General features: G+C 52.1%; 1 protein-coding gene across 1 annotated transcript; it reads right to left on the bottom strand.

Annotated features, from left to right (window-relative positions):
- Nucleotides 1-29,223: 29,223 nt before the first annotated feature.
- HS3ST4 (heparan sulfate-glucosamine 3-sulfotransferase 4) lies at nt 29,224-94,761 on the bottom strand. The gene is made up of 2 exons (XM_040575041.1): nt 94,163-94,761; nt 29,224-33,491 (listed from the first exon to the last, which is right to left on the bottom strand). Exons 1-2 carry the CDS (start codon nt 94,759-94,761, stop codon nt 32,855-32,857), a joined length of 1,236 nt encoding a protein of 411 aa, XP_040430975.1. The 3' UTR covers nt 29,224-32,854.
- Nucleotides 94,762-142,317: the final 47,556 nt, after the last annotated feature.

The following is a 142,317-nucleotide window of genomic DNA, read 5'->3' as shown; positions in this document are numbered from 1 at the left end:
CATAGTAGTGGGGGTCCAGCTGGCAAACCTCACTCCATGTGCCTGCTGCTTCCCTGTCCTTGTGCTGCTTTTTCTGCAGAGCATCACAGCCCTTTTGCAACCTCACATGTCTGTATTTCCGTATCTAACTTCAGCAGACAACTGCACCATGTTGCTCAGTGGTTGGTGATCTTCCTGCACACTGAACGTCAGCTCAGACCTGGGGAAGCACTGCTGGCCCCTTCCCCTGTCTGCCCTTCTCAAGGGACACATCCCAGTGCATTGCAGCACCCTGACCTGGGCCCGGTGTCAGGGCTTCTGCAGAACCATGGCTGTGGAGGGGACAAGGGCTCGTGCTGCTGCAGGCTTCGATGGGGAAGCTGGAAGTACCACCCGCCCTTGGAAAAATGTGAAAAACTCTGCTGCAACCATGGGACACTGTGGGGACACCCCCCCTCGGAGCCAGTGGAGGGATGTCCGCTGGGAACACAAGCTGCTGGTGGTCGGTGGGAACTGGCCCAGCGCCACAGGCACGGGGTGTTCTGCAGACCTGTGGCCAAAAGGAGAGCAGTGAGAAGCATTCTGGAGCACCCAGCCCTGACCGAGTTTGGGGAGTGTGGGGAGGGCTGTGGTGGGTTTGTGCCTCTCTGGCAGAGGTTGCAGCTGCAGCGCAGCACCAGCACCCATTGGTGTTTGGATAACCACCTGCCTTCGTCTGGCTGCTTCTACAAAGCAGCAGGTCGGGGTCAAACAGCTCTAGCCCGGCTCAATTAAACTGTTTCTTTTCCCACACAATCAGATGATGCCTTCTTTAATATCATCTGAAAGTCTGTCAAACTGTGTGTTTTCTTGTGAAACCTCTCTACAGAAAAAGACAAAAGGAATAAGGGATGCTGTTAAAATGAAAGCCCTGCTTTACATTTCAAATACTTTAAAAGATTTTTCTCTTTTTTTTTTTTTTTTTCTTAGATCTTTAATAAAAGCTTTTAAAAGAACTTTATTATTATTTTTTTTTCATGGTGATTGCTTGCCAAGGAATGAGTCTATGAGGACATGGGGAAGACATTGCAGTCAGAGGTCGCACAAGTCACTGCCCCAAACTGCTCAACTTTCTGGGCTGGTGCTTGCCTGTTCCAGCCCAGCAGCTGCACGCATGCCTGTGGGGGAGGCCAGAGGAATTGTCTGGAGAACCGAGGCACTGCGGCTGCAAACATTTGCCTAATAGGTACCTCTGGAATGCATCCTGGGAGCTGTGCCTCTTTCCTGAGCAGCAGCTGTTTCTCTCCAGTAACTATGTAAATCCCAGCACATTCCCAAGTTCCCAAGGTTTCTTTCAGGCTCTAGAGGCTGCACACTGCATGGAGGCTGGGAGACCCCAGAGTTAAGTGGTGCACCACGGTATGAGCAGCATTGGGTGAAATAACTGTTCTTGGCATTAACCCCTATTTTAAACAAACTGTGCCATGCTATGAATATTATTAAAAATGTTCTACCGATCAGTAAAATCACAGCTTACTTTGAACAGTATACAGAAGTTTAAGAGCCAGCAATACATTTAATGTTATTGTGGACCATGCTGGGGAGAGTGGGTGTTCACCGGATGGAGAGAGAGACTCCTGCACAGATCTGCTCCAGCCCGTGCTCTCTGCCATGGTGCTGGGGACACAAGCGGCTGCTAGGGCCAGAAAGATGCTGTGTGGAGGTGCTGGCGCACACCCTGCTGCATTTGATCAATTCCTGATGTGGTGCGAAGAGACCTGTGTGGAGGCGGGTGCCAGCCGTGCACGTGGTGCCGCGGCTGTGGCTGGAGGCCTGGCGCTGGCAGGAGCGGCGTGGCGGCTGCGTGCTGCTGCCGGGCGCTGCTGCCCAGCTTGCGGCAGGGAGGAGGGCGGCACGGCAGCTCTGCAGCACCCGTAACCCCTGCGGCTCCAGAGCCTGGTAGCTGCAGCCCAGCAGGTGGCTGTGGCTCTGGGGCTGTGGCTGTTGGTGGCTCCACGGATGGGTTGCGGAGGTTGCGCTGTCAGCAAGGGGACTGAGAAGCAGCCCATGTGTGCTGCAAGGCGGCTTAGGTAGACCACTCTCCCAGAGGGTCTCCAGCTCCACACAAACATTTATGAGACCACGTGCAGGAGAGAAGCTGTAGTCCGAGCAGGTGCTGTGGCTCTGGGGCACAGCCCGAGCCTGCGAGCTTGGCTGGGAGGGGATTGTTCAGCTCAGCTGGACAAAGCCTGGGTGTGCTGCACAGCTGCCCCTTGTGCGCTGCCTGCTGGAAACCACTCCTGCTCCACAGGGATGCTCCCAGCCCTCTGCCATGCCCCTGCGTGGAGACTGGGGAGGGGGTACCTGCTGTGAGGGGATGGAGAGGTGCAGGGGGAAATGTCATTCCTGACCAAATGAGGGCTGAAGGCCGGTCTGTGTGCTGTTCCTCAGCTCAGCCACAGCCAGGCAGGACAGGCAAGCTGCTCTCTGGCTGCCACCTAGGCCAGTCCGATCCATATTTCAGCATTTGGGAGGGCAGGTTATTTCCTGGCTGCTTGACATGGCTGCAAAATTTACTGGAAAAGCTAAAACAAACAGACTGTAGAGTGTCACATTCTGTTAGTGCTGCATGGAGAAGGGTTGTCAAACCAGCAAACAAGACATGGGAGAAGCCTGAAATCAACACAAACACCAATGTCTATCTCCACTGAAATTGTTCTGCAGTGAGCGGGAGTCAAAGCAGGCACTGGAACACCTTTGCTTGCTGCCAAACATAGCGCTAAAGTCTGGAGCACTAACCAAAGCTGATGGAAGTGTATTTATTTAAATTGTCAAGATAAATTAACTTTTAAAGCCACAATGAAAAAGTCTTAAAACTCTGTACTGCAAATCAGGGGCATGAATATTCAGGCACATGCACTGATTGAATTAGTTTGTTGCAAACATATTTGGAGGCAGCTGTTCATTTAATAATCAGGGATAATCACAGAAATAGACGACCAGTTACTCCATCTAAATTGCATGGTTAAAATTATAATTTTATAACTATATCTCAGCAATTAGATTTAATAGCCATGAAAATCCTGCAAAACCCAGTTAAGGGCAAGCTGTTATTCCTTTAATGCAGAAAAGCCAAGGTCAGATTTGGGCTGCTGCTACATGTAACCAGCAGCAGACTCCCCAATGTCTCCTCTGTTTCCTACACAGCTCTGAAGTTCTGGACCAAACAGCCTAATGCTAAAACTGGTCCAGGCAAGGGTTACTTTTTTGTTTGGCACTTCCTGTCTTCATTACAATATTTGTCCCAAGAACAGATTAATTCCTCTCATTCTTCCTGTCTTTCCAGCCTTTTGTCACGGGAATGCATTTCACAGGACTGTAATGTTTGATACTTGCTCTGAGTTATAGCTGTGCCGTATGCTGTAAAAATTTGACTCTCTCAGTATTGTACATTTTGATTCTACCCCTGCAGGCTATAAACAATCCAAATTACCTCTTTCTTTAGCTTCCAAGAGGACTAATCCTCTGTCTAGTGCTTTATCAGTCAGTTGAGAAAGAGTGAGACCAACCTGCCAATCCAAACAGAATATATTGAAAAAATCATATTACCACAATGCAGAACCTTGCTGTAATTCACCTAACAGCTCAGCTGGTGAAAGCCTAACACTGTGTCCACCTCTTTTACTGTAATGAGATGAGCAACAGATGCAACATCCATCCATCCATCCATCCATCCATCCATCCATCCATCCATCCATCCATCCATCCACCCTTTATGCACTGTTAACCTCTCCTAAAACACTGCACTGAGCAGGGAGGGTCTGCGGATGGCACGAGCGGCTGCAGACTGCCACCCAGGACCACTTTTAGCATGGCAAACCCTGTTCTGATGATGGACGCTGTGCTGCTGGTGACTCTTGCAGTCCAGCCTGCCCACATCTTGCAGCCACTGCATGCCGCAGGAGCGTGGGCTGGTGCAGACGACGGGGCTGCACCGGGATGTGCCAGGGGAAACATGCAACTCTCTGAGCTGCTTCACACCCTCTGGTTTACTCGGCTTGCTTTTGGTTCCCCTGCTCTGGTGAGCTGGGCAAAGCGAGCCCCTCCCTGAGCAGGAATGCCTCAGCACTCGGCCTGGTTTTCTCTGCCTTGCCAGCCTGAGCCTCCCCAGCAGCCCAACCTGGGGATAGGGATGGGGGCAGCTGCTGCCTGGGTATGGGGCTCTCCTTGGAAAGGGAATTAGAACTAATCATTGCTGTGCTGGGAGGGCGGTGCTGGCCCAGAAAGGTGTGCTACAGCCAGCGGCAAGTGGCTCATCAGCTCGGATGAAACTCAAGCACCACAGCCAGTGTGGCTTGCTTCAAGGTTTAACGCTTTATTAGAAAATGAGAGGTTAGTGCATGTTCCAGAGGAGAAGGAAATTTATTGTTGCCCTGGCCCTGCAGCAAAGCAGAACTCAAATAACCCAGGCACGGGAAGGACTATAAATCCCCCAATGGCAATCATGCTGTGAAAAGGACGGTGACAGCAACAGCAAAGTTTGGCCAGTTAATATTTCTCTCATCTGAGTGAGAAAATAGCAACATTTAAAATGAAATCTCTGCTGAATTATGCAAGGAGAGGAAAAGTGAAAGCTGTGAGTCCTTTGCAGACTCCTCACTTGACACAGTGCAGCAGGAGGTGCAGGTCTGCAGAGGTGCTCCCCAGGAGCAGCTGGGGCTCTCCTGGGCTTCCTACACATCACACTCTCTTGCAGGACGCCTCAGGTGCCTCCAAGCAGTTCTGGGCAGGTAGAGGCTTTCTGTCCAGCCTGCCCTCACGAGATTTCCTGCCTTGCATGGGGTGAAGCAACTCACCCTAGTCTGCATGCTTTGTGAATGTGAAAAACAAGGGGAGAGCGGGATTAGGAGGGAGGAACAGAGGAAGAGGGAGCTCTCTGACAAACCCCAGGCAGGTGGTTAAAGCTCTCGAAGGGTGTGAGAAGATGCCAGCACCCTGGTGTGAGCGAGGCAGCTGAGCTCTCAGAGCAGTAAGAGCTGGAGCCTTCCTCACCACCCAGGTCTGTCCTGGCAAGTGCACTCGTGCTGCCATGGGAGCTGCCTGCAGGCGCCTTTCTTTCCAGCGCTGCCGCTACCTCTGCAGCAGGATGGAGAGGTTCGCTCTCACACTGAGAGCTCTGCCTAACTCTTTTTCCATTTAAAGGCCAATTAATTGTGAAAAGCTTTTGTTAATTTTAATTTTTGGTGGTAGTAGTAGTTTTGAATTCATACTTGCCCTCACATTAAAATTAAAGGTTCTTGTTTGATAGTCCTGGGAACTGTAGGGAACACGTAGCACAAGGAAACATTTCAGCTCAACGGACCCTGTAAATTTCCAGAATATATTTTTGTTTTAAGCTTCAGGTGAAGGGAGCAGGAGTAATCAATTCTCTCTCCTGGCTGGCCCTGAACTGCTGATGCTGTGGGTAGACTAGGCAGCATCTACTTATGACACTGCTGATGGTACTGGAGGTCAGTTAGACATCCTGGGCCATTTTGGTCTGACAGGTTTGCCCTTAAAAACTGATTTTCCATGGGCAGAAAATACAAACCAGTGGGGGCATGCCAAGGGGAGAAATCTGGATCGTTCTGGTCTGACATCTGAAATAACTAGCTGTTAACCTTTGAAATGTGGCCAGTGCTGGGGATGGGGATGGTTCACACGGCCCTGCTCCTCCCTGTGCCTGCCTACTCCATGCAGCAGCAGCACAATTTAAAACCCTTCACATCTGTGTCATTAGCCCGTTAATCCAACACCTTCCTCCAGCCTGGTACCACAGTGAGGATTTATGGTTCTTACAGACCAATTTTGCTATCCCAGGGGGAAAATCAGCATCTTGTTATGGATAAAATGACAATAAATGAAACGGCCATTAATTTACGATCTTGCCACACAGTGGCACTCAAACAGATTCCTATTAATGGTTTGTTATTACCACCATCCCATACAGGGCTAATAGCAGCTCATGGGAAAAACTGTCTGAGTCCAGAGACAGCGCTGGCAGCTGGGGCTGTGCAGGGCACAGCCACGTCCCCTGGGATGGCCCCAGCAGGAGCTGGGAAGGGGCTGGGTGTCCAAGGGCAGACTGGAGTTGGCCCCTGTGCTACAGGCCCAGGGGCTCCCCTAACCTCTCCCGACACCTCCTGGGGGGTGACCAGGGGCTGGCGGGGCCCCAGGGCTGCCCGGGCTCTGCCCCATTTCCCAGTGCCCAGGGCCTGGCCCTGGCAAGGACCCCTTTGCTTTCTCAGGGAAGAAACATTTCAGCACAGCTCATGAAGCTGTCCTTCCCTACACAATTTGTAATTCAGAACCTTCCTTTTGCAAAGGCAAAGCAAAAAGAGAAGCTGAGCCAGCTGCATCCTCCCCAGGGCCAAATGGAGCCAGAAATGCACTTGTAAAGATGCATGTTGGACTGGCAGGGAAACCTCGTACCTCTCTCCTCTGCTTCCCTTCACACCGTAGACAATCCCAGGGGATTATTGCCTGCTAACAAGTAGCTCTGTTGGGCAGCAGCTTGATTTCTGATGCATTTTAATCCCACTCATGGTAAAGGAATTTGTGGAATATTGCAGACGGACAGGAGTGATTCCTGCCCAGTGGAAAGACAAGGCATGGGGCTCCTCCTGCTAGCCCTGTTGTTGCGAGCCTGGCCTCCTGCATATTCAGTGATGGTGCTGTTAGCATTGGGGCAGCCTAAGTGGAGCTGGAAGCCACACTTCAGTGGATGCAGAGCTGAGGAACTGCTCTAACGAAGATCAATAGGCCGAGGATGGAGGCTGCCATATAGAAAGGAGAGGAAAAGAGGGCTGGCTGCTGGCTGGGAGTGTTCCTGGGGAGCAGCGCAAGCAGCTGATTTTTCTGTTTGCTTGAAGCTCAAAAAGCCCAGGAACATTGGCTTGGCATTAAAGAACTGCTCAAAAACTTCAGCAAAGCAAAAAGCGCTGTAAAAACCTCAAACAAAGGCTAACCTTTCTATGTGGTCAAAGTGCTTAATTTGGTCCAGAATAAAGAACAAAGTTTCCTCACTGAATGTACTTTTTAAGAATATTAAGTTGCTTCAGATGGACACCCCCTCAAAACTTCTGCTTAGAATACTGTCCTTTTTAAAGGCAAATCAGGCAAATTCATTGGCAAAATCAGACTCAATCTGTGAGAAGTTTCACTTTATCTCTTTGCCACAAAATACTTCATTAGAAGAACATCTTCTGGCTATTTTCTCGTGACTGCATGGCTCCCCGTAATAAGAGCTTGCCAGGACAGCGAGGTGCCAGCTGGACTCGGAGCTGCAGAGCTGCCCCTTGCTTCCCACAGGGCCCCGAAGGCAACGGGGAGGGGCCTGGTGCTGTGCTGGGCTGAGGTCCCCGACTCAGGACCCCTGCACCATGGCAGGGCTCGGCGTGTGCCCCTGGGGCCGAGGCAGAGCTGTGCTCTGCTGGCGGCAGTGGGTTTGCACCCCTAGCCCAAATCCAGCGCTTCTGCTCCTGCTGCGTTATGTTTAATGCTCAGTTTGCCAAACAGCTTTCTTCATGACAAGGAAACATGCTAGGAACTGGTCTTCATAAACACACTTTTACAGTAATAGAATGGAATAAATAAATGCTCCACTATATCTCCCACCGCCACCTTTATTTACATTTTAAGTGACCTGTTATTACTGACCCCTCTGCCATAAATGCCTAATTGAGAGGAGGCCACTGAGCAAGCAGGGACGATGTGAAAGTGCATTATGTTAAATAATTCATAACGAGCCCTGTGGTTGTTTCAGTGATATATGTAAATAGGGGAACCTTATTTTTTAACTTACTGTCTATGTTGGTTTATGAATTTTAAAAGGAGAAAATATTCATTCTGTAGTTCAGTACTGAAGGGTTTCTTTCTCCCTGAAGTTGCGTCCCCAGTAGCCAGCTCCCAGCTGTGAGACAGGAAAAATGTGCTCACAGACCTCTTTCTGCTTTAGCACATTTTAAATCTATTTATCCCTGTGTTTTATCTGTGACTCAGTGACAGTCCCTGCGGGTGCCACCAGCAGGTCCAGAGGACAGAAACTGGCACCTGAGGCAGGAACACAACATCTGCATGCTGGGGCACCAGCAGAACACCCTTCCCTAGCTTCTGGCTGCAGAGACCCTAAAATCCGGAGTCCAGGTTTCTCGCTGGTTCAGGATGGATGTCTTTCCTGCAGAAAGGGAGCCATAAGTGAGCTCAACATGAAAGAAAGATAAAGAAAAGCCAGCCACTCCAGAAGCAGACAAGGTTAAGCACCTCTCTGCCATGATGGAGGACCTGAGTCAGGTCCCCAGACACCCTTCACTATATCCTGGGCCTGCAGACCAGGTGGGAGCACCTGCTGCACGGTCAAAGGATATGCAGAATACTGCTGGAATTAATTTTGTCTCCTGACATCCATCAATGCCTGTGTTGGACAGGCCTGAACATGTGCAAGTGGAAGGACCCCCACAAATATACCAGCCTCAGTTGTTGCAGTTCCCTTCTCCACATAGGAAGGTTTCTTTCCTTCTACAGGTCACTGCCCTGGTGTCCCCAAGCTTGGAGCTCTCTGGCTGCACAGTGCAGCTTGTGTAGATGCCTCTAGAGGATTGTGCAGGTGATCAGGGCAGAGATGCAACACTAACACACTGCTTTTGGATAAGCAGCCCAAAAAGAGGCGATTGCTGATGTGCCAGAGTCTGATGAGCCTTGCTTCGCCGCCCTGCTCCACTCCCTGCTGTGTCTAACAGGGAAACTACAGCGCAAGGGAGGGTGCGTGCCACGGTGCTTTACAGGCAAGTAATCCCACCTGCCGAGGCAGCCAGCAGTGAATTGCCTACACAAGGTGAAAGTCAAACCAGTTTGGAGGCAGGACAAAAGCCACATGAGGTTCCCTTGTTCTCCCCAAACAGCCCCCACATGGGGAAGCACTCTGCACATTTCGGGCAACGCAGAGCAACCCCATGGAGCACACCTGGGCTTTGTGCTGGGACCTTGTGCAGTGCTGAGACCTACCCACTTGTTACAGCTCACATAAGAAAAGTAATTCCCTTTTATCACCCTTTTATTCCACCTTTTAATTCAACATCATGTTTCCTCTTCGCTATGAGAATGGGATAAGAGGAGCTCCCAGACTGTCTTTTCAAGACCATTCATTATTTATTCATTCTTTTTACCTTGTTTTTCTGTCTGTCCTTATTTGAAATTTTTTTTAGCCCTTGGTATTATTGTTGTCCCTCTCTAGTTGTCATCTATTCCTACAATACCCTCTAGAGACAGGGTAATCACTCCAAGAAAATTGACTTACATTCAATGGCAAAAAGCTTCATTAAAACCCAGTTAAGGTTCCCAAAGGTACCTTCCATTCCTCAAAAATATTCAGCAAACCTGGTACTTTCCACAACATGAACTGAGGAGTTATGGTGCCACCCATGCAGGGCTGCAATAGCCCTGTGCAAGTGGACACAGTCTCTGAACCCGACCACTCTCCAAAACACGTGGCTGGTAACTTTATTTTACCAGCGTAGGGTGCTGTGCACAAGCCCGGCAGCTTCCTGCTGCAGCACCCTCAGGGCTGTCCATCCAGCCAGCTGCAGGGAGAAGCGCTGCCTCCTGGCCAGGGCTGAAGGGTGCTGTCCCCGAGAGGGCATGCTCACCCCTGTGGGGCTGCTCTGCTACTGCCAGCCTCAACTGGTGTCTGCACATTTTGTACATGCTGCTTGCCCTCCCTGCCCTTTACAGCTCATTAACACGTTTGTTAACAAACAGGACCAACTGCAGAGCTGACACCACAGCTGCTAACACGCAGCGAGGTGCGGACGGTTGCTGCCTCCTGCCGCAGCTGCTCCATGGCCAGCCAGGGCTGCTGGTGGGAAGCCTTGCGCCTGCCTGTGCAGAGCAGGGCAGGAGGGCTGGGCCGGGGCTGCTGGTCCCCAGCACCGCTCAGCCTTCGGGGGTGAGCAGCACCTGTGTTTGGCACAGGGAAGCAGCGGTGCAGAACCACTTGTCCGCAGCCTTGAAAGAGGCTGCAGGCACAGCGAGCGTGGTTCTGGTGCCTGGCCTTGTGCTGCAACCCCTTGGGCTGGCCTCGTTTTCAGCAAAAACCCTCTGGGCTGGCAGGCAGCTGCCTGTGGTGCAGAGGATGGGAGCCACATCTGGCTGGGACCCCGGGGCAGCATGAAGCTACTGCACAGGAGACAGAGAGGGGCAACTGGGAAGGGAACTACCCCCCTGCATCAGCTGTCCATAATGCCACCTGGAAGTTTTTCTGGGGTTAAAGTAACACCAGACCATGGCTCTGTGCAGTGCTCCCCTCCCTGCAAGCATGGCAAAAAAAAAAAAAAAAAAAAAAGTTATGATGATCAGGCTGTGCGTCATTTAGATACAACAAATGCTTTTAAAAATGTCAATAACAGGGTAATCGAAGTGTCCAGCCTGGCCTTGCCACTTCTGCTTGCCTTATTGAAGGCAGAGGCCACTTGTCCGGCAGGGGAGCAGCTCCAGAGGGGCCGCAGCTGCTGCCTGTCAGGGCTCAGGGGCTGCAGCTGCTGGGCAGTTTACAAAGGGAAGGGGGCCAGGGCCTGGTGCTGCTGAGGGTTGTGCCCTGCCTGTTCTGGAGGCTAACGGTGCTGGGGCTTGTTCTCCAGGTGGGTGCTGGGGGTGTGCTGCTGTGGGCCCTCCCTGGCATGGGGGGGGTCCTGCTTGTGGTACGTGCTGAGAGTGGTGCTACCAGCTACCTCTGGTTGCTCCTGGTGTCACAGGGCTGTGCAGCTTGCTTGCCTTGCTCCAAAACACAGCAAAAACTGATATCACATTAAATGGTGTGGACTCTGCAATTGATGCTTTGCACGCTCTGAAATGAGGATGCACTGGGAAGAAAAGAGTGTCTGTGTGTAGTGTGTCCCAAGAAGGGTGAGGCAGGAAAACTTAGCTTAAAATAACTTAGAAAGTCAGTCTCTTTCCTCCTACGGCAGAGGAATAATTACTAGTTTGTAAAGCTTTTAATTTTTTTTAACACTGCATATAAATATTGCTGCTCAAGAGTTCAGAGGCAGGGACTTTAAATCTAATCCACATTTAACAAGGCTATTAAAGAAAATGTTTAAGCTGCCAGAATTTAACTGATTACAATATTTAATAAATCTTACAAAAAAAAAAGTCTTTAAAAAAAAAGGCAGCAAGGAGCCAAGATCACATGGCTCTTATATATGCACTACTGAGAATGCTTTAATGGGAAATGGAAACCCAGAAGATGCAATAATCCTGCCAAAAAGGCTCACAAATGTATTATAAAAATGTTTAAAGCTCCATTTAAGTTTTTCTAATTAACTTGATAATGACACCAGCATCCCCTCTCTATCAGTCTCCTGGCAGATCAGATGCATCCTGATTGTTAGAGCAATCTTAAGAGTGTGAGGAAAGCGAGATTTTTTCCCCTTTCCTCCAGGGGCCTAGGGCAATGCTTTCAGCCATCCTGTGGCACTTGGGTTATGTTGGCTGCAGTTGCTTGGCTCAGGGTGGGAAGGTTTGCTCTGGGGAGCAGCTGGTGCCCTGGGCAGGGGGTGCCCTGCTTGCTCCGTGCCTCCAGCAGCCGGGGTCTTTCTGCTGGCAGTCAGCAAAAGGCAATGGCCAGAAGCTGCTGCTGTTGGGTGCTCCGGGCAGGGGCTGCAGAGCTCCGAACAGTTCTGGTTTCCAGAGGGGCTGCAGGGCACTGCTTCCTGGGGATCTCAAACGGAGCAGGACTCTACCAGGTAGCCACCCCTCAGCTGGAGTTCTTGGCCCACTTCTGTAGGCCATGCCCCATTCTCATGGACAGCAGGGGCCCTGTGGGGTTACTGCCACTGTCCTCAGAGCATCAGGCGTAGGCTTTAACAGCATCTGTGCCTGGTTGGGCTGTTGGAGTCAACCCAGCAGGTGGATGGGGGACAAGGAATCAGGTCTCTGCCAGGAGGCGTCAGCCCCAGGGGAGCTTTGCTGCTGCCCTTGCCAGAGCAAGCCAGCTTCTGGTCTTGGTGCTGAGAAAGGGGAAAAGTATTGGGGAAAGATATCCCAGTGAATTAGTGGAGGCATGTTTTGAGACTGCATTTCTTGTTGGCTGAGTCAGAGAAATGGCCCTGAGCTGCAGTATATATTCTGCAGGAGATATTAACTGTAGAAAATCAGAGGTCAAGGCAGAGTCATATAATTTCATGGTTGAAGACTCGTCTGTAGCAGAAACCTTGCTGATCAGGTGTTCAGTATTGTAGGGGGAGTGCCACTGAAGGAGTGCTGATGGCATTTGGGGCTGAGGTGCGGTACCAAACACCCAGCGTACCCTGGCAGGAGCTGAGGGCGAGGGGCATACCTGCTGCCCTGAAAATCCCATTTCAGAAGTGCTCAGGCCTCCCAGATCCTCGCATCTGGGCATAGATGTGCACTGCTGCTGCTGCTCCTGATGCCTGTGTCAGGGGAGGTTTGCTCTTGCTCTCAGCCCAGGCAGAAAAAGAGGGTACCGAAGCAGTGCTGAATCTCTTCACATGTCCCCCCCCAAACGGACCTGAGGTCACTAGCTGACTTCCAGGGCTACTGCTGCCATTTGTTGCCTGGGACCAGTCTGATCTAGGGTTTTCAATAGCAGGTGTTCTCCTGAGCTTTTCATCTGTGTTCTTTGTCTCTTGTTCCCTCCCTGCAGCTTGCACGCCTCACAGCAGCGCAGGAGGATAACAGCTGTGATACCCTGCGGAGTCCCCCCAGAGCTGCACGGGGAGATTCTCCTCTGCTCGTGACGGTGCCTCTGTTTACACACCAGCCTGCTTGGCCCCCACCTCATGCTGGGACCTGCTGTCATGCTGCTTGTCACCGTGTCCCAGGTGCTTTGCCAGGATGCTGACCGGCAGGGTGCAGCTTCTGGAGGAGCTGTCTGTGTGCCCAGGCCCCGCTGCCTCCTGCCCTGCACCTGCCGCAGCTGCCGGCCCCAGCAGCGCCCTGCCCTCCCTTGTCCCAGGGAGCAGCACGCTGGTGGGGATTCCTCACTGACAGGAGATTCGGCTGCCGCTGAATCTGTGCGGGCTCTTGTAGAGCACAGTATTTTGATTGGAATGGCATGTGATATGGAGCCAAACAACTCACGGAAGTCTGTTACATCAACATAATTGCCTTAATCAGCCAAACTTGTAATCTCTGTGCAGCAGGAGGTGTAGGAATTGTTTGACAAGGCCTGTTTTCTATTGCTCCATGTGAACTGGACTTATCTCCACCTGTTAAATCTTTATGGGTCCCCCCTGGATTTTCCTATTATTTTTCCTTTGAGACTGTGGTTACTCCCCAGTAGTTTATAAAATGTCTCTAACTCCCCTAAAAGCAGATCTTCTGTTCATCCTTTCTAAATATCAAGGTCCTTGTTAGTCTCCTTATTTTCCAGAACACTAATTTATTTCCCCTTGACTCCAAACCTGAATAGAAACAAGCAATGGGGCTAGGCGCTTTGCTTCTACCTCTTCCAAGGTTTCATGGAAGTGAATTTTTCAGGCATGGGATATTGTAATAATTATCACTAGTTCTGTGACAGCCTCAGCTAGTAACTGATTGCAAGCACTTATCTGTGTGTGATAAATGAGCATAATGGTTCTGAGTACTGAACAAAAGTAACTGCTGAATGTGTGGAGAAGGTGCATACAAATCATGTGTGTACATTTGCTGTGCCACTGGAAATAAGACCTGCCATCGTTGGAGTTCTTGTCACTAAAAGTCTGTAATCTCATTTTCTTGAGCCGTGTGAAGGTATGTTCTGCTGTCCCACAGCCTTTGTCTGCTTCCTAGATCTCCTGTCTTTGCTTGCATAGATGGTGATTTCCTTCCCTCCCATCTGTGTGTACACCTCTATACCCAGTTGCGCTCTCTGCATCCCAGCAAAACCTTTCAACCAATGTTATTCTGCCTCTCCAGCCACCTGCTAGCCAGCCCAAGCACAACTAGACCAGGGCTGTGTGGGGGAGGGAATATGTATGGGACGTTGGGACTGCATGTCCTTACTGCATGCTCTGTGGTGACAGCAGCACGTTGCTTGTGTGCTTCAGCTATTTACATAGCTTGTCTGCAGAAAGTGATGGATGTGCTTGTAATAGATGTGGGGCATGCCAGATGCATGGTCACAGCACTTCTTTATGCCTTTAGAGTGACAAGTGCTCAGATGCATTCTCATACTGTACAAATTGTCTAACACTTAGATCTGTCAGACACAAATTCATTAGCCAGGTATATTCTGAAGATACGATCTCCAGGGCTGACCCATCCTGTCTGTAGACTCTCAGGCAGTGATGATGCTGGCCTGTGGGATTCTGCTGCTCTCATGTGCTGCTGCTGAGCATGGGTTCACCCAGCCTGCGTGTGCCTGCTGCTGTTGCCTCCTGATGGGGTTTTATTTCTTCTTTCTCCTCCAGCTCAGCACAATTTGATTTGCTCTGCCACATCTCACAGCAATGTTAATCTGCATTATTTAAACTGAGATTTACTACTACTTAAAGTTTTAATTTGGAAACTTTCTAGGACTATAGATCTATTTTCTTGTTATTTTTCAACACTTCATTCCAGCAGCAATATCCTACAGTGCCGTGTGCTCATCTTAGGCTTCATGCAACAGCTCTTTGCAGTGTGGTGTGCCTGTGCCCTGGGCTTGGCTGCATGAGCTTGGAGAACAGGGGTGGATTTGGTCCTAATCAGTCTCATTGCTCAGCATTCTCTTCTTCAAACAACAACTTTGTGTGTGATGAGCAGGATGGCTTGGTTCTGTGTTGTGAAGGGTCTGCTGACTCCACAGCCACTCAGACTCTGGGTATTTCTAAGGTGGCTCTGGAGACACCTTTGCAACATCTCTGCAGCCACTTGACATGTACCTTCAAAAAGAGCCCAGAACAATGAGTGTGGGTCTGCAGCATGTGTTGCTGTAGGCTTTGGATGAGATGCAGTCAGTGCAGGATTAGTGCTGAAAAGAGTGGAGAAAATGACTGCTATTTATGAGTACCTGCTGTCCCTGGTCTGGGCAATGTAAAGCGGCTCTGACAGCACGTGGCTGACTTGACAACCATTGAGGTATTCACCTAATGCAGCAATTCCACAACTTCAGTGGAATTCATAAAATGTGCCTCGACAGATTCCCTGAATCATCGCAGCAGGATGCCTAACCCCCATGGAGAGCGGGAGCGCAGGCATTCCTGTTACAATAATAATTGTATTTCTGAAGCATGTCTCTCCTGCCAAGGGCCTAGCAGAGACGGTTTTGGAAGGAGGACCTAAGGAGGAGATGCTGCAGCCAGACCAGGTGGTGTGGGGCAATGCTCTGCTGCAGCATCTGCACCCCTGGTGCTTCTGGAGTGAGGCTGCTGGGTTGAGGTGCTGAGGGGAGCACGGTTCTGGTGTATGGGGACCTGGGGGCATCCTGCTCGACAGCCCTGCCCCAAATGCCTGCTGGGGCTGCAGCTGGGAACGAGTCAGTGCCCCACAGAGCCTGGGGAGCACCAGGGCTGTGGTGGCGTGGGCTGGTCTGATGTCTCTGCGTGTTCTTGGGCACTGGCCTCACATGGAGGAAAGCCCTGTTAGCCACTTCTCCGGGAGGAGAAATAAGCCTTCTTAGAGATCTACAAAATGCTGTCAGTTTATAAAGAGTGGATGGTGATGTGGCTGTGCACTGTCTCTCCCCATGCTGATAATGATGCCCTGGAAGTGGCAGCTCATGACACAAGGGTTTTTCCTGCTGGGATCAACCCACAAGCTGGGGAATGAGTACGTTTATTTCATAGTCATCCATGAGATCCAGTGCAGCTTATTTTCCTGTTACTGCTACAGGTTAATCATTTTGCAGAAGCACCTTGCTGCTCTGAGACAAAGATTTTTTGCTGAAAATCAATAGAAGACAAAAAGAGGAAAGCATCTTTGAAAACAGTAGCCAAAGAAAAATGCTAGCTTTTTTTTTTTTTTTAGGGGAAAAATCTTTTAACTAAGTTCTGATGCCAGGCTGCACTTGCTTGGTGACCAGCATCTCCGTGGGGCTGGCTCCTCTGGGTGAGCCCTGTGGCGCTGGGGTCTGGGTACCCCCAGGGCTTCCCACTGCTCCCTGTGCTGCTGTGCAGTCTACACCACCCAGGCCTCCTGCACCTGCAGGGGCACTTTTGCTGCTCAGGCTTTGTTAGTGGCACTTCTTTCCTCCGTGTGACCTGGGCGGGGGGGGGGGTTTCAAACCATGCTTACGTTTGTTAAAGAGGCTTCATGTATCATATGGTGTAGATACTTTGAAAAACAAGAGATCGATGTGAGTGTTGAGCTACTTTATTGGCTGGTTCACTTATTAGTGAATGTGGCTCCCTCCTTGCTGTTTGTGCTCAGAATGGATTTTTATTGCTTAATTCTCTGTAAGTGAAGTGCTAGCAAATTGTAAAATCCTATTGCTTAACATGTAGCATTAAGTATTGAACTAGCAAAAGAATCAATTACAGGTTCGGTCACTGATTAGCTTGACTTTTTATGGAATTTAACGTCAAGTCTCATTATAATTCTGCTCTTTAATTCAGAAAATACAGCACGTGTGGGAGGGATAATGGCTCAGAGTAGCTCTGCTCCAGCTCTCCTGCTGCAGTGTGCCAGCGAGATGCTCAGCACCCAGCTTCCGAGCAGCCCTGTGAAGCCCTGGGTGGGGAGACAACAGCTGAGCCGTGCTGCTCAGCCGCCTGCTCTGGACTCTCTGTTCTGTAAGGACAGGGCTGACCCTGAGCCAGAAGCTGCTCCCTGCCCCTGGGGACTTCTGGGTTCCCCAGCCCTGCAGGGGACACGTCCCAGCCTGAGTCTTGTTTTCCATTTCTCTGCCATCATTTTCTTGTCTGTGGAGGAACCAGGGTCTGTCTGCAAGGTTCAGGCTGCTTGCACCATGGGCCCTCCTGCACGCTTTTCCTGCTCACTTGACTCATGGTTCCCTGCAAGCTGGTGAGAGGGGGAGCTGCTGAGTGAGCAGCTTCTTCGCTGAGAGGCTTTGTAGTGTGCTCTGCAGGCATGGACCAGCACCCTGCTACGCGCACCGGAGAAGAGCCCACATGGTGTGCTCTGCTGCAATCTGACTTGTGGTTATTCCATTACAGTCAAAGGCTGGATGCAAAGTAGTGTACATTTGGAATCCAAAATACCGATGAGCACCCTGAGCCTCTTGTCCTTGGGGAAACGTGCAAGGAACGGCTGTGAGTAGTTTGCAGGAACCTTTCAATGAGGGGCAAGGCTGGTGCCATGTGGCAGGAGACACAGGCACATCTGCAGAGTCAATCAAGGACCTTAAATCTGTGTGGCTGCTGGTAAAATATCAGCGTAACGACTCAGGGCAAGTGAGGTATGAGGAGGTATCTGAGTCCAAATTAAAAATCCTAGCAGAAACATTTGAATCAATTGTAGTCGGAGTTTGGTCTCTGCTGGAAAATCTCCAAGGAGGGAGCTGCAGGAATGCTGTGGTTCGCTCTGGCGCAGGGGGCTCGTTGCAGCTGCCCAGCAGAGGGCTGAGCTGTGCGGGGGGACAGCCAGCCTCGTCCCTCTGCAGCCCTCAAGCTGCAGGTGGAGGTGATGGAGAGCTGCTCTGCCCTGCGCACCACTTGTCCTGTGTGTAGCTCCTGCCCTGCTGCCAGTCTGGGGAACGTGTCTGTGTCCTAGGGCTCCTCCTGGCCCTGCAGGCTGGGGCCCCCTGGGGCCAAGACACCCCTCCCCCTGTGCTGCCTTTGCTGACAGACAAGTGCAATTGGATTTCCAAATTACACCAGCTCTGATTAGATTCAATATCCCTTTTCTCTAGCCAGACAGCCCTTAAATTCCTTTTCTTTCGATTGTGCAGGGACCCTTCCACACACCGCAGACCCTTCGGCAGGAAATCTTTGCTGTGCAGAGGCTGCTGCGTGCTGCTGCTGCAATAAACGGGAGACACGGCTCCAGCACAAGCAGCAGAACAGAAGCAGGTTTTCCCTTACAGCACTGAGATTTTTGGAGGCTCCTTCTTGTCTGGCTGAGCTTATCCCCCTTCCAGGAGAAGCTCCTCTAGCATACTAATTTATATCATACTCATGCAATCCCCTTGCATCCTGAATGAGGATGGTTTGGGAAATTAAATTTTGTATGAAATGCATCAAAAATCCGATGTCCTCAAGCAAGACATCTGTTTTTCCATCCACCAAAAGGGAAGGCATAAGCAGCTGCAGCAGCTCTGGGGTCAGCAGAGGGAGAAGGAAGGACCCTTTGCTGCAGGTGCAGGGGCCATGGTGCTCGCGTCCCAGCGAGGACAAGGTTTGGTCAGTGTCCAGCACCATCGCAGCACGGCGCCTGCCTGGGAGTGGTGGTGGCCTGTGGCCATGTTGCACAGTGCCTGCGTGGTGCTTGGCACATTCTTGGTTCTCGGCAAGTAATAAATAACAATAATGATTATGAAAGCATTGTGCATGTGCCCCTAGGGTTCTGCAAAAAAAAACCTTTTACATTGAAAGCCAACTGTAACGTTTTCCCCCTTGTCTAATTCACAAAATATGCCCATAAAAACAATAATTTATCTGTACAAGGGCAATTCCCTAGGTATTAAACCAAAGATTGATAGCTCTTGACTACCCTGTACTAGTAGAGAGTGAGACCCAGTGGAATTCCCTGGAACTCTGCATGAGTGCAGAAGCTTTTGGCGTTTGCATATACGAAAATCATTAAATGCAATGATATTTGCTGCCTGGGATTAAATTCTGGGATAGGTCTGGTGCCACACCCAGCTGTGTTCTCCTAGTGTGTTCATGTCTTCCCCAGGCTCAAGGACTGGCTTACCCCCAGATTTTCAGGAATGAGCTGAGAGCAAGTGCTTCTTCCTTTCTTCAGGCTTGACTTTCACATCATAGCTTTTCAACGTACTTAAATCTGTGTGGTGTTTAAAATTCAGCTATGTTTGTCGGAATTCAATTACCCCTGAAGATTACACACAGATTATCAAAGTTGTAAACAGCAGAATATGCTCAGAGATCAATGAAGCGCAACAAAGACCATATTTAACAGGAGAAATAAAAGTAAGGGCATGCTGGCAAACTCTGACAGTGGAGTGTAATGTCGCATCATCACACTGAAGGTTGGAAAGTAATTGAAATCTATGTTATAGCACAATATATCCGTGCACAGATTTGCAGTCATGGAGCACAGTTTCAGCTCTAATATTCAAGCAATTCATTTGGTTTAAGCAGACACAGGGTCTGAGTTGTTCTTGTTAAGTGTCGGCGTGGAACATCCACGCAGGTTGCTCGGCGGCAGCAGTGCTGTTGCCCACACACAACCCAAATTTCCCCTAGGCCTGGCAGCCTCCCCAGGGCACAGCGGGTGCCTCTCATCCCATGTGGGCAGCTCCCCTGCGCTGGGCGCTGCCCTGGGGCACGGCACCGTCCTGGGGCACTGCCCTGCTGCTGGCAGAGGAGCTGCTGCAAGAGGAGCCTGCCGTGGCTGTGAAGCAGCAGGTGGATGTGATGCAGGAGCCTGGCTGCCAGCCCCTCTTCCCAGAAATGCCGTGCTCTCGTAAGAGGGATTTGTTTGCTCCGGGGGCTGTGGCTCTGCTCCATGGGGACTCCTTCCTTGTCAGCACCCTTCCTGGTCGTGCCAGCTGCCTCGGAGTCCCCCGCAGAGATCTCCTCCAGCCAGCCGCACCTCCTTTGTGTTCTGTGGCTTTCCATTGTCATTCTGGATGCAATATGACCAGCTGATTTTTCTTCGCTTTAATATATTGCCACTATAATACCAAGTCTAGCAGAACAATGAACTCTAGAGGATGGAAATACCTTCCTCCTGTTTTGCAAACTAAACATAATTTTTATTTCTGCTCAGATTTGTGGCTCCTGCAGGCGGGAGCGCGTGGGGCAGGAGGAGGGACCCACAGGGCAGGGAGCTGGGACCGAACCACTGCTGCTGCCGCCTGTCCCTGTGGTCCTCAGCAGCATTGACATTCAGAGGAGGATGCATCCTTTTGTCAAACACTACGGGGGTTTCAGAAGAAACCCTTCAACCCAGATTAATTACTGTTATCTGTACCCGCTGGGGCCCGGTCCACCTGCCTGCCTCTCGTCTGCTGCAGCCAGAACATACCGAAATACTCATTCCCTCTCTGCTTTTCTTTCTTTCCTTCTCTTTCTCTCTCTCTCTTTTTTTTTTTTTTCCTATTTACTTCTGCTTTAATCTGCATATTATCATCAGTGCAAAGACCTCTGAAATAACATCTGACAAATGATGCCTATTAAAAAAACCTCTGCACTGTCCTCTTTCACCGCCTTCCAATTTGGACTAGCACTATAACTATGCATCAATAGACAAGCAATATTATGTTAAGAACATGATAAAATACCAGCAGCTTCATAATGGCAGCAGCCAAATGGTAATTTCTGCTTCAGAAATTGGTCATTTATTTTGCTGGTCTGTTCTTACGTTCAAATTAGATGAAGTTTAATATACTGTAAAATTGAATGTATTCTATCCTTTTCAACAAATATGACATGTATGAAATGATTTATGGGTCTTACAAACCTTAAAATGTTAAATAATCTCCTTTTTCCTGTGCCTTAAGTCAGTGATGCCAAATACTTTAAGTACAGAGAAGCAAAACTTTATTAGCTCCCATCCTGATCATCACTTTATTTTGCTGCATTTACAGAGGCAGGAACAGTATTTAACATATTAGACTGAGTTTAGAAGCAGCCATATTAATTGGTACATTAATTTTACCCCATTAACTGTAATTGGTAGGAAAGCGATTCTTCCTCGGTGAATGTTGTAATTTTTGTTCTAAATTTTTAATAAAGTCACGATGGCTCTGCAGATGCCTAAGTGAGGCTGCTCCACGGACCCAACCCTTGTGCACCACCGGCCTCTCCCCAGGAGGCACAGGGCTGCCCCCATGGTGCTGGCATCTCCCCAAGGTGGGAAGTTGGTCCTAGTCTGAGCTGAATTTAATCTCTGAGCTGCTTGCAGCACAGACAGGAGTAGGGGCTCCTTAACAGCATGAAGGAGAAGGGAGACAAACTCACCCTGGCCAGCAACACCCTCCACAGGTCCGTCCGGTGCCCCTGGCGCCATGCGGGAGCCTGCAACGAGGTCCCTCCGGCACTGCAGGGTCTGAACAAGCAGGGCTCTGCCCCCCTGGCCCACCAGTGAGCTGCTCTCCTGGCAGGTGTGAAGCTAGGGTTAACTTTCTGGATGGCTTCCCTAGAAAATTACTGACAATATGCAAATCCCACCTTGATTTGAAAATAGGCATTTATACCTGTTAAATCTGGTGTGTTCAAATGTCTCGTGGTGTCCAAGGCCTGTGGCATTCAGCTTCAGACAAGGCTGGTGACAGCAGCTCCTCCATAGCAATGGGGAGGCTGGTTAAATGGAGGCGGCCCTCCCCTGCAGGGTGTCTTAGCTACAGGTCAGGGAACAATTCACCCTCCGCAGCCCGGCAGCACATTAAACCTTCTCCTAAGGTCTGGCCCCAGATCCCAGGGAAATTGCTGGGGTGGCTGCCCTGGCTGTGGGGTGGGGTGACGGATGATGTAGGAGCAGCTGAGGGGCAGGATGAGGGCGACATCCTCCTGGCTTACAGAAATTTAAAAGCAACTTTTCTCCTTGCCCTTAGCTCCTTCTTTTTTTCCTGATCAGCAGTTTGCCCCTGAGTGTAAGCCCAGAGCAATGCAGGCTCCTGCAGTCTGTTGGAGCTGCAGCCCTGTGCACCAGGAAAATAGAGAAGCCTTTTATTCTGTTTATTTGCTCTATATAATTTTTCCTGCTCTTGCTGACCCTTCTGGGAAGTGTTCCACCCTTCAGTCTCTCTGCTGGGTGCCAGAATTGTTCAGCTTAGGCTATATTTGCATTTCATATCCTATTTAAACCAACATCATCAAGGTCAGAGCATACTGTTGAATTGGAATAGGCTAGAAGACAGCAATACCTCTTCATGGCACTCGCAGGTTTCCAGGAGCAGTACAGAAACCAGACCACTGCCTGGAGAGTGCTGTGCCTCTGCCACAGCTGCTGTCTGCAAAGAAGACTGTGAGCTGAGCACCACACACACCCCCACAACCACACACACACACCCCAGACGCGTGTCCTGGGGCTAGAGAATGCAAAACAGGCTCTCCTTTGCTTTACATCCCCTTATGCTATCACAAGGCCCACTCCCAGCCAGACCCTTGACAGCGACACCGGCCCAGCCCTGGGAGCTTGCTGTTTGGCTCCTAGGTCCAAGAGCAGGGCCCTTCAGTCAGCCACACGCTTCCTGGACGAGGTGCGGGGATTTGAAGGCAGCGACAGGGACAGACTGCCTGGCGCTCTCCCTGGAAAGGCTGGCAGCTCTGGGAGCAGCTGCTCTCTGCAGGACACCGGGTGGCCCAGTCGGATGGCCTCTCGGGACAGCAGGCCAGGGGGGCACATGGCACGGCCGGTGCTGGCAGCCAGCCGAGCCTGGGAGGCTTCTCCGCTTGGGCCACCCATGCTGTGACCAACCCGTCCCACACAGTGCCAGCGCTGCCGAACAGGTGCTGTGCATCGTGCCTGGCCCTGCCCATGGGGGTTTGTGCCCGCAGAGAAGGCACAGAGCTCACGTTTGACTCTTCTATTAAAGTGTCAGGGGAAATTGAATGACAGAGAAAATTCCAAAAAACGGAGTAACCCACCTGCCCCCCAGAAGACAGCTGCATTTATGCCCCATCTCAGAGCATAACCTCAGTGCAGAGCCTAATGTGCATCTCCATGTGTGCATGTGTGTTTGTACAAGCATAGAGCAGTATGCTGTATAGAGAGCTAAAATATAATGATTTTTGCATCCACGCACAAGCAGACTGCTTTTCCTTTCATTAAGGAACATTTCAGATGGAAAAGTAGCTGGATTTCTGATGTGAAAAAACAATTCTGCTGAAGACTGAGAGCTGTTTAGAATAAACGCCAGACACTGTGTGATGGAGACATTGCATGGAGACTTAATGCTGGTCACATCTCTCTTCTCTGCCAGTAAGTCAAGGATGTGTCTTTGCTATTGTATTTGGTGACTCATCTTTCAAATAATCATCTCTGGGAGAATTTTGTGCCAAGATGAAAAAATGCCAGGATCCCAGAAGCGTATGTGTGTGTGTGTGTTTTCTTCTGAGCACACCCTAGGAGGGAGCTATGGGGCAGCTCTGCTCTTTCTTCCCCATGGCAGGCAGGGTGGAGGGGGGATGAGGGCTGGCATTGTCCAGTTGCTGGGCAGCCCCTGGTTTGGGCACAGGATGGGGAGCAAACAAACACAAATTCTGGCAGAATGCATTGCTGCTTCTCAGTGGTCCCACTTACCATGGTTTGAATCAAGAAGGGGGGTCAGGCAGCTCAGGGCACCTGCAAAACCCGTGGGCATGGGGCAGCTGGTGACACACCTGCCATGTGTGTGCATGCCCACCTGCCTCAGGGCTGGAGCTGTGACTGCAGCGAGCATCCAGCAGCACCTGGAGGCTTCCCTCAGCCGAGGAGCAAAATATGCAGATTAGCTGAGTAAGTGAAGTGCAGTATGCTAATTAATTCAACAGACTCACTGTTCCATAACATCAAACCTACACAAAGAGGATGTGCTTGAATTAGCTTCCCCTGGAAAACATTTGCTTGCTGCTTAACAAAAAGTTACACAAACTTATTAAACACTTAACAAAAATGCGAATATGAAAGAAACTGTAGGTGCTGTGTGGGCTAAATCCAAGCAGCTGTCCCCAGAGACAGAGCAGGATTCCTCAGTGGCACCGGGAAGGCTTCAGCAGCAGAGATGTGCCTGGTGATCCTGAAATGTGACAATAGCATTTTTTTTTTTTTTTGTGACCTGGAAGAAACCCATAGTGTAAATGGCCAGGAAAACAGAAGCCAGGCACCATGGGCTGCGAGCATCACCTCTGTCCTCTCCCTGTCTCACCAGAGTGGTAGCCACATGCAAAAGGTCACAGGGGTGACAGACGTGTCCCTCTCCAGGAAGCTTTAAAAGCTAGTGCACAATCTGCTTCTCCTAAAGTACATGTGTAAAGTGCACTCACATCTAAAATGAAAACCAGCCCCGAATCTTGCCTGCTTGGTCTGCTCTGTGATTTATCAGGGATAAAGCAGCCCTTAATGTGAGAGGAGATAACGGTGTGTGTCAATGGTGGCAGTGCACTCAAACACAGCAGTGTGTGAGCACCACCCTGGGGCACTGCTCTCTGCTGCCTTCCAGCCATGCAGCCTCTTCCTCCTGCTCCATCTCTGCTGGGCTACAAGCCGACACTTCCATTGCACACAGGTCTATCTGGACCCAGACTGTTCGATGCTTGCCAAGAGAATCCAAAGAGAACTGCAGATATCACCTGAGAGCACTACCAAAATGACTGATGGGGCTTTCCAGAGCACAAAGCAGCAAAGCCCCGCAGCAGGAGCATTTGCTATCACTGGGTACAGCTGAGAAGAGTGGATGGAAGAGACTGCTTCAAAAACAGGAAGAAAAAAGCTTTAGCAGAAAGGATTTGACAGCTGCAATCAGACCAGGAACTTAAGGAGCTGAGGAAAGAAAGGTGCAGTTGGGCAGAGGAGGAAGGGGAGAAAGCAGTACACTACATCCGAAGACATCCTCTGCACAAGCACATAAATCTAAAGCTCCAGAAGACCTGTGCTCCTAAAGCGATCACGAGCACCATGAGCATGGAGCTGTGAGTCCATTATTTGGTATGACTCTTGGTATTTCTCAGAGGGACTGGCATCAAAGGAATTGTCATGTGAACCTGGTAAGGCCAGGTTGGATGGGGCTTTGAGCAACCTGGTCTAGTGGAAGGTGACCCCCTCATAGCAGTGGGGGTGGAATTAGATGATCTTTAAAGTTCCTTCCAACCCAAACTATTCTATGGTTATATGATTCTGTGATTCTATGATTCTGTGATTCTATGGTTCTATAATTCTATGATTCTATGAATGGAAAGATTCCCCCCCAAAAAATGAATTTCTCAGAGGACTTGCTCTTAGCTGCTTATTCTGCTCAGACGAAATCCTTCAAGAGGGGAGCATGGTCACCCTCAGTGCCCTGCATATTCCTTGCTCCTTTCATTAGCTGCAACTTACTTATTCTGAGGATAGATTTCTGAGATAAAAGTGAAAATCACCCATTAGCGTTTCCTCATTAAACCAGAGTCAAGCCCCTGCTGCCTGGACCGTGCAAGGTCCTGGAGGTGCAGCGAGGCTGGGGGCTGAGCACAGTCCTCAGGGAGGGACCAGCCCGGCTGGGGATGGTGGAGGACATGGGCAGGGACGGTCACAGCCAGCACCGTCCCCTGCCGGGGCTGGGCCGGCAGCTTCTGCGGGCAGCGGGGGCGCAGAGCTGAGCTGAGGCCCTCGCAGGGGCCATGGGAACCACCCTGGAGGTGCAGCCCCGTGCATGTACGGCTTTGCAGCACCTTGTATGCTCTGGGAAATGACTCCTGCTGCCACTGCCATGCTTGGCTTTGCCTCTGTCGGTGCTGGGAGGCAGGCCTGACCGCTCTGTGGTACCTGCTGCTGGGGCTCCCAGCCAGAGCCCCTGCGTGCTCGCTGCGCGGCTGGCCCCACGAGCCCTGCTTTGAAGGCTTTGAAGGATGCTTACCTTATTAATGGGGGTATATTTATAACTGTTTATCTCTGTCCATTGGGTGGAAAATTGCCAGATGTGTTGCTTGCCTTCATTACACAGACATCTCTCTTGTTATCTGGATCAGTGCTTTTGAGCAGTGTTACCATCACAGAAAAGCTCATTTCTTCTGTACAACGTTGATATTTGTAGGATCTGCCTTACAGCAGTATGGAAAGCAACACCCATGGAGACAAGTCCCTGTAAAGTACAAATCTCTGTCCCCTGCTACTCTGGATATTAATATTGTGGGAGGAAAAGTGAGTAGTAGAGCTGAGAGATTCCTAATTGGGGGTGCAGCAGGGTTGTCGGCACGGTCTGTAGTGCTGCCAGCCTCGTGCAGGGCCCCAGGGGGCTGGAGTCGAGGAGCCCCCAGGACCCAAGATGCACTGACCCAAGGGAGCGTCTGCGGCTGCCTCGGCCCAGGGCCCAGGAGCACTCCATCACCGCCTTGGGGTCTCTCACACAGCTTGTAATGCCTGTTGTGGCTTAGTGTTATAGGATTCATTATGCTCCGTGACAGCGGTAAATCTGAAATGGATGCAACTGCATATAGCAGCTATATGACAGCTCCTGTAATTGTTTCCTGGAAGCTAATACCACATGCCTACTTTGAAAGTGTCTGGAAAACCCATCGTCAGGAAAACCCACTGTCAGGAAAACCCTCCGTCAGGAAAACCCTTCATCAGGAAAACCCACCATGCTGGCAGAGCACGGCTCACTGGCTGGGCTCAGGATTGGGTTGGGACCTCTAGGCCGACTGCAATGTCCTGGGAAGCACAGAAACCCCACATGCAGAAGAGGCTAGAGAGTTCCGCAGACGTCCCTTCTCATGCAGAACCAAGAAGAATGGCAAAGAATGGATTTAATAGAAAAAAAGTCTCTAAGTAAAATGTTTTTCCTTGTTTCCCATGAAGCAGTGAAATTTTTTTACGGACAAATAGTCAGAGTGGAGTCCATTACACTCCATGCTTTTTGCCTTGAAACATAAATAGCTGCATATCATATAAGTGTTTGTTATGAGGAAATGTGTATGCTAGAAAAAGTTGGACATTAAACCATTATCTCATGCAGAAAGCTATTGCTAAAGGGAGAGGATTACTTACTATATTAATTCTGTCCTTCACAGTCCCATATATCTCTCTGCACGTAATAACTTCAGTCACAAAGCGTTGTGTTGAAGGATCTGTGTTCTGTTCAGTTCCTGGTCCTTGGGGGTGGCGCATGGCACCCCCTCCAGCCCTGCTGCCAGGCCCAGCACAGGGGTAGTGGCTGTCGGGGGATTCTTTGTGCAAAGGCTGCCTGTTCCCTCAGAGGTCTTAACTGCATCCATGCTTGCAACTGCTGCTCTTTGAGTTCAGTTTGCTTGGTGACCAAACGTTCACAGCAAAGTTTTGCTGGTGCCAGAAGCCCATCTGCAAAGTCTTCATCGCTGATGGAAACCTTGTCCCAGGGTGGGCCTGCAGTCACATTTGCATTTTGCTCTAGCTGTGTTATGCTACAATGCCCCAGTATCTTTCTCCTCCACCATCCTAGTGCATCACCAGGTTACAGCAGAAATTTCTGTTAATTTGTAGGTAAACCTTTATGTGGAGAAGCCTTCTGATCTGGCAGCCTCTATCTCTGTACAAGGTGCCTATGGGGAATGCTCAGATCTATTTGGCTATTAGACTTTGTGTTGCACCTAAAACTACACAAATATTCCTGTTAGTGTTTTAAAGCAACAGTGAAATGATCCTCAGGTTACCTGAAGTTGGAAGAGCTTCTTAAAAGACAGCAAGAATTTTCTAATCAGATTTTTTTTTTTTTCAGTGAGTGTCTCATAGGGGGATAGTTTCTGAGGTCAGCAAAAAGGGGAAAAAAGACAAGCAGAAAGCACTGTGAAAGCTGGGGAAATGAGAGCATCAGTTTACTTTGATGTGTCTGCCTGGAAGAACTGGGGAGTGACCCCCTGTTGGCAGAGGGTGCCGGGATGCCTTCGTGCCAGACCTGCTGTGCTGCACAGGTGCAGAGGTTACAGGCACCTGGCAGCCGTGCCAAGCAGGCAGCGGCACAGGGCAGGGGGCTGGAAAAAGCAGTTTATTCATGCCGGCAAAGTTATAACGGGTCATTTCTGGCTTGCAACCGGGCCATCAAAATAGCCCTTGCATTGCTCTCTTCCCAGGCTCGGTTATTAGAGAAAAGCTCTGTTCCAGTACGTGAAAGCTAAAGGGTGGAGTGCTTGCCTGATGCTCTGATTTTGTCTGGTTGCTGATGTAAGTGCAGAAACCTCAGTGCTACACACAGGATAGAGTCAAGCAGTAAGCAACAGGGTCTTATATCATCATCTTGTATGTTATCCTTATTCAAAGGGCTCTGTTTGAAACCTGGCACCGACATATACAGAACATGTTGCATCTTTGCTGGTACCTCTTCAATCTGGTTTGCAAGACATCCTGGAGGATGTGACCTTGGAAGGCAGGCAGAATATCGAACCTGCATAATAAGAGCATCTCTGCATCAGTGGCAGCCTGTTGGGTACAGGGCAGTTAATAAATAATGAGGATGTCAAAGATAACAGCAGGGAAGTGGGATCAGGTAGCAGCTTTGCAGCCAGCTTTCTGACAGCCTCCTGGCAACGTCCAATTAAGAGGCACGCCTGCACTCAGCCCAGTGCAGAGCTCGTCCGGTGCGGGCTTTGGGGCGCTGGGATGCCAGCATGCAGGGCACCCTGCAGCAGGCTGTTTTGTAGCACGTGCTCAAGGAGGGTGGCGGGAAGCATCCAAACACTTTGCAGAGCTATGTAGGTCTCCCAGGAGCCTCTCCCTCGGGGAAGTGTAGGACTGGACTCACTTTCTCAGGGCTTGTGGAGAGGAGCAGTGGGTGGCTCCTGGGCCCGTGCCGAGGCGTGGAGCCGCCTGCTTGGGATTGCCGCCCGCGGGCAAGCAGGTGTTTGTTTTGAGGGTCGGGTTTTATGGACCCACAGTTCAGATATTAGGAATCTGGCTATACTTGAGGTGTAATTGATCTACTGATGACTTTTTAGACATCTGGTAAGATGGGACTGCCTTCCAAACATCAAAATCTGCACCAAAATGATCTCGATTTGAATAATAAGTATTCCATCGTTGTTTGGTAAATATACCCAGTGTTAATGGTGCTTAATGGTGCCTGTAATTGGTGTCTAAAGTTATTTAAAAGTAAATTTACTAGAAAATAATTAGCAATTTTATAGTTCACTACTTCCTAATTTTGTTGATAAAAGTTTTTCAGTGCTTTTATCAGATGACACAATAAGACCATGCTGTCAAATAGCTTTTTGCAAGCTAACAGGAAATTGTGCACACAAAATAAGATAAAAAAATTTTCCTCCTAATTTATTTGCCTGGCAGCCAGCCCTCTCTCTGACTTTATTATAAACTGATTTATCCTTAAGCAGTGGTGAGCAGAACTTTCCAGGCACTGCTGGGGCATCTGTTCCTTGTGACCTTGGCAATGACCCCCGAGCTGCGAGGCCAGCGAGTAGGGCTGCCCCCCCACCCCCACCCCCCGGGACACATCCTGCTGTCCCTAGCTGAGGCAGCGCACTTTGGGGCCATCTCCCCTCCCAGCTGTCCCATACAGCAGTGAGAGAGCAGTGGCTGGCACCGTGCCTGGCCTGACCCTGGCACTCCATGGTGCCTTTCCCATGGCCCATTTGGCATCAGGGATCCACATCCCTGGGGGTGGGGGTCATGGCTGGCATCCCCCTGGGCTCTGCCACCTGCACTGGGCTTGTGCTGCTGCGGGGCCAAGGAGGGACGGAGCAGAGAAATGCAGCTGCTACAACGTTTTATTGTTTAGAGTTGTGGGTTCAAGTGTGTGGTTCAAGATGTTCATATTGTTCAGGTACAGAATGACACAGACAGACAGAGACGTATTTGGGAGGAGGCGACAGCACAGCAGTGGGGTTTCAGAAAAGACTAACTCTCCGTTTTCAGTCTCTGAACCATAAAGTACCAGCTTTTCCAGAACAATGAATCACCCAGTCTGTGTATAAAATTAAATATAATTTATGCTTTGCTAATTGAAATCAAATACAAAATTCAATTTCCTGCGTATTGTAATGCTGACATTTGAATAGTTGAAAAAAAAAAAAAAAAGTATTATTAACCTGACTCTCTCTTTTGGCAGGCCACTCTCTGGCCAGATAGAAAATAATTCCTCTGTCAAAGTGCTGCATTAGCAATGCAGACACAGCCCCTCACGTGGCAGACAAGGGCCACAGGTGGGGTTATGTCTCAGAAAACAGAACAAAACCCCACACCCCAAGGAGCCCTCCCTGTGCCACTTGTAATTCCAGCTGCTCACATGCAGGGAGCGGGGCTGCCCCTGGCTGCTTAGCATCTCTGCCCAAGCTTGAGATTGCAGCGATATAAAAAATAAACCTCTGCATATATGGCAAAAAGAATGAGGATCCAGAACAGGGGCAGGATGGTGGGGCATGGTTCATTGCAGCGCCACCCGCTCCCTGCCCCACTTCCCTTGGTGAGCCCTCGCTGCGTCAGGGAAAGGATGCAGAGCTCAGCTGTGCCCTGTGCTGGGGCTTCTCGCAGCTCTGGAAAACTCACCAAGTTATGGGGGTGATTGTCCTTCATCCGAGTGCAAAATGGAAGCTCCTCGCTGGCCCAGCCACAAGCCGGCTGAGTTCCCTAACTGGGTGCTTCATTGGGTTGTAATTCTCAGGCAAACACACATTTTCGGATCTCCTTTCCCTCCAGCAACAGGCATGATAAGTGTGATGGCGGCTTGGTGGCAATCAGGGGCCAGAAGCCTGTTCCTGGAAGAAGCCAGTCTGAGCTGCCCTGGAGCCACGGGGCCACGGCACAATGCCTAGAGCAGAGCAAGGGCCGGGATGTGCAGGAAACCTGGTGGGTTGGGTTCAGTGTTCCCAGGGGCTCGCACAAACTCAAAAAGACCTTACTCAGAGACCTTGCTCCAGATGATGCTGCGGATGGGGCTGAAGAGAGTCCAAGCTTTGGCCACGGGGGAGATGCGCGGTGCCGTGCCATTAGCCACTAGCAGCCGCGGTTATGAACAGCCACCAACCTGTACAGCCGATGCCGTGAGCGGGACCACGGTCCACGGCAGCCTCCAGCAGCAGCAAGGACCACCAGCCCAGCTGGGCCCTGGGCCACCAGAGCTGCTGAAAGACTCCGCTCACGCCATCAGCCTGAACCCGCCCTGGCTTCAGGGCTGCAGCGCAGCAGGAAGAGAGGAAATCTCTGGCTGCTGGGCCTCAAAATGAAGCCCTAGTCCTCCTGCTGAATTCACCGGTCAGCTTGCAGCAAATTGTATTACAGCAGCTTTCGCTTAGGAGATTATATGGTATCTTAATATCATGTGAAATACCATAAAGTTATTCCTATTACATACTTCCAATTTTCATGTAACAATCTGGGAATTTGAGGATCTGTAAAAAAAAAAGTTATGTCAGGAGCTGTTTTAAAATTTAATCGGGGTGATAGGAACTGATATCAATTTAGCAGGGAGTTTTGTGATGCCCCTCCAGAACAGGCCACAGTGTAAATTTTCAAATTCAATTCAACTCTTTCTTCACCCAGTCCAAGGCACCAGCACCACTTTATAGTGTAATGAACCACGTGACAGAGCGTGAAACCCAAAGCAGGTTCAGCTCGTTACCTAATGTAACAATAATTTCATTTGGTTAGTTGGATCAATAGGGTTTTCTTCCCACCTTAATCAAAATTGAGTCTTGGTCCTCCTAAAGCAACCTCATACTGCATCTCTGCTGCTGTCGAACAGCCAGGGACCCAGCATCTGTGAGGCAGTGGGAGACGCACAACAGCCACGCTTGTCCTACGGCCACTTGTTAAAAGAGAGTAGCCAGCAATATTTGAGTGGCCTTAGTAATCGCCCGTGCAAAGGGAACATTTCCACAATGGTAGCTCTACAGTTTTTCTTTTGTTCCCTCTCTGTTTTTTTTTTTTTTTTTCTCAATAATGGACATGGAAAACAGTGGCTGCTTCGAAGTGCTGTTGTCTTGCTCTCCACTGTTCCCGGCATGCAGCTTGCATCACGTTGCCGGAGGATTCAATTGTGATACGGGTTTATTTTATGGTTTCTACCAGGACTTGCAAATTTGGTTGAGCATATGACTCGGTCATTTCCATTAGAAAACACACATATGTTGTGCAGAGCAGTGCTCACCCTGGGAATTAATTGCTTTTTTGTAACAGATTCTGAAGTAGAGATGAAGGCTGCTTCAGGATTATGCAAATCCCATTGTCAGCAGCAAGCAGCAGGGATCTGATGTGCAAGGTGCAAAAGTACCGCAGTCCCTGGGCCCTGATGGCCAGACCTCTGCTGTGATGACAAAGCCGTCCCCAACACCTGTGGCCTGCAGTGACAGCCTGGGATCCCATTGGGAGCACCAAACCACTGGCCGGGACACCGCACGGTGCCCACAGCCTGGCCAGCAGGCGCTCTGTGAATGGCCTCAGGATGTGGTTTGGCAGAGAAGGACAGGGGCTGGGAGAAGGCCCTGATTCTGATCTTACTGAGCATCCCCATAAATCAGAACAATTCTCTTCTGTCAGTGGAGTTACAGCCTTCAGTGAGAGGAGAATCGGGCCCAAGATTTTGTGGCACTTGGTAAATACTAGTTTTAGTGCAACAAGTAATTGGAACATCTGGTGCAAATGAAGTTTCTGTACATAGTTCCTTTGCAGCATAACTGGCTTTATTCCTTCCCCACACAAATACCAGCGTGCATGTGAATGCACATCCTGAATTTACCAGATCTCATGCTGCTGCTTGACCAAAACTTTAAGCCAGGGCAGGAGAAATTGAATCTATTGGTTTGTCTTGTTGCTGCTGGATTTTGTACGCCACCTTCACGCTCAGCAAGTGGCAGCAGGACGTGCTGGTCCCGCCTGCCTGGCTGCGAGGAACACGCCAGCAGCAGAACGTGGACACGAAGCATCCCATCACCTCAAGGAGCTTTGCTCCCTCCACCTTCTCCTCCTCCCACCCACTCCCTGATCCCTCAGGAGGGGAGAGCCCAGGCCTAAATGCAACCTGGAGGTGATGTGTCACTAACGTTTCAGAACTGGAAATGCTGTTCACCTCTGGCTGCAACCTTAACCACGCAAGACTCTTGCGCTTACGAGACTGAGCCTTTAGCCCTGTGTGAGTTTTGGGTCTCTAATGATGATTCACATCTCAAAACAGAAGAGCTTTTTTCCTGATTTCTTGGTTCTACTTATCACTTTCTTCCTGCTCCCAGTTGAAATCTTGGCCTGTCATTTGGTAAAACATGACATTGAATGGTTTGTAAAACTTCCGCAGTCTGTGGATGACGTCAGGGTCTATTTTGGGGTGAGTTCGACCCTTGGACTTGCCCAAGCACCGGGGAGCACTACTGTCCTCGGGCTTCTTTAGACAGGGAAACCCCTTGGTTTTATTAAAATAAAAGTGTTTCTCTGTCACAATCCTCTTGAGGCCTAAAAAATCCTGGACCTTGGCCATCTCCCCAGCTGGGTCAGTGATGAGCCTCTCGCCACTGACAAAAAGGATCTGGGACAGAGGAAAGTACTGGAGCCAGTTCTCCAGGTGCAGTGCGTAGATGCCAATGCGGATGGCACTCCAGGAGGCATCGATCAGCCCCAGGGTCCGGTTCTTGAAGGCCAGCACCTCAAAGGTGGGGATCTCTGGCTTTTTGGAGAGTGTCTGCGTGTAGTCCGAGATGGCGCGGGTGACCGGGTTCCTCACTACCACGATCAGCTTCGTGTCCTTGGCCATGGAGTGAATGCGCCTGGGGGCCTCGTTGGTCACAAAATAGCTGGGGGTCTTCTCCATGGTGATCTGCCCATCCAGGGTCTTGGGCATCACGTTCCTGCACAGAAGCAGAGGGAGAAGTGGTTAAGCAGCAGCCGGGCACAGGCAGACACCTGGGGTCCCCTGCTGCCCCGTGCAGGTATCGGCAGGACATTCAGGAGGAGGGACGCTGCAGGCCCCAGGGACCAAAGCACTTGTGGTTTTGTTTCTCCTCAGCCCCCGGACATGGTGGGCACCTGAAGTATTAAATTAGCCTTGGTAACACATTATATACTCAATTCGCCATAGGCAAATGTAGACAAAAGTTAATTGACAATAAACCTGTACAATACCTGTCTGTTCAGCAAGCCATCTGCTTCCATTTGCTCAATTAAGTCTATTCACTTCAGAGCCTTGTACCGGAGTGGTGCAGTTAGGATTACACAAGACCTTTTTGTTATGATGACATGCTTTTAAATGTCTCAGCTAATAAAACTTAATACAGAATAAGATCCCCTGCTTCTAGTACAATAATTAAATTTATTTACTATCTTGTGTGTGAGAAAGAATGACTTTTCTTTTATCTCTAATTCACATGCTCTGTCAATAATTAATTGCTGCTGGGTTTTGAGCTTCCTGTGCAAGCACTTTTATTAGCCAAAAGGAATTTGCCTACTGGATAAATTAGCATGTAGCAAGACTTTCCTGGATAGCATATTACCATATTGTAAAATGAAAATCCAGCAAGATAGCATTTATATCTAAGAAAATGAAGAGGTAAATGCTTGTCCCAGCTGCCCCCAGTTGAAGATTATCATAGCAAGCTGGAAGGTATTAAAAGATGTCCCCTCCAAGTGCACTATAGCCTCTTTCGAGCCTCATGAGCTGCCGGGTGCCAATGAGGCTGGTGGGCAGAGCAGCAGTAAGGCCGGCCCACGGCATGTGCTGCAGCAGCGAGCAGCGAGGGCTCCCGGTGGCCAAGCCCCATCCCACATGGCAGCCTGGCACAGCACCCCGCAGATCGCGGCACGGCTGCCCTCTGCACCAAGCGCATGGGGCTTGGGTAAAGCGCCAGGCTATGGGGCGGCAGCCGCAGCACCCGCACGTACACCCATGTCTGGGAGCGCTTGCTGTGCTGTGCAAGTGTTCGATACCGCAGTGTGTGTGTTTAAAGGCTTTACAGGCACAGTATTGACTGCTTTTTAAGTGCGTTCTAACAATATTTTTATCTAAAGCTTTTCAAATACTTGTGCATATGCACTCCCACACAAAGTATAGTTTGTTTAACCTGTTGTTTGCTAATTTGTCCTGCATGCCCGGTTCCTTGTGGGGCTGCTGGGCCAGAGATGCAGCAGGATGGGGGGATGCTGCCTGCTCCTGCCGTGGGCTGCGCGACCCTGCAGCGCCTGCGGCATTCAGCGGGGTCTGCGGCAGCGGAACGGAGGGAGGTGCTCCGGGTCTTGCAGGATTATCCCTTCGCATTCTCACTATTTTTAGTTCAAACATATGCTGAGGAAACAAAGTGAATGGCTGGAAATGGTTCTGTGAGAGCATCTTGGGCACCAGCGACCACAGCAATGCTGACGTCAAACAGCAGAGCACTCGGAAGCAGTCATTTCATGGAATTACACAGCTGAAGTCTGCAAGCAAAAGTGCCTGTCAGACAAGGCCCAGCTAGATTTGCCTGTCACTGTGCCTTGTATTTGTGACTGCTAAATGCTACTGGTTGCTTCAAACCTCTCCATTATTTGTGTATTTACTGCCAGTGTAATCCATCCAACTGGGCTTGTTTTGTGAGGCGCTGCAGGAGGCAGTGGGAGTCTCCGGACAGGACAGGAGGAGGAGGTTCCGGGGCTGCCAGCAGCTCGTCCCCTCTGCCGCTGTGCCCGGCGCATAGCTGCCTGTGTCTGCAGTCCTGACTGCTGCCAGCCTGCCCAGAGGGGTTCTGTGCTTCGCCCCTGCCTTGCCTGAGGAGCAGCGGTTTGCTAGGAGCAGGGATTAGCCAAGAACAATGCATCTTGAGGTATTTTTCCTTTAAGAAAAGCCTGAACAGATTAAGAGGGAAGCAAGCGGTAGGGGACTGTAGATGCTGCAGAATTACAGAGTGGCTTTCCTGTGGGGGATCCAGCACCCAGATTTAACAGCCCTGTAGGAAGGGAGCACCTTTTACAGCTGTGCGCATCACACCAAGGCCCACACCATGGTCAGGGGCTGACTGCTGCACAAACAGGGTGCCCGCCTGCAGAGCTGAAGCCACGGGCAGCACTGCTCCATGCGGCCGCTCTCACTGGGCCCAGCTGCGGAGGCAGCGATCCGCCTCCTGCGAGGACGAAGGCCGTGCTCATGGGGCGCCCATGCTCAGCAGTGTCACTGCGCACGCCAGTGGGGCCCGAGCCCGAGCCTGAACCAGCAGCTGACACAGCAAGCTGGGCCATCTTAAAACCTACTCAAGGAAACAGCACTGAAGAGCAGGCCAGCAAGCACTTGTGAGCAATGGCTCCATTTCCCTATTACCAGAGTTGCCCTGCAGGTCAGGACTTTCCCCCAAAGGCACTCAGCTCCAGGGACCTCGTTTCTTTCTGTCATTACCACCCTCTGCTGCACTGCTCTGCTGCCAGCGAGCGATGCCCGGCGAGACACCAGCTGACGCAGCGTGGCGAGCGGCAGTGGCCACGGTGCTCCTGCCCATGTCTGACCCAGCCCCGCTCTTACAGGGGTGGCTGAGGAGCTGCTCTGTGCTCTCTAATCCGAGGGTGCTGCTGGAGGCCCCACGGTGCCCAAGGAATGCAGGCTGCTTCTGTCTAATGGGGGGAGTTGGGCGAGCAGTGCTGAGCTAACAGAGCTGCTCGATGCCTGTTGTGCGCAGATCCTGCAGCAAGGTTGTTCACTTTGATGTCTGAAGTGCCTGCACTTTACCATGGCCTCACGTCAAGTTTTGCACCAGTCCTGATCCTCAGAGAAGAGGAAATGCTCATGCAGGTGTGAAACTGCCGGTTGCACTGGTAATGCCATAGATATTTCATTTTTATCCTTCCGTGTAGTTTTCTTGGATTGTAAGATAAGGCAAATGTTTGCTTTGGCTACTTAAATATTTCTTATCTATTGCTGAAAATTGAAGCACTGGTAATTCAGTAATTGAACTGATGAAGGCAACAAGAAGTTCTGGATACCACCACAGTCAATAGGCTAGACCAAATAAGAAAGATTTCCAAACACTCATCTTTACCCCTTGTTCCTGAAGCAGTGACCTGTGCCTGTCGGTCCGCGCGCTGCTGCTGCCAGACAGGGCCAAAGGCAGGGCACGTGCTGGGCCTGCTCGAGGTCTCTGGCACCAGCAGCACTGGTGTCAGGAGAAGAGGTGAATGTGGTCATTTTCTCTGGCACTGCACAGCACAGCTTCATGTCACTACAGTGCTGAGGGCAGTCCCTGTTGGCCCTTGGGCTACTGAGGCAAATGGAGGAACCCCTTAGGCAGTTCTCCTCTTGGTAACACAGCGTGGGCTAACTGGCCTGCAAGGAGTCTGCAAGGAGCTGTGGCAGCCAAACCATGCAGGACTGGGTGGCTGTGGCTGTGCCAGGAGCCGTGAGCAGCCTCGGCAAACAGGGCAGAGGAGTGAGAAACTGGAACCAGGGAATAAAGGCTCTTCCAACCCTGTGACTTTGCCCAGGGCGTTCCCAGAACAGATTTCTATTGAACCATTAATTACCAAAATCAATATGTTACTCTTCTGTTCCTTGCTCTACAAAATAGTTATTTTATCATCATTTATAGCTAGCAATCTCTATACAATTCCTTTTTAACTGATGCGATGACAATTTAACTACAGCCCACTTTTCACCCTGCTGCTTGCTGGCCTGTGCTACACACAGAGCACCTCAGGTGATCGGGGGGCAGCTGAACTGTCAGCCCCTGGGGACAGCAGCACCGCAACCTGGGTGGTGGCTGGGAGGTTTCCTGCTAGGTCCCCCGGCTTTGACACCAGTCAGTAATCAGAGAAGTAGCAGTGTGCAAAAGTCCTCTTACCTGGCAAATGGTGATAGACTGCCAGGCAAGCAGAAAACACCATTACCCTATGGTATTCAATTACCTTGACACCCGCGCAGCAGCACTGCACACTTGTTTATGCTTTCTCGGACAGGATAAGCTGTTTTCCTATGCAATTGTCTGAGCATAAGGAGGGACCAGCCCAGGCAAAATTGGCTGGTGTATGCTCCTCTGAGTCAGACACCCTGGCAGCAAGCAGCAGGCTGTCAAATGTCAAAATGTGGCGATTATGAGATGCTAAAAGCTCCATTGGACTATAGGCAATAGGGCTCCAGGGGACCCTTGCCATTGTCTGGTCTGACCCTCTGCATGGCATGGGCAGAGACCTGCCTTGCACACCCCGGTGGTGGGCACAGCACCAGCACATCTGCTCTGTAGCATGGGGCTACACAGCCCCTGGGGGGGCTCCCGGGGCTGGTTCACATCGCTCACAACTACTTGGCACCTCCGTTGCAGCGTGAATTGGTCTGGCCACAGCCACTAGACTGTTGTTTTACAGTAATACATCTTTGTATCTCGTCTCCTATCTGACAAGATGCTGTTCTGCAAATGCCTGTGAATGCTGAAACGGAAAGCTCAGAGAAATGAGGGCTGCCTGGGCCCCTGCACCTTGTGTCGATGCTCTGGCTGTACCATCAGGCTGCAGGGGGCTGCTGACAGCAGCTGCACTGCATTTGCTCCAACACCATGAGCATTTGCAGCCCCTGGGACATTTAGCCTTGAGCAAGGCATCTAGGCTATGGGGTAAGGCATTAGGGACTTAGTCCCTGCACAAGCTTTTGATTGCTTTGTATTATGGATTGTGACTGTGATTTGTGGGTTCTTAGATGACATCGCTTTAAAAGAGATGAAAATTAATCTGAATTCAGAGGAAGTACTGCTGCCGTCATTCCCCACGCTCACTCCTGTGCATCCCGACGGCTGGCAGGGCTGGGAGTCAGCCAGGAGTGGAGTTTCCCTCTCCTTCCAGGCACTGAGGTGCAGTGGCAATAGCCCCTTCATAGGCAGTTCTGTAAACAAGGATTTTGCTCCCCTCTGTTCCGGGGTCAAGGGGGAGACTTTAATATTATACTTACTTAGCTTTTGTTTCAAATTATGGTTTCAATAAGCTGTTGCAACACGCACACACACCAAAAAAAAAAAAAGCCTCTAAGCTTTTTCTTTGCAGTGGGGATGTTTCAGACAATATACTGGAAGCAAGTTATAGTGGCTGATGTTCAAGTATAAAACCAACACACCAGGGGGTTCTGAAAGAACCACATACAAACTATTAATTACAACAGCCCCTTCAGATGATGTTATCACAATAAACAGCAGCCAAGAAATTGCAGAGCTAATAATCTGAAAGTGTTGTCGCATTTAAGGTCTGTGTTTAATTCTGTGCACAATAAAGACAAATGGGTAGATAGGTTGGTACTAAGGAGAGACGGCAGGGTAGTAGCGATCAAGGAAAAGAGGAAGAAAAGCAGATTCAGCTTTCGCCATACAGTTTCAAGGATAACATAGGAAACTGCAGTGTGCAGTGAGAAGCATCCTTCCCTGAGACTCCTGGCCCTGTAGAGCACCAGAACTACTGCAGCTTTGGGACTCACACACAGAAATGCTTTTTCCTGACCTCTGCCCCCTTTCAGAGTTATTTCCTAGGTGCTGCCTTTCCTGGGCAGGCATACTAGCTGCCTCGCTGGGCACCCCACAGCGCAAATGCAGCTGTGAAGGAGCTGGAGCATGTCAGCCCGAGGAGCCAACGCATCCCACACACATCCTGCTGCATGTGAGAGCTGCTGGCAGGGGTGCAGCAGAGAACATGGCATGGCACCGTCTGGCAGGCATTAGTGAAAATAACAGGGCTGTTGAATGTCGAGCCGCTGAGCCCCTGGCACCGCAGCGGGTCCTCAGAGCAGATAACCTTCACGGAGCTGCTGCCACGAGCTCTGCCCTAACTGTGCACACGAACAGAATGGCGACCAACCACTCGCTTGGGCAGCACGCGGCGCCCTGGATTGCTCTCCTTGGCTGCTGCTGCAGAGCTCTTTGCAATGCTTTGCTCCTGGAAAGGACTGTACAGCCTCTTGAGTGGTCTTTGGCTCTTCTTACGCTGTTTCTTTTACTTGCAATGCCGGGCCAGTTAATGAAGATGCAGCTGCTGACCACACCCAGCACACCGAGGCAGAGCAGCCTAAGGGACACGGCACTGCGAGGGGATGCGTCTGCTCTCAGCTCTGCCACTGGTCTCTGCTCACCGCCCTGGCTCTTTTCCACCTCCACCGTTACCTGCCTGAAGAAGCTGGGCAATGACAACGAGCCACTTCCCTCCGGAAGGTGCTCTACCGCCATCCAGCAGCAATGAAGCCTTCACTCAGGTACGGGGGGGGAGCATCCATCCCTTCCTCATGCCTGTAGGTAGCAGCATCTCGGTGATGCGCAATGTCAAGATGAAACTTTTATTACCATTCCTGGGCTTGGATCCAGGAATTACCTGGTCCTCCTGGTAGATGATCAAATATGTATTATTGGGTGCTTGCTTGGGCTTTTGATATTTCTCTCCTCTCACATTCATTCCACAGTGCTGTGGCCAGGATACTAAGGGAGGGCAAGGCTGCTCTGTGTCCCCACCACCACCCCGAACGCTCCTGCAGCTCTGCAGTCAGGAAGGGGACTCTGCCATCACCTCTGCCAGTTGTTTGCGCTGTGCATAAAAATGCCCTTCAACTGCTGTGCAGTGATGGGCAGTAAGAACCCTTGCTTCCCTCTCCCCTCTGGTTGGTGGCAAAGGCCAGCTCTCAGCCCTCATTGGAAAAACGTGCTGTAGTAATTGTTCTTAACTGCTGGCTTCAGACAAGCTCTTTATTTTCAAAGGATACATTTTATAAATTTGTGAATTTGCATGTTGCCAAAATCCCCTTGTGGTTTATTTAAATCCAGATTATCTTGTTTATTCCTTCAGTCACAGCTGTCATTTATCTCTGTGTAGGCAGCTTGTTCACGATGTTGCAGGTTTCCTGCAATCCCACTCAAAAGGAGTCTTTGTTAACTGTATTTTCACGTTTCCAACAAGAGAAAAAAAGTTCACAGCAACTCCCAGGGCTCAGAGGACCACTGAGAAGGACATTGATCTGCACAATTGCTATCTGAATGAGGCAATGGCCATGGGCTGCAACAGTGACACCTGCACATGGAGCTCGTCTCTCTGCAGCTCCTCAGTGTGGAGCAAACATCTGCTTTTGTCTTCAGAAAAGACAAACATGAAGTCATTTTCCATTTTATTATTAACACATTCTGGTATAATTGGTTGAGCTGTCAACTGTGACCTGCCAGTAATTCAGCAGGCGAGGGACTTTCAAGGGGAGAACAGCATTGCAACCGAAGGGTGCTATACGCATTAAAAGCAGAACCTATTTGCTGTAAGCCCCCAAGTCAAATCTCGTGTTGAATTTGTTCAAACATAAATTTACAGCTGAATTTACATAGGTTTAATGTTTTATAATCTTTTTGGTCTGTGAATCTATATTCAAGACTGAGTGCATTAGCTTAGAAATACTGTGCTTAACACCGAAAATAATTTTAATCTCTCCAAAGTCCAATCCTTTGCACATCACTAAACCTCAGAATCCAATCCCTTCTAATAAGAGACACAAAACTTGCATCTGTCGCTGCCTAATAGATTCATACTGCTCTAATTCAGATGGGTTGCACATGTGTTTTAATAAAAAAAACATTAAACAAATTGCAAGGCACTTTCAGAAAAGCGTGTGCCAGTTCAGACTGGAGCTAAAGGGAAACAAAATGCCCCCGGGAGACTCACTGGAGCAGCTTCACAGCTTGGAAGCTGGTGTGACCCTGCCTGGCTGTGGCTGGAGGGAGAGAATCCCCTGTCCCCGTGGCTGGCTGCTCTGCTCTCTTGCAGGATTTAATGCCCATAAATTAAGGGATGCCTGGGACTGTTTTTTTCCCTTTCCAAGACAAGAAGATTTTGTTTGTCTCAAAGTTTGTCAAGCCATTTGGTGCCTGTGCGAAATGTTCTCAGGAGTGGCAGTCTGAGAGCACACAAGCAGACTTCCTTGCACTTCCAAGTGCAAGGACACTTGCTCCATGCCAGCCACCTTCCCCGCCAAGCTTCTCCCCAACATCTCCTGGGCCCTTCAGAAGCCCAGGGCGTGCAGCGGAGTGGTGGCACCTCTGGCTTCAGCCGTGGCCAGGCAAGTGAGCAGCCCTGGGGCCGGGAGCGCCCGCTCCCTGTCCGTCCGGCCGCGCTCTGCTCCCTCGGGTGCCAGCAGAGCGATGCAGAGCGGGCTCGTGTTGCCATAACGACGGAGGTGCTAGCACCGTGTTGACTAACTGCAAGCTGATCTGATCAGAGAATGGAAGTATCGAGTTGCTACGGTAACTGAAATGCCAAATCTGAAATTGTGTCAATAGCGAAGTTATCAAAAAGGAAGCAAACACAAACAGCGGGATACAGGGGCCTGAGCCTGGCCCGAGATCGCTGCTTGGCCCCAGCAGGGCACCGCAGCTCCTGCCTCCCGGCCGGGGAGCAGCCCCCAAGTGCCAGGCACAGCACCCCCTGTCCCCCCAGCAGGGGCCATGCCTCAGCACAACCAACTGCCCTCAAAGGACGGGGCGCGTAGGGCAGGCGCCTGGAGGAAGGGTGCTGCCAGCATCATCCCAGCCACACTCCCAGAAGCGGGGAAGATGCCTTGGAAGCACAGTCTGTTTCTAATGCGATTGTTCACCATCTAGCCCAGTTAGAGTCCAACAATTGCAAAGAAACAGATTCTGTGTCTCCACAAAATGCAAAATCTTTAACAGCTCATTGGCATGTGCTTGAGTTGGCCTGGATAAGAAGTTACTCCTGAGAGTCCACTATTGATTCTGTCAGGGATTCAGAGGTTTTATAGGCATGTTCAGGATCTCTTTAGTACTTTTACCTTCTTAATGGCTCTCATCACTGATAGAACTGAAGATATCCCTGTGCACACTGGGAAGTGGCTGAATCCATGCCAGGAGACAGCATTTTGCTTCTGTCGCAGAGAGCGTGGCTGCCCTCCAGGCGGGCAGGCAATCCTTCCAGGCAGCCCTGGGAAAGAAGGCTCTCATGTTTCCTCTGATACGCTTCAGGAAGCAGAGGGAGACATCACAGCTATGGGAAGAGGTGTGTGAACTTCACCCAGGAAGGCTCCTCTCCTCCTACCACTATGCAACAATATCAGTGGGCAGCTGGCTGAGTAGCAGACAAAAATATAAATATACTCTGATTTCACTGGGACCATCTGGCTCATGCATGATAGGCGGGTAAGAACGCTATAATCACGGAGCAGAGAACTAAGCTGATCCATTAAAGTCTTTTAGCAGAAGCAACCATGGAACCCATATTAATCCAGCAATGCTTTGTGAACAGACATCACAAGGTTAGATCTATTCAGTTGCAATTAAAAATAACCCTCATTGTTCAGGCTGGCTTGGATAGCTATTACTGCCTTGTGTTCCCCAAAGGCTCTCATGTATATAGATTGTTGATGTGAGCACAATGTAATCTGAAATTATGATCTTAATGCTAAATCTTGCTTTCCTCAAGTGGGTCTCCTTGGGAATATGTCTGTTGCCTTGTGCTGAAATCCCTTGCCCATCTGACAGCACAGCTCACACAGAAATTAGAAAGTTTCAGATAGTGTCGCCATGATTTCATTGCCTTCCTAATGGAGAGTGCCCTTAGCTACTGACCTCCTTGCCAGCAGCCATGGCAAAAGGCTAGGGGACTGCTAACTCCAGGAGCCGCCTGGCCTGGACCAGCAGCTCACCTGTGACAAGTCACTGAAACCCTGTAAACTCCTGGCAGGTGACTCGCAGAACCACAGCCCTCAGCATCACCCAGCTTTGACTCTGCAAAGCAACCTCAGTTCTGTGGATGAAGATGCATGTTCAGCATGACATTGTTTTACCAAGGATGAATTTGGCCTGATCTCTCCAGTTTTAATGTATGACTTACTCTTGGTCATCACTCAGGCATGAAACAGGTAGTGAAAAAGCCCTGAAACACGTATTTTGAACTCCACTGCAGTCAAAATTGTTTTGACTTAATTTCACTACTGTTCTCTACAGATGTGCTGTAATGCTATTTGCTGGGAATATCCCAGTGTTGTCTAACAGATTTAATCACTGTATACATCACAGCCATAGCAAAAAAGCACCAGTCTGAATGCCTTCTCTAGCACATGTGCTATGAACATGGACTCACGGACAGGAGTGACGAGTGCTGCAACTCTTGACTGCGGAATTTCAAGTCAAGACAGTCTGCTGTTCTGAGTCTGGCTTGGTGCTTTCTCTGTCAGATCCAGGTTTCCCTCCAGTGCACGGATACAAGTCCCTTACATGCTACCTCATCCATTGTCACGTGAAGAAGGGAAAGGCCTGGATGTCCATGACTTGATGTAAACCCTATAGCTGGGAAGGAAAGCAGCCAAACAGGGAAGAAAGCATGCCTGCCCTGAGGACTCTGTGCAGCAATGTCAACAGAGGCATCTGCGTGATGAAGTTTCACACTTCGAGAAGAGTTTCAGATGCTTTGTGCAGAGTACAGTTCCTGAAAAAGCCTTTTTGATATGGTTAAAAAATAAATAAAAAGAAAATCACACGGCTGAGGAAGTGAGCTACAGGCACAGTCCAAGCCACTCTGAATATTGATGCAACTCAACTGAGTAATTTAGACCGTTCCTGTTTCCCTGAGATGGGCCTTTCCTGAGAAGAAAGATCATGGAAGTAGAACATTAAGATGTAGCAAATATGAATTTACACACTATGAGGAGTCCTGTTTCATCTTCCAGAAAATTTACTCCTAACAGGAAAAAAAATCCTGAAAATAATGGCTGCCTAAGTGCAAGCACTGCTGCTATATCATGCTAAAAGCTTTTCAGGAAAAAGAAAAAAAAAGCAGTAAATAAATTCCACTCTTCAGATGTATCTGGATGTTATCCTAACACGGTGCCAGAGTAATAGGAGAGTCATCAACAACTAAAAGGATGGGAATTGTTATGTAAGGACAACATAGGAGCGATATCTGCAGAAGAGGTTGAATAACAAAAGTAATTGTATACATCCTGCTTCTGAGCTCTTGCATTGCTGATGAGACACTTGGTAACAAGGACTCCCACTCCACTGATACAGAAAGGTTTTGACACAAAAAAGCTGGTAAACGCTGTCATAGGAGCATCTGGCTGTTCAAAGGCAGGCAGGCAGAAGCATCTAAGTCCGTGCAATTACTTGTTTTATTTCTAGTTTTAGACAAGACCGGTCAGTGCAGATCTACTGGTGCTGAACGCACTGGTTGGTTTGAGAGGACGATGGGCTCTTGCAGTGGGGCGACCCAGGTGACAGCAGACAATGGAAGAAACAGAGCCAGTCCCAGACCCTTCCACTTCAACACTGAGTGGCCAGACCTTCCCTTTGACATTAACCTCTTCCCTCCTCCAAAACAAACGCGACGTTCCACTCGTTAATCTGCACAGCTCTGCAATGCAAGCACTCACCACATCCAGAGCCCTGCCACCCCCACCCCGACCGCACTGTGCAGCGAGGAGCACCAGTGCCCCATCCCTCTGGGCACCAGATGCTGCGCATCCCCCTGGGGCAGCAAGGGGAGAGCCCGTGGGGACTGAGCCTTCCTCAGAAGGGCTGCCAAAGACCGCACAGACCTGGGACTTCTCTGTTCCCATCCAGGAGCTGCTCTTCTGACCCAGGAGAAAACAACACCAGCCAGGCTGTGGCTGAGTGCACAGCTATTTATTATTTGCTTGTGTTGATTATTTTGGGGTTTAAGTTCATTTATTATGTATGCAAAAATGGTAATACACTGGCATCTGAATGTCTTTTAGGCATACAATATCCTTATTATTCAAAATGTTTTTTTCCTACATAATTGAATGGTTTACCTTATTATTACTTTATGTTAATGACCCAGCATTTCCATTTTTCTATAGGATGCTTAATTGTAAGCAAAGTGCAATCAGAATCAGAGATGCCATCTGTAATTGACAGCATCATAATAACAGCCAGCATTGCAGGAACAAAGTACCAAAATAAATGGAAGTAGGGAGAAAGCTGCCTCCAAAAATACCCAGGAAGCCGTTCTAGGCCAGGACAGAAAGCCCAGTCCACACAGTATCTTCTCCCCAAGCAGTGACAGTTTGGGCATTAACGCAGATAGAGTGCTATTTATATCAGTTTGTACATTTAATCAGTTTTTTGCAGTTTTCAGCGAGATGTGAACTATATCCCTGTCCAAGGCATTTGGTTCAAATCAGTTGAGACAGAGAATAATCAAGATTTATGATTCTCATTCTGACTCGGATCACACAGTCAGTGTAATTGGTACAGCAGAGCTTCCCTGAGCCTGAGTGACATCCCTTCACTCTCCCTCGCAGAAGCGATTTAATGTCCATCTCGAGAACTGTCAAAACGCTGCTGCAGCTCGAGATAACGGTGACTCCGGGCTATCCCTCCTCCTGCCCTGCCACTGCGCAGGCGTGCGCAGACCCTCCTGGGCGACCGGCACTGGAGGGGCACTGCGACCAAGTTAGAGCTCGTTTGGCAGAAATCAATAAAATAGCACTTTGCAAAATAAAAGCGATTTCATCTTGTTCTGCCTCTCAGCACAGCTTAGAGCAACAAGGAGAATGAATCGTCTATGGTGCATCTGACCTTCCTTGTAAAAAGCATCTTTGCTGGGAGAAGAGCACTGCAGGTTCTGCACATGCCACCGCTGTCTATAAATCACACCCACCCTGCTGCAAGGTATTTAGAAACAGAGGCACGCTGGGTCTGCAGCAAGGAAGGACCCTGGGAAGGGCTCAGGAGGCAGCTTCCAGCTGCGGTCAGGGTTGTCAGCATTTCCAAGAGATAGCTCTTTTTCAGGGGCTTAGCACTGCTCCAGGAAGCCAGAGCTGTGCTGTCCAAGACCTCAGCTGGGAAGCAAATGTTTAGATAAAAATTAAATGATCCAAAAGCAATTGCATTAAAAAAGAGTCAGGTGACAGGAACAAAACGGTGGTAAGGCTGCCCCTCTCCAGACAGCCTGCGACAGCAGCCAGGCCGCGTGCACACAGGCTGGCCACGGCTGTGCTCCCGGGATGCTCCAGTGGGCTCTTCCCCAGCATCTGCTCTCAGCATCACAAGGCAGACAACCCTGGGCCAGGCTGCTCTGCAACAGCCACAGAAACACCTTCTGCTGCCTCACACGAACCTGCAGCCAGCCAACCTGTGCCTGAGAGAGACCCTCTGAGCTGCAGGAGCCCTCCTGGGACAGCATAGCAGAGCTGGGCTCTTGAGTGTTACCTGATAAAGCCCAGCTCCTGTTTCTGGTTCATGAAAACAGAGTGCTCTGACCCTGGTGATGGGAAGTTGACTGCATCTGTGGATTCACCTGGTAAACAGGATGATGGGAAGCTCTGTTTTAATTGTAGGAGGCAGTGAGTTAGAAAGGGGAGCCCAGGCTCATCTTACCTTTTGCATGCCTTTGAAATGAAGGCAGAGAAATATGCCAGCCATGAAGAGAAAATAAATACTGTTTACTTGCAATGCTGAAGTCCTCACATACGTGCTTCATCGGTTCAGGTACATGTTAATGTTTTGTTTTCTTCAGGGTTTGTTTAGCCATTTCTTCCCCATACACACCACGTGCAGCACAGCTCAGGTTTAGCCAGGATTCTCTCTTGAATTAACACATGCAGTGTAACATTCAAGTAGCTGAAAAAACAGACTGATTCCACTCCAGTCAATAGAGTAAACAACTCCTAGTTTGGGTAAACAGAATTACTAGTGCTGAAGAGCCCTGGGCAGCACTGCACACTCTGATTAGTGTAAATGCTAAACACAAGCCAATTAACACTCTAAGTCTGCTTATCTCATGTCACTTAGTGCTAAAATAAAGCCTAACACTAAACACACATATTGATTTAGCCATTAAATCTGGCATCACTCAAAATAACTCATTATATTATTGAGGAAAAAAAATAAAGTCACCTTAATTTTCAGAAGCTATTGTATTATGAATAGTGACTTAATTTTTCTACCCAGCACCAGGAAGTTACTGCTGATACTGAGAACAGACTAATGCTACTTAACTAAGAATAAAACTAAGAATCAGAGGCAGAGGTACCACGAGCACATCTCTGTGCCACCGTAGCTGACTTCATTGTGGAAACGCTTGGCCCACCAGCCTTGTGCTGTGCTGTCAGGCTACAGATCCAGGTCATAAACTCTGGCATTATCAATAAAAGTATTGCTGTTCTAGATCAGACAAGTCACATACATTAACTGTCTCCTCTAAGAGTACAAGATTACCACATTGTCCCAGCAAATGCCACTAACTGATGGCACCCTTTCCTGAAGAACAGCTAGGGACAACCAGCTCTCACAAAATACCGATCCCAACCTTTGAAGAGCCAAACCCCCACTTATTTTTGTTTGTTTGTTTGTTTGATAAGTCTGTCTATTTAAAGACTATTGGAAGCTCCTGTGTGGAAAGGTGATGCTGGGAAAAAACCCATCTGGAGGTAGCCTACCCTAACAAGCACCAGGAGAAGGCAGGGACAAGACACGTGGACATTAGCAGGCAGTGTGTGGTGTTTACATTCTTAATTACAAGAGCTAATTCTTTGGTTTGGCCAGGTGTCCCTTCTGCAGACAAGGTTAATAGGATGTGAGAGGCCACAGCTGCCACAGAACCAAGTGAGGAGGACAGGCGAGGGACAGCGGTATTAATCAGCCAGGAGCAATGCAGAAATGGTTATCTGAAGCTGTTTGGAGGCACGGATTAAAAATAAATCTTCCTGAGTTTAATATTCTGCCAGTCAGCTCCTTTTTGTAGGTGGAATCTATTAAAAATTATCTTTCTGCTAAAATGTGAAAGTATTTTTGACATTTAACAGCTTGCTTCAAGCAAAAAAGTGCAATAAATACATGGGATAGCTAATTGGCTCCAGCACACCAGCATCCGGTCCCTCCTGGGTACGTAGAGCTGTGCCAGCTTACTGACGGCTTGAGCGGGTCCTTGAAAGCCTCTTCCTGATCAATGGCGCATCTGCTCCAGCCTCTCCTGTTAACGCAGCATAACTGGGAAGTTCCCATCGTGATCCAGCAGCAGAGCAAAAGCAGCCGCGAACTGAATCTGTAGATTCAGTGGGTACCAGAGAGGGAGGCACGTGCTGTAATTTTGTCGTGTTGAAGTCTGTACTTTGAGGTACTTAGTTTGCTGTAAGATGGAGAAGGAACTGCTTGGCAGCATAGTCTTCTCAATAAAAATTAATGTGTTAACAAGAAGCCAAATAGCTACAGCTAATGTACTTCTGAATGAGATCTAAATTTTATTCATAAGCATCAGTGTCAGGACTAAAATAACAGTTTTATGGACACCATGAGCATAAACAGCTCTGCTGATTCAAAAACAGAAACTGCACTTCTGAATGAATCAACTCATTCATTTGGAACAAAAGCATCGTTTTAAATACATGCCTCAAATAAAAGAGAAAGCCGGAGACAATATTCTTCTCGTGTGCCTGCTTCCAAGAAATGCAATGCAGAAGAGAAGGGAGACTAGTTCCTGGCAAGGGGATGGTAGTGAGGAATGTGCTGGCAAGAAAGAGCAGAGCTCATGCAGTAGCTGCCTGGGACATGGCTGAAGGTGGGGTGGGATCAGTCTCTCCTCCTGTATCCTCCTGCATCATCCATGTGTGGGAAAGAATCACAGATGTGAAAGAAGGGTGCTGTACTGCTGTGGAAATCCCTGTTGAGCTCCAGCATTCAGGACTTGCTGGCTGTGGTGCAAGTTGAAGTGGCCTTCAATTATTTGGAATGGATTGCACCATGTTTAGATATTTTTCAAGACTCCTGAGTACCAGGTGTTGAGAAATAAGACGAAACTTAAAGAAAAACAAAATGTTGTTACTGTGGATATCGCTCCGTGATGTCCCCAAACCTCTGAATGTGTGCTTCTATGCGGATTTGCATAGATGTAAAAGCATCTGCATGGAAGGCTGTATCCCTGCAGCCATCCTAAGGGATGCAGCAATGTATGATACGGCAGCAACTGCAAAAAATCTGCATCTCTGGAGAAAAATAATACAAAGGAGATGACCCTATTTCTTGTCAATGTCTCCAGTCATTGCCAGTCCCTGGTCTTTACACACTACCACTGCTGGTGCTGTTTCCGTGCCCTCTCCCAGTGTGGCACCACAGCAGTAGTGCTCAGCCCCTTTTCCCTCCCGGAGCTGGCTGTGGTGGCACCCGGCTGGGGCTGCTCCTCCTGCCACGGGAGAGGCTGGGCACCAGCCACGCTCCAGCAGCTGCTGCCCGTGGGGCCGTGCGGGTGGGCAGCAGCCCCGAGGGCCAGCGGCAGCCCCGAGGGCCAGCAGCTCTGCGCGTCTGTGTGCAGGGCCCCGCATTGGCTCACCGGTCTCTTCCTAGACATGCTGTCACTGGTGCTGGCCTGAGATGGGCCCTGCAATACGCTGCGTGAAGGACTCTTGAGAAGCTTAGATGGATTTTGATGTGAATATTGTTAGCACACTGATATCCATTGCTAGACCAACAAAGAAGTCACAAATACTTCAAAGGCACAAGTTAAAAATACTCATGAAATTGGAAAATGTGGAGAGCCATGAAGCTAACAACTAACAGATAAAAGATTTTTAGAAAAATATGTCTCAGAGAATGTGCTCATTACACACAGAAAAGTCAGAAAGATGTCAGAAAACAGCAACATAAAGAAAACTTCATAGACATGTATGACCAGGCAAGAAAATGACAGCATTCTGAAATGGCAGTAGTTCTTGAGCTTCAAGGCCTGAAACAACGAGCTGCACAGCTTGGCCAGCTGTGGTGCTCCCACGGAGAATGGCCAACAAACCCAGGGCCATGGAGGAGCTGCTGCCTGGGAGTGACTGCAGGGCAGTTCTGCTGGGCAAGGGAGACAGAGGAGGGACAGCGATGCAGGGGACAGGAGACCTTGGGGCTCACTGGGCCATGGCTCTGAGTCTGGACCGCCCATTCCCTGGGGTGCGTTGATGGGCAGCTTTGCAGTCAGGGCTCTGTCTGGCTGACAGCCATGGCCAGCTTCGTCAGCCTCCAGCCAAGGCTCGGACAGGCGTTGGGCCAGGTCTCCCCTGCAGGGCAGCAGTGCCTTTGCAGAGGATGCTGAGTGCATCCCCCCTCCTGCTGGCTGCACCATGCTATGTGTGTGTGGCCATGGTGGGACTGCCAGCCAGAAAGACTCCACAGAAAACCCAAAACTGGGTTGAAAAACACATTGCATATTCAGGGAAACCAGAATATCTCACCTGAGATACTCTGAGCCACATCCAGAACAGCCTGCAGGGAGAAGAGCAAGTAGGTGCTAAAGAGCACATGGCTCAGCCAGGCGCTGCCTTTTGCCCAAGAAAATGTTCTCAGCCCAGTCATTTCTTGTGAGAAGACAGCCAGATGTGTACCCTGGGGTACTGGACAATCTGCACTCTGGGTTATTTAATGATGTTTTGGGGCTCTTTCAAGATAGGCTGAATTCTTTGCTTCTGTTCTATGAAAACAAGTTAGGGAGTAATTGATCTTCTCCTAAAGACCCTCGGCAGTGGGACACAGCTGGTAATAAGGACTTTGGGTGCTGTGCCAAGCAGGCGTGCAGAGCACAGCCCCCAGCAGTGTTGCCCTGGTAAAGGCCTGGCCCAGGCCCTGTGCCGCAGCTGCGCGTGGTACCAGCCCCAGCACCCTTCATGCACCGCCGCCATGTGCCGGCCATGTCCTCGCAGCCAGTGGCCACTCCCTGCCCCGTCTCCTCCTGGTCCTGACAGGCTGTGCCGTGCATGGCGCCGCGCGTCCCTCCCCTCTGGCACCTCGTGGGCCTGCGGCGCAGCCACGCACTTGCCGAGGGGACGTTGGTCCTGGGGCTCCGCTCAATCCAGGTGCTGCTGCTGGGATTTTTCACGTACTCGCTAGTCGTGTGTTCTGGAGAAAGCTGAGTATCTCCCTGCCAGACAGCAGAGTCACAGGGTGAGCGTGCTGCAGGCATGCCCTGAAACACCTGCTGGGGGGGCCTGGCCAGCCCTGGCCCCCTCAGCTGCGCTGCCCGCGGCCTCGCAGAGGCCCCCGGCTCCACCTCATTCCAGCCCAGGACCAGTCTGCTAGGCAGCCTGGCTGTGAGTGAAACTTAGCAGGCACTGGATGGTTTATTTATTTTGCAAGGCCAATTAGGGACTGCTCGAGAGGAAAATCACCAGCTCCCAGCACCCCCCAGCGCTCACAAGTTTTCTGCAAGTGGAAACAGGACCAAGCAATTGGGAGCGATACTGAAGTGCCACAAATGAAATGACTAATCCAGCCCTGCGCAGCCAGAGCTGCTGGCTGGGGCGAGTCTGAGCACGGAGCCCTGTATGCACCTGGCAATCCCCAGAATTTCCTAACAAAACACAATTAACTTGGAGGTGCTCCCGGGCAGCTCTCCTTGCACAGCGGGGCTGTGAGCAGAGGCTGCCGTGCTCCTGCCACTGCTGAATTTCCTGTAACAGGGGTAATATATCTGTGGCCACAAATGAAAGATCAATATTTATTTAACACACACACTATCCTTTAGAGGCCCTTAATTGTAAATTAATCATCATTAACTGACAGTAATTGAACATGCTGAAAGCTACAGTCACAGCTTTCCCCTGCAGTGGGAGATGCTGGGGTGGCCCTGCAGCGGGGGCGGTGCAGCAGGAGTGGGGCACGTTGGCCCCGCTGCCTGCCCTGCCGGGGATGCCGGCGTGCTGCGGCACCGCAGCGGCTCAGACGGCTTGAGAGAACTCCTACCAGACCGTGACAAGGAGGGAGTCACCCCAGGAGCATGCAGGGCACCCCTTGCCACCGTGCAGCCCCAGAGAGCCTTTGTCAAGACATGGTTGTGGTTCAGCCCCTGTCCCACATCTTGAGGCAGAATCCTCAAGACTGGACAGACCGCACGTGGCCCTTGTGTCCAACATAACAAGCTGCTGTGGCACAGGGCAAGTGATGAAAAGTCACAAAAACTACTTGTTCACTGGTAATGCTCGACAGAAAGGGCTGGCACACAGCATGGAGTTACGCAGGACAACTGCAGGCTGTCACCAAGGGTGACTTTTGCCACTGTGCACCACTCTGGATTCTCGGTCTGGTCCTAGGAGACAACAATGCCTTTGATTAGATGATTTCATTTCTGAAGCATATGAGCAGCTTAGTCCATGCCGGACTCCTGCCAAGTCTGAGAACCCAGAAGATAAGCAGAGACACGCAGTGATTTACAACTGAGTTAAGGAATTGAGCCTCCAGAGCCCAGCAGCGCAGCCTGCACAGCGAGCGTTGGGCCTGGGGTGTGTGCTCGTGCAGCATTTTCCTTCTTGTAAGTCCCGGGGATCCCAGTGCTTTTGCAGCGATACAGGATTCCCATTTCTGTGGTCAGTGGGGCCTGACACTGCCGTTAGAGGAAGATGCACTGTTTACCGACAAGCCCTTTCCACCCCTCTCTGTCTGGGGAGGATCCTGTAGTGGGAACAGGTTCTGCAAAGTGCTACACTAAAGACTGCTCAGGAGGTCCCGTAGGGACAACCGTGATGTCCTCATGGCATTTGCCAACAGCAGCTCACAGGCAGAAGCCAAGCAGCCTCCCTGCTGTCTGCAGAAGTGACCACTGGCCAGATCTGCCCTGCGGCCTGCAGTCTGGTTGGCACAGGCACCCGGGGGAGTGGGTGCACACTGTGGGGTCCCAGGGGACTGCTCAGAGCAGAGCCGGGAGCTGGTCGGGGCTGGCTGCAGGTGGGCAACTGTGTGGCCAGAGGCAGAGGGGAGGCTGGCGCAGAAGCCTTTCTGTGCAGGCCTCTACTGCGAGGCCAGCGCCGCTTCCCGCAGCCCTCACTGTGCCGCTGGGCTGCCCTGCTAGGGGGATTTCTGCCTCCTGCCAGAGCTCGTTGTTACCTGGTGCCAGGCAGAGGGGCTGGGTGAGCTCTGCCTGTGCTGATCTGCACCATGTCCTCCCTAAAGAAATGTGGGTTGTCCCCAATACTCAGCTTCTCTCTGTGACTGCTTTGTGAAAATGAGAGCAGGGGCAGTCAATATGACCCAGTCCTGAGGGTGATGAAGGGTCTGCATGCTATGGAAGTTGTTGCCACTGGCAAGATCTCTGCATTTGCAGCAGTGGAATCAGCTTGTCGTGGGGTTGAATCTGTGCCAAAATTGCAGAGGACTGAACAGAACAAAATGTTAGGTGAGAAGGGAGTGTCCCAGGTGGAACACAGCCCTCCTGTGGCTCATGGGCTCACATGCTGGCTGCGAGAGGCACAGCTCTGAGCCAGGGGATGCTGCTCCCTTGGGAGGGAGAAGCTGCAGTTTTTTTCTTTATGCATTTTACAGAAACGCAGAACCGAAGTAGAAGTGCCAGTTCTTCCGCCTTTGGTTCCTGATCAAATTGGTTGCGAGCCTGTCAGCCGCTTTGAGTACAGTGGGAGAGCAGCCGGGGGGAGAGGGGGGACACTTGGCCACCAGCAGAGGTGCTCTGGGGACTTTCACGTTTTAAAGTAACATGCCCATTGAAGGGATTTTGATGTATTCATGGGCTCTCTATTTTGGGGGTTATAAAGTGGCTCTACCCTGCATTTCTGCTGTTACAGTGATTAAGAAATAAAATGTAACTCAGTCCATGGTGGGGAGTGTGCAGCTGATCTCCAGTGGCAGCAGGCTGTGCAGAGCGAGCTGGCAACAAGAAATGCAAATTCTCTTTCTATAAGGACAACAGAGGCACGAATGCTGACTTTATTAAAATGCAGAATTATTTCAGGTCCCTTTGTTTAGCTCAGAGCCTGGAGGTAATTTATGCGCAAGGATGAAGCAGTGAGGGCTGTGCTCAGCTGCCTGGTGCTGCCAGCATTTCTTGGCTTGTGCTTAGCTGTGAAGGCTTTCCAGCTCTGGAAGGAAGGTCTGGGAAGCCCAGAGCCTCCCTGCTTGTTCTTGCTTAAGAGGTTTTCTTGTCCCCACAGTTCCTACATACAGCTCCCGTGGACTGGGCCTTGAACAGAGGCTAATTAAGTGCTCACTCATCAAGAAGGCCGGTCTACTGATGCTCTGCACCCGAGCCTCTCCCTCTCAGCCTGCCTGTCTCCCTGCTGCCCCGAGAACAGCAGCCTGACTGCACCGAGGGCCTTGAAGCTGCTGCACGGGAGACGCCGCCTCCAGGTGTGGATGCAGAGCATCCCTGCACACCATCCTGATGGTTCTCTTAGAAAGGAGACCAGAGCATTGCCCCGCCACAGCCTGACGAGAAGCGTTTGGGTGGCGGTGAGGAGGACAGCCACTCCGTCCCTGCTTGGCTGTGGCTCTCCTACCCCGGGACTCCAGGTGCTGCATGGCTGGGGATCTGGCCTGGGTGCCTTCATATCATGGACTTCACAGCTCCTGAATTCTCATTGGTTTTGGAGACTTGGACCTGGCAATATGAGCCAGTGGAAGCTCTGATCAAAATCTGGGACCTGTTCATCTCCTGTGCTGCTTTAGTCTCTATCAGTATAGGCAGGGAGGAAGACAGGAGTTGGCTGAAGAAATGCCAGTGCCTGGCACAGAGACAACAATTAGTATCTTATCATGAAATATTAAAACTCAGAAGGTTGCGGCCAAGCAGTTCATTCGGCCATGTCAAAACCCCTGCGTGCCTCAGAGTAACCGTCCTGGTGCCTGGCTGGGATCCCGGGAGGGACCTGAGGGCACAGAGGGGGCTTCCCACAAGCCAGGTGGGCTGGGCAGCAGACAGGAGATGCTGCCCGAGGGCTCTGAAGCACAGGCACCAAGCGAGCTGGCTCAGCTGGGAGAGGATCCGGCCGTGGTGCTGGTGGTCTGGCAGAGCCAGCAGAGGCGCGGGGTGGAGGCGGCGCAGCCCCGACCGCAGCAGGGACGTGGGGCAGGGGCCGGACCTGGCTGCTGCTGTGGCAGCGCCACACAAACGGCAGTGCCACACAAATGGTAGTGCCATGCAGACATCCCGGCCTGCAAGCTTAGTGAAGGTTAGCCCCGGGCATCAGATGCCTCACAGACTTCACATCTGCCCGAACCAATTGCTAAAGCAAACAAAGGCTCCTGGAATTTGTTGACAGTGAGGTTTATTGAGATGAAATCTTTGCATCAGGTTATGTGTTCTTGTTTTTGAGGAGCTTAAACTATGTCCAAGATCATGCTAGATTAAATCCTTGACTTCCAGTGCCATCCAGGAAGCCTTATCTAGGCCGATTTGCATTTTCATCTGCATACTAACGCTACTCTTATAATCATCGAGAAAACATTCTCAGCTCATTGGTCCGAATGTAAATGTCTGCAATGGAAAGTAAACAGGGGAGAAAGCTTCCTGCCATTGTGATGCGCCGAACAAAAGCTTACCTGTGCCTGCACTTACAGGATTTGCTGCATCCTGACTGACAGAACATTACGGGCTCTGCCACGTAATCCCAAGATCTGTACATTTGGCATTAGGATGCACACTGCTGAGGCTGTGTTTTGAGAATATTACAGTGTGTTTGACACAAAGTCTAGCTTCACTGAGCCAGGTTTATTATCTGATAAAACCTAATACACCCAGGTGTAACAGTCAAAGCAGAGGGCCTGCTATAAACAAGGGGAAGGAGCAGGTTAATAAATCTGGGACTTCTGCTTTCATGCAAGTGGGCTGTAGATTTAGGCTGAGGGATAAGAACTGTGCTCTCTGTCTGACTCCTGGGTGTAAATTACACCAAATCACTGCATGCATTGATCACGGTCCCATCACAGCATCTGGTAAAAAGCTGCAGATTTGGAAGAGTCAGAGGAAGAAATAGGGGTGCTATAAATGTGTGAAAGAGGGAGGATGGAAACCAGTCACCCCTCTGAAGACAGACACTATTCTTAGGTGGGTATTTTGGATGCAGTTCAGAGAAAACCTGCCTTTTAACATTTAAATTCTTCTCCCTGTCATGGCATGATGACAGAATCCTTCCCGTATGGCGCCGTGGGAGTGAAAGCTTCCGCCTGCCATTGTCTGCGGTGGATACCAAATGGCACATTGAACGAGTGCCACCAGCACCGGGCTGGCAGCCCTGCGGACTGCAGCCCTGCACAGCGCTGTCTGCCTGGCAGCAGGGCCAAGCGCCTGCCCGCTGAGCGCCCAGCCAGGGGAGCAAATGGAGCGCATCCCACAGGCAGCCACAGGATGAGGACTGTGACTTCAAGGCACTTAAACACACTGCTTAACTTCCACAAATGCTCTGCCTCACTAAACCTCTTCACTTCTAGTTTCTCTGCATTTTGATCTCTTTACCACACATGCTGCCAATTACTATGCAAAATAATCATGTTAATTCCTAACTCCGTTAGCAAACAGCCAATAAAATCTGCATTTGCCAGGAGAAGGAGGGCCTCAGCACTGGAGAGATGAGGTGCATTTCTGCACCTTGGAGAGGGCTCGGCTCACAGTGCCAGGGGAGCACAAGGGGAAGGAGCACAAGTCTTGAAGCTGCATGGAAGGAAAACCATGGCCTCAGCAGAAAATTAATTCTGTACAGTGAGCAGCTTCATTCAAACTGAGAAAGCACCACAACATGCCCGTGGGCATGCATGCCCATCGCTGTCCCTGCAAGATGCAGACACCTCAGAGCCACTGCAGACGGGCGGCACCACATCCCACTGGCTCCCACCACCTCCGCAGAGCAGAGCAGCGCAGCCAGACCCCTGCCCCGCCTGTGGACCCCCGCCCCGCCTGCGGACCCCCACCCCACCTGATTCGGTGCCCGCCCGAGGTGGAGGGTGCCAGGGGCAGCGTGACCAGGTCTGAACTCGAAAGCTGGAGCCACGTTCTCATGGGTCACATACTTCTGTAGAGGAAACATTTCCCTTCTGTTCTTAAAAGTTCCCTGAAAGTTTCCAGCAAATTGGGGTTACAATGAAACATGGTTGGGGTCAGCTTGTCCTGTGCCAGAGGTAGACGTTCAGCCCAGCCAGGGCACACAGTGTTACAAGGAAATTAATCACCTTGGTTAAGCTCCTTTCCTACCACTGTATCACAGACACGCAGCCCTAATTGTGCTTGTTAAGTGGAGTGTCTTTCTTGCATTTGGTCGGGGCTGGTGCTATTTCAGATAAGACAGAGTCTGAATCAATTTTGTTTGGCATGTGATGCACTTCAAGCCAGCCTGTTCCTGGGGCCTCGGGGCGCTGCTGAATATTTGAAGTACCCAACTTCCGTGTTGAGAACACACAGCGAGTGCTCCTGCTTAGCAATGAGGGCATTTTTTCCAAAGCCAAATTACCCAAATGTCACTGCTGCTCCATGGAAAGGGGACATCCTCAGCCATACAGGGCCAGCGCAGCTCTGCGCTTAGCCTGCTGACATTGCTTATCTGCACCACGCTCCCCATGCAGCTTCTGCTGGGAATTCGCCAGCCTCCCAGGGGAACTTGTTCTCATTGCCAGGGAAGATAAACCTTGACACTGGCCCCAGCCCTTCCAGAAAGGCCATTATTTCTGTTTGATTCCCTGCCCTCTGAGAGGCTTTGCCACAGAGGACTCTTGGCAGCAGTGCCCTTTTGTTGCTGTGCTTAGCATGGGACAAAGCTGCCTGCACATTTAACACTTATGGCATCACAGGTAATCCCATTAGATGTTTCTGTGTTATCTGACCAGTTGCAAATGTACATCTGTACAGATAAGGTGCCTCTGCTAGCTCCAGGTAGCAATGCCCAGTGTGAACCTGCAGCCTTGCCAACCCAGCAGCCCAGTGGTGGTGGGCTTGGGATAGTGAGGGACTGGTGAGCCACAGCCCATTGGAGCACACCTATGGGCAGGTCAGGCCCCCTGAGACCCAGTGGGGCAGGGGCCCTTTCCCAAACCCACAGCACCCCAGGCAGTGACTGTGACCCCACTGCTGAGTGCCTCCAGAGATGCTTGGTCCCACCAGCAGCACAAGCACTGCAGCGCTGGGGGACCGCAGCTCCCTGCTGAGCCATGACTTGGTGTTTTCCCAAATCCCAGGTTTTGTGCTGTGCCACTCTGAAGCTCACAGTGTTTGATGGAGGCACTGTGACAACTTTCCTGAACACGACAGAGCTAGGGCACAGCAGACTCTGTCGGCTCTGATCTGCTTGGCTGCTGGGCACTATGAGGACGCTCAACAGCCTCGCCCTGTGCAGACGCGTTTCAGACTAAATGGCTTCTCCAGTATTGGAGTGCCTGGGGACCCGTGGTGATGGATGGTGGTGGTGGCTGCCCTGGGCAAACCCATGCTTGTTTAGCGAGTCCCCCCCCTTCCCATCTGAGAAAAAAAAAGTCATAATTTGCCCCAGCTGCTGCTTTGATTCTCTTATTCACCGTACCAGCAACTTGTTTCTACCTGGCTGGGACCTGTTAGTGTTCCAGTAGTGAAGGAGCAGCGGGGCAGCTGCAGAAAAGCTGTGGGAGCATCTGACGGGTGTCCCCTGCTCCACCCCTGCAGCAGGATGAGTCCTGCTGACCAAAGGCAGAGGCGCGTGCCCGGGGCAGGGCTCAGCGTGATCCCACGTACCTGCGGGGTGGCGGGAGCTCCAGGAGGGCTCCAGGAGTGGGAGAGCAGATTGGAGGAGTTGGCATGGCAACAGCATCACTGACCGTCGTGCTCAGCGACAGTCTGGGAGGCGATGCCGGGGCAGGTGGGAACTGCTCGCGCTTCTTGTTTGCCAGGCACAGCCCATGCTGGGGGCAGGAACCAGCCCGGGGGGTTGGAGAGGCCAAGGCAGGCGAGTGGGGTCTGCAGCAGCACTGGCCCTGCTGCATGCCAGGGCACCAGAACCAAACTCCACAGCTACTTCTCTTCTCTTCTTTGTAAATCAAACCTGGGACAACACACAACACAACGCCTTTCTCCAGATTGTCTCCAGAGATGGCACCACCTTTGGGAAAATTCAGTGCTTTCCTGTAAATCTACAAATTCTTGTGTGTTACTGTTATCGGAAATGCTGTGCTCAGCTTTCTGAATCTCAGTGTATCTGCTTACTATATCCATCACATCTCCTGTGGGGTTAAACCGTAATCTTGAGCCTGTGAAATGGTGCAGCTGCGCCTGGGATAGCTGTAGGGTCTGGGGATGCCAAAGGGGTTGTGCATCAACCTCCTGACTTCCAGACACGGATGCGGATACATGCCACCCCAAAGGAGCAGTAAACCATTTTGATATGGGGGTGAAGTTTTAGAAATCTCATCTGACAGTGGGGGAAAAACATTTCTGCATTTGTTTGCGTATCTCCGTATATCTCCAGGTCTGATGAAAGAGCAAACACAGCCTGGCAGCTGGCAGGTGCTGAAAGAGGCGTGCAGTGAGAGTGCCCACAAAGAAGTGTGTCCAGCTTCGGAAGAGCCTCTCCCTGGGCCCTGCTTCCTCCCCTCCCCTCTGCGGGTGCAGGTGTGGAGCTGCCGCCTCCCTCTGCCTCAGCCGGTGTGAGCGGTGTCCAGCAGGCCCCAGGCCTCGGGACCCTTCCTGAGCCGATCAGCGCCGCTGATTTCGGGAGAGCAGCGGCCCTGGCAGATGTGTCCGTGCTGGGCCTGGCGCCTGCAGGCAGCGGGGTGGCTCTGCCTGGCGCTGCTGCCCGATGCCCCTTCAGGTCCGGTGCCCCTTCAGCACAGCCGCCGGGGAGCTCCAGGCCCGGTGTCCTGCAGCACTCCTCAGCCGCCAGGACACGGCCTGCGGCACGAAGGAGCCCTTGGGTATGCAGAGCACCCAGCCACCCGGCGTGCCTCCCACACACCTCCTATTTACAGACATAAATCCTTCACATATTGTAAGGTTCAGCTTTGCCAGCCAAATTTGTAAACCACTCTACAGTAGCCACGTTTTTGACACGGAAGTGTTAATGTTTCAGGTGTTAGACCAACACAAGCCTTTCAGCATGTACTTAGGGATCCTTCCTGGTGGACCCTTGCTGATGCAGCTCTTGGGTCTTGAAGCTGCACTGGACCACGACTCCCAGCTGAGCCCCAGATTTGCTGCCTGCTCCCAGAAGAGCAGTAGAGAGAAGCGCAGGGGGCTTTCACCCTGCACAGGGAAAGGAAACATCACCTTTTTAAAAGTCAATTAGCTCTCCGTCAATTAGCTTACACTGGAGAAGGTAATTACCTTATCACCTACGGTACTCCTGTACTCCTGGAGAAGGCAAACATTCCTCCTCCTAGCCATGCCACAAACGATCTGCCTGCACTTCACACCCAGCCTCACCGTTCAGGTTCAATGGCCAATGCCATTTATTTCCGTGACCCCCGGAGCTGTGGGCTGCCCCAGACCAAGCACAGCTTGGACGTAACCAAAACCTGCGCTGTTTCCAGGCTGATCAGGTTTTCATAGCTAACTTGCACCAACAGGGAGAGTGGGAGTCAGGACCAAAGAGGTCCCTGTTCTGCTCCGCGGTGACCACGCCAGCCTGGGTCAGGTCCGGGGAGCTGCTCGAAGCTTCTGCCTCCCTGGCCACGTGCTGCTCTGCGCCGTCATCCTCCTCCCCTGCTTCCACAGCGCTCCACTCCCGGCCAGCCCTCGGGCGGGCTGTGCCATGCGGCTCCACGCAGAGCTCTGCGAGGACAGCAGGTGGACATGATGCTCCCAGGCACAGCTGGGTGCAACGTGTTACCCTGGTCTGCATGGTCTGCTGAGCAATTCCTTGGCATGTGGCAAACGCTGCTGTTTTCCAGGCATTACTCCCTTCAGTGATGGCTTATCAAACTCATCACAGAAACAGTCCCAAGCTCATGAGCTCCATCTCCAGAGGAATGCAGTCTCGTCTCCTAAAGGCGGGCTTGCCTTGCAGCGTGTGCAGTGAAGCAGTGTGTCACAGGCATATTAGGGCAGAAAATCTCCATTAAAAATCTCCATAAAAAATAAAACAAAATAAAAAGGTTCCACTGTAATCCTATTAATGCATCTTCACACAGGTTGGTATCTCCTGAAGAAACTTCCCATTAAAGAAATCAATTTAGTATTCGAGTTTCTTCCTGTGGTGCATATTGAAGTGGGATTTGACAATGATGGAAAACAGATTTGTGTTAAATACTGCCAATAATGTCTCATAGCTCAAGGTTACAGCTTCTTGTGAGCGACAGACGCTCGTAATCCAACACGTTGAAAATACTGCACTCCACTATCAATTATCTGGAGTTATTAGGTTTTAAAATAAACTGCACATCCGGACTCCAGGCCACACGTTTATTTTACATTTTTCCTTGCAGTTGCTTTGCTCTGCTGCAGCTTTTCTGAGGCCACCCGCTGCAAGCTGCTGCGGAGAGCAGGGCTGCTCTGTGCCCTCGCCGCGTGCACCCCAGCCTGTGCCTGCCCCAGCACCCACTCCTGGCGGCGGCTCTGTCTTCATGCTCTGGGCCCGCCACTTTCAGATCTGAACTGAGCTCCAGACTTCAGAGAGACTTGCAGCAGACAGGTAATTTATTTAGCCTCTTCTGTTCGGCTAAACACAAATTGCAGGTTTTGGATTTACCAGTTTAGTTGAGAATTTCAAACAACTGTTTTTCTTCCTCTGGTTCCTCAGAAGTCCACAGCAAAGCAGTCTGCTTTGTGTCCTAAATCCCAGCTTTGATGCCTGACAAAAGCTTCCTTTTCTCTGATAAACAGAAATGAAGCTAAACATTAATGGGTCCTTTTCATTCTCACTTAAGAAGGCCGAGTTGCAGGGGAGTCCGAAGACCTTCCTGAGCATCTTTTCATTTCAAGGCTATGAAAGTGTCAGCTGAGGCAGCTTCTGGCCCTGTGAGCTCTCTCTGCCAAGGAAATGCCCGTACAGAAACACTAAATGACACCGACATCGCGGCTGTCACGTGTCAGGATCGCACATCTGCTTCACAGGGTGTGCAGGGAATCTGACTGCAGCGATTCTGTGAGGACAAGTGGGACATTCCGGGAAACACGCAAAGGGCTTGGCGTCAGCCCCGCCTGGGGTGCACGGTACTGGGTGCCTGCGGGGGAGGCTTTGCTCAGTGCCTGGGAACTAGAACAGCAGCCATCTCTGGGGAGAGAGACCTAACGGGTTTGTCGGACAGGGGAAAAGTGCAAAACGCACACCTGCTTGGGAAAGCGGGGCCAAGGAGTCTGGATGCCCATGCACTTGCTCCTAAACATCTTCTCAGTGATTTGTTTAGGCTTATTTGCAAGTCAGTAAAGCCACACAGAAACCCTGCCCCATTTCTGGATTGCACTTCTGAAGCAGAGTTCCCTGGGAGTAGGAATCTGTGGTGTGAGTCATTATGGACATCATTCTGCCCAAGAACTGGCAGCAGAGCTAACCAGCTGTGGAAAAGAGCTACAAGAGTGATCAAAAGGCTTGAATTAGCCCAGTCTGGCCAAGAGGTGATCATAATCTGGGGCATATCTGAATCTTTTGCAGACTACAAAGACATTTATTGGTCCTACGAAGCCCAGGGTAATAGCGAGTATTCTTGAGTTCTATCAGCAGTTTATTAAGCAATTACAGATCTACAGACATTTCTCTTCTGTGAAGTGTTCCTGCATCAATGGCAACAGCCTGCAAATATTCTACAGGCATAAACAGAGTAATTAATCAGGGTGCTGTAATGGCAAGAAATTAACATACAGAAAACACAGACTGAATATCTGAGAAAGTTTTCTGGCAGCAGACCATGTTAATCAGAGAATTGTCATCCTAGGGAAAGGGGGAAACTCCACGACTCCAGATCAGAGATCCCTGGCAAACATCCCAGCAGGAGCACACAAATGCTGGCTCATGAGATGGACAGGACGACCCAAGACCTGACTTGCTTTTCCTGGTATCAATCACTAAGTGATTTCTAATGATGATTCACTGTTCTGAGTAAAGGCTCGTTCATTCATGGTTTTCATGGCAAGGCAGCAATGTACTCACTGGTGTTTTCCCTCGTTTGTGAGAGCGTCTGCTCCCCAGGTGCTTCTGTGCTGCATGCGGTCGCTGTGCACGTGCCTTCGCCACGCCGGCTTCCCAGGTGGGCAGGAGCGGCCACTGCTGGACCCTTTGCCGAGCCCGGCCCCGTGGGGGGCTGCCAGGTCTGCCCATGCTGGGCACGACAAATCTTTCTGTAACTGAGCACAGGCGCTTGCACCCCCTGCAAGCAGCTCGCCCAGGTAAACATGCTCTGTGCAGGGGGAACAAGAGGAAGCGTCCCCTGCGTGCGGCGTGGTGGGGCATGCCCAGCTGGTGGGAAGTGTGGGACACTGCAGCCAGTGCCCTGTCTCAAGCAGCGTATGAGGTGGAAAACAGCAAAGGCTGCTGCAGCCTCACTGCTGTCTGAGACCCAAAGCCCCTCCTGGGGCCCTGAGGTCACACACCGCACGCCCAGGGAGCAGAGACCCCACCGCAGGGTGCTCTGGGCAGCGGGGATGCCCCATGGCGGGCATGCGGGGTGCCAGGGCGGCTCCCCCTCTGGACAGGGAAAGCAGCTGCACCCAGGAAAAGCGTGGGCAAGCTGCTGCAGAGCCTGGTTGCGCTCAGTCCTCGCTGCCTCTGAGCACTGGGTGGCAGACAGGAAAAGCTGACGCTGATGCCATCGGTAGTGACGCACATGGGGTGTTTTAGGGGTCATGCATAAACCCAAACCGTTTGCTACTGTAGCGTCTCAGACTCCAGATCTCCACGGAATGCGCACAGTGCCCTCAAGGACCACGCTGCAGAAGGGGCTGGCTAGAAGCGCACTGCCAGTGGCTGCGGTGGGCCCTAGGAATCACCAGTACTCCAGAACAATCACAGTTTAACAGGTTTAATTGCTCTTTGCATATTTGTTAGCATTTCAGGGCAGAAACAGGGGTATTTGCAATTCCACAGAGGAGCTGCAGCTGCAGCCTTGCCTGGGAGTGGAGGCTCACAGAAGGTGAGACGGAAAGGACTGGTTCCAGCCAAACCGTGTCTGCCTGACGGCTACCTGGAGCATCCTGCAGCTCTGCACCACAGGCCCGCTCCTGCACAGCAGCTGTGAGCAGGAGTGCTGGGCTTCAGCCAGCCTTTGAAAGAGCAAAAACTGCAAGGTGAAGGAATACAATTACCACAAGTCGTAAATTCTACTTTAACAGCAGCTTTTCCAGAAATTTGGACTTACTGTAGAGGGTGCAGGAGCTCTGCTGTACCTGCAGTGACCTCCCCTTAGGAGACACCAGGAGACACAGTGAACCCTCGCTACTGACCTCACATTTCTCAGCTCGCTGTAGTACCCCACCTCTTCCCCACGTGTGTCACCTGCAGCATTTCTGACCACGCTGTGAAGGGCCTGCTTGCTACACACCACCACGCAGCTTGTACATTTTTCAAGGTTACAAAAAATGTCCAGTGTTACTCCCAGACCTCTTTTAATCATGGAAACTCGCCACCCTCAACTGCAGTGCCAGTACAGGGGAGAGCCAGAGCTATCCATGTCCAGGTATGCTCCGCAACCATGCAAACTGAAAAAGCCCTTTACAACTGTGGCAACGAAATTAATCCAAAGGGCTGGGACTTACTCAGCTTCTGCCAGCTATTCCCTCCAGGCATCCAGAAGGCTTTGCCCTACCTGTCTTGATGCTGGAGGTTGAAAGCAGAGAAGACACTGTCTGATTTTACAGAAAATGCCAGGAACTCAGTGTAGTAACAAGTGTCACTAACACAGTCTTGGCGTGCGACTTATGCAGCTGCAATACATGGCAAGGTTACCTCTACCTGCCATCGCAGGGGAGGCAGCCGCTTGTAGGACGTGTCCCCTCGAACACTGACAGATCATTTGCTCTGAGCGTCCTGTTGCAAACAGATGTCTCTGTGCAACAGAGCAGCCACCCGAATGCTAAAGCAGTTTGTTCCCGGCGCTCCATAAAGATGTTATATTTGTTCCCAGAAGTTAATCTTTAAAGATTTTTAGAGCAATCAATAACCAGCGGATGTATGCAGAGCAGCTTGCAGCTGCATCCAGGGGCACCTCCCAGCCAGCAAGCACCCGTCTGAGCACGGTGCTGGGCGGTGGTGATGGTCCCTGCCAGGCTGGGCTGCACCACGGCACTGCAGGGCGCGGGGGATCGGGGTGCTGAGCCCCAGTGATGGCACCGGGGCACCTGGGCACCACCAGGCCAGGCCAGCACCAGGGGCTCCCGGGATGCACGAGGTCCCATTGGTGCAGGGTTGCGGCATGGGGCTGAGCCCCAGCGGCACCGGGCTCCCGTGTGCCCACAGCAGCCTCGGGCTCTGCTCCCAGCCCCACGCCGCCCGAGGGAGCACAAACGTCAGTGAGGAGCACAGGAAGCTTTGCTTCAATCTAGCAGGCAGATTAGTACGGAGCGGAGTGCTCAATGCCGAGAAATTGGAAAGCCACTTCATTTGCATTGGGCAAGCAGCGTGATGCCAGTCTGTGCTGCTGGTGGGGACGCGTGCTGAACGCAATGTGCCTCTCTCCGCGGACCAAAAGGCACATTACAGCTCCACAGGGCTGGCTGGAAGACCAGGTGCCTTTCCACAGCCAGGTCACCACTAGCTGCCCTCACAGAGCTCCTCCAGGCACTGCTCTTCAGCCCCTGCTCGCCCCCCCAGGGAAGGAAGCAGCCCAGCTGTCCCTTGGCCTCTCCTCCAGCACCGCGGTGCTCCCCCCGAGCCGGTGAGCGCTGGGGACAGGTGCTGCTCGGGGGGCTGTCGGACACGATCCATGCATCGCTTCTTCACATGGCTGGAAGAAAGCCGGGATGTGAACGATTCAGGAAATCACCCTGGGTCACAGCAAAGCCCCCTCCTACCCTTCAAGAATAATTTACATATTCATGAGTCTTATCATTCCCCTCAAGCTGCTGTGTAAATGCAAGCAATTCAAGAAAGCAGCACCAAACAAAGACAGATTTTGAAGCCATTGGGGAATCAGTAATATAGTTTCTCAAAGACTCTCTCGCCCTGCGCCTGTCCTGCCTGATTTAAGCTTCTGCTCCAGCACTGCAAGTCCCAAGGCAATGACTTAGTCCCAGCAAGGCCGGCACGGGTCTGGCGTCCCTGGTGGCGCTGTGTGTGTAGTGGCTGGCATCAGGACAAATCCTTGCACTATCTGCAGCATGGCACTTGGGCTTTCTGCATGCAAAGTATCTGCGAGGGCCAGCTGCTTGCTAAAACGAGGGTGGGAGAAGGTGAGCTCCTGCTGAGCAGTGGCTGCCAGCACACACGCCAGGTGAGGCAGCACTAGGGCAAACTTCCCGCCTGCTACACCAGTGCTGTGGCCAGCCAAAAGCCACCGCAGTCAGCTGGGACCTGTGACTGGCCTGCCCAGGCAGTGCTCTCGGTGGGGTGGCCATGCAGCCTTGTCTGGCTGTGACTTTCGGCTGTGCTGGAGTGTTGCGTTTAGCATTTTATTAAATAGACCCATTATCATTTGAAAAAACATCCCAGACTTTGCCAGTGCTTATCCTTGTCTGACTCCACAAAGCTTGTTCACGTTTATCTTCTGCAGACTAGATTACATAGTGCCATGGAGCTCGCCGGTGTGCCAGGAGCACCGATCCCCAACAGCAGCCTCTGCAAGCTCTGCGCTGCCCGGCCCTCTTCCCCATGCATGCCCATGGAGAAGAGAATGCGCCGGGTGCCTCCCCACCACCCCTGACCCCTCAGAGGGGCCCGCACGCACCCCGGGCACTGCACTCCGCGATGCTCCCGAACCGAGCTGCCCGTGGCACCGAGCCCCGCACCTGGCTGGGGCGGCCAGGCAGCGGCGGGGCAGAGGGGCTGCTGGCAGCTCTGGCGCTCCGGGCTCTCCTCCATCCCGCTCCCCTGCCCCTCACTCCACCCGCCTCTGCACAGACAGCCGGGCTGCTCTCGCTGTGCTGTTCTGCTGCAGGCCAAATCAAGAATTTCTAATAAGCCCGTGCTTAAATTACAGAAGCAGGCAGGGGTCAGCTACTGATGGCTTTTCACTCCACTGGCCTTCCCGCAGCCAGCTGAGGGCCAGGCAAACCCCTCCAACTGCCCCCCCGATGGGCTGGGCTGGTGCCCTGCAGCCCCCCTTTCTCTGCCTGATGGGCTTTCATGCCTGAGGGTCTCAGCCACCCCCGGGGTGGGGCAGCCCAAGGGGGCTCAGTGCATGCCCACTCACGTGCCTCAGCCCTAGGCAGCAGCAGCAGACACCTCATCCTACTGGTGTCACTGATGGAGAAGATGACCCAGGAAACAGCGAGACAGAGATGAGCTGTCAGCCCTCTGATCAGTGCTTGCAGCTCCTATTTTGAGGAAAGTGAAGTGATAAGCAAAGAAAGTGAATTTACAGCCAGCACGGTGTAATGAGCAGGTGTTTCCAACAGGCAGCTACAGTCAGCAGGATGTGCAGAGGCAGTTCTGCTTTGCAAAGGCAGGCACTGGGGCAAGAGACAGGCCACGAAGGAAGAGGCTGAAGCACCCGACCCTGCCCTGGGGTACTGCGGCTTTATCAGTGTGAACCCAGTGAAGCAAAGCAGAAATGCTCGCAGCCAACAAGTTCATTTTGGCACACTGCAGTCAGTCTATCTAAGCTCGCCTGGCTCCCCCCGCTACTTATCTGAACTCTTCCCAGATGGCTTTTATCTTTAAACTACTGTACAGCAACACAAAAAAGACAACAATAATTTAAGATCCTCTTTGACTGCAGACTAATACCAATTCGCTCTGTTTGCCAAAGGATGGTACTTTCTTTTCTTTATACAGCCTCTGTGAATTTTTTCGCATATGCAGATAATCTCATGCTCCTCATAAATGCAGCCATAAACTTCCCTCCCTCTGCCCCCTCCGAAGTGTGTAAAACCTGCAGGATAACCAGCAGCAAACCCAGGAGGCCCCTCCGAGGTGGCAGCCAGCAGCCAGGCAGGTCCCAGGCCAGCCCCAGAACCGGACCTGGTCACCATGCCCTCAAGCCTGAGCAGAGAAGCGAGGGATTCGCGCACAATGAAGGAGCGTGAACTTCCCTAGTGCGCGGGTGCTGTGTGCTGGCAGCCCCCAAAGCGCCCCCCTTTGCCGGAGCCTGGCTGTGGGTCCGGCCGGGTGGCGCGGGCAGCCCGCGGTGCCGGGTGCCAGCCGGGACGTGGCGTAGGGCAGCTCGCCCGCCATCTCCGCGGGACTCAGCGCCCCTGAGGCCGGACGTCAGCGCCCGGCCCCTCTGCCTCGGGCACGGCACTGGCGGCTGCAGGTCTCCAGGGGCAGAGGCTTTTGGTCGGTTCCTCAGCCGTTAAGCTCTTGTCAACAAGAGCTCTCGGTCTAAATGTTCATGCTCTTTCAATCGCTAGGTGTATTTCCAGCCTGGCTCTCTGCAACTGCGACTGCCGTCTGGGAAGGTCTCCATGGGCAACGCTCCTGGCTGCGTATGTGCTGGGGAGCATGTGGCCTCCAGATACGTGGGACTGGCTGGCTTCAAATCAGTTCCTTCTCTTTCTATTTCAGAGCCTGCCCAGCTTGTACTGCTGCTTCTCAGAGGCTGTCTGGAATGAAGGCCTGGTTCCAACAAGGAACGGTTTTCATCTCCTGAAGAGATTTTGAAACATAAAAGCTCTTCCCATGTTGACAAAAGACCAGCATCCTGGAAAATGTTATGAGCTCTCAATGAATTGTTTGGGGTCTATAGAAATGCAGCCATGCCAGATTTTAGCCCTATTGGTTTGGTCTTTTTCACATTCTACATCTGAAGTAACTAAACCTTCAAATTTTGACTGTCATTTTCAGACCTATTCACTAGAGCAGTTGAAAGGTGTTCTGTCAACAGTGAAACTTTTTCCCCAAACACTTTAAAATCTGAACATTAATCAAAAGCGACTTTAGTTTGTGAACTGTTCAGGCTTTGACTTAGCAGCTGCCTTTTTGGTTTTTTCCTTTTTTTTTTTTTTTTTGGGGGGGGGGGCAGGGGATAGGGGAGCAAAAGAACGGCTAAGAAACATTCCCAGGCGTTTCTGCTGAAGATTCTGGGAGAGTAAGGGGGCTGGCACACATCGCTGATCCCGAGCCAACTTCTCCAGTACCGGATTATAAGCATCCTTCTTCCTCTTGTTGGAGTGCAGACAAAAACGGCATGTTCTTGTAAAAGCCTCCAACCATTAAGAAGACAAAATGATATAATGTTCAGCAGCGTGTGGCCTCCTGGCTGTGGCTCTGTGTTCTTGGGGTTACACCCTGGCAACTTGGGCTGTTGCTGGCCCCCATTGCTCTCAAATACTTCTGACATGGAAATACACCTCTGGCTGAGCAGCAGGCAGGTGCCGCTGTGGAAAGCTGTGTGCATGGTCCTCAGACACCGACAGATCTTTCCATGTGAGCAACGTGATGAAAGCAGCTTCCTTGTCAGCAGAAATCTCTGCTGGTTGCTCTTTCTCAATTCTTTGAGAGCGAGAATGAAAATGAGCACTTACATTTCCCCTGGCCTCTCTCAGTGAGACTACCAGAAGTACAGACACCTTGCCCTAGTGGGAAGGGTGCGGATACGCAGGGGCCCTGGGCTCACTGCAGAGTGCAGCACCGAGATGCGCAAGTCAGTTTTGACAATGAGACTGGACGTTCTTTAAATTCTCTTGCAAATGCCATGCTTTACCTTCCTGTCCCAGGAGCTGCACATTATCTGTAGTTTCAGTGCTGCATGCACAGCTCCTTCAGCAAGCATTTCCCAGTTGGCTCCCACACAACCAGCAGCACCTAGTTTTTCCAGGAGTCGTCTTGCTCATTGCAGGTGCCTCCATCCTGCAGCTGACAAATCACTCCCTGAAAGTATGGGCTGCACAGCATGTCTCTGGTTGAGTTGAGATTTCACCCAGAACCACATCCCCAAGAGTTATTATCAGTTTCATTAGATTAATGATTGCAGAACCACCGACAGCATAGCAGATGAGGCATTTACTTTTGCATTCGCGTACAGTAGCAACCAGTTGCATGGTTTTGCTTAAATCAGGACAAGAGACTGACTGGAGACTGACACAGTGAGGCGTGATTTCTTGCTGGCTTTAGCAGCAAGAAGGCAGATTTATGATGCTTAAAAAATACAGACTGGACTGGGAAACAGACAGAAATCTTCTTGGTCTGTGTATAATGACACACAAAAACTTTAACCCCTTGCATACTGTAAACATCTTACAGGTCTTTTCAGATTAGACTGTTGGTAGAACCCCCCTACAATAATGGGGTGGGGAAAGTAAATTAGAAAACATCCTCTCGCTACCTAGTCTGTCATCTGTGCTGTTAAGTGTCACGTGTAGACCACATGGTGGGCATGCTGAGTTAAAAGGAGGCTGAGAGATTGTTTGTACTGTTAATACATCTCATGATAAATGATGTGTAAAGTTTTACTGCAAGGTCTTAAGGAGGCCGTGAGCAGGAAACACCATCTGAGGGAATGCCAGTTCAGGGAAATGATCAAAAGGCGAACGTGGAGAGGCTGGGGAAGGGCTGGGAGCACCCGAACCCAGAGAAGACAGGGAGGGAAGGTTTATCCTGTCTCCTCCAGGTCCGTGTGACACTCCCAAACCAGTTGCAAGGCGTTGAGATGGCAGATCTGATGAAGGTCAGGTGAAGGAGGCTGGGGGCATCACAACCACACTGAGGAGGTGAAGCTGAGGACCCCCTGCAGTAGCGGAGGCTAATCCTGGTAGCTTGATATGATCTTAGTGGGCTTTCCTGCTTTATCATTTTAAACTTTTTCCTATCCTATAAGCCAGTGTTAAATGGAATAAAGTTGAGTTTTGTCCCCAAACCTTTCCCGAGGTCTCTGAGAGAGCTGACATGCACGGACCCTCTCTCCCACGGGGAGCAGAGAATTACCAACCGGCTGGCCCATGGGGAGCCCTTTGCAGCGCGAGCGCTGAGCTCCCCAGCGTGGGCAGGACAGGCGACGTCCCTGCCGGTGGCTGCCACCCGTCTGCGAACGTTTCTTTGCAATGGCAGCTTTGTAGCAGCAGTGAAAGAGATGCTGACACAGCCGACATTTTCTGTGCCCGTTCAGGCTAAATCTTTGGGTCCTTGCCCTTTGCTCATGGCTGATGAGAAGCAAATGGAAAGCAGCAAAGCTGTGCAGGCCACCGAGCCTCAGCACAGCAGCGGTGCGTTGGCGTGAGCTGGGCTCTGTGCATCTGGCCAAGCCCGTGTTTCAGCCTCCCAGCACTGCTCCTGGAACAACCTGAGGATCCCTGGGAAGCAGCCACCCACCTACATCTGTTTCTTCTTGCCGCATCCGGCAGTCCGAGATCCTCCTGTGCAGGCCCTGATGCGGGCAGGGAGGCCTGTGAGCGGTGACACCGTGAGCCCCTCTCCCCAGCTGTGGCTCTGTGAGATTCCCACGGCAGAGAATTAATGCTCCTGCTATCTCATGAACCCCAGACAAACACAAAGAGAATTGAGCAAATGATAAAATAGAGATGAATTTTTGGGAGCAGGGAGATTGAATAAAGAAACAAAGCATCAAAATATGCAGTTTACACTCAGGAAAGATATATCTTGACAAGGACTAATATTTCATGTGGAGCAAATAACTCACTAGTAACAGATATGCACATTTAAAAAAGTGGTCTTAGGATGAAAGTCCTGGCTTCCCCCCTGCTCCTCATCGGAGCCCCCAGCCAGTACAGCCTCCCGCCCCGCACTCAGCACTGCCCTGTACTTGAGCACTCCTCGTCCCTGCCCTCCTCTGTCCCCAGTGGGAGCCTGGTGTGCCGCAGCCGCTCATCGCCAGCCCCTGAACACGGAGCAACGCCCTGTGATGGGCGACACAGCCCGTCTGCAGACCTGGGGTGGCGGTGACCGGGCCCACGCGCTCTGATCCCCCCTCGCACCTGATGCTGGGCTGTGCCGCTGCTCCCCGCCAGCGTGGGGGGTTCTCCCTGAACAGAGACGGTTCTCAGTCCAGCACTGTCAGTATGCATGCTCGCGTGGTTACCACACGCTTGAGACTGTTCCAGTCCACCCCAGAGGAACAGGGCACGCTGCGGGACTTGCGGAACCTATGAAGAATGATGGCAGGACCCAACGTGCCATGTGCCCAGGAGCCAGGACTCCTGTTACGCTCACCTTCATTAAAGGACTTTGCCACAAGGCAGTCAGGATGCCTTTTAGAGAGTGCGCTTCAGCAGACTCCCAGCGTGCGTTCTGTGCCAGACCATCTGTCTGTGCTCCCCATCTCTCCTTGCCACAGCCAGAGATTTGCACAATCGAACACATTTAACTGTCACTGGAATCTTCCTACCTGCAATGAGTGCTGTAAGCCTTATCTGCATTTAGGAATTGCGCTAAGCCAGCAGATCCCCTGCATATTTGCTCTTTGAAACCATGCTATGAAAAGCTCTGGCAGCAGGGCCACATAAAAGGAAAGCCCTACATCTCCAGCCTGCAGATAAAGCTTTGCACCATACAAGACATTTTGATATTTTATGCTAGAATTTGGCATTGCACCAGAAGAGCTCTGAGAGTTATCTTAAGCTTCATAAATGCAGAGATAAAGCATTAACGGGGGAAATGTTCCTAAGTCAAGGGTTAGAGGCACATGACAAAAAGGTTCTTATGGGGTACTCTCCCAGCAGCTTTGGTGGGATAAGTGCATGCTTACACCTCCGGGAAACCGCAACACACTCACCAGCGTTAAGCTAAAGGGCTTACTGAAAAACTACAGCAAATCAATTTGTCCGAGCTCCTAAGTATGCAAAAGCATCAAAAAGTAAAAACGTATTTTAAACTATGGCGATTAATTAGGATGAAGGATAGGACACAAATCTGGTTACATTGATTCCTTTGCACAAATGCAAAAGCTGCTCTGAGTGGAGGAGTCCAAGATGTTCAGAACAAAATGTTGCTCTGGATGCTCATGGCTTGCACAGTGACGGGGAGCTACAGGAGGTGAGGCTGTGCTACCGAGAACACGCTCCGTGTCCCCATTAACACAGTTAGAAAGGTGGCAAGGAAATCAGTTCTGCCTTCATGCCCACCCTGGGTTGCCCATTTCTGCAGGAGCCGAACAGCTAAAACAGGCAGTCCTGAAATAATCTTGAAGGAGAGAAGCGAGGCAGCTGCTCAAAGGCTTGTGCCAGCCTGGAGCTGAATCTCACTCAGGGAAAGGTGCCGCAGCAAAGGAGACCCTGCGTCTGATCAGGGAGCTCAGTCAAGAGCTGGAGTGTTTAAACAGCAATAGCAAAGGAACCTGGAAACAGAAAACAGGAAAGAGCAAAAGGCTTTTAAACAGTGGAAATGTTCTGCTATGGAGGAGGAGGAGGACTGAAGAGGGAGGATTAGCCATCTATAAATACAAGTAGCACTGAGTTAAAAGGCTAATTAGAATAGCAAAAAGAAATACAGCAGCACATTTCAGAGACTATTTCAACTAACAAAGAGTTTTTCAAATCTGTTTGCAAGAGTGAATATGAAAGAGAAAATTGGATCCCTATGAAATGATTTCAAGAATTGGAGGAGAAAAAGGTAATGGCAAATCTCTCAAACAGCTAGTCAAGCTCCCTGACATCTTCATCTGCTGCAAGGTAGAGCAGAGGACAGCAGGCCTCAGTTTTCACGTGCTGCGAGGAAAAAAGATCTGGTAACAGAGGATCGGTTTGTGACGACACGGGGCACAAAGGAGCAGGCCAGGCATGCCTCCCCGAGCAGGCCGAAGAGGAGCAAGCAGCCTCGCTGCTTCAGGCTCAGCTGGAAGAGTGCGAACCACAGGAGCCGCCCCCCGCAGCCCCCTGGCCCCGGGCAGGGACGTGGGCACACCAACGGGTGGCTGCTGGAGGGCGACAGCTCTGCAGCCCCGACATTGGCCCCACAGAGCCCCGACAGGCAGCGGAGAGGCATAGAGCAAAGCACCTCCCATGGAAGGGAACCTCCGAGCCTCCGATCAGTTGTGACCCACAGCCTCAGCATACGTCACACATCGCTTTTCGCTTCCCCAAAAGCTGGAACAGATGGTCCTTGAGTTCCTAACCTACTATATACGTACATGGACATACATATGTCTCTGTATACATCCACACACGGCTGATTGTGCACCCCTGGCCTGCCTCAGCCTGTAAGCACGAGTGGCTGGGCTGCAGTGCTGATGAGCAGCGCCACGAGCTGCTTCGCTCACCAGCAAGGCAGGCGCGGGACCCGTCCTCTGTGACAGAGGGTTCTAAATGCTCCTAAAATTGGACTGCGCTTCTGCTGAGGCAGGCGTGCACACTGGTTTGCAGTCTCATAACCAGCTGAGGTTTTATGGCAACAAGCATGGTCCCCACATGGTGCCTCCAGCAGCTTTCACTGCACTCAAGAGGATGCCAGAGTGGCTGTGAGGGAACACCTGCCCTTTGATCTGCATGGTATACTCTGATTGTCCCCAGTTTTGGGGACACAGGAGCAGGGCAGCCCTGCAAAGAGCGTGGAGCTAGCCTGAGACAGAGCTCGTCCCAAGCATCTGCTGGCAAGAGGCAGTGTGTAAAAGGGAGACTGTCACGGGAGCAGGGACTAGTTTGGGTTCACATCCTTAATGTGGGCTCCTGATAGTTCCGACTGGCACAAGGCTGTCATCCACATCCCGCAGCAGTTGGAGAAGGACTGGAATCCCCAGAGCTCACATTAAGGTAAACAGCTGAGGTTAAAAGGGATGGCTTCCATTCTGCATCTGTTCATGATATCACTGGTAGCTGCTGAGACCAGAGCCACAGGTCACAATGACATCAGGCCCTTAATGGGACAGGAGGGTGACAACGGGATGATTCAGGAGTCAGGGACAGGGCAGGGGGGAAGAGGTGGTCGCAAGGAGCAGACGCGGGCTGTGGCTGTCTCCTCGCTGCTAGACAGCGCGAGCCGGCTGTCCGTAAGCGTGTGCACAGCAGCAGGCAGACGTTGACAGTGCGGTAGCTAGGGAAAGGGCTGTCTGTCTGGGAACTTTCTGATATTAAACTAATTGCATTGCCTAGCAAATCATAACAGCAGCTATGATACTTTGCTCTTCTCCAAGGATGTAGAGTGGCTTTATGAGCGTTAATTAACTCAGCCTTGTACAACACGCCTGCAAGGCAGGTACAATTAGATCCTGGAGAGGGAAGTCAGTAGCTCTGGGTCCCACGACGTGGCAGCGCAGAGGCAGCGCACACAACCTGGGCGATCTCACGGGACCCACAGCAGCAGCTCCTCCCTGGGGTGCGATCAGAGCCCAGGAGTTCCCACTCCCAGGGCTCTTCTCTAATTACCCATCCCAGCTCCCTGCACACTTGCATCCATATTCATCATGACTTCCTGGAACAAATATATAGCAAAACCATGAGGAGGAGTTTTGCTAATCAGCAGCCACCAGCTGCATCCCCCTGTCTTGCCCCGGTCACATCTGTACTCTTCTCTCGACTCCCCCAGTGTGTCCATGCCTCTGCTCCTGCCTTGTGCACCCAGCCTGAGCAGCCAACGGGGCCCCCAGGCTTCACATGATACAATTCCCAACAGATGGTGTGCTCTGGGCATTGGGCAGCCTTGTGGAGGTAGGAGATAGCATGTGGGTCCTGGCTGCTCTGTGCCACTTGGACATGTCTGTGTCCCTGTCCTCTCTGCACTGACACCTACAATTCCTTCCAGCCAGGCACCTGCTCTCCAGGTGGTGTTCTCTGCAGTATGGAGCAAGGAGGAGAAATAGAAAAATTCAGACATGCACTTAAATAATTTTTAAAGTGATTTTCCCATGAGCTGTCAGCAGCTCTTTAATATTATGCTGCCTTTGCTGGCTGATCATGTCACTGCTCCAGCTTGGAGGGCGAGTGGTTGCAGCTGCCTTAAAAAACACGATGATAGCAACATCTCTCTCTTGGAAGACTCGTGCTAGCTGATCCTCAAGCACCATTCTGGATCCTATGAAAGAATGGCTTCTTGCAGTGGGCAGCAGGATGGCAGCAAGGGGTCAGCAGCAAAGATGCACAGCCACTGACTGCTGCCCTGTCCCCAGCAGAGAGTGGAGCCACAGGCTCCAGCCACAAGGTACGCAGAATATTGCTCAGAAATGAAGAACTGGTCTCAAAGGAGAGGAAATGGATGTAGCCTTCTGTGTCACACCACCCCTCCAGCCCTGCCCAGCCACCAGACTGGGACGGCTGCCCTGTCCCCAGAGATCCCTCCCTCCCTCCTCCAACAGCCAGCAGGAAGCAAACGATAAAAGCCACACAGCTGCTCACAGCCCTACACTGGGTCCCTAGCTGGTCACTGTCCTAATCCTTCAGCTGAGGATGTCTGGAGATTATGAGGAAGAAACACCATGCATGCTCACCCTGTCCTGCCCTCCCCGGGGCATCTGCCTGCAGCCACGGCCAGGAGCAGGATACTGGGCGCAGTGACCCGGCCCCACAATGATGGCTCATTAGGCGTCATGCTCTCCGTGCTGCCGTGGTCACTGCTGTCACTCTGGCAGGTGGGAGGATTTTGTACAGTGTGGATGACTGCTGCGAATGTCAGCTTTAATAGCAGATTTCACCTTAGCTGGACAAAAAACCCCTTTGCCCTGTGGCAAAGCCACTGTGGCCGAGTTGCATACACTCACCAGGTCAAACCTGGCCATCTGCAATTTGCACTTTCATAGCATGGGGAAGAAATAGTTATTTCCCCTAATTACATGTTAAATGCCAAATAAATGCCCTATCCTGTATGGTAATTGCAATGTCACTGTGTGATTAATGCCTGCTCTACAAGCTGAGAATCTGCACAACATTTGCAAACTGTAATAACCCAGCTCCCCCGAGTCATGAAGCTCTGCCTGGCCTTTCTGTCACTAGCCGTTTGCTGGGGCCTGGTGAGCCAACACGCAGGGAGCTTTCCAGACCTGCCAGAAAATGTCTGCAGCAGGGCCCAAGCTTACGACGCAAGTCTGTTCTGCACCAGCGTCAGAGAGCTGCGGCTATGCCCGGCTCCAGGCCTACCTGAGCGCTGTCCCTCAGGCAGCACACAGTGGCCCTGGGGCTGCACGACCCAGCCATGTGGCGAGGAGGGCAGTGCCGGGGCGGCCCAGCTCCCACGGCCCCTGGGAGCTGCGCTGGGGCTGGAGCTGAGGCCAGGAGCTCGGTGCAGGCGCTGGCTGCTGCGCCGGCCCCACGGCCACTTCACACCCTTGGGGTGTCCCAGGGCAGGCGCTCCTTGAAGCTGCTCCTGCCACAGTCAAGTGACCCATCACCGTGCCGATCGATACGAGGCTGAACATTAAAATTGATTCTCCAGACAATCTCACATTCCAGTAACGAGCAGCGCCCTCGTCGTGATGATTTCTGCAGACTTTCCATTATTATTTGTAAACAACGCCATCGCACTATGAACACGGAGGGTCAGGCCTCCTCGCATCAAAACAGCCAGCCACGACGGCCGGCAGCCATGGGAAACCGAGGGCTGAGCCGCGCTCCCCTGCCCACTGCTGCTTCTGAGGAGGGCAGCTACTCAGGAGAAGAAAAGGCTTTCAAGTTTAGTTTCATATGTATATGAGGGTCTCAAATGGTGACACTTGCTAATTACATTTTAGAAAATAACAAAAGGAAATTCTAGAGAAAAGCTCAGCGTTTAGCCTTCCTCCCCACATCTACGCTGTTTTTTCCACTTTTTAAAAGAAATAATCTTTTAAGCGCTAAAAAAACTCCCTAGTGCAGCTGGTACAAATGCAGCATAACCTTGAATTATATGTAGCAGGGCTGGCTTTCATTATTTATTAGCAAGATCAATTAGAATATTCTGTTTGCAGAAGAATATAATCCAATATGTACTTCAAGCACTAACAGCTAAATATATGCTTATTTAAAAATCAATCTAAAAGTCAAGGTTTCCTTTGTAAATTCTTACTACAGATTTAAAAAAAAAAAAGCTTTGAGTGTTACCACCTGCTGAATACTGTAGTCTCAAGGAGACAGCTATACATTTTAAAACATCTCAAACGGGAATTGCTTGTAAAAGGCAAACAGTTGCTGCAAACGCGGCATGGAAGAGCTGCAGGGCGAGGAGCCCAGCGCCCTGCAGGCGGGCAGCAGGAGAAGCCCCAGCAGCGTGCCAGGCGTGCCGAGCAGCTCGCCCCCGGCACACAGCATCCCGGCACAGCCTTGTTTTTCATTGACTCGCCTGGGCTGACGCAGAGCCAAAGCACCAGCCTGGAAACCTGGGTCTGCGAGCGCCGCAGTGTCCTCTCCTTTCTCCCCCAAACAGCAGGTTTCTAAGATTAATTGTCATGTATTATTTATTGACCTCGGCCGTGACCTTGGTCCGGAGCTGGGTGCTCACAGAGCATGCCCACCCTGCGGCGGTGCACAGGGAGGCCGCAGGGACAGGTGCGGAGACGGGCACTGGTGCTGCCCAGCCCCGGTCGCTCCTCTCACACCCCGTGGGTCCCCCCTCCGTGCACGGCTCCCCCAGCTGCGCCAGCACTGCCTTTAATCTCTCCCCTGCTGTAAGCCCGGAGCGGGTGTGCTCAGCGAGCTGCCAGGCTCTCCTTCTTCCTTAAGCTCTTTCTTTTTCGTCTTTCATTTCTAAATCTTATCCCCAAGTAAAGAGGGTATTTGATGGGATCAAAAGGTGACCTTTAACAAGGTTAGCAGAGCCTCAAATAATATCCTGCAAGTTCATGCACACTCGAGCATTAAAGGGAATGCTTTTCTGATCTCATGTTCCTCAGTGGAAAAGTTGTTTCACAAAGATCTCTGCCAAAAGTCTGTGCAGAGCACCGAGGAAACTTTCTCAAAAAAACAACACCTAGAGTTAGGCACAGATTGTCCTCCAGCTTCTAAGAAGGTAATCATTAAAAACTTCTGAGGTATTTCTTTCTCTGCTAACATTTCCCAGCTTCTTGCCAATTTCCTGGGTCTAGATTGCTGAACATCCCGCATCTCTCACTTATCCAAATAAAATCACTCAAACACATCTTAAGAGAAGTGTGGCTGTTACAGACGGGGGTCAGGCAGAAGCAATCAGGACCCTTGGAGGTGATCAGCGGACTGGAAACGCATCCAAATGGAGCCGGATGGGGACATCTGCTGCAGGAGGTGGGGGCAGCACGGAGCCCCCCCTGCGGGCCTACAGCGCGGTGCAGGCCCACGGCCAGGAGGACGGGGCTGGGGGAGCCCACGTGGGCCTCCAAATGATGCTGGTGGTGGCGAGGCCCTTCCTGAGGAGACCAGGTCCCGGCTGACCGCTGCCCCCTTGCCACGACAGCACCTGGCAGCCCCCTACAAGCACCGTTCGGAGACGCTGCAAGCCAGCGGTGATGGGACCCCGTGCCACCGGCACGGTGAGAGGGCGTGCACGGGCTGCCCCTCCATGCCAGAGCTGGCCAGCGCCTCCACACGTGGCAGGGCGCCCAAAGCGAAGCGAACAGATGGGGGTGGTAGGCGGATGGGGATGATTACCGGCGTTAATCACTTCCGTGCCGCTGTACACGAGCACAGCAGCGCAGCCCGGTCCGCTCTGCTGCCAAGCGCCACACACGGGCGTCGTGGCAGATGAGGGCTCGGCGACCGCCCGCAAGCTGCCCCCTCAGCATGGCTCGGCCCGCCCGCAGCGGGACCCCCGTGCCCCCACACCGGGGCGAGGGACGGGAGAGGCTGCCTCCCACCGCCAGCCTTGTCCTGCACACGCGTCCCCCGGGAACGCCAGGGCCACCCCAGGCCGGCCAGCAGCCGAGGGGCTGAAATGCCTTATTGCTCCTTTGAGACCTGGGCTCCACTTGTTTGCAGACTGAATTCCCAGAAGCCGAGGCTTTTTACTAGTGGATCTGCTGTAGAACCATGTTATTATAGATTGCAAGTTCCTTAAAGGTCAGATAACACAATACAATTGAATCATATTAGTGAGCATACCGACTTGGTATTTTACTAAGAAAACCCATAAAGCAGATTGTTTGTTGCAGAGAAACACAGGTTGTATAATAAAGTCAGCGTAATTGTCTCCAGAAACAAACAATCAGTTTACAAGAAAAAAAACTCCCTGTAATTGTGGGTCCTCCGTGCAGCTGCTGTCAGAGCAAGGCACTGGGAGGATATCGAGTGCAGATATTGCAAGTATGTATTTTACAATTTAGGTTACAGTACCTAAATGCATTGCAGAAGACCTAGTAGGGAAATAAACAATTTCCAAGTGTATTGTTGAGAGACAAATATTCAATACTTCATTTAATGTATGGTTTGCAGTTAGTGGTTAATCTAAGACAAAGCAGAGCGAGCCATGTTTCACACTGCTATTAAGGAAATGCAGAATTGATTGTTAGAATGATTGAAGATTTCTAAAGAGCACAATTCCGAAGTCAGTGATGACCCCTCCTTTTTTTTTTTCTAATTTGTGTGTAATCTACTCAGACAAATGCTTTTATCACATTTATTTCCTTTCCAAGTTACAACCTGTGTGATTAATTACTTAACTGCGCAGTCCTGGTTACCCTGCTGTACTGTCTAATTTTTCTTCCTTTTAAAAAGGTTTTCTACCCCAAATAGACATATTTCCTTTTTAAGCTCCTTTACTTCATTCCATTCAAACTTGCTGTTAATAACCTATCATATCAGCGAAAACCTACAGCAGAGAGATTTTCCCGCGACCTGCCCAACAGCTGCCAGTGCTGGCCTTTGATTCCGCAGGTACTACTGGCGGCAGTGGGCACAATTAGTCACCTCGCTTCCTGCTCGAGAATGGTGCAGACCTTTTCCATGGTGAGATGCGAGTCTTGGGGAGAGGAAAAGCACAAACCTCTCTCCAAAGCTCTCAGCGCTGGTACGGCTCCCCGCTCATGCAGCTCTTCTCAGCCCTCCGCAGGCCTGGAAATTCTCATTTGGTTCTAGATTTAATCTCATAATGAAAAAGGAATTGGAACCAGTGCAACTGTTTTAAACTACCCTAGTCACAGAAAGAAGAGGAAAAGTCATTTTTAAAAAAAAATTGAATACACAAAGCCACGTCGCCTTTCATCCATCTTTAATACCAGCATCTGCTGTTAACAATCTGGATGGAGGCGATGGGGAACGCTCTGCGAGTCTGCCAGCCTCCTCCGTGCAGGGCCTAATCTCCCTTCCTGCAGCATGCCATTGTGTTCCAGCCAAACAGCAGCAAAATGCACATGAAAAAGCAATTAGATTTAAATCTGGTTTCCTCTTTCTACCTTGCCTTTCTCTTTTCTCTACTTAGATGCTCTTCAGTGTTGTAACTAATATGATTTGTGTATAGCACAGTGTGAAACAAAGATGATTTATGGGTCTGTTAACACTACACAGCTACCTGACACCATCACAGACCCCTGAAAGGGCACTCCAAGAGCAGATTGCTAAGAGAATTCTAGCATTCTGTATAATTATTTATAAACTCAACCCACATAATCACCGCAATTCCAACTCTCACAACACTTGTGCGCTTTCTTTATGCCACGTTGTGCATTTTCGGGAGAAAATGCAACTACCGTCCTTGACCAAGCTCCGATGCCCTGAACACCACACACCCAGCCACTGCCAAATGCCAGCTCAATAAACTGGTGTTTAATTCAATACATTGATGTTTCAGCTCAGATTAACTTGTGCCTTAGCTAAAATAAATGTGGGTACAGTTTCTGCATTTCATTACCAACAGCTAATGAAGGGGTCTGTGCGCTTAGGAACCATCAGAAACGACTCCATCAGCAGTTTCAAAAGGCCAGCATTTTCAAGGCTACCTAGGCGACTTGGGTGCCAAAGTCATCTTTGACTGGTCAAATTTTACCTGAAACTTCGAGACCGGCTCTGTCAATGAGGATCCTAAGCCTCTGCACTAGCAAATGCCCTTCATTAATTCTTAATGCTGCCCCAAGTACATCTAGTGTCCTCATCACTTGGCAGCCCTCCCCCTGCAGAGAGGGCAGGCTGGGAGTAGAGCCTCCTCCCTTTCCTTCAACATATAACAAGAAGCCAAATGAAATAATGAAACAAACTCATTTTAATGCCACAGAGGGAATTGTTTTATTGCTAAAGCAGCAAATAGAACTAATTGAATCTGCTAGAAAAAAAATGGAGAGAAGGAAAAGAAAGGATAGGTGCGCAGTGCACAGACAGAAAGGGCGAATTGGGGTCTGAATATTCATAGGCCTGGAAACTGCAAATCCTTGAATGCAAAATATCTTCATAACTGATAACACTGCCACAGGAAATGCATGCACAGCACTTAGAGAGAGGAAGTCTGGAATGTTTGCTTTTACCTTTTTTTATTTTTTGAATTAATATTATGGAAGAAATCCTCTGGTTCATTAAGCTGCTTTGCACCCCCTTCATAAAACACGACAGGCTGAGAGTGAGCACTGCAGGCTGGTGCCGCTGCCCATCCACGGCTGACGCACGGCACGGCTGGGCTGAAGCTGCTCTTCCCAAATCACTTCCAAATCCATGCGTAGTTGGCTGAACCTGCCACATGCTTTTAAACTCGCTGTTTTCAGCAAACCTTAATTTTTAGTAGCAACATATATATTAATGTAGGGGGTTCGCATTTTAATTAAGGCAGCGTTCATGTTCTTCACTACAACACTAAGTCATCCAGCAAGAAACACGAAGGATATAAATCCTGTTAATGAAGAAGGAACTACATATTCTGAGCTGTACATTTAAACACCAACATACAAAATGACTGTTACACAAAGTGCAAGGGAGTACTCTAGGAGAAAGACTGGGCTAGAAATGCAATTTATGTTCCGGAGGGCTACACAGCACTCATATGGCACCACTGCAACTGTAGGCCACAAATCCACATCCCAAAGGCACAGCAAACTAGCCTGCTGTACCTCAACTTCTTTGCAGAGTGCCCTGGCTTGTCCTGTGCTCCCCAATACCCGTGAGCACCAAGTGGCAGCCACAGGTCTCAGCGGAGCCGCTCCTGCTGTGGCAGCCTCCTGAGCAATCCTGCATCTTGTTTGGGAGCAAAGCTACCGAGCTGAAACTCCTCTGCAGAGCCACCCCAGCCCCTTCCCTACTCCCAGCATCCCAAATCCCTACCCTCTGGGTGCAGCAAAGAAACGCACGCTCTTGCCAGCCTGTGACGCACTCCAAGCATTAGCAAAAGTTAATGGGGGGCACTAGCAGAGGCACGCTGCAAAGCACCTTGTCGGCAACCCTGGGCGAGAACCTTGAGCCAGGCAGCAGAAGACGTACATCTACCGTGGTACGCTGAGATGCCCCACAGGAGCCCTGGCCAGCAGGAATCCTGGCTCCTGAACACATTACTCTGACGGCATTCAGCAGGTTTAAACTTAAACATTAATAAGTGAGCTCCTTGAACACTCTTGCAATGGGAAAACATTTTCTCTCCATTGACTGTATCAAAAAAAATGGCTGAAGAATTTCTGTTCAAATTTTCCAAATTACCCAGTCCATGGCAGAGACATGGATGATCTCCTGCAGAGACAACCACATCTCAAGATGAGAGTGTTTGAGAATATCATGTGGGAATGGGGTAATAATAAAGCACCTTGATGTAACTTTACCAGCAGTGGCTCTAGCAGAAAAGACTGTAATGATCTAATAACACATTTCCCCTGCTGCCATTCCAGCCTCAAGAAATCCAGAGTAGTTTGAGCCTTAAATCCATCCCAGTCTTCCTTTGTCATTAATTGTTAGGCTATTTGTATTATGCATTTTACATACTGAGTAGACTCCAATTTCATGGTGGACTAGATTGCAGGAATGCCTCTTTTAATCTTTTTAATTCTAAAGTAGTATTAGAAAATATTAAAGTTCTATAGAGTATGCATTTACTCACATCTAACAATATCACCACAATTTAGGAGCAATAAAAGTCAAGCTACTGTCAGTATGATAAGCTTGCTGCTTTATTTCCAAAGTTCAGTCAGTTAACCTAGGAGAGCAATAGCTTTCCTACCATGAGTAACGATGCAGAATAATATTTAGACAGAGATAAACCCTTTTTGCATAGGAAATTGCATTAGGAGTTGCCGGGTCTTAGAAATTTTCAGCTAGCTGCGTTAGTTTACCAATGAAGTTATTGCCTCAGGCATTTTTCTACTGTGCTTTGATTTTTCGGGGGGTTTCTGGAGGATTTGGAGCTGAGTAAGGAACCTTTATTGTTCTTGATCTAGGCATGTGTAGCACACCCAGCGGCACAACGGCGCTCCCTCCTCCCACGCTGGCTCGCATGCAGCAGGCGTGGAGCAGCGGATGGGCAGAGCAGCCCAAGCAGCAGCCACGGCAAAGGACCAGACCCGGGCCCGCAGTGGGGATGGTGCAGACCATGGCAGGGTGCCCGCAGCAGAGCCCCGGTGCTGCTCCCCAGAACCCCCCACAGGCCCCAACAGCTGAGGACCTGGGATTAACAAGGCTCAGGTCAGCAGCCAAGAAACGAGCTGGGAGCACTGACAGCGCAGGCGCGTGGCAGAGGAGTCGATGCCCGTGATCCCTGGGGGAAGACAAAGCGGGGATGAACCAAAGGCCGATTAAAGACCTCTGGCAGCAACGACTTCAGGACCCATGGTCAGCCACCAGCATTTCATGAGTCATCACTTCAGATGTGAAAGGCCTGGAGTGCCTTTAAACAGGTGGGACTGGAGCTAAGGAATTCGTAATTAGTAACTCGCCCTGATGAGGCAGCCCCCTGTAGCCCCGGGCCAGCCAGGAGGCGCCTCCCCGACACGAGCTCTCAGAAGGAGGCCCTGAATGTGGGGGCGACAGCTGAGCAGTCCAGGGGAGCGGAAGGCACACCACAGGAGCCCTGACTCCTTTCAGAGCTATTGCCTCCTCGTAGTTGACATTACACAGATCATATGTTTTTGTCTTTTCCTTGACTGGGTGATCGCAGCTCGTGCTGTCAGCTGCTGAATCCAAATGCGAATTTAGCACACGCTTCTGACTCTGACGTTAGCTTTCCATGAGCGTGCTCGCCTGCTCAGCTTAATTATATGAATGTCCATCAAGAACAAATACAGAAAGGGCAGAGCTGAGGCTGAAATAAAGTTATTTGCAGATGTGGATGAACACTAATAGAAAGTATATTATATTACTGTACCCATCTCAATGCAAGATGAAAGCATCTATGTTCTAAAACAAAGGAGAGCTATGAACTCAGGCTACCAGAGTATCGCTGCTCTACTTGGAACCAAAACGATCGCCCGCTAATAAAGGAAGGGACCGAGTCCACTCCAGACTGGCTCTTGAGGGAACGGAAATCAGATTTTAAGCTTGAGATGTGCTACAGCAATCTCCGTAATACAAAATAAAGTCTGGCAGATAGAGTTATTTTTATCCAAAGTCAGTGCTGTTTAGGAGGTTCGTGGCTTTAACCAACGTCCCCCTACTATTTCCTCTTCCCCCAAGCCTCCCTTCCTCAGTTTCTTCAAGGTACTGATGAGATTGGACCAGACAGACTCTGGGATATTTTGGGAGGATCCTACGTTACTTAGCTGTGAAATCAATTGTGAATTTTGCATCCACCCTCAGCGTTTGTCCTGTTTATATTGCCAAATAAATTCTTTAAAGAAGTACTGTACTTCACAGGAGAGCTTGTCAAGGTAAATACCTTCATTTACATAAAATGTGACTAGCAATTGAAATGTTAAAGCCATAAAGAGCAAGTTTATGATCCATCCTTGATGCTTGGATGTATAATATGACAAGGGGGAAAATAGTGTGCCTTGCAACATTTACTAAATTGGTATGTTGACTCTGGGGATGGAAATGGGAAATTTGAAAAAAATAGGTATTTTTCCCCATAAATATGAATCCTTTCCACAGCCTTCAGATACTTGCCTTTTGAATACTCTCGCTCAACTTGGGAACAGCAGCTACCCAAACAAACAAGTGGGCAGATGGCAGCAACCCCAGCCCTCAGGCACCCCCATGCACTGGGGACCCGGACTGAAGCACCGGGGATGGGGACGGCCCCGTGCTGTGTCCCTGGCCCCTCCGCCTCCCTTCTCTCGCTCGAAGACACCGCGCCGTCTTTCAGTTCGCTGGGGTTTGTCCCAATGCTCCGGGAGCACTGGGATGCTGTTGGTGCCACGCAGCCCTTGCATGCGGAAGCCCTGGACCCACAGAGGCTGCTGTGCTGTCGGCCCCGCTGAAGTCCGAGGGAAGGCGGCACCCACACGCAATTATTTTTAAAGCAGAGATCTGAGAAGTAATTCCTGCAACCCCTCTCTTGTGCCTGGCTTTGCCGCCAGCAGGCTGAGCAACCCACGGGGCAGATCCTGCCCTGGGTTTTCCACCTCCGTACCCCAGGAGCAAAAGCAGCACCATGCTTTGCTGCGGGTGAGCTTGCGTGGTTGATCTAAACAGTAATTCCTCTCTGAGACTGAAAAGACTCTCATAATTTAGGGTTTTGTTTTCAACTTTAGAAAAGGGACTGGAAACCAATTTAAACCACTTCAAACCCTAAATAATACTTTTAAAAATGTGAATTAAAGGGTAAAATGGACTGCTGCCTACTTACATACCACAGTGAAATTATAATATCCACACTTAATGCTCTGGAAAGTTTGATAGTGTATGTTCTTCACCTGAACTCAGCACTAACATTTCAGCCATTCATTCACACTCTTACCCTTCTCAATTCATTGAAACTACTTCAAGCAAAAATCATTTGAAAGAAATTACCTCTGTGTATTACACCATGAGCAGTGAGAAATGTCCCACATGAGCCTCTCCAGCCCCCAAAGCAATAAAATTTCTGCTGAAGTGCATGATATAATAACTCAGGGAAAAGAAGTCCCCATGACAACAAGAGGTAAGAGAAATCCATGAAAAGCAAAAGATTCAAACCTCTCTCAATACAAGGTGTCACCAATTTGTACTGGAATTTTCACTTTGAAAATCAAAGGCTTTGTCCATAACTTTCTCTGAGAACCTGTTGTTCCTTCACCACTAGTCTGTGCTTCTAACAGAGCAGAACAAGCCTCTCTAAATCAAAAAAAAAAAAAAAAAAGCAAAGCAGGGGTCAGACTCATCATTTAAACCCATGAATGCAACCAGCTGACTCTTTGCCTCTCTCTTTTCCAAGGCAGCTGTTTTTCCCCAAGGCCTATTTTTGGATTTTCTGTAGTATCTACGTGCTTGAGTGATACTACCTTCATACACTGAGTGAAGCTCACCAACTTTGACACTACAAATAATATTTAAACTATTAGAAGCCAAGCACTGTGGCATTTACGTAAGTGGCTTACAGAGCAAAATCCTAGAGAAACCCTACGTCCTGAAGACACAGTGCAATAGTAAGATTATTTCAGGCCTGGAGACACGCTATGGCTCCCCCTGTGCTCTAAGGAATGCTCCAAAAGCCATCACAAGCCTCGCCTCTGCCTGGCTTGGCTGTTTTTCTGAGCCTTGGTTTCACTTCAGGCCTTCTGAGCCTTGGTTTCCCTCCCCTGGGAAGCGCTGAGCTGCCCCGTCTGCAGGGCCCGTGCCCGTGCCCGCCACGATGGAGCAGAGCGGGAGCAAGCGGCGGGGGGATGCAGCCCCAGGACCCCAGCCTCCAGGCTGCCCCCCGAGCTGCAGGCTCCGAGCAGGGCGGGCAGGCTGCGGTAGGCGCCCAGCTGCAGGCAAGCGCCTTACACCAGGACACCTTACAGCAGGAGGCAGGAGCAGCCATCCGGCAGCTGTCCCCTGCCAGCGTGTTGTCCCTCACACTCATCTCGAGCTCTTTGCGAGAAGGAGCGAGCGCAGTGCGGAGAGGCGCTGGGTGCTGAAAGCCGCTGCCATTCCCATGGCTACAATCAAGTAGCCTGTGGTTAGCCATCATCAGGTGATAAAACACTACGAAGAGGCCTGATTTATTTCCGCATCCCATCCCTTGATCTGAAACGGAGCGGAAAACTTGGGAGAAACTGCTGATGAATGTGAGTGGTGAGCAGGCTCCCCTGGCACAGGGAAGGGGCAGAGGCCGGGGGCTGGCACACGGTGGGTTCACCCTAGTAGCTCTGGGTGCAGAAGAAAATCCAAGCCAATGATGCAGTGGCCTCTCTCCAGCCTCCAGAAGGGTGAACTGCAGGGACAGACTAATGGACAGCCTGGCCCTCTTCTCACAGCTGCCAGCCCATAAGCGAGGTCAGCACCAGACCCATCAGCTCTGCTGAGAGCTGGGTGCTCTCAGCACGCTCTGCCAGGAGCGTGGTGCATGCAAGCACTTGCTATGCACAGAAGATGGGCTAGAAAGAAAACAAACAATGCAAATGTAGGTTCTAATCCAGACCTAAGGGTTTAGCAAATGTGAAAGGGACAAGGTATTGAAAGAGCTATGTTACATAGAAATACTGGTGCAGTCTTCAACCCTGATAAATCTCAATATATTGGATCCCCAGAGGTGGGAGGGCAGCTGAGTCACTATATTTCAGCAAAAGCCAACTCACAGCAGGTCCCAGACAAAAAAAAAAAAAAAAAAAAAAAAAAAAAAATCAATACACTTTCCCTAAGTTACCAGAAGCGCAGAGGGCACAGTACACTAGGAAGGCCTTTTACAGAGAAATACAGCAGTTGCCAGGCATCTGCAGTGGTGCCCACCATTAGAAGCAAACCCCAATCTATCCTTCCACTGTAGGTGTTCCTATAGTGCCCATCAGCGCAGAATAGCAGCGCTGATGGAAGCAGTTTGATTTTCTGAATATCCTGAACGGATCAGAGTGGCATGAGTATTACCCAGCAACACAATTACATCTCACAGCAAGGCTTACGCTGCATGAGGCCACGGCCAACACGGCCCTGAGCTACTGCTGTCCAACAGCTGTTAAGGGATGCTGGAAGGGGGTCTCATCGCACATCCTTGGGCGCTTCCAGTGCCATTTCTGCCAGCAGCCATGGCGGCGAGGGCACAGCACTCTGCGGCAGGATCAGCTCCTGTGCAGCCTCCACAGAGAAGGCTCTGCCACACCAGCCTCCAGATGACAGCAGGAGGGAGATGAGACCGCAGGCAGTGCCCGGGAGGAGCAGAGCCTGTTACAGGGATAACCATGCATGACAGCAGCTTCCCAAATACAGATGAGTTTAATGTCCACAGGGACATGACAGAGCATTGGCTCCCCAGCCACAGCCAGCTGCTTCTTGAAACTGCTGGCTCAAGAACACATGTTTATTCTTGGGAAAAGAGCTCCCTGTCATGGTATTCATCATTTGTATGAGGGTAGTTGCTTACAGAATAACACACCGGCCTGACTGTTACGGAGAACACTCCAAAAAAAAACAACACACCACACAAAACAGACAGGCAGTGAAAACAGCATTAGACATGCAAACCATTTCATTGCTTGTCATGGTGACTGCTCCCTGCAGTGGCTGCAGTGGGACTATTCCACGCATAAAGCTACATCCCGTATAACTGCTTAGCATGTGGAAGCCTGGGGCAGAGTAACAGGAACGTGGTCTAATTACAGAGACATTGCCGCAGCTTCTTGGTGAAGGCTCCACTGAGAGGGGAGGCAATGAGCAGAGCAACATGCATGTACACACAGAATTTAACTCCTGAAGTGAGGTTTTGGAATAACCTTCAAATCGGTGAACTTCAGAACTCCAAACATAATTTCACCACTATCAGACATTCTCTTTGCTTTATGGACATCATATTTTTGTTGAAACTACAAAACTGACTGTTATGAATCCTCAATTTTCTGCTAAACATTGGATGTCCAGATAGCCTTCAAAATGCAAACGGAAGGAATTGAACCATCTCACGTTCCTGAGCCTGCAGGCTGATGGAGCTGGTGGTCTCCGAGTCCTGGACTGTCCTATTCAGCGAGCTCTGGGAGATGCTGAAAGTGCTAAGATCTACTCTTTTGGTCATTCACACAAGCAGAGCAACCCAGCTAAGCACCGTCTGTTCAGGCTACTTCTCCCTCCTCATGCACTGAGAGCCCCAGCCGCATTCTCTGACACCTCCAGACAAGGTGCAGCAGCTCTACGGGTGTAAAGCGATCCCACGGCTCACACAGCTGGCAGAGGGCAGGGCAGCGGCTGCGATGCCAGCAAGATCAGGATCGCCTCCTGCTTCCCTCCAGTTAAAGCTGCCCAGGACCACACCGACCAGCGGGGCTCTGCTGCAGACTCCAGGTCCTGCCCTCCCTTACGCTGCCTCTCCGACAGCTGTCACAGCACGCACCAAACTGAGGCTTCCAGCACTGCAAGGTGACAAATCTGTCCGAGGGTCAGACACTGTGGGCAGCTGGCAGTTCCCTTTATCCACAAAATCCTCTTGTGCTCATTTGCAGTTTTTTCTTGGCCAGGCAAGGAACTCGGGCATACCCTGGATGCTGCTTCAGTTGGTAATGAGCATTTGTAGGTGTAAGCTAACTTCCTTCACTACTCGGAGGCCTCTAAGAGCTTCCCCCTTGTTCTGCTGCCCTTTTTGCACTCCCAGACAAGTCTCTCAATTCATTTCCAACTGCAGGATAGCTCAGGACAGAGCTCGCGGCATGGGACATGCCCACGGAGGCAGGAACATCGCGCTGGGGAGCGCGTCGCCCACGCAAGCACCGGGGGCTCGCACGGTGCCTGGGCTGAAGGGGCAGCAGGCACGGCCCTGGGGGTGCTGGGGGCACACAGACACTCAGGCACTGACTAAAATTCAACTGCAGTTTGACAGGGAACAATGGCACATCCTGTGCTTTAGAAGGAAGGAGAGCGCGATAGTCACCAGTGACTTCCAAAGGAAAGGCAGATAACCCGTTCCTTGCCAGAACCTGACATGTCCACGGTGGGACAGACTTCTGGTGTGTCATAAGGATAGAGTCAGACTCCACTGCCCAAGGTGATACTTACTGCCAGCTATCAAGGTCCCAGACTTGAGAGAGAACTGAAGATATGCAAGTAATACATACACACAATATAAGTAATGCCACACCGTTAACAACAGAAAAGGTTAAAAGTCACTTCCACCTACCCTTCTAACACAATCTTTAATAGCAGTCAAGTTAATTTAATAGTAGTCAAGTTAAAACCTGCATTAAGAAAAAAGATTAGAAAGTTATCAACAAAAGTTAATGCACATCAGGTATTAGGTGCAGCTTAAAGAAAGTTCTATCGCTGAACTTGTGCTTCAGACAGACAAACACTAAGATGTATAGAATCACAAATTAGAGTCACACAAACAATGCTGGCAGCATAGCACAAAACAACTGAAACAAGCCTTGAACTCGGTTTGCAACAGTACATGTGTAGGAAGACTTCAGTTCTGTAATTTCTACGTAAACTTTGACTGCAGAGTTAAAGCAATGACAAACAGCACAGCTTTTCCTAAAGGTTACCAGGAAAACAGAACAGACTGCAGAGAACTGGTGTAACAGGCTTTGCACACACAGCACCATCCAACACACAGAAAGCTGTATTTTGCACTAACTTCAGCCTCTGAACACTGTCCCGAGTCAGATCCTGGACACACTGTTTACGGCTGACTAACCTCAAGGCAGCAAAAACCCAAATACGTGGTACACACACAACAGAACGGATAGCATTTAGGTACCATCTCCATTTTACACATGGAGAAACTAAGGTGAGGAAGCTGCTGCAAGACCAGCCCTTAGCTGTATTAACAGAGGTTGGACTAAATGATAAGCTTCTCTTCCCAGCTCTACTGGACTATCCGAACACGTTCTCAGAAGTGAATGACAAAGCAAGGAACACCAAGACGGATATTTCCTTATTTCATTACATATGAAAAAATAAACTCAACCGTATTAAAAACTAACAGCTTATAGTTCATAAAAAGAAGTGTTATATGTAAAATATAAACAATTGATAAAAGTCACTAAGGAGACACTGGTATAAACACTTCAACAGCTGTCCTTTAAAAAAAAAAAAAAGGAAATAGACATTTCCATTGAAAGGAAAAATCTCCAGTTACTCTACCTAGGACACAGTTGCAAGCAGTCAGCCTTCTTAGTGCACCCAATTAATATCAGAGAGGGTCAGGAAGAAATTCTTGCGAGTGTGGGCAGCGTTTCCTCCCCCCCCCCCATGCTCTGCAGCTCTGTACAGCACCGAGCACAGCAGCCTCCTGGTCTGCCACAACACGACCCACTAGCACGGTGCAAGGGGAAGGAAGCCTGTGGCTCCTGAGGGCCGTTAACGCTGCAACCTGCTACTTTGTTCCAGCAAGGCTGAAAAACTTTTACAAGGAGAATGGAGAACAATGCTATCTGGGTTGGGCAGGTGTGAAGAGGGGATCGGGTTAAGCAATCAGGGCAAATGCTCAGGGCCACGGTGACAACTAAAGCAGCCAAGTCATTTATTTGTCCCCTGACCAGAGAATCCATCCTCCAGCCCTGCCCAGGAACCTCACAAATCAGCTCTGGCCCACTCTTTTCGTCTCACACCTCTCTACCAGTGCAGCACATCACTAGTGCTGGAAATCAGCTAAGCAGACCGTAGAGCTACTGCAGAGATGAAAAATTTCAATGCTTTCTGTAAGCGAAAAACCTGTGCACACCGTTTACTCCAGGAGAGGAGTTGCACCCACACTCTAGCCCTTTTCTTGTAGCACGATTTTAAAGATGAAAAAGCAGCTGCTTGCCATATTCCGTGCTTGATCTTCTTCTACTGATTTTGAATAAAACCAAACCTATCTATATGCAAGTCTCTAGCTTCTTCCAGCAGATTTTCTAAACGTATTTTTCAAGCCAAAGCTTTCCTGCAGAAAAACAAACAGTAAAAAAAAAAAAAGACCACGTCTGAAATTATTATATTAATATAAATAAAATAACGTCAGTCAACCTTTTATTCGTTCCCCATGTTGGTACAGAATACTGAAAACACTCTCAGAGACTAACATACTTTCAGAGCGCTGATCTCCACTTTACTGAAGTCCCTCAAGAAAATCCCTCAGCATTCTAACAAAGCCAAGTGGATGCTACACCAACTATTATGAGGACTTGGCTTCCACAATTTCCATAAGAAGTTGCCCAGAGTTCCTCAGATTTGCATGCTGTCCTCATGAAAACTGTGTACGCTAATGCAGAGCATCCAGGTAATTCATGCAGTAACCAACTTGCTGCCCTAGTATAGTTTCTTCTTAATTTTCAGAACACACGTGCAACAAAGATGCAGAACTTCATCTGCTTAACCACAGACCGTTTCTTGGAAAGAAATTGGTATGGGTTTCTTTTAACCATAAACTGGAGAACCACGGTAATTCGCAAGCTACACTAACATGCTGCGCTCTTTTTAGTTTAAGGCTAAGAAGAAAAAAAGGAAAAAAAAAAGGAAAAAATCCAAGGGGGGGAAAAGAAAACCAAAACACATGCAACAAAACCCTGAGCCATCACGATTCGTTGATTTGCTAAACCTGCCAAGGCAATTAACACTTCCTTACTGCAGTTCAGGGTCTTCTAATAATCAGAACTTTTAAGATTCCCTAAAAACGTTACGCTATGCCAGGTAACAACGTTCAGAGGTTTCTTCACGAATAGAATTAAACCTTGTCAACGGAAAACAACTTTCTGACGTGGAACTTGTTGAATAAAGAGTAAATCTCATTTGCGAGGTGCACCACGCAGCGCGTACGAAAGCAGGCATCCCCTTCCACTTCAACACCCGCGGCACCAGCTGGAACAGCTCGCGATCTTATTTATTTCGGCAGTTCCGGACCCGGTCGGACGTGCCGTGCACCGGGTGCTGCGGTCTGCCCGAGGGCCCCGGGCAGGGCCGCGACAGAGCCGCGACATCTCACGCGGCTCCTGCCCTTCGGCCACGGCCCCGCACCGAGGGCGCGGCGTCAGCCCGCCGAGGCGGCCGCCCCCGCCCGGGCAGCACCGCTCGCGCCTCGCGACCCTCGGGGGTCCCGGGACCCCCCCCCCTCGGCCCTCACCTGTACCACTCGAGCCCCTTCTCGTAGTTCCTGTCGAAGAAGTGGGGCTCGGTACCCACGGCGCGCACGTCGGGGTGCGCCCGGATGGCCTCCAGCAGCGCCCGCGTGCCCCCCTTCTTCACCCCGATGATGAGGGCTTGCGGCAGCCGCTTCTCGCCGTAGTCCGGCGTGGTGCTGCCGCCGCCGCCGCGGCTGCCCGGGCTGCCGGCCCGGCTCAGCTCCTCGTCCGTGGTGCTCGACTCCTGCGGGTCCCTCTCGAAGGCGCCGCTCTGCGCCGCGATCGCCTCCCCGGGGGCCAGCGGCGTCCGCGGCCAGGCGTCCGCCGCCGCCGCTTCCCGGCTGCCGTTGGCGGCTCGCGTCGGGGCCGCGGAGGCGGCCGGGGCGCCGATGGTGCCCGGCGGGCTGCCGGGGGAGCGCGGGGCCGCCGAGCCGGGCGGCGCGGCCGGGGAGCGCAGGGCGGCCGGGCCGGCGCCCCCCATGAGGCTGTAGCACAGGTAGGTGAGGCAGAGCGAGAGGCTGCACATGCAGAGCAGCTTCCGCGCCGGGGGCACCTTAGAGCCGCGCCCGCCCGGCACCCCCGGCTGGGCGGGGGGGGACATGGCTGCTCCCCGCTCCTCGCCCCGGGCACCGGGCGCACATGGTGTCAGCCGCCGCCCGGCCGCCCCGGCCGCATGGGGCGCCGCCGCCCTCCCGCCCCGCCGCCGCCGCGGGGGGGGAGCCCCGCATGGCACGCTCGCCGCCGGCCCCCGCCGGGCACCGGGACTCAGCGCGGCCGCGCGCCGCCGCCGGCCCCGCACTGTTGCCGCCGAGTTGCTGCCGCGAAACTTTGTGCCGGGTGGGCGGCGGGAGCGCGCTCCCGCGCCGGGAGGGGAGGGGACGGCCCGCGCCCGCCCCCACCGCCGCGCCGGGAGCGCGCCGGGCCTCGCCGAGCTGGGGGGGGCAGCGGCCGCTCGGCACCGGGGGCGCCGCCTGGGGCAGCTCGGCAGGGCCCGCCCCGGCTGGCAGCCGGCAACCCCCGGAGCCCCCGCCGCGTGCCTGCGCCCCCGGCCCCGCGGAGGGTGCGTGCCGCCGGTCGGGAGGCAGCGCTGGCTGTGCTGCTCTGCGTGCCCCCCTTTTCCTCGGCAGAAGCGGCCACGCCGCAGCTCCTTCGCCCCTGGCCCCCGCGTGCTCCCCAGCGGGCGCCCCAAAATGCACTCCGTATTGGCAGCCTCTCGCCCCGGTGCCCCCAGCCCGCGGCCCCTGTCCGAGTCTCCCGGCTCCGCAAAGAGAAGCGCCCAGACGGGTCCTCCGGGAAACGCCTCCCGCTCCGCGCAGCCCCTCGCAGCAGGCCGGGTCCCCGGGCCCTGTCCCTGCGAGCAGAGCGGGGCCGCGCCGCAGGGCGGGCTGCTGGCGCCTGGCACCCGGGGAGAGGTGAGAGCCCGCGGCGAGGGGCAGGCAGCAGCTGGTGCATGGGTGCAGCAGAGCCGAGGGCCGTGGGGAACACGGAGGATTCACACTTTAGGTGCCAGGAGCTGCACCGCTCAGCGAGGCTGGTCACAGCGCTCAGCCAGGTGTCCCCAGCCTTGGTGGCGCAGGCTGGGCCCGATAGAGCCTCCCTCCTCACAGCTTTTCCGGAGCTGCCACCATCTCATCCCAGCTAAGCCTTTCGGCACTTCCCACCTCCAGTTCTCAGCTTTGGCTTCGGCAAGGATTTTGTGAGGGGAAGAAATGCATTGATGTCTCTCAGCCCCCTCCTGCCCCTCATTCTGGGGTCTTCTGGGCATCTCCCTCACAAGTACTGCACCAGGGCATTGGGCACCTTGCAGCTCTTGGCGTGTGGACCATCTCGGCCCCTCTCCGTAGGGCAGTGCTGGTAGTGCTGTGGTACAGAGGTCAACGGAGGTACACGGTCATTCGCTAAAGCCCTCACAGGTGAACGAGCAGGAATCTAACCCCTTGCACCTGCTATCCCCAAAGCACCAGCACCATCTGGATGCTGCAGATTACCAGCAGAGCCAGCACCTGATCTGGGTGACAAAAGCTGTCGAGATGCTGCATGTTAACCCTCCTACACTAGGGCCACAGCTGGGCTTCTGAGCAAGTGTTAGGAAAGTGCAGACTCCAGCAGAGTACATTTCTAGCCTCATGTGGCTGTGAGTTCTGGGTACCTCATCCTGCCAGCTAGCAGAAGGCGTGCTTGGAGGCAGTGACCCTTCTCCACCGATCTCCACGTGGGGATCTGTGGAGCTGCGCGTTCTGCCCTGCAGGGGAGCTCTGGGCACGGGCGGGCTGGGCGAGAGCCGGCTGACCTCCCTCGCGCTTCCCCAGCTGATGAGCTGTGGCCCGGATTTTACAGGGGAAGTCCAGGGTTTGCTCCAAATCTTGCTGTTACTTTGTGAAGCTCAGCAGGGAACACCTCAGAACAACACACCATTGGAGTGTCAGCTGTGCTTGATCTCATGGCAAAAGCTACATTTGAAAAAAATATTGAGTGCCAATATTAACTAGATAGTGAGTGCTGGGAAAAAATATTCATCAAATAAGATGAAGAGCACAGACTTTCCCCGTAATGAACAAAAGCTCAATGCTGCTCTCAGCTGGACATGTGTTCTCTCTGTGCAGTTCCAGTTCCGATAGAGATTATTCCTTTATAATATATTTTTTATGGTACACATGAGACCTCTGAAATGCAGTGTCTTGTGTCCTGTAAATCATTTCCTGTAACTAGTGGATTCCTTTTCAACTGCATTACAGTAATGTGAATGTTAAGGGACTAACCCGAGCTGGCAGAAGCAAAGTCTCACATCCCTCCCTCACAGCCTCCTCCCCTCGTACTGCCAGGCAGCCAGCGGCCGGTGCCCTGGGCTGCCCCCGAGCTCCACGGAGCCGAGAGGGGAGGCGCACGGTCCCCACCTGGGACAGGCGGAGCCCAGAGAAAGGTTCCTGTGAATTTAATGATCAGACGTGAACCTGAAATGAGAACCCAGAGTAACTGCGGTTTGGATCGCTGGGGAGGTGAGCATATGCTGCAGTGCTGGGGACAGGCTCATGTTCTCAGGAAGCCCTGGGCAGCACGGGTTCACTCTGCTGCTCTGTTTAGCTCATCTGTATGTTCTATATGTCACATGGCTGTTATAATAAGTATAGATCTACCCTGAGAGAGATGAATCCTCCTCATACAGGAGATACATTTGTTTTAAACTGGAGAATCCACTGATCATCTAGTGAAGTTGGTAAGGCTGCTCTCAAGCTTACCAATTCATGCTAATGCCATTAGCCCTGCAGATTCAGGACTTTCCTTTATGACAAGAAGTCTGTGTGAAAAACACACCAAACGACATTGGCTAACAGTAGATAACAAACTTCAATTCAGTGGGGTGACCTGTTCTCACTATGCAAGAGTGTTTCCCTTCCCTCTCTTCCTTCTTCTCCTAAAAAAAAAAAATCACCACCAAAAAACCTTTTCAATTCCAAAAATATAAGATGAACCTCAAAATAGACACCATTTAATGAAGTCACAGTGCTTTGGTCTTTCTTATACCAAGCACACATCTAAAACACAGTGCTTAGCAAAATGCCCTGGTCTGACATCCTAGCGTCTCTTCTCCTGTGATGTGCTGCACAGAAGACTAATAGGATTTGCAGGCAAATCATACGTAACAGAAAGAATATTTCTTCTTGGGCGCCAGTTTCCAGCCCAGAGGAAATTTTACAACCAGAATGTAAAGCCCTCTAAAACAAGTGGTTTAGCCTTAAATACCTGCTGCCTGGGCTCTGGCTCCTTTTATTCATCATAAAATGTGTATTTCTCCAGCATGGATGTCAAACGCATCCATGAGCAGATCTGAGTGTTATCCAAGCGTCTGCTGGTGTTTGGCGAGTGGATGCAATAGGAGCTGATGGAGTGTAACGCTTTATTTGACAGTTCTGTTTTTAAAGGCTCATGTATTTACACTGCATACCTGCACACTTCTATTCACATTTGTTAGCCACGGGAGTGTTTCCCAAGCATTCAGGAAGCATCCAGTCCAGCGAGGCCGGCTGGTGCTGTTAGCCCCATGTGGGAGTTGCCAGGACAGGTCAGCGTCCACCTAGTTCACTCTCCATATTATGGCAAGGATCGAGACTGGTTGCTTTGGAGGCAGGTGGAGGAATATGGTGGGCAGCCATGGAGCAGCCTCTGCTCAGGTGCAGTTCCCTTTCAGCCCCCCCAACACGCTTTGTGTGACTTGTGGCTGCCCCAGCCCGCGGGACACGCCTGTGGCATTTATCTCCAGAGGGACAGCGGCGCTGGGATTCACGCAAAGTTCTGGGTTGTGGGGACGTGTGACAAGAAGTCCTGGCAGGCAGCTGGGAACCCTTCCCTGCACCAGCTGGGAGGGCTTGACTCTGCACGTACTAAAGGTGAGACTCTCAGCAGAGCATTTTTTTCCCCACATAATAGACTGGGAAGCCCCTTCTGAGGTGTTGCTGTGTCTCCCATCAGCACAAGGGACTCTCATCCCTCGTGGGCACCATGCAAGGCTGATGCCTGGCTCGTGAAGGGGAAGCAGGGAGTTTCGAGGAGCACCCCAAGGCAGGAAAGGGTGAGGTCTGGCTGGTGGTTAGGCGTGGAAATGTCTACCATTCTCATCACTTCTGCTCCAGGAAGATAAATCAGGAGTGGGACGGGGTAGAGCCAGACCCCAAGGACAACCTCTACACTGAAGAGCCTGTGTGAGGGACCTGGGCACGTTTAGCCAAGTGAAAGGAAGGCTGGGGAGCATATGCCTGCTGTCTGAGTGCACAAGCAGATGAACACCAAGGAAGGAAGAAAATGGCCTCAGATAACAGGCGGTGCTGGCACAAAAACAAATAGGTATGAATTGGCACAAATACATTTTGGCTGGAAATTAAATGGTTTCTAACTGTGGGAGAAATGTTGTTCTGGAACAGATTCCTGAGAGGAGTATTGGGGGCAAGACATGCAATTAGTTTTAAGATTGAGTTTGAAATGGACTTTATAACATGGTTGCCAGCAATTGCAGGGAAATGGGATTTGATGGCCCAAGCTGTCCCTTCCAGTTCTACGCTCCTGTTGTGATTCACAATCTGAGAAGAAGACCTCTGACAAGAAAGGGCTCTTTAATCTATCAGATAAAGGCTTAACAAGGCTTGTTGATGGGAAGCTGGAAGTAGACACATCTGAGTGAAATGAGAAGTGTGCATTTTTAACAAGGACAGTAATTTACTTTTGTTATAATTTGTGAAGGGATATGGCAATTATCTGCCTTGGAATACTTTATTCTGAGACTGGAAGAATTTTAAAGGAAATGATCCTGCTGGACCAAGCTGTGAACTGGGGACGTGGTTCCTGCAGGAAAGTCTCTGGCCTGTGAATCTCTACACGCTGCTATCCCAATTACTGCTTCTGTTAATAAGTAAGCTTTTACAGATTATCACCTTTATTTCCAGGCTTTTGCAAATATTTTTTTAATATAATAATTCCTAGAAATATATTTTTCAGAACACCTCAAAACTTCCGTGATTCTTCTTCATTATTTACCTGTCAGCAGAAGCAGTGGAACACCTTGAAATGAGGTAGATTAATTCATACAGAGCTTTACCTCCCTCAGGGAATGAATGAAGTCTGTAAATAAATACTGAATAGAAAATAAACAGTAAAAATGCAATGTCATTTAAACTCTAGTCCAAGAAGGCACTCAAGATGTTTTTCAATGGCATTCCACAATGTCAAAGCATTTTCCCATTCATGGAGACAGCTTCAGGTTTAGACTAAATGTTTGTTCTGATGGCATTTAGCACTTGCTCCTGTGATCTAAACTGTAGATCCTAGGAACCTACATCCATCTTTGCTACCTAAAATTAACAAAAGGTGGAAGAACAGCATCTCTGAGCAAGGTGCTCAGAAACCAAATCCCGTGTTTTACTGATGCATCATTACAGCTGCTATAAAAAAGGGAACACGCTGGAGCTCTCTCAGACTTGGAAAAGTGTATGTGCAGTGAATACGTGGCCCATGATTTATACAGTGAACAGTTCTGAAAAGATTGTAGCCAGAGGGAAAGCCATTTTGTCTGAGAGGTGTATGCTGGCAGGAGGCAAGAGAAAAGGTTAGACAAGGGACAGCCACAGGTGACACAAGCACAGGAATGAACTAGATGGCCCCTCAAGGTCCCACCAGCCCTTAAAGTCTCTTTGTGTACACTCCGTAGGGCCAAAGATTGTAAAAGCCCCAGGCCCTGCCTGTATGTGCAATCGGACAGGCAGTGGCAAACAGCTGGGGGAAGCAGGGGCTTCTGTCTGTTTTAGTTTCTGCTGTAGCTGTTTTGATAAACCAGCCCTTAGGAAATAGCTGTGAAAAGACTGAAGCCGGGAGTTTTCCTTCCATTGCTAAATACCTGAATTACTTACCAGCTCCCTCCAATCCTTCCTGTGCATGCAGTGGTGGGGCTCTCCGCTCCTCCCCCTTGCTTTTGCTACAAGTCTGCCCTTGCTCGTCTCCACCAAGCAGCCCGCTGGCTGTCTGGATCTGCGCAGCACTATGGGCAGAGCCGGCCTTGCTTCTCTTCAGGGAAGAGCCGGTGTGCAGGAGGCAGGGATGGAGAAACACGGCAGCTGCGGACACCAGGCTCGCAGCACGCCCAGCCCTGGGGCCTCTGGCACCTGCGTCATCAGTGCCACAGTTTGGAGGAAAAGCATGTGCCAAGTGCTGGCAGAGCCCCCTGGAGACATGGCCCGATACTGTGAGCTGCAAGGTGCACGTCAAGGTCCTCCTCTGCCACGGCCAGAGGCTCAGACCTCCCACTGCTCCTGAGCAACCCCTTCTCATCCCACACGCCCTGTCTGTTGCTCAGGGCTGAAGCTCCCAGGTCACCTCTCAGCTGCCCTTGGTCTCCCTGGCAAGCACAGGAGCAGGCTGCTGCCCATTTAGGAAGGGCATCGTGGGACCCATCCCATCTGTCAGGTACTTACTCAGAGTAAGTAGGTGAGTGGCTTTATCTGTACATTATCAGGAGATAATCTCCTGCTCTAATTCAGTTCTTGCAGAATTAGCGCCAGGGTTTGCAAAGGAAGCCCTTTGCTGATCACACGACAGGATGACATGGCAAAGCCACGCTGAATGCAAGTGTCAACTGGCTGTCTCCAACCTGTGCTAAAGTAGCAATGATGGCAGGAAAGGGAAAGGCAGCAGTGTCAGAAAAGTCATCTCAGATTGCAAGGTGTCCGGGTACATAATCACTCAGCTAGAGAAAGGGAAACCAAGGCAGGAAGGGAGCAAGAGGTTTGCCTGTTGTCACAGAGCAGCTTTGACCCCGGCTTTGAGGCGCTCTCTTCCCGATGCTCAGGGCTGGAGGCTTGCGGAGGCCGGTGATGCCTCACGCAAGAGCTGGCCCTGGCTGCTCAGGACACAGGGCTGCCTGTGGGGCAGCTGGGGCTGAGCAGTGAGCTGCCAGTCAGAGCACAGCGTGGCCTGCAGCTGACAGGGATCGCGTGCTGCTGGCTGCAGTCACCTCGCTCTGAGCCATGTCATGCAGTCAGCCGGCCGAGGACGCGATTAGCAGGACAGCCGGGAGACTGCCTGGCATCTCCCCCTTGACATCTGAGCCCCTCAACCGATGCTGCTGGTGCTGTGCTCACCTGATGCTGGAAGAGCCTCTGGCTGCTACATTGCCGGGATGAACCCCGGGCTCGGAGCGGTGGCACAAACAGCACGGAGCCCAGGGCCTTGGTCGCGGCTCATCTGCAGCGCAGCCTGCTGCCAGCATTGCATCAGGAGGCTGGATTAGAAGAGTTTTGCCAACGTATTTTGTGCTTTCTAAAATGCCCTTCACCAGCTGCAGCCTGCTCCAGGAGAAAAGCGCCCTGGCGAGGCGGTTGGGCTGCCCGAGGCATGTGCTGGGCTGCGGTGCTGCAGCCGTCCCCCCCGACACAGGGCGCCTCTGGCGCAGACCTGGGGCTGAATGTCCATGGCAAGATGCCACCGAATCAGCACAGTCGTGCCAGCCTCCCCGATCTACCTCGGGTAGCTTGGCTCATGCTACTCTCTGAGGTTCTCGTCATGGGACTGTGTTACCATAGCAATCCGAGAGGCTGCCTGGAGATGAAACGGCCAGCCTAGCCTCCGCAGCGGTGTCCAGAGGGATGCATCACCCCCAGAGCCCCAGCCCAGAGCTCTGCCAGCCGAAGGGCTCTCCCTCTCCACTGCACGCTGAGGCCTGGCCCGTGGAGCAAAGACACCCTCACCTCGCTTGCTTCAGCCCCGCTCTGCGGAAGAACTTCTGCTGGCCAGCCGCGCTGCCAGAGCTGGGGAGGCTCCACCAGCCCCAGGACCTGGCTCTGCTTCGGCACCCGCGACTTGCCCCTGCTCCACCAGCACCTTTGCAGAACTTCGCTCCACCGGGCAAGGCTTTGCCTGGCAGAGGCCACCTCCGTGCTTGTGAAAGAGCACTACCCAAGCATCAGGCAACAAGCAGCAGTCCCGGAGAGACCTTTGCTTGACCACTCTGGTCTGCACAGCCACGAGGCGAGGGGCTGCAGATGCTGCTGAGAGGAGGGATCCACCCAGCTGTCTGATGACTGGGCAGGAAACACCTGCTTAGCTGCTAGCACAAAAGGCCTCAACCATAAAGCAAGAAGATTTGCTTCTTATCCAATTCTTTAAAAATCATAATTTATTCATTCCTAATGAGCTGCAGATCAAAACAGAGCAGCAGAGGGAGGGCATTTGGTGCCAGCGGAGGCACAGAGCAGAGCAGACCTGCATTTCCCTGCTCTATGAGCAGATCTCATTTTCAGGGCACTGGCTTGGGACAACCTCAGTCGAGGATCCGCATCCTCGGTACTGGCCTAGGCCTGTGCAGAGCGGTGGGGAACTGAGCAGCTCCTGCCCACGTTCACAGTCAGGGTGTCAGGCTGCCCATGGCCAGAGAGCGGCTGTGAAGGAAGAGGGAGGCGGGGGTTTAAGCACTGTGGTGCGGGTGTAAGCGTGTGCAAGCTCAGTGGCCGCTACTGAGCCATTGCATAGTGTGCTCACAGCTGCCCCAGGCTATAAAAGATTTCTACTTCAAAGCTTCTCTGCTTCCTGCCAGGCTGTGTGATCCTCCCCTTCTCCAGCCTTCCCGATGCCGGCATTGCCTGGACAAGACTCAGCGCCTGACATCTTTCGTCTCACAGCGAGGGACGGCTGCAGAGGCCTCCTCACGGCACGTGCTGCCCATCACCGCGTGCCGCAGCCCTGGCAGCAGCTGGGTGCTCACCGGGAGGGCTTTTAGACTACTGCCAGGGCACGGAATTGCCCCCGCTGAATGAGCATCAGGTGTTACAGGGACGCAGCAATGAGGCTTCCTGGGACCAGCCCACGATCTTCTGCCCTCCATTGGCAGGAGCAATGCCCAGCATGAATCTCTGGAAACCATCCCTGTTCTTACTCAGGCGTTCCTTCCTCCTGCACAGTTCCTCCTTCCCTCCTCACTTGCCACTCAGTCAAACCCTGCCAACTTCAGTAATTTAATCTTTTCTCATTAGATAGATCCTCCACCTCCCTCATCATTTCTGTAGCTCTTCCGTGAGCTGCCTAATTTATCACTCTCTGCCTGGTAACAAGGTACCCAGTGTGCTCCTGCTAAGATTTATTCTTCAGAAACACCCATGCTACCTCCTACATGGGGCTCTGCCCTCTTGACTGCTCAGGGACTCTTTTAGGATTTTGAATGATCTTCCTTGGGATTGAAATAGGATTGATGAATGATTATGACTATTCATTTACTGGGTTTCGATACCACAACTGCCTTCCTCAGTTCAGGTATCCTCTATAGTCTAGAAGAGAAACCTCTGCTGATGTATCCCTAACCCACTGTGACACAAACAATACCTGAATTTCAAGTGGGGAAATGAACTATACTCCAAGCCTTAAGTGACCAGCTAGACAGCAGCCTCTGAGCACGACAGCAGTTAATGTAGCCTGGGATGACATTTAGCGAGGTCTGAAGTCATTTCTTCTCTATCAGAAAGGAGAAGTTCTTGTTTTCTCCTGTTAGAAATATTGCTGAGGTATTAAACTTTACGAACTTGGCTGTTGTTTCAGCATTACCTGGCTACCAGCTCGCTGCTGGTGTGGGCTCAGGGCCTCATCCAGCCAGCAGCACCACAGACACAGCCAGAGAGCCGCCAGGGAGCTCGCTGCGAGGCAGAGCCGGCTCCTGCCACCCGACCCCTGCTGGCCGCGGGCCCAGGGAGAGCCAAGGCTGGAGGGGGGGTGCAACCCCCCCCCAGCATCCCCCAGAGGTGGGCAACTGCTGCACTTCCCAGCGGAGGTCTCAGAGAACATCTGAGCCTTTGATAGAGGCAACAGATGAGAGAGAAAGCAGAAAGGGAACAAAAGCTTTTGGGGCAGTTTAGTTCACAGTAAACCCTCAGAGCCCACTGGTAATCAGGACTCCTGCCCCTGAAAGCATTCCCTCGCCACAGTAGCTTACATCCCACAGCTGCAAATGGTGGAGCAGCCCTGCTCTGGCATACCAGAATGTCAAGGGATTCAGAAAAGGGCCAGGAAACAAAACGCGTGTTACCACCCATTCACCAAGGTGCATGCAACCCTCTCTGATAAATTTTGCAATCTGAGCTTGTCCTCTGCTGTGCTAGAATAATACAGTACACGTATTCAGCCTGTAATTTAGTCCAGCCGTAGGTGTGATTTCTAGGTAGAGTTGGCTCATGTAAAACATTTGGCTTCATTTGAGAACAGAAAAGCCCTGCAGTGTGCCAGGTGAGCACCTTTTGTGCGCTTGTGTCACTGCGTCAGGACAGGGCGCTCTTGCTGCAGCATCAGCCCAATTCCCGGGGCCCCCCAAATCTCCAGGCTGGGTTTGGGGTGCTCCTGGGCTGGCCCAGACTGGACACAGTGGCTGAGAAGGAAAGGCTCTGGCTACAGGGGAAAGGGCAGAGGAGGAAACTGGTCATGCTCATGCCAGCATCACCGTGACCCTTCTGCCGTGAGGATTTTCCTCCCTGCTCTCCTCATCCCTGCCCTGCGGATCATGGGAACTGCCCTGGTGACCGGCTCTGGTGCTTGCCTTCCCTTGACGTATCTCCTCCATTTCCACATCTCTAGCTTTGCAGCTTTGTGTCACAGCTGAGCAATGTGACCAGTCCTGGCCAGGCTCCATTTTCCTTCTGTGATTTGGGAAGTGACAGCTCATAAACTTGAAAGAGTATCTGAAATGTAAGGGGAAAGGGAAAGCGAAACCCCCCCATAACACGATGGAGAGGGGACTGACTGGGTTTGGATGTCTGGCACTCCATGATTCAGAAATCCACCATGCAGTGAACTGAAAACAAAGTGACTGCCTACCTGGCTACTTAAGGAAACTTCAGATTAATCTGTGCGGGGTTCCTACAGGCTCAGATATAAAGGTCAAACAGTCCTTGCCACTCCATAAGCCTCTTTTAAAGAAAAGAATCAGCTATGGCCCTCATTATGGAAAACAGTCAAAATAATACAGCGATGCTACCTTCAAGAGAAAATAGATAGTGCAAGTTATTCCATCTTCCCTTTCAGCGATATCAGTTTAGAAAAAGCTAGGCTATTTACAGAGAGCATTTTGCTTCCAGTACTTTTTGAAGTAAGTGAATTTTGAATTAGTTTAAATGCAGGATAAATCAGTGAAATAGGAAGATCTTTACACTCCAATAAGATGCTATTACTCATAAGCATATTGTGCTGTAGCTTGTGGACTAAAACTAGCAGTGCATGACAGGACACCAAGGGCATGAAACACAGGGGATCCATGAAAATTAGCAAAGCACCTTCTGTATGAAGAGGTAATTTGGGATATTGATTGGTGATGATGACAGTCCAAAGCTGAGATAATCTGACCAGATCCTGTGAACCTAGGTGCTTGAGACAACTGTGAAAGCTCCAAAAACCCTTCCAAGAGCAATCTATATTTCTTCAGATTTTGCATCAGCGTCTTAAGCAGGAACACAGAATTAAATGCTGTGCTGCTAAGGACACTGTGTCCACCATGACTCTCGTTAATAACATCCATCAGACCTGCATGGAAGAACCACAAGCAGAAGCTCGACCCCTTCCTGGGCACACTGGAAACACATCTGGTGACAGGGTCTTTTTAATGAGTTTATAATCTGGGTTAGAGCAGGATGCACAGGATGGCTGAATGCGCAAACAGAGGTGGAGAGGAAGGGTGGAGCAGAGCTACTGCAGACAAAAACTGGGCATCACCACAGGACGTTTGAGGAAATAGTTTTTCTTTTTTATACCTTCATCCTCGCTGATGATTCGGAACAAAGCCTTTGGATTTTGCAGTGGCATGACACAGAGGAAAGGTCTATCAGCAGGTGCCAGGGAAAGCAAAGGACTGGGCTGGAGCAAGCTGCATGCGGGCAGCCGCAGCTGGCCAGAGCAAAACTTTGCAAAGGAAAGCCCATGCCCCTCTCCCCACTACACAGGTCTTTCTGAGGAAGGAGAAAGGAAACTCTGAGCTGAAGACACTTCCATGCCTTGGGTACTGCTTCCTGCCTGTGATGTAGCCGTGCTATAGCAAAGCTCAGCTCCTGATGTACTTTGTGCTGAGATTTCCAGTGGGTTCCCAGGCGCTTTCCAGAGACAAGCCAGGAGACCTTCCCTTGGGCTCGTAGCTGGCTCCTGTATTTCCAGCTCTGCAGCAGAGGTGTTGGAGACCACTCTGAGAAATGAAACACAGCCATATACTGGATGCAGAGCAGCACAGAGAATCCCTCTCTGCTCCCTTGACATCTTTCACCCTACTCCTCACAAGCTGCTTGGATTTTGTGTCAAGAGGGTGATTCTGCAAATTAAATCGGTTCTTGTCTCCTCTTTGTTGGCATGGCAACCCAGGAGGATAGACGGCACAGCCTTGCTACAGCTCTCGTGGCTCTTGTCCCATCTGCATGCAGTGCGGCTCGGTTGGGGCTCAGCCCAGCCGTCGTGCGGCGCTCCTGCTGGTCCTGGCAGAGCACGCAGAAACCCCAAACTGGTCCCCAGGGCGTTCAGGCTTGGGGGCCAAGCCCAGCCCAGGACGAGACCGGTGCAAACCTATGCAGAAAACTTGCACCTGGGCCAGCGCAGGCTTGGGAGCCTCTGTAAACCAGCACAGCAAAAGCTGCCCATCAGCAGTCACCTCCCGGCTCGTGGACCCCCCAGGCTTTGACAGGAATCTGGTCTTCCCTGCTGCCTCAATAAATGAATTTAAGCATTTTCCAGCTCAGCAACTAGAGCCTTTGCTAGTCTTGCATTTGTGTTTGATTAATGAGATAGCCAGTAATTTAAACATCTCTTGAGGTCTCTGTCTTTCCTGAGTAATTCTGAAGTTATTGCTGTTTACATAGAAGAAAATCGTATTGCCTCGCAGAGAGCATTACTGTGGTGATAAGAGTGGAAATTGATCCTCAAGGAGCAGAGGCAATGGCACTTCCAAGGAGCCTCAGTGAACGCTCATGGTTTCCCACACCAGAGCCTCCGCCGGCTGCGGGCTCGGAGCTGCCCACCCCCAGCTGCTTTCTGCCTCCCCCGGGGCTGTCCGGCCTCGTGGATCCCAAATCCCACGCACGTGCACAGCTCGCGCCGGCTGCGTCCTTCTGAGAGGCACTGACAAGCCAAGGGGCAGGACTCAGCCTGGCTGGGGTGAAAGCCCCTGACTTTGTATCCCTGCAGGCTGGGGTTGGGAGGATTAATTTCCATGTGCAGACTGGTTGTCAGACCCATCTGAGATAAATCGGTTTGCAAAATTATCATGTTAAAAGGTTTTAATTATTAGGGACATGTTAGGAAGACAGCTGGGATTTGCCTTCTGTTGTTCCCACCAGGCCTGATCGGTCCTGTTTTTTCTCACATCCCAGCACAAATGTGGAATAATCCTCTAGGTCAGAGGAGCCAGGCTGCTGTCAAGGCAAAACCCGGTCAGGGAAGAGGGCGCAGACAATGGTGATTTGGGGGATACTTTTACAAAACCAGGGCTTGCTCCTGAGCAGCAGACATGGGATTAGTACTTACAGTAAGCCAGGCAGATTTCTGTCTGTGTAACCTTGAAGCTGCTCTGCCTTTGAAGACAGTGCTGCAGCCACGTGTTGCAAGCAGCACCCCAGCCTGGCTGGTTTTCCACGGAGAACTTGGAGCCCGCTCAGATCCCGAGGCCTAGTAGCAAGAGCTGTCGTCCTGCCTCACTGCTGCCCATCACGGCCTTTCCCCAGGCTGCAGGAACCGCTCGGGACAAGTCCTGAGCAGGCACCCACCCACAGCTGCCCAGCACCACCAGCGCCACCAGCCCCAACACCACTAGCCCCAGCCCCACCAGCCCCAGCTCCACCAGCCCCAGTGCCACCAGCCCCAGCACCAGCAGCCCCAGCGCCACCAGCCCCGGTGCCAGCAGTCCCAGTGCGGCAGTGGTGGCGAGGGGCGTGCAGCAGGTGCCCACCCGGGGCATCGCTCGGCGCACAGGGCGGAGGGCTGGGCAGGGGGCAGGCGACCATCTCACACCCCTCTCTCCTGCTGGGGTGGGGGTGAGGCCAAACTTTGCCAGCAATGCAGGGTTTTAATACCTCCTTGCTCTCCAGAAGAGCTTTTCTCAGGCGCTCTCTCGTGGCCCTGTATGAAATAATTTCAATTTAATGAGCTCAGTTAGCTGCAGATTAATCGAAAACAATTTAGCGCAGGTTCCTTCTTCATTATAAAAACGTTCGGGCCTGTCTTCTCATTTCTCAAACTGTCTCTCTGTGGTCATCTTCTTTCTTCTCCCCACTCACCTCATGCTGCTTATACAAATTACCCTCCCCTACGTGTGCTGGCCTGGAGACCAAAAGCCTCAGAAACTTCTTAACGCCTGCACCTTCCTGGGGAGCTCCTCCCTGTGTGCACGGCATGTCCCAGGAGAGGTGCTTACAACCCCTGCCATGGCACACGGCAGCGTTTGCTGTAAACCAGCACCTCCCCGTGTGCTGTGGTGGGACAGAGCTGGCGGCAGCGAGCGGAGAGCCCCTGGCTGGGGAGGGGCAGGGGGCCCGCTGCCCAGCCGCTCCTCTGCCTCCTCACGTCCCCCCATGTGCCCAGAGACCTGGGCAAGCGAGATGCCCACAGTCCCCTTCATTTTCATTCCCCTATATCCATCAGGCTCTGAGCTTTCTCTTTTGCACAGTGCTCACACTGCTGGAGTTTTTGTCCTCATAAAGCTCAGCTGCAGAGCTTTGAAGTCTCCCAGTGCATTTGATGTGCACGTTGTAAGAAGAATGTCTGTGCAATCCCACTGCAAAGCTCCAGCCATCCTGAGAGTCCCTCACTCACAAACTTTCATCCAGGCCCCAAAATTACAGTCTTTCTGCTGCCAGCTGCGTTGCTGGTCCCCAGGAAGCTGCAGCAGGCACTGAGCTGACAAATCTGCAGCCCAAGGGTGCCCAGTGCCTGCACGGTGGAGGCTGTGAGCACCCACTGCCACCAGCCTTTATCCCGGAGCAATTCCCACCCCTCAGCCAAGCTCCCCGGCTCATCTCCCGGGAGCCAGAGGCGGCTCGCCAAGCGGCTCCCTCTCCCTCTGCTCCGTGCTCACGCTCCTGGCAGTGCTGCCCAGCCGCTGCTGCTCCCCAGGCTGCCATGCCCAGCTCGACAGGGACAGCGGCACAGTGTGACTGTGCCAGTCCTGCCTTCCCCGTCCTGACCACCGTGCTGCCCCAGCAGAGACAGGAGGTGGCAGCCGGGGCACAGGCCAGGCGGGCACAGCATCTTCTGCGGGGACAGACCTCAGGCACTGCCCTGTGTGCGCCTGCTGGGAGTTACAGTCTTTAACTCGGGCAATGTCTCCTTGCTTGGTGAAGGGAGCTGAGGAATTCATTTTCTAATGCCAAGCTTCCACCCTAGAAAGGGTTGAGTGTAGAGAGGGTGTGCTCGCTTGCTGTGGGAACACCAGCACGGGCAGCAGATGGAGTTTTGTGTGTGATTTTCGGATGCTCCAGGGGAAGGCCCTGGTGGCAGAGCTCTGCAAGAGCCATGCGCTCTCTCCAGGTGTTGGCTGCTAACCCATAAGGAAAATTCCCTGGATGTTCCGCTGCAGCTCTACAGGAATCCCTGTGACAGCACAGTTATATTTCAAACATAAAGGAAATATTAATTATCTTCATTATCTCCCAAGCAAATTAGCCGGTGCCTAACATAAACAACTTGGAGCCCTCCAGCTGCAGCAGTGGGTCTGGAGCCAGGCAGGGCTCGGGGCTCGGCTCGCTCTGTGCTACAGGGCAGGGGGAGCAGCTCAGTGCCAGCCCCTCTGCCCCGCTGCTGCTGTCCCCCCGGGCACTGCCCTGTCCCCAGCACCGCCGCAGCCCCTGGGCATCGCTGCGGCCCCTTCCCGTGCTGGGGCAGCCCGTGCCACGTCGCAGGCTCACAGAGGAGCGGCTGTGGTAGGTGAATGACTGCCTCCTCGGCCAGCCGGGCCCTGAGCGATTCCCCAAACTCCAGCTGAAATGCAATTCATCTCGTAGCCTTATTGCCTTGTGGTGTTTGAACCTGATTTACTGTTATTGGCAGTCAGCAACCTTTGCCATTTATATTCAATGCCAAGCTTCAATTTACAGTATACTTTCTGCTTCAACTCACCCCAGCCTCTATCTCCACCTTACACATTAATGCAGGATATGCATGGAATTCATCTTGGAATTTATTTAAAAAATGTCAGCCACGCTGGCTTTAATATGTTCCTTCATCAAAGCAGCACAAAGCCCGATTTAAATGAAAACTAGCAAATTACGGACTGTTATCTGAGCCTGCTCCCAGTTTAATTCTTTTGAACTGGAAACCTCCCCAGCTGGCACGGAGGCGGTCCACATCGGCAGCATGGTCCCAGGGTGCTTCCAGTCACTTCTGCTGGGAATCTACGTGAAAGAAACAAGGAGACGAGCTGCAGGTGGGCAGCAGGTACAGCAGGTACAGCAGGTACAGCTCCCCCCGCTGCAGCAGGCGGCCAGCCGTGACCCACGGATGTCCCTGCGCAGGGGCACTGGCACAGGTCTGCTCGCCGGCCCCGTGGTCGCCCTGTCCTGCCCCAGCCAACCCCACCGGGCCCCGCTGCCCGAGAGCCCACAAAACGTCCCGCAGAGCCGAGGACCTGGCAGCCGCCGCCTGCCTTTGCCACATGCGGGGCAAAGCGGGAGGCAGGGGGGGACGGGGAGGGGGTCACGGAGACAGCCAGGCAAGGGTGAGAAGGACAAGGGCCTCGTCGGTGCCCCCAGCGAGGGCGCGCTGCCGGCTGCCACTGCTGCAGAGAGCTGAGAGAAGGCACAAAGCGTTTTTAATAGCTATAAAATATTAACCTCTGAGGAAGCTTTCTCTCCCAGGGGAAGAGCAGTTCTCAGAACAGTGCTACCGCATGGGGGCTGGAGATCCTGTTACCAAACTGCTTTTAGTTTAGAGTGAGGGCAAGGAGCTGCGGCTGGGCACGCAGGGGAAAGCAATAACCATTAATTAGTATAAAAGAAAGAGAGCTCCACAGCTCCCTTCGGCTGCCTGTTTCTGTGTTTGGGAAGGGAGAGGGTGAAGGGTTGTACTGTGCTAGGGTCTTCCTTGGAGCATCGTGTTTGAGTTAGTGGCTTTGCTGCCTTGTGCTCCAGCTGCTGGAGTATGCTGGGAGTGTTTGGGATTCAGGGTAGGGGGCTGTCTGTGAAGACCACAGCTTGCCTTTTGTGGCTATAAATATTTCCAGATATAGACTTACTCTCAAGGTGGTTCCAACCTTAATAGGAGACTCAGTCAAGCCTGTACTAAAAAAAATGATCTAAGCAACAACAATTTGGGGGAAGAGAAAAAGTGCAATAGAAACACTTTGTGGGGAGCTCTCCCCTTGGTTTTATCAGGCTTTAAGGAAGAAGATCCACCCCTAAAGTCAGCAGAGCTGCCGTGTCCTCATGTGAGGGTGCTCGGCTCCCTCTCCTGCCTTGGCCGATCGGAGGAGACCTGACCTGACTTCAGCACAAACCTATTAGCAGCAAGTCTGTACTGGCTGCGGCTTTCCTTGAAAGAGAGTAGAAAATGGGTTTATTGCCAAAAAAAGAAATCTAAATACTGAAGCAAAAACCCGATGGTGAACAGCACGTAATCCCCCTGCAGAATAAGCAGAGCTGAAAAGCTGAAAGCAAAAATGAGTGTAAACAGAAAATCCTAACTGTTCTGCAGGCTTTGCTGTCCTGGGGCTGTTCCGAAATCCCTGCAAGACCCAGGAACCCATCTGAGAGAGTCCTCTGGGGTGCTGGGCTTTGGCTGCCGACCGGGGGGCACCTGCCCGGCAGGGGGGGGCCACTGGTGGCCTCAGGCGACCCTGGAGCGCAGTGGGTTGGAGCCGATCGGCCTCCCCTGCCCAAAGCTGGCCTGTAGAGGACCGAAGGACGCAGGGTCAGGGGGGCAGAGATCACGCCCGGGGGCTGCTGGCAGCCCAGCAAAGGTCTCCGGCGGGCGGCTCCGCGTGCTGTGGGGACGCGGAGGCTCCTGGGCACTGCTGCAGCTGTGGCACCCCGATGGGCACGAGACGGGGGCTGCCAGGGGGGTCCAGGCAGAATGTCAGAAGCAAACAATAAATATTGTCGCAGAAAAGTGCTGTTTCCCACACTTTGCAGCGATTAATATTCTTTTGGAGAGCCAACCGTTGCTCCTTTGAGAAAGGGACAAAAGAAATATCATTGACAAGTTTTTCAGCCTCATTACAATATTCAGTACATCAAATGTGCCCAGTGTACCAGAAAATACAGATGTTGCAGCTGTCATTTGGGATAACCTGATTATCCTTTTATTTCTAGCTTTGTTCAAAATAAATTAGCTGTGGTAGTCTGTTCAGAGAGATAATTAGAGTCAGGCTAAACACCAGAATGTAAGAAACCTTCCCTAAGTCACAGGCTTAACTGCGGCTAACGCAGGCGGCAGACCCAGCCCTGCGCGCGGGTCTGCACATCTCTGCGTTGGGGATCCTTCCCCTTTTCCCTCCGTCCCAGCCTGAGCCCTCCTACAAGAACTCTTCGAGGGTAATGAAGAAATGCACGTGGGAGACGTGCCGCTGCGTGCTGCTGCCTCTGCACGTGGCAGGGCCTCCAGGCAGGGGCTGCTTTGCAGAGCGCACAGCAGGGGCAGCCCTCGCGGAAAGCAGGGTGCGGGCAGGAGGGCGCCGGGGCTGAGCTGCGGGGTGCTCCCAGCCCTGCACCTCTGAGGAGCCCGGGGAGGGCTCTGCAGGAGGCTTCTCCCCGCGCTGGGACTGGCCTGGGGGAAAGCTTGGGGATGCTCTGACCCCAGGTGCACTGTCTCTAGCCTCGAGTCCTGACTGAGTGAGTATTCAGACTGAGCACAGGATTGTTTCTAAGGCCCGATCTGCAGCCTAATTAACAAATAGATTCAGTACACTCTGTGCACCAATTAAATGCTTTCATTCCAGTTACTAACTCTACTCATTTTTAATTTTTTTTAACAATTATAAAACAGTGAAGACACTTTTCTGAATGCTGATGTTGTTCTGGCAGCTGTTGAACATGTCAGTCTTACCAGAAGCTGTCTAATTCTCCTGAATTAGGCGATAGTCAAATATCTGTTTTCTAACTCCAGATACTTAAGGCCCAAATGATTAGATAATTCAGAATACAAATGAATAAAGCCTGAGGAAAAGGAAAAACAAGCCCCTTTAGTGAGGTCCCATTCCATATGTTCTGACAAAATAATGCAAATAAATGCAGACGTAGATGTGTGGCAAAAGACTAGCGCATAACCTTATGGCAGTTATTACAAAATGTTGTTCTGTCTGTGCTCGTTGCATTGCTTTTTTAAACACTGTTTGCCCCCTTTAAAAGGGATTCCTTTCAGCCGTGCAGGCACTGCCTGCTCCGGGCACATTCAAATACAAGCTGGGAAGTGGCAAATTCAGTAAAATTGCAAGGAGCCAGATGCCATTAATTAGTCTCTCCCCTCAGTGCCAGGAACCCCCGCTGCACGTTATTAACGTGACCCGTGGCTCTGGGCGCTCCCTGCCCGCTGCCAGCTCCACCGTGCGGATGAAGATCGGTCCCAGCCGGCTCCGCACCCTGCAGCTGCCTGGTGGGGAGCCGCTGCCACCCCGTGCCTAATGAAATTACAGGTCATAAAATTTTCCGTCTTACAAATCAATACTAAATGCACACCGAGCCTTTCCAAGGAGTGTGGCTAATGCATTTGCTGAGGACGGGCTGGGCAGGGACACAGCCAAGGCGAGCGGTGTGTGGCCTCACAGCCTGGGGGTGCTGAGCTGCTGGGGGCTCCCCTCCTGTGGGTGGGGGCTGGAAAAGCTGCCCAGGAGAGGTGAAACGCTCCTGACCATCACCAGCCTGAACCAGCACGTGCGAGGGGCTTGGGCCTCAGAGGGTTTTGTTGGCACCTGAGGAAATTGGAGGTGGGCAGTAGCAAAATCCAACCTGTGTTCTAGCGTGCCAGGCGCATCCTGAGCCACGTGTGGTGGCTGCACTCGTGTGCATAGAGCATGTTTATGCAGCTGCTCCAGGTGGCCCAGGAGGGCCAGGATCTGGGTGCTGGGGATATCCCTGCACAGGCAGGTCTGGGGTTTTCTGCCTGTCAAGGGCCAGTAATCCTCAGCAAGCTCTGCATTGCTGTGCACCCCACGGCTCCGGGGCCCCCGTGCCAGCCCAGCACAGAGCTGGTGGGACGAGCGCCAGCTGGCTTCCCCTGCAATGGAGGCAAGCGTGCAGCATGGAAGCAGCAGGAGCTGCACGTTGTGTAAAACAGCAACAACGTTCTGGAAAAGTTGCTGGGTTTGATCAGGTAACAGCAATTCTGGGTCTGCTCAAGCATCATCTCAGCAGGCAGCACAGTGATGTTGAGAGGAGCAGGCTTCCCCGGTGAGCCTGGGGCAACGAGAGGGTGAGCAAGGAAAGGAGCCAGAGCACCACGCTGTGTGCTGGGCACTGCAGCCCCTCCTCTGCCCCCAGCCATCGGGGTCTGCACGCCCTGGCTGCTGCCCTGCTCGGGTCGGAGCACACTGTGGGTGTGCTCAGGGAGAGGCAGTGCAATTCAGGGTAAAGCAGCCGGGTGCAGCCAGGCTGTCTGCGTGCCACAAGCCCACTCCTTCCTGCAGGAGCGGGAGGAGCCCGGTGCCAGGTTTTGCATGGCTGCTTGTGCTGCGCTTGCAATTTTCTGTTCACAGAGGCAAGAGAGCCCCAAGATTTACTTCTCAGAGGAGCCACGTCTCGGCCGCTGAGCAGGAGTGTTGGCATTATGCACAGCAATTAACAGGAGGCACTGTGGGTTTGCAAGGAGGCTTCCTTTGGCACGTTTAAAGTCGCCGTGCTTTACCGCAGCAGGGAATGGAGCTGTGCCCGTGGCTCGGGGGTGATGCCGTGCGTGGCAGCTCCGGCACTCGGTGGCCACTGCGGAGTGGAGCCGGGCGCCCGCAGGGTCATAAATATTCTCAGCGCAGGCAGGGCTGGCTGGGCTTTGATCGCGGTCTTGCTGGAGAGCTTTTGCTGGGATCTTTATCATTCAGTGTCTGTGTAAAACACTTCCCAGAGTCTAAATTCTGCTATGGAAAAACTATTTATCACACTCCCCCCCCATTCTGCTGATACACTGAGCAGAAGTTGCCAGCACGCTCTGACAGCTGGCTGAAGGCAATATGATAGATATGTGGCTAATAATCAATCAATACTTTTGTTTAGGCCTCTGTCTATCAGTCTGGCATTGTGTGAACTAATTAGATGATAAAATGTGATGAATGTGTATTAAAGTCAGCTTCCTCCTGTTAGCACTCCAGGGACCCTTTCCATTTTCTAGCTGACCTTTTAGATCCCAGCTTTATTGTACGTGAATGCAATTAAATCAATTTGTCAGATATTTGCATTGCTCCTGCTAGTTCAGAATTCAATTAGTCAGTGTCACTTTACTGTCCTTGCGAGCCTCTGCACCAGCTCATTTTAAGAGGGAAAAAAAAAAAAAAAAAAAAGCACGTGAAAACCAAACCAAATTCTGCCAAGATTCAGCTCCTCTTTCCTTGGCTCATTTCTTCTGTGGCTCACAGCAGTTCCTGCGGGTGCACCCAACATTGCTGCTGTCAGTGGGTGGGAGCTGCACGCGTTGGTCTGCCCCTGGCTTGAGCACGTGAATCACTTTGGTCTATGTGGGGCAATTAGCGAGCACCCCTCATTACCTTTTTGTCCAGCCGCACTGAGCAGAAATCTCATACAGCAGAATTATTCACACGAGGAGAATGAAACTGCAACAGTCATCTCCATGCTACAAGGATTTTAAACAATATTCAAATGAGAGCCAACCTTGGCAATTATTTTTCTTCCTGCTGTTATAAAGTGATGGCTCCTTTATCCATATTTTATCAGGCAGTGAGGAACTCTGATAGTTAAGATTCTGTTGCTTGCTTAGATCCACGAGAGCACATCCTGAAAGTCTGTTTGAAATTAGCATACAGGAATATGTCTGCCGAGCCAGGACTTGGTTCCTCGCCCTTCACGCTCGAATTTCGAGTCACTCAGCGGCAGAGCCCGGCGGTGCGGGGCCGTGTCTGGGTGGGGGCGAGGCGGTGCCGGGGTGGTCCAGGTTGGCCTGCCGAGGGGAGCGCGAGGGAAGGCGCGGGGCTGGCACGGGGCTGCTGCTCGCGTGCTGTGGCACGAAGCGCCTCGCAGGGCAGGCGGCGTGCGAGGAAAGCACGGCTGGCCTTTGGGAGTGTGCGTGCACACTGGGCAGTCGAATCAGGTGTAAAAGCCACCACTGCCTGCACTAAAGTTTACAGCTGCTCTGCAGAGCAAGAGGCCTCCAGCTTGGGAAAGTAAAATAAAGTTAACAGCAAATCCATTAAACGTGTTTATAGCGCAGGTTTAATCTGGGGAGCCGGGTGCCCTGGGGCCCCTGTTGGGCAGCCTCTGGGCCCCAGGACCGTGGGGCTCCTTACAGAGCGGCCGCATCCAGCAGGGACGGGCGCCCGTGGGGCTGTGCTCTCGCTGCGGGGCAGCCAGGAGGCTCCGGGCTGGGGCAAGAGCCCGACCAGCAAACCTCACCTGGAGGCACTCTTCGTGCTCCAGCTCCTGCAGCCTCACGTAGGTGGCTGCGGTGAGCACCCAGCAGGAGTGTGTTGCAGAGGCAGGCTGCGAGGTGGCAGAGCAGCAGGGGAAAGGCAGCTGCTGCACTCGTGCACCTTGCAAGCACGTGCTGCTTTCGAGCAGCAGCCGAGAGAGAAGAGACAGAGGCTTTCCTGGATCTAAATGTTTGGATGACAAGAGTTTTGCTTGCACAAGCTCACCTTCCCCCTATGAATACCTGAACCGTGGCAGGTATAATTAACAGATGGAACCAGCTAATTATGTCCTTTGCATGTGAGCAGAAGACGCAACTGTTAATTGCTATTTGCACATTTATTATTCCAAGCTTTGGGACTGCTGGCATTTACTGTGACATGTGCCCTGTTTAAAAACAAACAAACTGCACTCCTGTCTGTGCTGTGGTACAATTTAAGGCCTAATTAATATAAGCTGCTACGGTGCCCTATTGCTTTAGCAATGCACGAAGAGGGAGTGTGCTGGTGGCAGCAGTGACCCCCAGCCGCCCTGGTGGCGTTAGAGCCTGGCAGCACAGCTGGGGGATTGCGCCGCAAGCCGTGCAAGAGTGGGCGTGCAGGGCTGCTCGCAAGGAGTGAGCCACTACCCCCTTGCCAGCATTCGCAGGACCACGAGCGTTCCTGATGAGCCACAGTGACCTCTGAAAGTGCCTCTTCAGATGGTTATTGTGGAGATTACTCAGGAGCCAACAAGCAGACCCTGGACATCTGCAGCAGCACCTTCATCTGCTAGCAGCTCAGAGATCCGAGGACCGACTGTGGTTCCAAAGTTTTTTCCAAAATTCCCTTTCCGTCTTGAAATGAGCATCCTTTACCCTGAAGCCTCTCTGCTTTACAGCAAGTCCCAAGCCATGCCCCATCTCCAGCTCTGCTCCAAAATCAGCAGCGGGAGCAAAGCCTCCCATCAGGAGAGCTCTCCCCTGGGGCCTCTCCCAGGCTCTGACAAGGACTGGTCCGTGCAGGGGGAAGTGGCTGCATGCTGAGCGCTGCTCTAGGGCTGCAGAGACCCAGGAGGGATTCGGCATTGATGTGCTCCTCATTTCACCCAGCCACTCTGAATCTGAAGTCCGGAAAACTGGTGGCTGGTGGAGGACCTCAAGGAAGGGGGAAGCTGGGCAGGGCCCTGGGCTCTGCTCCACCACCTGCTCTGCTCTCTGGGACCGAGCGGTTGTCTTCATGTCCCAGCCCATTTCCAGTTTCACCCCTGCTAGAGAACAAGAGGTTTTGTAAGCGCAAGGCGCTGCTGTGTGTGCTGAGCTGCTGTGGGGGACACAACAGCTTCCTGGGCTGCTCCCAGGGCTTTGCCTTCTGAGCGGCAAACTCACCTCTAATGTCTTTTGCCTCTGATTTTCCTCCTTTGCTCTCCGCTGGCTGAGAGCATCTCACAAGGGGAGGAGTGATTTGATGTGGCTTTCCTGCAGGGCTGCGTGGTCAGGGTGCACGAGCACAGCCGTCTGCGCTGGACACGTCACTGGAGCACACCCGCGGCAGATCCCAGCCTCTCAAAAAGCAGCTCTAAAGCCTCTGCCTCTCTCTCTAGAATATAATAAGAAAAATAACAACTGTGTTTTCAAAAGTAATGATTAAATCTCTAGTCTTGAATAAGTATTTGTTTGAGATCAGTACTCAGACTGTGCCTTAGCTCTGTGGTTAGTTATATAAATACCAGAGATGAATGGCAGAGGAATTTTTACCTTTTCTATTAAAGAGTTGAGATGGATTTCAACGACCACACTTACATCAGGGGGTCTGAGCTAATATTCTCTAGGTGAAGGCTTTCCTTTGTGATTGGAGAAATCGGTTTCTGAGCTGCTGTTATTCCTTAGTGAAGCAGGATGTACTGCACCAGCCTCAGCTCTGCTATTAGCGAGAGGTGAGAGCATCCCACCTGCCGGTGCTCACAGACATGGGAGGGATCTGAAACAGTCCGGGGGGCTGTGCTGCCCCCTGTGCTGCCCCATCCCCGCTCCCCCTGCTCCCAGCTGTGTTGGCAGCCCCCTGCTCCCTCCGGCCAAGATGCCTGGGCAACTGCAGAGCGAGAGCAAATGACTCCATCAAAACGTGACCTCTGGAGGAAAGCATCCATTGACCTCGGGACCCTTCCTGGCTAATTCTGAGAAAGCTCTTTGCAGTTGAACACATTTCTGGGCTCATTAGCAGGAGAAACAAACTGGACTGAATAAGCCTCTAGATAATAGACTGCAAAGAAGTGCCTGGTGCTGCCAAAAAGCAGACAGGGCCATTTCTCCACCTCCACAACGGTGCCCTGGCGCAGTTTGACACAATACAGCCAAGGGATGCTTCCTGCCATGCAAATGAAATGGCCAAAGGTGGACAGACTCGGGGGCATTGCCCAGAAGGTGCAGGAAATGAGGCAGCCTCGAGATCCCCTCTGGGAATGGTGGTAGCCTTGGTGCCTTTGGGCTGCGTTGGCTGCTGGGGGCGCTTTGTGGTGAGCGGCATGACCAGCGCAGAGCTGCCGCCAGCAGCGCCGCCCCCCCGGCTGAAGGGAAGTCAGCCCTTCACAGGCGTCCGCGGGGCTCCAGCAGAGGTGTGGCACGCAGGGCAGGCATCGCAGGCTTTCGCTGGAGGTTTGGCAATGAAGGGGCTTCAGGGTGCCGCCTGCGGCTGCTGGTGGGCGAGGGCAGGTAGTCAGCCCTTCCCTTGGACATGGCAGGGCTGCAGGGAAACTCATCATCAGGAAAGCCAGGCACTGCTTGTGGAACAGGAGCTGCAAATTATTGCCATCTGGCTTCCCTTCCCTTCAGTGTAATGAGCTGTGGTGCTAATATTCAGATGCTTATGCTGATAATTGAAATATCTGAGGAAGGTCATGAGATGAGCGGCACAAACGCTCATCCAAAGCACTCCAGCATCTACGATCGCCCCTCCTTGGTGCTCTTGCTCTCCCAGGGTATGTCTGGTGCCAGTGGTCCCCAGGACCTCATCGGGACAGGGCACCTTGTGTGCTCACAGGGCAGGCACCCAGGGAGCTCCCACCTTGCTGCACAAAGGTGGCACCACAAGGGAGAAATTAGAGCATGATTTCTGATTAGTTAAGCAACCACCACATACAAATCCCACAGCCTAGATACAGAGTGCATCCAGAACATCAGGTTAATGGAGAAAGACAGCCACAGAGCAAAGTCCAAAGCCTCAGGCAAGATGCATCACATGTGATGAATTCCAGCTGCTGCAGTTCAGCTCACCAAAGAGCTGCTCTGCCAGCGCTGCCCTCCTGCTGCCCTGGCTCTGCCTGGTGCTGGCAGTGGGAGATGGGAGTGACACTTGTTCAGGAGGCCCCCTCCTCGCGGCCGCACACACGAGCACACAGCAGGCTGCAGAATAAGTGCTTCTGCATTGTGCATGTTGCAGGCAATGTGCTCCTGAATGGGGCTGGGGAAAAAACAATGCTGTGACACATTTATAGTTACAGTTTTAAAAAATCTGCAGAACATTAACCATCAGTTGAGCAGATGTGTGTAAGTGTTATCCTTCGCAGACTGGCATTTGGAAACCCTCCGGGATAATAGCAGCCTGGCTACTAGAACAAAAAGGACTATACACAGGTATAAATGTATTTCTGCTGGGTACAGAGAAGGGTTATGGAGCCGGATAGCTGTAGGTACCTCAAAGCAAATTAGCCGTATGTAATCTGATAACTTGTTTGGTGCTAGAGGAAGATCTCTGCTTCTCCCTGCCAGGCCCCAGAGACGCACAGATAAAGTGCAGGCACCAAGGTCGGGTGCTGTTTTGTTCTGTTCGGCCCTGCCTGAGCAGCGTTTCCAAGACCTGCAGGAGTGCAGGGGCTGCGCGCGTGGCCGTGTGCGCGCTGAGCACGGGCAGACAGAGCCCGCTCCAGCAGTGACTGCTGCCACCGCTCCCTCTGCCCCCGCGCCTGCTGGGGCACACTGGGGAGCTGCCAGGGGCGCCCCGGGGGGATCTTGGGCAGGTGGCTCCGCCTGCCCTGCGCTGGGCTGGAAGGAGGGAGGCAAGGGGAACGCAGCCAGGGCCCCTCTGGCATGCAGCACAAGGCAAAGATCCTCCAAGGCCTAGGGCGGGTCTGGGGGTGTCAGGGGCAGCACGCCTGGGAGAGCTCCCGCGCAGCGTGCTGACCCACGTGCCGGTGATGAGCCCTCCTGGGGCAGAGTGGGCAAGGCAACAAGCAGGTTTAATGCTGTATTGCTTTGGAAAAGGGGCTGAGAATGAGGGAGCAAGTGAAATATTTATAAGGATGTAAGAGATTCTTACATTATACACAAGCCAACAGGCCACACAGCCTCCGAGCAAATCTCTTGAGCGTGACTCTTTGAAGTGAACTCTGCAGAGACGGTGTGTATACAGCTAATAGTTAATGCATGATTCCTCGCAAACGGAATGCCACACTCTGCCTCTGCATTGTACATATTTGTCCTTGGTGCTCGCAGCAGCGTGCCTTCCCCGGCGCCCCAAAGCTGCGCCTTAGCAAACAGCACGCGAGGAACGCCGTGCCGCTGCGCGCCACGTGCTGCTGCCACAGCCCCGGCCAGAGCTCCCGGCAGCCCCACGGGGCAGCGGCACCCCACAGGGCAGTGGCAGCCCCACGGGACAGCAGCAGCCCCACGGGCACAGCCCTCAGCCCTGGCCCCGTGTCCCGCAGCTGCCGCAGCACAAGGCTGCTGCGCAGAGTGTGCTCGGCACAGCGGGAGCAGGTGGCCAGGCGAGGGAGGAGCGGGTTCGTGGAAAAGACGGGGGCAGAAGAAAGCAGAGAAATGAGGCCTCTTATTGCAGGCACTCAGGCAAGGCCTGGGGCCAGGTTCTCCTCGCAGAGCCCCTGAGGAAGAGCTGCGCTTCCCTGCCCGGCCTGCCCATTGCTGCGAGCCCAGGGGCAGCACCCAGGCTGCCAAACGGGCCCCAGGAGTGGCCGTTTGCTTTGATGAGGTTTCTGCTGGAAGTAAATACCAAAATTTATATTAATTGTTTTGTGTTTAATCGTTTGTGTCAAGGAGCTGGGCTTTTTGAAACTAAGCTAACATCTGTGGACAACTAATGAGTCTATTCTATGTAAAACAGCAGCGTGTGCTGTTAAAGAGATGCTTGGGAGTACTGGGCACTGATGTACCCGTGTGTTTAGGAAATATATCATGGGGGGCCACAGGTGTCACAGGCAATCTCTTCAACCTTAGCTCAACAGTAACATTATGGATTGAAAATCTCAACAAGCTAGGAAAAGCAAAAGTTGAGTTTCTAGTGCTGATGTTGACTCAGACCCAATTGGATATAACCTTACATAATCTATCTTGATACGCACTTTGTCATGAAACTCAAAATAGGAAATATTTAATGTGTGCAATATGATGAATATTGTGTTCCTGTTACAAATTTTACATACTTTTGACTGATGACTGTTAGAGTGCAGTTTAAGTGTTGTGATGCTGTTTTGTATTTTCAGAGCAGAAAAAGGGAGTGGTAGCATGCAAAAGAAGGAAGAAAACCAAACAAACGACCTGAGCATTAAAACTCAATTCAGAGGTCACATTTAGTTTCCATCTGGGCAAGTCTTCCACAGGTGAGGGCTGATGGGGGTGGCTACAGCACCTGCCCCTGGGGCAGCAATTCAAGGCAGTGGCCATGGCTGATAGGCCACAGCTGCAGCGCTTCTGGGGGGGGGGGGGGCGGTTAGTGAGGTTCTGATTCAGGACAGTTCAAGTCCAGAGGTGGCCTATTGCAAAAAGCAGGAGTTGCAGGGCTGGCAATCAGAGAGCAGTAAATAGCCAGGCCCAGAGCTGGAGCATTGTTCACATATGGGATGGGTAAATGGGTATCCTTTTTCTCAAGGAATTGCATTTGTCTCACAGATATGTGCTCCTAAATGCTGTACAGGCTTTTTTCTTTCTTTTTTTTTTTTTCTTTTTTAATAATCTAAAGTTGATCCTGGGAATTTAAAAACATGTCAGCACCAGCATGGTGATTTGGGTGAAACAACCACGGAGTGAGGTGGCGCCAGGAGGACTTCGCTGACAGTCGCAGGGTCTGTGGCTGCGAGCTAGGGAGGATCCTGGAGTGCGCTGGGGAGAAGTGAGGGGGCTCCCCTGGGGCCGGGAGGCTGCTGGTGCTGCTCCTGGTGGCCACTCGCCCCTGCAGTGGGCACCGCGTTCCCTTCGGCCCTGGGGGTGGGAGCGGGGGCTGGAGCTGTGGGGGGCTCAGGCAGGGTGCCCTGGCCCCATGCGGGATAGTCTGGGCAGCTTCATTCGCTGCCTGCCCCCCGCACACAGCCTGTGCACCTGCCTGCAGAAAGCTGTTACTCTAGCTGGTCCCACTGTGATAAACAAATGTTTTCTTGAGGTCAGGTCTAAATTTCCCTTTGCAGGGCTTGCTCCTGTTTATCCCTCCCTGCACCACTCTCAGCAGCTCTTTACAGCGCCGTGAAGAATTACAATTCTGCACCACAAAAGCAGGAAACAGAGCTATTAATTTCCTTGCAAGTCTGCAGGGCACTTACAGAATGGATGCCGCCTTAAGTAAATTTTACCCATTTCAGGACAGGCAGCGAGATGCATCGCGTGGGCTGGAGGCGCCCAGCGGTACGCTGCACCGCGCCTGTGAGGGACCTTGTGGGGGCCACGCAAAATGTGCCCAGGAAAGCCACGTCCACAGAGAGGTGAGCTGAGCAGCTGGAAAAAAGTCTGCTCACAGCTGGGGGCCTGAGGTGCGAAGGAATTACACGCCTGACAACCTCAGAAGCCAGACACAGGGAAAGGGTGGAAAGCAGGATGGGTGGAATTGTCTAAACACCCCAATTCTTATAATTGAAGCAATTGTGAATCATTTGAAATGCCAAAATCTTGACAGGATAACAAGTTAAATCTGAGAGTGTGAATTCAATTACGGCTCCGGGTGCTGCTGGCAGGAGCTGCCGTGGTGCACGCAGGGGCGCAGGGGAGCGGAGCTGCGGGCTGGGGGGCACGGGGCGGCTCCCCTGGGTGGGCAGGCCGGGTGCTGGCGGTGCTCCGCCGTGCCCTCGTCCCCTCGTGCTGCAGCCGGGGCAGCACCCAGCCGGGGCATCTGGGCCGCGCGGTGCACAAGAGGAGCGCAGGATCCCCCGGACTGGCCGAGTCCCTCTCCTGTCGGCTCTTGGCTGGCCTGTGCTGGGGGCAGGACATGGTCTGCTGGGACCAGGGGGTGCTCAGCGCTGGCCCCCGTGCCTGCAAACACCCGGGGAGGAGGCGCTGGTCCTGCTGCCCGCCCCTGCCGGCGGCGGGGGCTGCTGCTCCCCAGCCCTCTGGGACCCCATTACACCACCTCTGCGCTGCCTGCAGCGGCCGCAGCTTTGCATATGTCTGGGTTATTAGGGCTGTTTGGTGGGAGCAGAGGATGTGCAGGGCATTAGTCATTCAGTCAGTCGTGCTGGCAGAAAATATGTTCACAACTTTCCCTCTCCTCCAGCACTGCCCCTTCCAGCCCGCGCACCGGAGGCTTATCCATAATTGCCTTGGATGTCTGGCTGGAACAATGGAAAGCATGCCATTAAAATGGGGATGGATCGGCTGTCAGGGTTCACAGGAGGGACACCTAATGAACAGAGCCCAGCCATTAATCTCCCTGAGAAGCCCTGGCTTGAGGGAGCCTCCAGGATGGCAGAAGCCTTGGCTCAAACGCCGTTTAAATCAGGGATTGGCTTGTGTGACAGGCGCCACAGGAGGGAAGAGGGGACAAGCTGGGGCAGCCTGGGGGACTACGGGACAGAGGGCTGTGAAGGGGGCTCTCTGGGTGTGACCGCAGCAGCCCTACTGCCTCTCTTGCAGAGATGTCCCCAGATATCAACATGAGCTTGCAGTGGTGAGACCTGCTGCTGCTTTTTGGCATCCTGGGAAAGATCACACCACCCGCACCTGCTCTCAGCTTGGCTGGGGTTCGCTGCAGGACTTCTCATTGCCCTGCCCAAGCGGTGTCCTTTGGAGTAGCACAGTCCCTGTACTTGTGAATGAACAAAACCTGCTGCTTTGACAGCGTCTTTAGCGATGTTCCCTGAGCATTTCTGAACAAAGCTACCATGGCTCTGCAATGTGCTGTGGGGCAGTGGGGTTGTCGCTGTCCCAGCACCCCCAGCTGCAGGGGCTGCCCGCGGGAGGCACTGCCTGAGCCCCTGCGGTGCTGCCCTGGATGCCGGCCCCACTGCAGGGTGTCTGTGCACCACGTGTGAATAAGGTCGGGCTGGTCTGAAGGGGTTTCCTGTCACCCACTGCCTTCTGGCTGGTTGGATTTGCATGAATTTTCCACCTGAAAGCCTTCACCCTTGCTTCCCAGTATGTGCAGTGTCCCACGGGCTTTGGTACCTGAAGACACTGCAAGCTTTAAAATAGAGATGGCTTTCTGAGATGATGGATTTCAGTGTCTCTCTGCTACAGCTTATTGAACAGGCTGAATTGTTGTGGACATCTCTTTCCTCTCCTCATCACTATTCATCCGAGTGTCTCCAGAGCGTAGGCAGCTGGAGGAGCAGAAAAACAGGGGATGTCAAACTGTGGCTGGCCCAAGGGGAGAAGGAAGTTGCTGTCCTCCTCCACTTGGGTTAAGCGTGTGTGCACACACACCCCTGCACACGCATACTGGCCGCCGTGGCAGTGCCTGGGCTGGTGCGGGAAGGAGGCTTCCACTGCCACTGGCATCGCCACTGGTGAGATGCTGTTAATGTGGCGAGGGACAGGGCTCCGCTCCTCCCAGCTGCCGTGGGAAATGCTCCACCGAGAAGGTGGGCAGGAGGGAGGAGGCAAGGAAAGCTGCCTGGGCTGCCCCCCGGGAGAGGCGCCCGCTTGCTGCCGTGGAGCGCTTCCCCGGCGAGGGAGCCGCGGTCTGCCTGTGCCTGGGGACACCGGCTGCCTGCAGGAGAGCACGAGCCCTGCTGCGCGAACCTCTGTGCCCGGTGCCGGAGCAGCACCCGTGCCCTGCTGCTCAGGGCCAGCTGCGAGGCGCATGGCGCTGCATGGGGACACCAGGCCCCTCATCCAGCTGCCCCCTGCTGTACAACCACAAAGACTGTCTGCCAAATGAGTCAATACAAATCAATCAATGTTTCTGCCCTCTCGATAGCTCTATTACACCCTCAAGGACAGATCTAAAGCACCCAAAATGTGTCTGGAGCTGCTACATTGCTGCCAGAATAGAAGGCGCTCAGGAGACTGTAAATCATGCAACATTAATGCTGTCACTGACAATGAGAATCCGTGTATCTCTGTATCTACCTGTGACTGGTGGCCTTCGGATTGTGCTTAATAAGCACCCAGGCTCCTGCACCTGCAACAGAGATTGGGTGAGAAAGACCCCGAGCAGGCTGGGGCCATGGTGCCTTTGCCAGGCAGCTGAGAGCACGGTGCGTGGGGGGCTCGCTGCACCACCCCCAACGGGGCTAGGCAGAGTTTAGGAAGCTCACATGGCACCGGTCACCCGGTGTTCCTGGGGGCTTTGTGTTGACATCCCTCTGGCTATCTGCAAAAGCTTTTCTGATATTTTAAAGAGCAAAGAGCCCTTTGCCCCATCTCAAAACATCCCCATGCTGTGGGCTGTGCTGGGCTCCCAGCCAGACTGAAGGCACTGGGTATAGCAGTGCTGAGGTGCTGGGAATCTGCAGGGCACAAAAAGACAAGGGAGGAGGGGGAGGAAAGGGCACAGTGTCTGCAGGGAGCCGACGGGGACATGCACCCGCATCTGCAGCCTCTGGCAAAGGGGGGAGGGCGGGCCTGATTTATGCAGCGCTGAAGCACTAAGCTGCATGGGAGGGAGTTATTTAAGGTGCTGGAGAGGCTCATCGCAGAGGGAGAGCCTGCATTGTAAGCAGGGCCATTTGCTCTCCATCAGATATTATGCAAAGTGCCTGGCTGTAAGATTGATTGGGACGTGCGGGGACCTGCTGACGGAGGCGGCTGAGCCCAGGCCCTGGGGATCCGGAGATGAGATGGAGCACTTAGGAGGAGGGCAGAGAGGAGCAGGCAGAGGCTGCCTGGCCCAGGAGAGCGCGCCCTGCCCACGGGCAGGAAAGCCAGCTGCCCGTGGCAGCACTGGCTACTCTTAAGTGCTCCTCTCGGCTGCGCAAATGCAGCCTCCTGCGGTCACGGCAGCCCCTCCGTGCCGTTGGGATCCAGCCGTGGGATGGCCAGGAGAGGTGCTTCCTGCGCTCTTTGGGTGTGCAAGAAACTATTAGAGCAGCGGCTCCACAGCTAGCCCAGCAGGGACCGAAAGGTCAGAAGACTTTCTGTCTCTTGTAAATAAATAATAATAAATTACCATGTTTGAGCACACTCAGGAATGCTTCTGCGTGCAGAAACATCAGGCTGGATTAGTGCTGCTGTGGCAGACCCACTGTGGTGCCGCTCGCTGTCACGAGATGGGCCAGTGCAGCGGCCCCGCTCCTCCCGAACATGCTTGGGATGCCAACCACAGCCCTTCGGGGCCCCGGGACACGCCGTGGCCCCACGTGTGCTGGCAGCCACCTGCAGCGGGTGAGCCCCCGCCAGCCCCGCAGGCCCCGGGAGGCTGGCAGTGCCCTGCAGCAGCGTGCGGGACTCCTCCAGCCCCAGCCCCAGGCGAGGGGCCTGGAGGGGAAGACGGGACCTTCCGTCCCTGCAGGTCCCAACGTTTAGCACACTAAACCTCAGCGTATCTTTTTCCCTCAGCCCATAGATTGCCTCAGCACTTGGAAGCTGTTCCATCTATCGTGTCTGTCTGTTTGGGGTCTATACGAGCATTCATATGGAAAAGATCCGTTCCTTTGAGTCATTTTTCATTACTGGCAATACTACTGAGCAAAGCAGGGCCGGTTTTGTAAATTAAAATGGGTTGCAGTTCAATACAGAATACTTCATTTGCAGCCAAGTTAAATAAAAAAATTGACATAAATATAATGCAATTACTTTTGCTACTTTCATAATGCCGTTATGAGGAAGATAACCATCCCCATGAATGCATTATCCCACAGTATCTCCTGCATCATTTCTGGACTTAACTCTTTTGAGCAGTATCAGAAGAATGGATACATTTAATTAAGTATCTTATTTTAGAAGTTAATTTTATGGTGATCAGGAAGCAGTATCTTTAATTTTCAGTCACAGGACAGGCTTTCCTTTTGTCTCTAGACTGTTGTAAATTTAAGGACCTGATCTTGAAGAGAGCCACTGGACATGCGTGTCTTGCAGGAGGAGGTGTGAGGTCTGAGCACCCCTTCACGGCTGCAAGCAGGAGTGGTGCCAGCGTGCAGATTGCCTCCACGTCCCCAGCCTCGCATGGCCTTGGGGCATGGGCTCTCCTGCCCACGCTGCAGGGTCTGGAAAACGCATGGAGTGGCGGTGCTCTGGGTGAGGCCGGGCACCGGGACGTGCTCTGCCGGGCTCCCCGCAGGGCGCCTGGCTGCGGGGCCACGCGCCCAGGAAGCCACGTGCCGTGCCATGCCGAGCGGCCGTGCTGCTGAGCCCCGCTGAGCACCGCGGCTGGGACGCCACAGCAGGGATGCCGGGGCAGCACTGGGGAGCTGGCGCTTTGCTTTTCTGACTTGTTACGCTTACTGCAGCTTTTTTACCTTTCTGCTGCCTTTACAATTAATTCTCAAGTGCTCCGGCACAGTTATTACCTGCTGAGCCCCAGCCCACCTCCACCAGCTTCTTTCATTAGCAGTGACTTCTAATCAGCACGGAATTAATTGCAGATTTGCTGGGAGAAGGGTGAACTTGATAAAGCACGTTTCTAAGGGGACCTCTGTGTTTATGTTGCTTTCAGCAAATGTTTCATGTGGGGATCGGGAGGGACAGCAACAGGACTGGTAGGTGTGATAGCAGTGCAGGGAGCCAAGGGATGGAGCAAAGGCGTTTCTCCACCTGTGGCTGCCTCCTCTGCCCATGGGTGCAGGCAGGGAAGGGGAGAGGCAGCAGCCCCAGCCCCTGCCCCAGCAGCTCTGCGTTCCCTGCGGCTCCTCGTGGGTCCTGTCCCCACAGGGCCAGCACCAAGATGCAGTCTGGGCACCAGCAGTGGGGCGCTGACGGGACCGACGGAGCTGCTGCAGCTGGGAGCAGCATCCCAGGAACAGGGCTTGCGTGTTCACTGCGAAAATCAGTTTTATATCCCAAATAAAAAGCGGGTGCCAGTGGCATGGGACAAAGCTCTTTTTCTGTCCCAGCCCACACCACGTCTGCCCCAGCCCCTGCGTGGCCTGGACAGCAAGCGGGGACTGCAGTGGTGGGATCAATCCCTGCTCACATCATCCTGTCTGGCTTCAGTCAGAAAATACAAAGTACAGAGAGGCAGAACAAAATCCTTGAAACTGGACTAAAAGTCTTCTCAAACACTTTTGGTGCTGGAGCAGATGGGATCTGTGTTTCTGTCAGGAGGGTGCTTCTGCAGGCACATTTCCTATATTTGCTTTTACATCAGTAGCTATTTTAGACTTGCAATACCATTTCTCTGTGAGCGGCCAATAAAAATATCCTTCTGGAAACTATACAGTTCTTACCTCTGTATTTAGAGCACACTGCTTGTGTTGACTGGAAAGTGCCTGCAGCTCCCTGGGGCAAGCAGCATTCTCCGCAAGCACAGGACAAGCCCCTAATATCGGAGGCGTCTGTGGCACCTCCAAAAAGGCTGGCAAAGATGGAAGTGGCTAACAGCTTCCACAGCTGCTGGAGCTTCATGGGCAGAGCAAGGACCTTGCTGCGGTGACCCATCAAGCGGACGGCTGTGTGGGGTTCCACAGCCTCACCCTGCCTGCGACACAGCACGCTGAGGCACGGGGAGATGCCGATCTCTCTGCCAGAAAAGGCAGCTCGCTCTTCCCAGCCTCCACTGCACGTGGCCCCTGCTCCCCTCGGCGTTCCCGACGGCACCCCCAGGTCCCTGCATGCAGTGCCCCACGCGCCCTCCCCTGGGACGGAGTGGCCTGGTGCTCCCTGGCTGCAGGTGCCCTCCGTGGCATGTCAATGCCACAGCTTTCATCTCAAGGCTGAGCGGCTACGTTTTTAAATATAGAATATTAGTTTTTTATGACAAAATCAAAAAACACTTGCTGGAGAATTGATTTTGCCCCTTGTTTCCCTCCTAGCTGGTGCCATGGTATTACTCCTCGGTGAGCAATATATCAGCCCTACAGCAGCGCAGGGTTTGGTTTTCAGGACGCTCTTACGGTTGGCTTTTCAGCGTGAGGAATAGCAGCCCAGCCACAGATGGGAGGATAAAAAGTCCCTCTAAAACTCCTCCAGCAGATCCATACTCCATTTCTCGTGGTATGAAAACAACTGCACAATTGATTGGCTCTTAAGTCCAAATTTGTGAGTTGCAGAAAGTTGCTGGCTCCAAAGTCACTTAAATTCCCCTGTATGTCCCAGAGGTGCTGTTAGTTCTCAGCAAGCTGAAATCCACACAGCCAAGCCCCCTCTCCCTCACACCCATGTGCCTGCAAATCATTTGAGCCCTGGCGTGCTCACGTAATCTAATTGCCAGGGAATGGATCCCTGCCCTGCAACGGGGCAGCTCTTCTGCGTTTGGTTATGCAAGAGCAGATGAAGAATCCCAATCTTCCCCTTAGTTATTCCTTCCCTACTTTCTCCCTGATTGCTCAGTACAAAAGCTTCAAGCCATCTTTAAACCAAATTGCTTCACAAATGACAAATAACATGAAAATAGGCTTCATAACCAGGAATAATGAAAGAAATCATTCACTCTGATATCAGGAGATGGTCTGTGTTAAAGGAGCCCTTCAGCCTGAATAGCAGAAAAGCACACTGCAATTTTCATGTACTTACTTGTATAAAACATGTGACTCCATGGATGCTGCAGCTGTCATTTTGTGCTGGTCTTTGCACTTTGATTCTGAATTGCATAGGTTATCTTGACACTTGCTGATAAATTTTAAATCACCTCTCTTGCTGTATGTGAGAAGGGGCAGCAAGAGCCTATCTGAATACAAACGTTAAAGATATTTTTAAGCCCTCTCCAGAGAGTTGGCTTAGCCCCGGGGACGGTGTTCAGCGATGTGTTGCTGTCCCCAAGATCTGCCTGGCATATGCCCTGTGCCTGCACCCGAGCACGCTCGTTTGCACAGGCTCTGCAAAGAAGTGGCAGCCAGGCGTGCAGCGGTCCCCTCACTGAGGACAGTCCCCAGGACGGCCCTGGGGTGCAGGCTGCCCTCCTGCCCCCATCCACCCAGCTCCTCACGGACCAACACAATAATCACAGTGTAATTAAGCAAACATTTGAGCAAAAACAATTAATTTTCCAAAGCTTTTATCTCAGCAGCTGTGAAGATAATGACTAAAAATAGGTGTGCCTATCCTGCCTGACAGTTAAAGCATCAGCATTTTGGTTCCATCATGTTTTAGTGCACAGAGCGTTCTGTTGAAGGTAAGACTAGCTTGATAGGGCAAACTTACTCACCAAAACCTGTGTAATAAACGGGGCAATTCAGAAAAGCAACAGCAAGCAGAGCCGGCAAGCCAAGCCAGAGGCAGGCAGGCGCTGAGGCACCCAGCGCCGTGCGGCTGCAGGCTTCAGACAACGTGGGGCACTGCTGGAGCGTGGCACAGCACCGATGGGCAGGCAAGCCATGGCTGCAGGAGTGCTCAGCACCGGTGCTGGGTGAGCTGGGGGGCTCACAGCGTCCCTGGGCAGCACTCCTGCTTTCTGAAATCCCTTCTACTGCAGTGTTCCCCTTCTTGGTTTGACTGGAGCAGTTGCAGCACCAGGCCTTTTTTCCGCCTCGGCAATGCCTTTGCCCCTTGTCCTCCTTCTTCCCCCAGCTCAGACGAAACAGCTCAGGGTACAGAGAGGAGTTTGCCCCGAAGAAGTTCAAGTCTTAGGAAAATCTCTGGTGCAAACAGATTAATTAATCTAATCAGACACATCTCTCTAGAGGAATTGGATTAGTGGTTTTTGGATAAGGATTGTATTAAGCTGATAAGATAAGTTACAAATGCAAAGAGATGCTGATTTATTGCAAAGAGAGGACTTGACGATTCTCACACTAGGTTCCTGATCTCATCCTTTGGGGCTGCAGGACGCTGCTAAGAAAATAAAACAGCAATGTGTTTCGCAGTTTCCTTTGACACTGGAGAAACTAGAGAGCCACTGTGTGGCCTGGGAGCAGTCCCTGCCCCGGCAGGCACGAGGCTGTGCAGCCGGCACAGTGTGGGCACTGGCCCGGCACCCACCGCACTCAGTGCCGCTGGAAAAGCTGAGCGTTGGGATCTCCCCCTGGCGCCCTGCCTGCCCTCAGGGGTAAAGGGAGGCTTGCACGACCACTGGTGTGCTGCTAATCGTGCTGGTGCCAGCTCTGGGAGCTCTGCAGGGATTGTGATACTCTTGGACAGGTATGAGGGGGATTGGGGGGTGAGGGTGGGCAAAGTATTTAATTACACTGGGAAGGTGACTGCTCTTTCTTTCTTTCTAATTTTGCAGCTCAATTCCACAAGGGCAAAGGCTGATGCACCAATAAGGACAGCCAAGATTTGATTTTTTTTTAATTTATTGCCAGAACATGAACATATTTGTGGAAGATTTTCTTTGAAGATAAAAAATTCTGCTGCTCTCCTAGCTCACACTTTAAGTGCCAGAAGAGGCTTCTCTCCTCTCATCTTGTGTGAATGCAAACCACCATCTGTTTCCTCTTGTACCAGAAGTGTTGGCGTGCAAAGAGTTACCAGGTGCTTCACTGTTTTCACTGTGAGACAGCAAAGTCCCCGAGACAACCAGGACAGCACTTCCTTTGCAGTACATCCATTAAGTGACTGCCCACGGGACACCGGACACCCACCCCCCATTAAATCAGTATCGTGGGAAGAGACTACCCAAATTCCGCGGGTTTGAACTTAAAAGCACAGCCCACTCCCACAGGATCCAGTGCCATGTTAGCAGCTTCCCCCTTGCCAAGGCAGTGACACTGGGACTTGTTCTCTAACAGAGGGGCTCTGGCTCCCTGCGGATGGATGGGCACATGTCCACGGTCCTTGTCCCCCATGCAGGGCATGGCACGGATGCGCCGTGGCACGAGGAGCTGGATTCACAACGTGCCCTGGGGCAAGACACGGTTCTGGCTGTTATGGGGAGGAAAGCTGAGGAAGGGTGCGTGTGCGGTCACCTCGTGTTTCAGATGGTTGGTGTTCAGAAGGGGACCGGCCAGGAGGTCTCCCCGGCAGGTATGGCATGGGGTGGGCAGGAGCACATCAGCAGGGCGAGATGCCCAAGCACGATGCCAGGCTTCATTAGGTGCTCAGCGAGCTGTGCCACAATGGCTTTGTCGGGAGATGTTTTCTCCGCCTCCGGATTTCCCTACAAAGCTGTTGCTTTTCTTGCTGCAGTTCCCTTGGCATTACTTAAGAAGCCCGAATCAATGTCTCTACACAACTACACTTGTCCTTTCCTCGGCTCTGTGCTGCCAGCACAGCAAAAATACGACTGAGACACACACAGCAGCAGCAGCCCAGGGAAGCGCCATCGGTCATAGTTACAGGGTGCTTAACAAAGTGTAATGAAACGGCAGGTGCAGGCTCTGTGCTTCCCCGAGCCCCATCTATTAGCAGGGAAGGGACAAGAATGCTAATCGACCTCCAGCCCCGCTCCACCCAGCCGTACGTGAGCAGCAGGTACCCCCGCAGCAGGTACCCCCGCAGCAGGCCAGACTCTGATGGGAAGGCAGCTCGGGGGCAGCTCCCCGGGGTCGTGGGGCTGGCCCGCAGCTCAGGGACAGGCCAGGCTGCTGAGGAATGCAGCCTGACAGCACCTGCTCTCCTCTTCCTTCGCCTTCTCCAGCTGCCTGCAGAAAGCCAGGCAGTGGAGAAGGCTGGTCAGACACATCACCTCCTCCTGACCCTGGCCAGGGCATGCCTTCATGATCTTCCCCAGGTAGCCCTGCAGGATGTGGCAAATCCTGCTCCTCTCTGAGCCCCCCCAGACCTCCTCTGTCACCATTCCCAGGGTGACCGTGCAGCCTGGGAAAATGCTGGAAGCTCCTGGCACTGAGAGGTGCAGAGGGGACCCCCGGAATGGCTGCAAGCAGCGGGGACACCACTGCCCGTGCACACACCGGCTGCCTGCGTGCTCCTGGAGCCCGCGAGGTTAATGCAGCCGAGAGCGCCTCTTCTCAAGCAGACAGCAAACACACCCGCTCGCCAACGACCGCCGCACCAGCCACGGCCTCTTCTTCCCCAGGAGAGGATGAAAAGTTCGTGGAGTGAATCTCCCAGCTGGAAGAAAGGCAGAAACAAACACAACTTAAACTATCACAGCAGGCGTGTCGTCGCCTGCTGCTCAGGAATCAAATAGGCAAGCAGGCAAGTGGCTGGTCTTAAATACAGGCAGCCTCTGAAACAGCCAGCCGCAGCATCTGGGAGAGGTGGAGCTGCCTCTGGCCAAGGACTGGCCTTTGTTTTTCCGCCCTGAGCACAAACAGGGCAGGAGCCTCCCACGGCAGCAGCAGACAAAGCCCAGACAGCCCCGAGGCAGCTGGACTTCTCCGGCAGCTCCTGCCCACGCCAAGACAAAGAAAGCCCTTTCCCGAGCGAGCAGACCTCCCTCCTGCGCACCCACGGCTGCTCGGGAATGGCCGCAGTGGGTCGGGGGACACCTGGGCCAGGGCGCCCGCTGCCCTGCTTCGGGAGAGGGACCCGAACGCCTCCCTGCTTGCTGCTGCCGCTGCCTTGTCCAGGGAGAGGGAGCTCACCCGGGATGATGGGGTTGAGAGCCTTCATCTGTCTCCTGAGGGATTTTAAGGAGCACCTTCACCACAGTAATAAAGTGCCGCACAAAATTAAAGAGCACCGAAGCCCAGAACAGAAAGTTGCTTTTCTTTCTGTTCCTTTGGGCAGAGGAGATAAAAGGAGATGTAATTGCTACCCAGCTTTGCTCTGTGTGAGTATATTGCACCCATATACCCAGGCAGCGTGACAGGAGCTAACGCTCCACCACACTCAATCATTCAGCCATGGAGGGAACAGGTCCAGCTCCTGCCTGGCCACTGCATCAGCGGGCTCTCCAGCAGGCTGCTGTTCTCAGAGAAAGGAGGCTCCCAGGTACTGGGGAGAGTCCAGGCAGTGCCAGCACTGCAGTTGGGCCAGCTGCCTACTGCCTGGGGACGTGGCTCTGTGCACCCGGGTCAGCTCCCAAACTATGCCACCCCCCGCAAAAGCCAGCCTGGAGTTCAGCCCCACGGAGGCCATTCAGGTGGGCCCAGCACTGAACTGGCCAGGCGTGGAGCCACGTGGATGGGCAGCAGCTCCGAGGATGCTCTGAAACCAAAGGCAGCCCAGAGGTTTGCAGAGCTGGGGCTGGAGGCACGAGCAGTGGCCCTGGCTCCTCGCACACCACCTCAGCCGTTCCCAGCACGTGTCTGCCTGGGACCTGTGCAACCTGCACTCCTGCTGCCCTCGCCTTCCGGGGAGCTGGGGGCTTGATTCCTACAGGGCAGCGGTGTGTTTCGCTAGGTAAGACAGAAATTGAATAGAACTGCTGATCTTCAGTGCAACCCATCATTGTCCAGGGGTTTGAGAGAAGGCCTTTTATTACTGTATTTCTTTTCCCTTTCCTCAAAGAAACCTCCACCCAGCTCGGGTGCCAGTGCAGCTGAAGACCAGCCTAATCCTGCCACACTCACTGCTGCAGAAGGTGCAAGGAGAGCTTTGTTACTTCGTGGGGGCTGATGAGCAGAAGCACAAGATGCTCAGAACTGCCAGGAGGGAGGGTTGATCACTACTGGAACCAGCTGTTAGCTCCAGGTGGTAGGGCTCCCCCAGGTGAGGCGAGTGATGTGCCAGGCAGGAGGCTACAAAAAGGGGCTGGATGGCAGGTTCTTCTTTGGATGGGAAAGGACTGGTGAGGAAGATGGGGGTTGTCTTTTTTTAGCTAGGTTTTCTCCAGAGCAGCAGAGCTTTGATTCAAAGTGTTGCAGAGAAAAGGTAATGCGCAAACTTTCCTTCTCTGAGCCTTTATCCTGAGTTTTCTCCGGCAGCAGAGGCAGGTCGCTGCTGTAGGCTCTGCCTGCCCTGTTTCTGCTCTGAGGGGCTTTGTGCCTGGCTCTCCTACCCTTTCCTTCTCCCATGCGGCCCAGCTGTGTTCTCTGCTTCGTGCCCCACCGGCGTACAGCTCCCCTAGGTGATAGGGCTCCGCCAGAAGGCAGAGGTGAGGCCGCAGATGAGCGTTGAGCGTCCCTGCGATGCCTGTCTGCCCTCTCAGCATCACGGAACGGGCTGGGTTGGAAGGGACCTCACAGCCCCTCTGCTTCCAGCGCCCCGACGGCGGGCCGCGGCTCGGGGGGGCAGGGGGCAGCGCCTGAGCGCAGGGCGGGGGCCGGGCAGCGACCAGCGGCAGGTCCGGGCCGTGGCGGCGGCGTTGTGCGGGCGCACAGCACACCCTGCCGCGCCGCAGCGACACCGCAGCCCGCCGGCACCGCGGCACGGCCCCGCCGCCTCTGCCCCGCGGCGGGGGGGGCGTCCCGGGGCAGCTGGGCCGGGGCACGGGGCTGCGGCCCCCGGGCCAGGCTGGCGGCGGCCCGCGGGCCCCACGCGGCCCGGGGGTCCCGCGGGGCTGGGCCGGGGCCGGGCCGCTCCGCGCGCGCCGCGGCCGCCAGGGGTCGGCGTCGGCCCGCGGAGCCGCCGGGCCTCGGGCGGCTCCTGGGGGGCCCTTTGGTGGTCTGCGGGTGGCGGCCGGGCCCGGGGCGGCGGGGCTGGCGGCGGGGGCCGGCCCGCAGCGCCCCGGGCCCCGCTCTGTGGTGGCAGGGTCAGGGCGCAGGGGCCGCCCGGTTCCTGCCCCCGTGGCCCGGGCGAGTGAAGTCGGCAGGAGCCCCGCGGGGCTGCGGGTGCCTGCGCCCAACTTCGGCCCCACGTCGTTGTGCAGCCCCTGCAGGGGTGCCCGGGGTGCTTTGGGGCCAGCTCTCCGCTTGGCCCACTGTGCGGAGCTGAGCGCGAGGACATTATTCTAGTTTCCTCCAGGTTAGGATATAGAAACCTTCAGTTAATCAAATTTTATGCGGCATATTACTTCTCTTATGAAATAACATTTAAAAATCAATCTTGTTTGAATGATTTAAAAAAGAGTAAAAAATGTGGCTGGAGTTGCTATTATCTCTGCCACTTTTAACATCAATTTATCTCTAATTGCATTAATGTTGTACTGTTGTTCCAGGGGATGGGGAAGGGGTGTAGCAGTGTGATTGGGTTCATATATTTCTCATCTCAATGGAGGCCTTTTATGTTGATGCTCATTGTGTTTCTGGTGATTATTGTGCTGCCGCTTCATGGCTGGACCAGGACAGATGTGGTCACAGTTATCTCCAGACCTCTCCAGTACAGCTGGAGCAGGTCCTGCCCTGCGCTGGGTGGGTAGGGCCCTGCTCTTCCACCACCCCGGTGTGACCCCAGGCAGATGTGGGCTGGAGGCTCGGAGCTGCAGCCCCTCTGTCCCTGGGGAGTCCTCTCAAGGGAAAGATGAGGGGAGGGTGGGAACGGCCTCCAGGCAGCACTCCTCAACCAGGTGCTGGAGCTGCTGAGCTGGGCTCTTGAGCTGCAAGGATGTCACAGCCAGAAGCCCCATGTGGGCTCTCGCATGGGAGAAAGCTGTGCCAGGAACAGGCTGAAGCCACTCTGCTTGCTCTGCCTCCTTTGGCCCAGCTTCCTGTTCCCTGAAGGGTGGGGGGGTGATTCATTCATGCCTAGTGCCTGCATCCTCCTCAGAACTTCCCTGTCCTGCAGTGGCAGACTGCAAGGTGAAAAGTTATCCCTTGTCACTTATTCAATATATCGATCATTTAATATTTAAAAAATAGCTTTCATTCTTCCCTCAAAGGTTTCTGAAGGCCTCAGTGACAAAGACTTATTTTATAATCAATAACTGTTAGCATCATGTTAGGCCCATAATTCATGCTAAAACATTTGGCCCATCAATCAATGGGTTGAGGCATTCATTGGTCACAGTGCTGAAACAGACTGCTGCCTCTGGACGAAGCAGGAGAGACCTGTCTGCAGCCTGTGGAAACCTGGCTCCCCCCAGCATAAGGTGTGATTTCCAAAGGTTCACGTTGGGTCCAGGTCTTGCTTGCAGTGCCTTCTGGCTGTTCTTGGTACTTATGGGATGCTTCCAACAGGTCCCAGTCCCCTCAGGTACGTTCACAGGATGTTTGTTTCCTGGGTGGTGGTGGGAACGGTGTGTGTGAGTTCTGGCACACTGGTAATACAGCAGTATTTCAGTCCTGCTCAGAAAACGATGTGGACAGCTCTGCTACAAATAGTTGGCACCCTGAGACCATGCACAGGGATGTTTGGGAATTGTTGTAGCCTTTGTTAATACCTTGCCTGGAAACATTTGGGTTCATGTTGTGCAAAAAGCACAAAGGATGTTTCAATCACACACCAGTCCAAAGCTCACGAGTGTGCTGCCTCCAAGGAGACCGCACCACTGCTTGATGCTCTGGGATCTTGGGGACTGCTGCCAGGGGCTCACAGCTTTTATACCATGAATATCACTGCAGAACTGGAACATTTGCAGCATTTCAGCTGAATGATTTGAAAAAGTATTTTTGAAGAATATTTCCATGTCACTTAGGATCTGACAGATGCTTTGAAAACGTTTTGGCCTGATGGAGCCATGCAGGGCACGAGTTAACATCTTCATGACCTCTATCCCTCCCTGGGGCCTGAGAGGGTGGCTGTCATTTCTGAAAGGTTGGCTTGGGTGACAGTGGGCAGCGTTGTTTTCTTTGTTAAGTTTGGACCTGTGCCAAGAAACTTCAGCAGCAGAAATAAATCTGCAGCACTGAATACACTGAGAAATAAAAATCAAGGGAAGAAGAATGTAACAATGAGAATTTTGTTCTCAAAATTCTGCACTGCGGGTATTGCCCTGACCTTTCCCCTCCTCCTGGCTCCCAGGACCCCCAGAGCACTGTGCCAGGCATGCCAGTACCTGATTCCAAGTTGGCCTGTGGCCTGGTGACTTCTGGGTGCAAAGCTCTCGTCTTTTCCTGATGTGACGCTCCATAGATGAGTTCCACTTTTCCTGTCCTTGCAGCCTTGCTTCTGCCTGGAGCATCCTCCCCTCTGTAAACACCTACAGCTCTGGGGTGGCTCTGAGCCATGCCTCGCTGGGCTGCCAGCCCTGCAGCCTCCCTGTGTCTCAGCACCTCTGTTCTGAGCATAAGCCCTCTAAACCGCACCTCGTCTAAAAGTGTAAAGGACTAGCAAGTAGCATGACTTATATTAGTTCCTGGGCCATCTGGGAGCCTGATTTAGACATAACATTTTCTGAAGTCACCTGGAGGAGGTTTAGGATGAAATATTTCAGAGCTATTGATTTCTATATCTATCTGTCAATCCCCTTTATTCTTCTTTGTTACTTCTAAAGCCATTGTTGCCTAACACAGCCACCTGGGCTTCCCGCTGACTTAACTCTGTCCCCTTGAGCATGCACAGCCAGCCCTTTCCTGCTCCTGCACGCAAGGTGACAGCACACGTTATTTACTGGTCTCAGAAACAAGCTGTCAGAAACCTCGGTGTGCCCAGTCTGCCCTTGTCCGTGCCCTTGGTGGCACGTGGGCCCTACCATGCAGTGAGGGACCAGCACTGCAGGGATCCAGGGTCCTTGCCTTGAGGGCAGGGGCAGGAGGAAGGAATCAAACCCACACCAGGCTGCCGTGAGGTGCAGCCCTTGGAGCTGCCTCACCTGTTGAATCCCTCCTGGCAGCAGCAGTTGTGACCCAGGACAGGGACGCTGCTTTCCCCTGCACCCTCTGCAGCTTACATACCTGTGCTCTCACTGCTTTCTCCCAGGGATGATCTTCTCTTTGATGATTGATTAGATATTTTAACAGGAATTGAAAAATGCAGGAAAGCCAGGTAGGTTGCATAGTGAGATAAATTTTGAACCTGCAATCAGCACATCAGTGGAAGCCAAGGTTTTTTTATTTTTTAATGTTGCCAGTTTGTTTTATCACGTGTTTGGGAATTTCCCATGAAAAAAATAACTCCACATTCAGCTGCAAGCTGCTTTCCACTAAAAATGGAAAAAAATGTTGGGAGCTCCTTGGCAGATAGCAAGGGTTCTTCCCTGTCTGTCTGGGAGGGATGTGGCAGCCATGTGTCCTTCAGCCTATTGATTGCAGTGGAGCCACACTGACTGTCACCAGGTGGACTTCTGGCTCCCAAGCGTGATTCAGGAAGGAAACCTATTTCCTTCACTGTCACCTTCTGAGCAGTTCACAAGTTTTGTGCCTTTGTAGCATTGCTGGAGGAAAGGCAGAAACCCAGTGAGTGGAAGGGGTGCTGCAGCTGAGGTCAGTGGCGAGCACTGGGCATCGTGCTCCTACAGCCACATTGTCCTAACGCGGCTTGGAGAAGGGGACGGGAGGTGAAGTCCCAGCTGGCTGCAGTGTTTCAGGCACGGCTGCAGCTTTGGGGATAAGAGGTGCAATAGAAACAAGCACAGCGTATGAGGGGGTGTTCCTTAGCGCCTGCTGATGGCTGTGGGGATCTGGAGTCCTGCTCTTAACAAACACTTAAAACTGATCCCTCCGTGGACACAGCCAGGTCCTGGGGGCCGCAGTGGCAGAGACAGGAGTAAGTGCATGGGTTCTTGTGGGAGCACAAGGCTCTGCTCTCGAAACTGTTGTTGCAAGCAAAGTGCCCTGTTTTGAACACTAGAGAGCAGTGGGTTTTTGCAGGGAGAGCACTACCTGCCCTGCCCAGGCTCTGTACCTTCCTCTCCTCCCTTGTGTTTGGGGGAAACCAGCGGGAAACCAGAGCCTGGGGGTGGTGGTGAGGAACAGGCCTCAGGCCCCCGCAGGCATGGAGGGGCCCAGACCTGTGGTGGGCAGCTGGGGAGCGCAGCCCTGGCCCTGCTGTGCAGGGACCTCTCCCAGCTGCCAGGGCAGCGAACACCCCGGGCTGCCAGCCCTGTGGGTGCATGGGCACCCCTGGGTGCTCCTCCCCACAGCCTGGGGGTCCTACGACAAAAGGACGGCACTGCTTAGCACAGCAAGCCCTGGATCTTGAAAGTGCTCCTGGCTTTCCCTGCCTGACCCCCAGCTTGCTGCTCTGGAGGTGGCAGTGCCCGAAGGAGGGGATTTCTTTAGACAAGGGAAAAATCTGCACACAGCTTTCCCGCTGAGCTGCTCTTTCAATGCATACCCAAAGGCTGTGTGTTTATTTTCCTACGTAAGTCACTGACTGAAAAATGAGCTTTTTCGAGTTCTCCAGAGCTGCACTGGATTGATATTTGAGAGCAGTAACCTCTGACACCTGGGATGATGCTGCCCTGGGATGTGCCTTGGGTTATCAACCAGGGCGGTTTGTTTTTAACCAAATTAAAAGCTGGTGCAGTTCCAAGTCCACAGCCAAGTCTTGTCACCTTTGATTTTCCACTAACTTTTTTTTGTACATCAAATGCAAAACTAAAAACCCTCTCTTTTTACCTGTTTCTCTCCTTCTCCCTGTGGCTGGTGGATTTTTAATGAGACCCCGTGTATGAGAGGAGACAGGGAGGAAATCGTTATTTAGTCCAAATCAGAAGCCTGTGACTGGCACTTTCATTAAGAGAAATTGATTAACTGCACTGATTGTGCTTGTTGCTCTTCCTGGCTGCTTCTGGAGCTGAGCACTGTGGAGGCTCAGCTCCACTGAGGGTGCCTGTTTGCAAGGCTTGGATAATTGGGTCATGTTCTCCAGGCTGTGCAGCTGACATTTCCATGATTCACAGATACCTTGGGAGAAAACAAAATGCGGTTCCAAACAAAACAGGAGCTGCTACAAAGTGCAAGGGGGGTGTGGGGACACTGAGGCAGGAGCGATGCCCAGCTGACACAGCCTGGGAGGAAAGAGAACTTCTTGGTCACCCACAGCAAGTGGAGTTTTAATTAAGTGAAGTTGGCAGCTTGTTTCAAGTCCACTAATCTTCATTTTGTAGGGTGCACTGCAAAAGCGTCTGCTCTTAGAAACTTAATGTTGTGTGAAACACTTGTAATTGCAAGGAACAGGGCCAACATGTCCATCCCTGGTGACTTTACCGGGCGCAGACTGCGATAATTGCGGCCCTGATTTCAGTTAAGGTATTTTGTTATGTATGGGGGTGGGGGGGTGG

The sequence above is a fragment of the Cygnus olor genome, chromosome 15, assembly GCF_009769625.2.
Source record: "Cygnus olor isolate bCygOlo1 chromosome 15, bCygOlo1.pri.v2, whole genome shotgun sequence".
Lineage (NCBI taxonomy): Eukaryota > Metazoa > Chordata > Aves > Anseriformes > Anatidae > Cygnus > Cygnus olor.
This window is presented reverse-complemented; position numbering and strand designations above follow the sequence as displayed.

Coding starts and splice junctions, on each gene's coding strand:
- HS3ST4 (XM_040575041.1), bottom strand. CDS start 94,761: ATGTCCCCCCCCGCCCAGCCGGGGGTGCCGGGCGGGCGCGGCTCTAAG. Junction 33,492..94,162: donor AAGGGGCTCGAGTGGTACAG/GTGAGGGCCGAG, acceptor GCTTCTGTGCAG/GAACGTGATGCCCAAGACCC.